Source organism: Carcharhinus amblyrhynchos, chromosome 2 (assembly GCF_965287045.1).
Source record: "Carcharhinus amblyrhynchos chromosome 2, sCarAmb.v2.hapA, whole genome shotgun sequence".
In the NCBI taxonomy this organism is placed as follows: domain Eukaryota; kingdom Metazoa; phylum Chordata; class Chondrichthyes; order Carcharhiniformes; family Carcharhinidae; genus Carcharhinus; species Carcharhinus amblyrhynchos.
In genome coordinates this window covers 24,026,686-24,170,864 of record NC_137325.1, presented here as the reverse complement: position 1 = coordinate 24,170,864, position 144,179 = coordinate 24,026,686, and positions in this window count along the sequence as shown.

The window sequence follows — 144,179 nt, the reverse complement described above, 5'->3', positions numbered from 1 at the left end:
GGCATACAAAATTAATGGCAATACTCAAAAAGAGATTCAGCTGAATTATGCAAGAAAATAAGCCTCAACACTGCCACAAGAAAACAGACAAACTCCTTCATTTGTGTGCGATTGCATGGATAGAAAATAATCGAGGAAAGAGGTTTGAGTACAGCGGTAGAGCAATGAAATATCTGCCACTGTTAAAACAGTGGTGAATAATTGTCAAGGACTGCATTCATTGTAATACTCATAACCACTTAATACAAAGTGATAGTGCACCACTTACATAGAATCATAGAATCCCTACAGTGCAGAAGGAGGCCATTCAGCCCACTGAGTCTGCACTGATCATAATCTCACGTAGGCTCTATTCCTGTAACCCCATTTATTTAACCTGCTAATCCCCTGGCATTAGGGTCAATTTATCATGGCTAATCAACCTAACTCACACAACATTGGACAGTAGAAGGAAACCAGAGCACCCCAAGGAAACCCACGCAGACATGGGAGAACATGCAAACTCCACACAGACAGTGACCTGATCCGAAATGGAACCTAGGTCCCTGGCACTGTGAGGCAACAGTGTTAACCACTGTGCCACCATGCCACCATACGCATAAAGATATCAGATAGAGGTTGATTTCTTCAATACTTCCACAGCACAGCTTCACAAGCTGAAAGTACATACCAACAATTAGGTCAAGAGTTACAAGCTCATGGAGGAATGAGTCCAAATTCTTTATAAGCATATTCTAGGACTGCATGGTGGGCACAGTGGTTAGCACTATTGCCTTACAGTGCCAGGATTCAGGTTCAATTCCCGTCTTGGGTCATCGGCTGTGCGGAATCTGCATGTTCTCCCCACGTCTGCGCGGGTTTCCTTCGGGTCCTCCGATTTCCTCCCACAGTTCAAAAGACGTGCTGGTTAGATGCATTGGCCATGCTAAATTCTCCCTCAGTGAACCCACACAGGTGTACACTATGTGATGTGGGGTGGCTAGGAGATATTCAGAGTAACTTCATTGCAGTGTTAGTGTAATGTACTTGTGACGCTAATAAATAAACTTTAAAACAATATGGAAAGCCCAGAGTTGGAAATTACCATATACGTAATTGACAGTCAGGATCAGATACTTTGTGCTACTTTCAGCAATGGCAACGATTCATAACTTTGGTTTTTAATTTATTCCATGGCACACTGACTGATACACTCATACAAAATTGTTATTTTTACAGAACTGTATGTTATTTTAATGCAGTTATTAGCTAATTGATTTTAAATAGAAATTTTTCACCTGCAATGAATTAGAGGGGTCAGCTAGACCTTTTAATGATAGAATGCAAGAAATAAAAAATACGCAGCACAGCAGAATTTCCTGTAACTTCCCTGGTTTGGATCCTGTCATTCTGAATTTAAGCTGACATTTCCAACCACTGTATTTATTAATATGTCACAGTGGGTACAGCAGTGAATCAAGAATCATGCAGCCAAAACTAATCATAGAGTATCAGAGAATCTACAGCACAGGCACAGTCCCCTCGGCCCAAACTGGTCCATGCCAACCAAAATGCTATCCATCTAAGCAAATCACATTTCCCTGCATTTGACCCATATCCCTCTAAACCTTTACTATCTATGTATCTGTCCAAATGCCTTTTAAGTGTTGTCAATGTCCCTGCCTCAACCACTTCTTCTGGCGATTCATTCCACATATGCACCACCCTCTGTGTAAAAACATTTCTCCTCAGGTTCACATTAATTCTTTCCCCTCTTAAACATGCGTTCTCTAATTCTCGATTCCCCAACCTTGGGAAAAAGACTGCGTTCATGCCTCTCATGATCTTATACACCTCTATAAGATCATCTCTTGGTCTCCTATGCTCCAGAGAAAAAAGTCCTAGCCTGTCCAATCTCTGCCTATAACTCAGTCCCTTGAGTCCAGGCAATATGCTTGTAAATCTCTCCTGCACGCTCTCCAGCGTATTAACATCTTTCCTTTAGCAAGGCAACCAAAACTGAACACAATACTCCAGGTGTAGCCTCACTTACATTGTGTAGAACTGCAACATAACTTCCCAACTTCAATACTCGGTGTCCTGACTGATAAAGGCCAGAATGCCAAAAGCCTTCTTCACTGTCTTATCTACATGTGACTACACCTTTAGAGAACCATGTACCTGAACGCCAAGGTCCCTTTGTTCCACGCTACTCCTTAAGATCCTATCATTTACCGTGAAAGCACTACTTTGATTTGCCTTTCCAAAATGCAACACCTCACACTTATATGTATTGAGCTCCATTTGCCATTTCTCAGCTCACTTCCCCAGATGCAACTTTTGATAACCTTCCTCGCTGTCTACAATACCAGCTATTTCAGTGCCATCTGTGGTAGCATAAAATGACATTGTAGTTGTTACGAAACCCCAAGTGGTTCACCAATGTTCCTTAGAGAAGTGCACCAACCATTCTCACCAGTTGTGTCTTGTGCTTAATTCCAGTCTCACACTAATCTGGCTCTCTGAAGCTGCCTAGCAAACCACTCAATCTGAGCAGGGCTTGAAGAGAAAGTCCACTGCCACATTCCCAGGACAACTAATGGTGGGCAATAAATACCAGTCTCGACAGATCCCGAGAATAATTCAAAGCATGTCCTAACATTTCTTTCAAAATCAAATCTGCTTTTTCCCTCCTGCACGTGCACAGGATTTATAGCAGGCAATTCTTTTCAAGAATGAATATTTTAATGTTATAGCAGTTCTCTGGCTTTAATGCTATAAAATAATGTCGCTGAAACAACTCAAGAAGAATCAGATGAGCTAGTATTAATAAAATCAACCATGTTGAGTGTAACTGCACAAAACCAATTTGATCAAAGGCTGTTTAACTTTTATTAAAACTCATTACGATTGAAACCTGTGCCAACAAGCTGGTGTGATTCAAGGAAATTTGTCAGTGTCATTATTTTGAATGGGGGAAGGTGGGGTCGCAGAACCATTATAATTAACTTCCAATTGTTTCAGCAAACTTTTAAGTGCAGAAGGAGGCCCTCCAGCCCATTGAATCTGCACCGACAACAATCCCACCCAGGTCTTATCCCCATAGCCCCAAATATTTACCCTGCTAATCCCCCTACACTCAGGGGAAAATCTGGCATGGCCAATCAACCTAACCTGCACATCTTTTAGATGTGAGAGGAAATCAGAACACCCAGAGGAAACCCACTCAGACATGGGGAGAACATGCAAACTCTGCACGGGCAGTGACCCAGACCAGGGAATGCACCCAGACATAGGGCGAACGTGCAAATTCCACACAGACAGTCACCCACGGCTGGAACTGAACCTGTGTCCCTGGAGCTGTGAGGCAACAGTGCTAACCACAGTGCCACTGTGCCACCCAGGCTTAACACCAAATGATGAACATGCAAGTCCGCAGTCAATTCTAGCCAGCAACATCCTCTTGTACAAGAATCTTTGGCGCCACCACTAATAATATCCGTGGGCATCTTTGAATTTTAGCCTAGTATTTCTGGGAACAAAAGTGCAAAGTGTGAGTTGAAATAGATACTACTGCATCCTACTTCAACAACCTACACACAGAACATCAACTAAATGCAAAAGACCGTCGGGCAGAAATTTACATTTTTTATTGTTGGCAAACAAAGGCTCAGCCGTTTAATCGAGCGTTCCTTAACACATCATTTTAACAGAGGCATTAACTTTTGAAAATTCTGGGATGAGGAGCATCTTGCAAATTCATTAAGCATGATCCTGTTAATATTACAACTGCAATTTCTAGCCTTGTCTTTGAGAAATTGGATCCAGAATAATCAAATTAATTTTTTTTAATTATTTGAGTCACTGGAGATTTATTACAGATCACAATACTATGCTTGATGTTATTAAGCTATTATTTACTGTCATGCTGTGCAATTTGCCTTTTGAAAAATAATGTTGCAATAATTACAATAGAAGTTGAGGGACAAAATTATCTTTACACAGAATTGAACCTTCATGTGCTGGGTTTTTTTTGTCAATTTCAATAGTCAATTTCTGATAAAATCCACAACTTGTTAGACTATTCGGGCAAAACACATAGCTCCAAATGCATTAAGGCTTACAAAATGCATGTTCTGTCATGATACTCTGGAAAGAAAGGATATCCTTAATATGGCACATTTTGGGAAAGAACTGGATCCCCCAGGGGGGAATTTTCCTGTGCTGCCTGCCATGGGAATCATAGTTGGGGGAGTGGGTGGGGGGGGGGGGGGGGGGTGGGGGGGTGGGTGGTGATGGGGGGGGGGGGGGTGGGGGTGGGGGCGTGTGAGAGGGCGGGGGGGGAGGGTGGGGAGACTATGCAAAGGTCCCTTGACGTCGGACAGGATTTTCCAGTTTTGGGGTGAGCAAAGCCAGAAGATCCTGCCCCCAGTGTCTGTGCCTTTACAGTGACAGCCTTGGGTTAGTTGGCATGACATTTGAAACAGAAGATTGTGATTCAAGCCTCAATACAGAGACTTGTGCACATAATCCAGATTGTGGGTTGCACAGCGGCACATGGTTAGCACTGCTGCCTCACAGTGCCAGGGACATGGGTTCATTCCAGCCTTGAGTGACTGCCGTTGTGGAATTTGCATGTTCTCCCCCCATCTGCATGGGTTTATTCTGGATGTTCCAGTTTCCTCCTGCAGTCCAAAGCTGTGCAAGTTAGGTGAATTGCTCATGTTCAATTGCTCCTTAATGTCCTGAGATGTGTAGATTAAGGGGATTTGTGGGACAAATGCATGGTGTTACAGGAATAGGATTTGGGCTCTGTTGAAGAGTCAGTGCAGATTTGATGGGCCAGACGGCCTCTTTCTGCATTGTAGGGCATCTATGAAACTCCAGGGTAGTACTGAGGGAGTGCTGCACCATGGCAGTGCCACCTTTGGGACGAAGTGTTAAACCAAGATCTGGCTGCAGGTCTCAGGTCTCCCCTGGTATCCTAGCCGTTATTTATCCCAGAACCAGCACTACTAAAAAAAAATCCAGTCATTTATCTCATTGTTTTCTGTGGGACTCTGCTGTGTGGCCATTGGCTGCCACCTTTCTGTAACTCACTTGATGAAGGAGCATCGCTCCGAAAGCTCGTGATTCCAAATAAACTTGTTGGACTTTAACCTGGCGTTGTGAGACTTCTTATTGTACCTTTCCCTACGTTACAACACACAAAAGTACCCAACTAGCCACAAGTGCTTTGGGACATGTATGCTTCTTTCTTTGAAGCGGGGAGGCCAACTTGTGAAGCCAAATTGCTAAAAGCAACCAAGTGACATAATGCTGAAGATCATATTTCCCTTTTAAAATAGCATCTCAAATCCAATTCTTTCAGCAATTTATTTCTCCCCAAACTATCTCAGGTACCACAGTGAAAATTAAAGTTTAACTTAGTGCCACGTTCCACTATATAATTAAAAACAATATTATGATCCTTTGGATTCATTACTCCTAATCCAGGGATCACTGAAAAGGAAATGTACAATATTCGTACACTCTGACTGAAACACATAGCAGACTGAATGTGACATTGACCTTCACCAGAAGCACCAAGGAATTCACCCAAGGACATAGTTTCCAATTGAACTTACAGCAGAAACTTCTACGGCCTGCCTCCATAAAATAACAGTAAGGATGTCTGCGTCAATATGCGCGACCTTCTTGGAGATCCTCCCCACTTGGAGCCCACAGTTTGCGATGTCGATGGTAGTCATGATGTGGACATTACCCCAGTCCAATGCCGGCATCTCCACTCCATAAAATAAAGCAGTGGCCAGCCCACCCACCCTCGGGCTTTAAATGGCCAAGTAATGACCAGTTAAGGCCCTCATTCTGCCTCCACTGCAGAAATATTGAAGCTGGTATGATGATATTGGCCATGATTTTACCAGCTCACCCCACCCATCAATGGGCAAGAAGCTGAATAATTTATTTAAATCTATTCAAATCATGATTTACGTATGTTTAATGAGCCTGGGACTGAATTGTCCCAGCTCACTTGCCTTTGTGACCTTACTGGGAGAGGAAAACACCAGGTCGCCAGCAACGGGGAACAGTCATGTTGGCCTCGCTGGGAGAACCGGAGGTCATTGAGGTAGCTCTGGGAGGTCCCGGACAAGGCTGAGCGCTCCTTGGGCACTGCCAGCCCGGCACCTTGGCACTGTTAGCTTGGCAACTTGGCAATGTCCACTTGGCATTGCCAGAGGGCAGGGCCTGAAGAGAGTGGGGCCTGGTCAGGGCAGCCTGTTGCCACACTGCAGGTGATTGGTCAGGAGGAGGGTGGCCTGCTGCCACACTACAGGCAGCTGGTGGGAGTAGGGGGGCCTGCTGCCATGTTGCAAGTGATTGAGGGGGGAGGAGGGCCTTCTGCCACTTTGTAGGTGATCGGTGTGGGAGGACACATTTGGTCTTGTCAGTGGGTGGGGGGGGATGATATTTCTGGTTGGAGCTCATGATCAACCGCGGGCACCCATGATAGCAATGGTGGGGGCTGGGTTGAGGCCAGCTACAACAAGCTTGATAGATCCCTCTCTCTGTCAGGCCCCTGCTGTTTCGATTGTGCATGTGCAGCCATTGCAGTCCGCACATGCGCAATAGCTCTCTCTGCTGCCGGAGAAAGCTGGCTAGTGAGTTAAACCCCGTCCATTGCCTCTAGTGGTTGGGAATGGCCAAGCCCATTTTTTCAATGTCTAAATGCATATAATTGGGAGTAAAAACTTGACCAAAAAATGGATCTGAAACTCTTCCATGTTTACACTAGCTGGACACTTAGAACCTTTCTTGTAAAATTGCTGCATCATGCTTCTAGTAAGAGGCAGTATTTTGTTGCGAGGAGTCGATTTGTCTGTGAAAACATGCAGCTTCTAGCTGTGCAGCCTGGCAGGTTTCACTACCTGGGAAAGGGATGGAAAATACTTCTTTTACACCTGTGCCCATCGGAGGCTCCCCACAAGTTCTTTCCAGCTCTGTGATTCCCCACATCTCCCTACTCTACAGAACCCAGCCCTCATCCCCCTCTTCCTCTTTTCAAAGGTCTGCTGGCCCGGCTAGGCAAGATACAGCACATCACTTAAAATCCGGGCACCATCAACAAACATCTGTGGAATTACTGCAATCCCAGTGGCCACCAACTAGAGTGATGCTTCTGGGACCAGAGAATTGCTGGCCATTGGCTAGCCAGAGGGCTGATGAGCATTAAGTAGTTGAGGGACAACCTGGGTAAATGGAGATAGGCATGTCCCTCCCATTTATGCTGGGGTGACACGACCCCAATCAACTCTTACCCTTTACCACTCCTGTATTCCTGAAATTAAGCCTTATGATTTCCAACTTTATTTCAAAGATTTTTCCAAAGGATACTCCTTATTTCTTGGTAGGTTTTGATTTATTGTTATTTGCTGGATATATTTTAGTCACAGATGCACACATATGTACACTTACATAGTGTGGAATTTTATCACCTGCATCCCTGGGTCAGAAATCAGTGAAGTCTTCAACAAGTTTTATAGAGGCTCTTTTAGTGAGTCACGGCAATAGCATCCCCTCTCTGAATTCCCTGGTTATGGGGAAGAAACCAGGTACATTGATTCTGGTAACAGGAGGAATTTCTAATTAAAGTGGCCTTGGCATTGGTCAGGAAGTCTCAACAGCACATGGGTCTTTGAAGCTGCAGTAATCAGGAAATGGAGAGGAGATGTGAGAAAGTTGCTCCTTGGGTATCTCACTCTTAGCTGGAGCTCTTCCATTATGATCTGAGGAGTTGCAGTGAGATGGTCTTTCCCAAGGACAGGATGAAGAGGACCATCTCTCAGACAAGTAAAGTGAGGATGCACATAGCTCAGAAAGTCAGAAGTATGCTCCCTCCAACCTGGAGACTGGAAATAATGAACCAAGGTCGGGGTAGGTTTGCATGTGTGCGGACAGCTAAATCTCCTACAAGTGGTGTCAGGATTCCACCATCATCCCTACCCATTTCCAGATTTCACCTGTTTATGTTTGAATACGTAGGAAGAAACATTGTGCAATTGTCAAGTTAGGTATTTAAATATTGCAAAATGCAATTAAGGAGTCATTCGGTAGTGCAGAACTTGAGTATTACTGAAAGACAGAGAAAGATGCTTCTTTTTCCAGAAATACATTATCAATTAAAGAGCATTCTCTCTATCAATAGGTGAGAAATGGGGATGAATTTCACCTATGATTGCACAATATTCACCATTATTCGCAACTCCTCAGATAACACAGTTGTCTATGTCCATTTGCAGCAAGACCAGGACAATATCCAGGCTTGACCTGATAAGTGGCAAATAACATTCACACCGTACAAGTGCCAGCCAGTGGCCACCTTCAACAAGAGGGAATCTCACTACCTACCTCCCCTTGACATTGAATGACATTACCATTGCAGAATTCTCCACTGAGAATGCTGCAGAGAATAACTCACCTCTCACTCATATTTCCTGCTCTGCCACTCAACCAGTGCAGCGGGGCAGAAATACCCCACCCTCAAACTTCTGGGGCAAGATCATGTGTTAAAACATGAGCAACCTGACTGTTTCATCCAACTCACCAGGCAATTTGAAATTCTGCACAAGTGTTCCTCATGTGGGGAATATTTCATTCTGATACATTATTAATTATTATCAAGATATGATAATCATTCATTCTGCATTAAATTTTTACTCCTACATTGGGGTAGCTACATTAGAGTACAATCCTCATTAGAAGCAACAGAACTAATCTTGTTTCGAGATAGTGTGATGTGAGGTAATCTTCAGGCTGGTATTATGTAGAGCCTCCTTTAATATATCAATGCAAAAGCAAAAGATTTTTTGGTGTTGCAGCACATTTGTACATTTGAATCAAAGGTGTACGGCTAACTCCTTGGTATACAATTACCAACTCCTAAGGCCAAAGTAACAGAACGTCAGAGATTGCAAACAGCAGTGTCATCTGTCCGTGCCCTCACCAGACAATCATGATGCTTTAGTGGAAAAAGGTGCATGGGAAAAAACGTTTTAAAGTTTAAAGTTTATTTATTAGTTACAAGTAGATTAATACTGCAATGAAGTTACTTTGAAAATCCTCTAGTGGCCACACTCCGGCACCTGTTCGGGTACACTGAGGGATACCAGCGCGTCTTTAGGACTGTGGGAGGAAACTGGAGAACCCGGAGAACCCACTCAGACATGGGAGATCATGCAGACAGAGATGCAAGCTGGGAATCGAACCCAGGTCACTGGCGCTGTGAGGTAGCTGTGTTAATCACTGTGTTTTAAAGTTTAAAGATTATTTATTAGTGTTACAAGTAGGCTTACATTAACACTGTAATGAAGTTACTGTGAAAATCGCCGAATCACCACACTCCAATGCTTGTTCGGGTACACTGAAGGAAAACTTAGCATGGCCAATGCATCCAACCAAAACATTTTTCAGACTGTGGGAGGAAACCAGAACACCCGGAGGAAACCCATGCAGATATAGGGAGAACATGCAGACTCTGCACAAACAGTCACACAATGCTGGAATCAAACCCAGGTGCCTAGCTCTATGAGGCAGCAGTGCTAATTACTGTGCCACCAAAAAGAGCAAGGGAGTGGGACTAATTGGATAACTCTTACAAACAATTGGCTTAAGCACCCTGAGTTTACGATATGACTCTAGATTCAACATTTAATGACTAAGATTTACAAGTGATAATATTTTGAGTCCATTTAAAAGAAAAGCTGGTTAAAAGAATTTGGTCATGTTAACATAACTTTCTAAATTGCCTTCTGCGTTTGTAAATAAATGGAGTTTTAAATGGGGTGAATTTTAATGTTACTGATAGGGGTCTCGCCTGCTGGCTGGAGAAACAGAGATTGCTTCCGGTAATGTCCCCATTAGAGACTTATGATTGACTAGCGACCCAGGGCACAAGTGAGTGAAGGCAGCATAGGGGTCATCAGTAGGGGGTCATGGAAAGATCATCGTGACGAGGAGGTTTGCTTGCCTAGTAAGTCAGAAGAAAGGCTGGGCGTGGCTCTCAGTGAGCGGATCCTTCAATCAGGTACTTACCTTGATTGGTTTCTTGCTTCCATGGAGAAAACAGCTGATCCTGTCACCAATCCCACTTGAGAACGTTCCCCTGCAGCAGACTATATCAGGACCTGTCCTGTCTAGACCCTGCTTATTTTCCCAGCCTCTAATTAGGTCTCCAGGGGGCCAGAAAAATTCAGCCCAATGTTGACAACAAGATAGGTTTTGAATGTACCACCTCCTCCCTCCAGTCCATCACACAACATTTCATCTGATCCTACTGCTCTGGGCAAGATGGAACAGAATGTTCTAGACAAGATTATCTAGTCCCTTTAGAACCCTAGAAACAGCAAAGGATAATTACGGTACCACAATACTGAAAGTTCAATTTTATTCCGTCAGTAAAGGCACCTAACATCCAGACTAATCCACTCTCATTGTTCATTAATGTTGTCAATCATCTGTTTTGCATCAAGTAACAATTTGGGCATGAGGTTGTATTGGGTTGATAGTTAGACCATTTTGTAAATTCCATGGTGGTAAAGTTTTTATGCCAGCAACCCAAATATTTATGTCGGAGGGGGCAATTATTCAATTAACTCTAGTCATAAAATCATAGACTTTTATCGCACATAATGAGGCCCTTTGGTCCATCATGCCTGCACAGGCCATCAAGCACCTATCTATTCTAATCCAGCACTTAATTTGTAGCCTTGAATGTTCATTAGGTTCATCTAAATGCTTCCTAAATGTTGTGAGGATTCCTGCCTCCAACAGCCTTCCAGGCAGTGAGTTCCAGATTCCCAGCACCCTCTGGGTGAAGTGATTTTTTCTCAAATTCCCTCTAAACCTCTGGCCTCTTACCTTAGATCGATGCTGTCTGGTTATTAACTCGTTAATAAGGGGAACATTTCCTTTCTATCTACCCAATCTACGTCCCTCATAATTTTATACACCTTGATCAGGTCCCCCCTCAGCCTTTTCTGTTTTAAGGAAAACAACTCCAGCTTAACCAGCCTCTCATCATAGCTGAAACTCTCCAGTCCAGGCAACATCCTGGAGAATCTCTTCAGCATTATCTGTAGTGCAATCACACCTTTCTTATAGTGTGGCAACTGGATCTATACATAGTACTCCAGCTATGGCCTAACGAGCATTTGATACAGCTCTATCATAACCTCCCTGTTATATTCTATGCCCCAGCTAATAAAGGCAAATATCCCATGTGCCTTAGCGCAGCACGGTGGCACAGTGGTTTACACTGCTACCTCGCAGTGCCAAGTTCAATTCCAGTCTTGGGTGACTGGGCGGAGTTTGCATGTTCTCCCTATGTTCGTGTGGGTTTTCTCCGGGTGCCCCTGTTTTCTCCCACAGTCCAAAGATGAGCAGGTTAGTTGGATTGGCCATGCTAAGTTGGCCCTTAATGTCCAAACACGTGTTGACTAGGGGGATTAGTGGGGCAAATGCATCAGGTTACAGGAATAGGGCCTGAGTAGGATACTCTGTTGGAAACCAGTGCAGACTCAGTGGGCTGACTGGCCTCCTTCCCTACTGTAGGGTTTCTATGAATTCTATAACCACCTTATTTACCTGTTCTGTTACCTTCAAAGATCTATGGAAAAGCAGTTAAAGTCCCTCTGGTCCTCTGTATCTCCTTGCCTCTTATTGTGTATTCCCTTGCCTTGTTAGGATTCCAAAAATGCAACACCTCACACTTTTCAGGGTAAAATTCCATTTGCCACTGTTCTGCCATCTGACAAGACATTTATATTGCTTGTGGTGTAAGACTTTCTTCCTCACTATTTATCACATCATCAATTTTTGTGTCATCTGTGAACTTACTGATCCGACCTCCTAGTTTCCCCTCTAGATCATTAACGTACACTACAAACAGCAAAGGACTCAGCACCAATCCCTGGACACTGGACACAGGTTTCAAGTCACGAAAACAACCTTTGACTATCAACCTTTCCTTCCTGCCACTAAGCCAATTTAGGATCTAGTTTGCCAAATTGCCCTGGGTCCCATGGATGTTTAGTTTTTGACCTAACTGCCAAAGAAGACCTTGTCAAAAGCCTTACTGCAGTCCATGTAGACTATATCAACTTCACGAACCTCATCTATACACTAGTCACTTCCTCAAAAAATCCAATCAAATTTGTTAGACAGGATCTCCCCCTGACTAAGACACGATGACTCTCCTTAATTAATCCTTGTGGACATTAATTCTGCCCTTCAGGACTTTTTCCAAGAATTTCTCTTATCATTCGCTGGTCTGTAACTGCTCTGTTTATCCCTACTTCCTCTCTTGAATATGGCACCACATTCGTTGTACTCTCATCCTCTATAGCCATAGGAGAGGAGCCATAGGACCTTCTCCTATAGCTATGCTATGTTTTCTGAATTATATTTAGTGTAATACACTACCAATATAAGTAACATTAAGATTAGACTTAACTGTATTATTGCAGATGTAAGTTAATACAGTTTTAATTTTTGTTTAATAAATTTCAAATATGAATGTGTGCACTATTGCTGGAATTTTACTGGCCCGCCTGCCACGGGAATCGGAGCAGGTGAGGGACAGAGCATGGGAAGGTCCGTTTACGTCATACAAGATTTTATGATTTGGAATGAGCAAGACTGCAAAATCCTGCCCTAGATGTGTGGCAGGTGCACTTTGAAGAATATGGAAATAATCATTTTTCATTGCTTAATATATGTGGATTATTCGGAATGCACACAGTAAACACTGATACTCTCAGCTGAGAATAAATAGAGGGCTGGCTGAGTCATCCATTACACTGATGAAACACCTGAGCCCCAGAGTAAATATTGCTTGACTAACAGATCTAGCTCTCTGATCTCAGCTGTCAATTGTACAATGCTTATTTACATAAATGTTTGCAGATTATGTTATTGATAGTTGAAAGGGTTTGGATGATTGACATTTTTATTGGGCTGCATTGAAAGAAGGACATTTTTAAATAGTGGAAAGTATTGAATTAATTCCTGTTTTTTAAAAGCTTTTTAAAACACATCCTATTGTCGCTATGGTTGTCACATTGGTTTTATATAGTGTAGAGTGAATGGACATGGAAGTACCATAGGCTGGCATAGCAGGCATGAGGGCTCATGGGGGAGGATGAAGGAACATAGCTTGTACCGGGAGCATGAGGGGCCATGGGGGTCAGTAAAGGGGTATAGTTTGGCATGAGGGACAATGGAGGTAGGTGCAAATATCTATCTTGGCAAAGAGGGCATGGGGATGGGTGGGGAGAACAGTTCTGCATCGGGGTCATTGCAGACCATGGGGATGAGTGGGGATCATAGTTTGGCAGAGCATGTGAAAAGCCTATGTGGGCAGATAAGGGGCATAGCCTGATATGGAAGGCATGTTATGGTCTAGATGGATTTTGGGGGAAGTGAGGGAGTGTGATGAGTGAGGGTTAGAGGGCCTTTCAGTTTTTAATTTATTTGGGACAAAGTTACCGTGTGGCACAGAGACACAATAGTTAGCATTGCTGCCTCATAGTGCCAGGTTCGATTCTGACCTTTGGTGACTTTGTGTGGAGTTTGCACATTCTCCCCATGTCTATATGGGTTTCCTCTGGGTGCTCCTATGGGCGGCACGGTGGTACAGTGGTTAGCACTGATGCTTTAGCGCCAGGGTCCCTGGTTCAATTCTGGATTTGGGTGATTGTCTTTGTGGAGTTTGCGCACTCTCCCCGTGTCTGTGTGGGTTACCTCCGGGTGCTCCAGTTTCCTACCACGGTCCACAGATGTGCAAATAAAATGGATTAGCCATGTGAAATTGCTCTTTGGTGTCTGAGGATGTGTAGGTTGGATGGATTGGCCATGGTAAATGTGCAAGGACACGGGGATAGGGCAGAGGGGAGGTCCTGGGTTGGATCCTCTTTCAACAGTCAGTCCAGACTTGATGGGCTGAATGGTCTCTTTCTGAAATGTAGGGTTTCCACTGTTCTAAGCTTCTAAAGTCCCACAGCACTGAAGCAGGCCTTCCAAACAGCTCACCTCTATCCCGAGATGTGGCTGTCTCTGAAGTATTTTCTAAGGCAGCTGGCTCGACTGCAGCATGCACTCCCCTCCCTCCCCCACAACCTCTCCCCACCCCTCAGCAATGATGGTCCATCTCTCTGCGTACATTCTCCTATGGAGGGCCGAGAATTTTCTGGACTCCCGCTCAGTGATGAAAACCAGGCCAGAATCTCCATGAATGTGTGGCAACTGGTAAGGTGCCTCTCCAATAAACGCAATTTGATGAACCTACAATGATGCCCATTTAACATCAGAGTTGGCCTCCACCTGGTGGGTGGTGAGCTGAGTACATTCAGCTTTTACGCTGCAATGGAATACATGCCTGCCTCAATCTAAAAAGATGGTCAAAAGGGAGCAGGGTATCAATGCATTTCTCTCATGGCAACATATCAGTAGCCTTTTCTTTACAGTGCAGCAGTTTCATTGGTGTCTACAACTGCTCCTCATGAGAACCTGGGGCCACAATTTATTTACAAGGTCATTCAGCCCCTTGAGCCATCAATTACATCACAGTAGATCTGATTTTAGCACTGCCTTGGTTCCGTAACCGTGAATACCCTGGTCTAACAAAAATCAATCGGTCTTAGCTTTGAAATGTTCAACTGACCTAACCCCTCAGTTTTTGGCGAGAGAAAGAGAGAGAGAGAACGAGAGAGGGAATGTCAGAATTCCATTATAATTTGTGCGATGAAGCAATTCCCTGAAAACCTTGGCTCGAATTTTAAGGTTATGCCCCTTTATCCTGTCTCCACCAAAGGAAATATCTCTCTTATCAATTCCTTTAATTGTCTTCAGCACCTGAATTAAATCAATCTTTGTGACTCAAAGAAATAAAAGACTATTCCATGACACCCGCCCTCACAATGTAACCTTTTGAGCCCTGGTATAAATTGGGGCACTTCTGCCCTGTCTCTTCCCTCACTCCAATGATGTTGATATCTCTGGATGGATACATGCAATAACTAGGCAACTCCTCCATGCAAACAAGTGCTTAACTTGTTCAGATTAAAAAAGAATGCCACCTCTGGTCAGTGCGAAGGTTTGGAGACAGCAGGATTCAATTTGGTTTGATTTATTATTGTCACATATATTGTTATACAGTGAAAAATAGTGTTTCTTGTACGTGATACAGATAAAGCATACTGATCATAGGGTAGATAGGGGAGAAGGAAAGAAGATGCAGAATGTAGTGTTACAGTCATATTAGGTCCATTCAAGAGTCTAATGGCAGCAGGGAAGAAGCTGTTCTTAGTTGATTGGTATGTGACCTCATATTTTTGTATCTTTTTCCCTATGGAAGAAGGTGGAAAGGAATATGTTTTGATTTGATTTGATTTATCATTGTCGCATGTATTAGAATACTGTGAAAAGTATTGTTTCTTGTGTGCGGGACAGACAAAGAATACCGTACATAAAGAAGGAAAGGAGAGGGTGCACAATGTAGTGTTACAGTTATACCTAGGGTGTTGAGAAAGCTCAACTTAATACGAGGTAGGTCCATTTAAATGTCTGATGGCAGCAGGGAAGAAGCTGTTTTTGAGTCAATTGGTACATGACCTCAGACTTATGTGTCTTTTTCCTGATGGAAGAAGGTGGAAGACAGTATGTCCTGGGTGTGTGGGGTCTTTTTCCAAGGCAGCAGGAAGTCTAGACAGAGTCAATGGATGGGTGGTTGGTTTACGTGATGGGCTGGGCTTTGTTCAGGACTCTTTGTAGTTTCTTGCAGTCTTGGGCAGAGCAGGAGCCATACTGAGCTATGATACAACCAGAAAGAATGCTTTCTATGGTGCATCTGTAAAGGTTGGTGAGAGTTATTGCTGACATGCCAAATTTCCTTAGTCTTTTGAGAAAGTAAAGGCATTGGTGGGTTTTTCTAACTATAGCATTGGCATCGAGGGACCAGGACAGGTTGCTGATAATCTGGACACCGAGAAAATTGAAGCTCTTGACCATTTCCACTTTGTCTCTGTTGATGTAAATGGGGTACATCCTCCACTACGCTTCCTGCAGTCGATGACTATCTTCTTCATTTTGTTGATATTGAGGGAGAGATTATTGTCATCTCATAAGTTCACCAGATTCTCTATCTCTTTCCTGTACTCCATCTCATCATTGTTTGAGATCTGACCCCCCCACAGTGGTTGCATCAGCAAATTTGAAAATCGAGTTGGAGGGGAATTTGGCCATACAGTCACAGGTGTATAAGGAGGGTAGTAAAAGGCTGAGGACACAGCCTTGAGGGGCATCAGTGGTGAAGATGATCGTGGAGGAAGTGTTGTTGCCTATCTTTTCTGATTGCAATCTCTGGGTTAGGAAGTCACAGAGGGAGGAGCTGAGCCCCAGGTTATGGAGTTTGGAGATGAGTTCTGTCGGAATAATGGTGTCGAAGGTTGAGTTGTAGTCGATAAAGAGGGGTCTGACATTGGTGTCTTTGTTATCCATGTGTTCCAGGTTTGAGTGTAGGGCCAAGGAGATGGCGTCTGCTCTGGACCTGATGCAGTGATAGGCAACTGTAGTGGATCCAGGTAATCTGGCAAGCTGGAATTGATTTGTGCCATGACAAACCTTTCGAAGTACTTCATAATGATGGATGTCAGAGCCACTGGATAATAGTCATTAAGATACGCTGCCTGACTTTTCTTTGGTACAGGAAATATGGTCATCTTCTTGAAGCAAATAGGGACCTCAGATTGGTGTAATGACAGGTTACAGATATAGAACATAGAACATAGAACATTACAGCGCAGAACAGGCCCTTCGGCCCACGATGTTGCGCCGACCAGTTACAAAACAATGACTCACTAACCTAAACCAATCCCTTCTCGTCCATAAACCTATCCACGGATCTCTTAAACGCCCCCAAACTAGGCGCATTTACAACCGCAGCAGGCAGGGCATTCCAATCCCTCACCACCCTCTGGGTAAAGAACCTACCCCTGACATCCGTCCTATAACTACCACCCCTTAATTTAAAGCCATGCCCCCTCGTGCTAGATTTCTCCATCAGAGGAAAAAGGCTATTACTATCCACCCTATCTAAACCTCTAATCATCTTATATGTTTCAATAAGATCCCCTCTTAGCCGCCTTCTTTCCAGCGAAAACAACCCCAAATCCCTCAGCCTCTCCTCATAGGACCTCCCCTCCATACCAGGCAACATCCTGGTAAACCTCCTCTGCACCCTCTCCAAAGCCTCCACATCCTTCCTGTAATGTGGAGACCAGAACTGCACACAGTACTCCAAGTGCGGCCGCACCAGAGTTGTGTACAGTTGCAACATGACGCTGCGACTCCTAAATTCAATCCCCCTACCAATAAACGCCAAGACACCGTATGCCTTCTTAACAACCTTATCTACTTGACTCCCAACTTTCAGGGATCTATGTACACATACACCTAGATCCCTCTGCTCCTCCACACTATTCAAAGTCCTCCCGTTAGCCCTATACTCGACACATCTGTTATTCCTACCAAAGTGAATTACCTCACACTTCTCCGCATTAAACTCCATCCGCCACCTCTCGGCCCAGCTCTGCAACCTGTCTAAGTCTTCCTGCAAACTATGACACCCTTCATCACTATCTACCACACCTCCGACTTTGGTGTCATCAGCAAACTTACTAATCCACCCAACTATACCCTCATCCAGATCATTAATAAAAATTACAAACAGCAGTGGCCCCAAAACAGATCCCTGAGGCACACCACTCGAAACCAAACTCCATGATGAATATTTACCATCAACCACCACCCTCTGTCTCCTATCCGCTAGCCAATTCCTGATCCAATTCCCTAGATCACCCCCAATCCCATACATCTGCATTTTCTGCAGAAGCCTACCATGGTGAACCTTATCAAACGCCTTACTAAAATCCATATACACCACGTCCACTGCCTTACCCCCATCCACCTCTTTGGTCACTTTCTCAAAAAACTCAATAAGGTTAGTAAGGCACATATCTGTCAACACTCCTATCAGCTGGTCCACGCAGGATCTGAGTGCTCATCCAGGCACCCCAGCCAGGCCAGTCGCTTTCTCTGTGTTGGCTTTTGAGAAGGTTGATCTAACATCTGCGATGGTGACCTCAGATACAGGTTCGTCTGAGACTTCTGGGGTGGAGGGCATACTCTCACTGACCTCTTGCTCAAAATAGGTATAGGGTGCATTGAGCTCATTGGGGAGAGGTGTTTGGTGCTGGTGATCCCACATGCCTTCATCTTGTAGCCTGCTTTGTCTTGCAAACCCTGCCATAGTCAGTGGGAGTTCATATGGCCAGCCTGGGACTCTAGCTTGGTCCGGTACTGTCTTTTGGCGTCCTTGATGAATCTCCTTAGATCATATCTGGCTTTTTTGTATAGGTCAAGGTTGCCTAGGTGACTTGGATGCCTCAGACCTGGACTTCAGCAAGCAGTGGATATCCCTGTTCATCCACGGTTTCCGGTTGGAGAACACATGGATTTGCTTCTTTGGCACACAGTCTTCTACGCACTTATAATGAAGTCAGTTACTGTAGTAGCGTATGCGTTCAGGTTGGTCACTGAGTTCTTAAATACTAACCAGTCCACTGACTCTAAGCAGTCCCAAAGGAGATCATCCGATTCCTCAGATCAACATTGCACGACTTTCTCTGATGGGTTCTCCCACTTCAGATTTTGCTTCTAAGCCGGAAGCAGGAGCACAGCCTTGTGGTCTGATTTGCCAAAGCGTGGGCAAGCAATAAAGCAGTAGGCATGTTTAGGCCTCTGGTGGAATAGGGGATGTATTGGTGGTATCTTGATAGGTGGCTCCTGAGCTTGGCCTGATTGAAGTCCCAGCCACAATGAACAAGGCCTTGGGATGTGTTTTCTCAAGGCTATTTGTGGTGGCGTATACTTCATCCAGTGCGGTCTTCACATCCGCATGGGGTGGGATGTAAACTGCTGTCAAGATAATAGAAATGAACTCCCATGGAAAGTAGTAGGGGCAGCATTTTAGCATCAGGTATTCTAGGTCCAGGAAGCAGAAACTCACCAGTGTTGCTATGTCTAGGCACCATGAGGTGTTGATTAGGAAGCAGACCCCACTTTCCCTAACATTGCCTGAGGCCACTGTACAGTCCATCTGGTGAATTGAGAAGCCCTTTGATTGTAGGATAATGTCAGTGAAGCAGGAGTGAGCCATGTCTCTGTGAAGCAGAGTACACAGCAACCTCACAGTTCCCTTAGAAAAGTGAGTCTGGCTTTAAGTTTCTCTGCCTTGTTTTCCAAAGATTGGACATTTGCCAGGAGTAAGCGAGGGAGGGGGACTGCATTGTTTCACTCTCACCTGCAGACCTGCACATTTTCCATGCTTCCTGGAGTGTCTGCTTCTTTCCGGGCCTGGGAGACAGTGAGAGTAGTATGCGATATTAATGGTATGGATGTGTCTAATGAGGTTCTTCTCACGGGTCAATGTTGAGATTGGAGGATTTGTTGCCTTGTTTGCAGCTCCTGCATCAGTGGATGTGTTTGCATGGTTGGATGTAACGGGTCGCTGTCAGACTGCGGTTTGGCTTCAGAGATCGGAGGATGTCCAGACCATGCTCCAGCTTGGATGGGTCGAGGGTCAGTAACTGGATGATGTCTCTGCGGTCGCAGTCATGGATGAGCCGATGTGTTGAGGTCCGTTGGGTTGCTGCCAGATCGGTCCTTCTTTCGGAGGTCGGAGGATCTCCAGACTTGCAAGTAAATTCAAAAGAGCAGTGTTCGCGATTTAGAGGCAGTGGGAGTTGATTTTAGGGGTGCAGAGTGATTGTAGAAGGGGAGTGTGGGGGGAGTGCTTGGGGCCTGCAGGAGGTTGCAGCTGTCCAGATCAGAGGGGTTAGGAGCTGGTGGAGTGGACGTCCTGGCTCCAGATTTGCTGGTCTGGCCATTGGGGTCAGTGGAGGCCAAGGGAGTGGGGGCCCCAGCCCCAGGGGTGGTGTGTTGGTTGGTGGGGGCCTGGGGCAGAAGGACCCAACCCTGGAGATGGAGATCTGGTTGGTGGAGGCTGAGGGAGTAGAGGGCCGGGCCCCATCATTTCTCTGAGTTGTGTGAACTGGCAGAGTGAAGGCCCCAGTTCCAGCAGCATTTTCCTGGTGGATTGGGGCCGGGAAAGTGAAGGCTCCAGTGGCAGTTTCCTGGATAGTGGGAGCTGGGGTAGGGAAAGCCCCAGCTGTGGGAGTGCAACACCAGCCTACGGTCCCACATGGCCGGCTGGTCTAGGTCAGCTTCAGGTCCAGGGTTGTAAGGATAGCCAGATCTGCAAGAAGTTGTAATAGAGCATTCTAAGAGAGTTTAAAAGAGTTAGAATAGAGTTTTCGAAGCATAGAACAAGAGCAAAAGATAGCTGGGTACAGATTGCAAGAAGTTACCACACTCCAGTGCCAACTTGAATGGGGCATGTGAGATCCTTGATTATGCTGGCTGCTTTTCTGCCACAGTGGGAAGTGTAGACGGAGTCAATGGATGGGAGGCTGGTTTGCGTAATGGATTGGGCTCCCTTCACAACCCTCTGTATTTTCTTGCAGTGTTGTTCAGAGCAGGAGCCACACCAAGCTCTGATACAACCAGAAAGGATGGTCTCCATGGTGCATCTGTAAAAGTTGATAAAATGAAGTGCACACACCTTAGAAGCCTGCAAACTGCTCCATAATAAATTATCCTGTGGAGTTCGATGCCATCCTGCACTTGCTGGGTCCCCTGACACTGTTCTGTACCAAGAAGTCCTTTAGACTGTGACCCCAGGGCATGGCCAATGACTTTGGAATGCAAATATCCCACCTTCTAACATTAATTGGATGGAATGACGGCCTTAAACCCACAATGAAATGAATAAGCTGAACACACAGCCAAATCCTGGCAAAAATTTAGCCCTTGTATATAATGTTAGAGCCTTGTATAAAATATTAAGCCGCTGTATATTTTGTTCATCAGTAACATTTAAGGTATGAGGCATTTATAATTTTGATAGATCTTGGATAATCTGCCTAGCATTGTGGGATATCGTAAATATAGTCGACTGATGAATTGTTTTCAATCGCAGTTCTGTGTATGTCATCTTCACCTGTCACTTGTGAGAATATTTTTTGATGCCATCGCTGAATTTGTTTTTAATTTTCAACCTTTGTGTTAATTTAAGCCAGGTGGAGGTATTTAATCTCTGTTCATTTTGCTGTGAGCTTGTTGATTAATTTGGCAGGGAGAGGATATTAATCATGGCAAGGAGTAGCTGGGAAGCATTTGGAACTCAATCATTCAAATCAGGCAGAATGTGTAAACCCATGGAATCAGGACATGGCAACTTGAACATGGTCAAAGCAAACCATAGAATCATTGAGTCGTAGAAACCTACAGTGCAGAAGGGGGCTATTCAGCCCATTGAGCCTGTACCAACACAATGACACCCAGGTCCGAGTGCCCCTGACACGAAGGGGCAATTTAGTATGTCCAATCCACCTAACCCGCATATCTTTTGGACTGTGGGAGGAAACCAGAGTACCTGGGGGAAACCCACGCAGACACAGGGAGAACAAGCAAACACCTGCAAAATCAATGTCAAGAGTTGAGAAGGGGCCTTGTGGCAGGTACTCCAGTGAAAAGACCTGCTGAGGGAAAGGCTCAATTATTAAGGGGGAATAATCCATGAGGCATCCGCCCCTTTAAGGGACCCACCATTAGAATCAATAACTGCCAGTCACAGCCTGTTCTGATTTCAGCGTAGAAAAGAGTTAGAAGCCCATTAAGTTCAACAACGTCGTGGGTTCAAGTCCCACTCAGGAGGCTTGAGCCTAACATCTAGACTGACACTCCTAATGCAGTACTGAGGAAGGGCTGAACTGTTGGAGGTGCTGTTATTTGGATGGACAAAGAGCTGCAATTTGGACCATTGTTCTAGCACCAGCCCTTTGAAAGATCTATTCAATTAGTCTCTTATTCCTGCTGATAAACTATTGCCTTGCAAATTTCCCCTGTTCAAATTTATTATTTTTGTTTATTTATTTTATTCGTGGGACATGGGCGTCACTGGCTGGCCAGCATTTATTGCCCATCCATTGTTGCCTGAGGGCAGTTGAGAGGCAATCACATTGAAATGGCTCTGAAGTCACATGTAGGCCAGACCAGGTAAGGACGGCAGATTTTCTTCCCATATAGGACATTAGCGAACTAGATGGGTTTTTCGAAAATTGACAATGGTTTCATGGTCATCAGTAGATTCTTAATTCCAGATATTTTTTATTGAATTCAAATTCCATCATCTGCCGTGGCGTGATTCAAAACCGGGTCCCCAGAACATTAGCTGAGTTCCTGGAATAATGGTCTAGTACAAATACAATTAGGCCTCCCCTTTCTGTTTTGAATGTTGCTGTTGGATTGCAGATTATATAAACTCATTCTATAAGGAAAACTCCCCCTCGTTCTTTCAAAAATAATCCAAATTTTTGTCCCATACCGACTCTCTCATCAGTGGAAGCAGTTTCTCTTTATTCACTCTCTCAGGATCTTTTATGATTTTGATCACTTCTATTAAAGTTCCCATATTCCTTCTTGCCTTAAGGAATGCAATCCCTTGGAGGGCATACAAATTGTATCACGGGTTTGAGGAACCATGAATGGGGACATTCAACAGGAATATCAGGAATATCAAGCAGCCCATTTGATTGGCACCACATCCACAAACATCCACTCTCTCCACCACCGATGCTCAGTAGCAGCAGTGTGTACCATCTCCAAGACGCTCTGCAGTTATTCACCAAAGATCTTTAGACAGCACCTTCCAAACACATGACCACTTCCATTTAGGGTAGCAGATACATGGGAATACCACTACCTGCAAGTTTCCCTCCAAGTCACTCACCATCCTGATTTGGAAATATATTGCTGTTCCTTCACAATCGCTGGGTCAAAATCCTGGAAATCCCTCCCTTACGGCAACCCACAGAACATGGACTGCGGGGATTGAAGAAGGAAGCTTACCACCACCTTCTCAAGAATAACTAGAGATGGGCAGTAAATGTTGGCCAGCCAGCGATGCCCATGTCCCACGAATGAATTTTAAAAAATATCTGGATAGGAATCAGCAGCTGAAATGTTTTGACTGTCACCATCCTGTCCCCACCGTAATACAATTCCCACCAAACATTTTTTTTCTCCAAATTCATTGTGGCTCGGAAAGTACAATAGCCATCTGTATGGGTTTGAGGGAAAACAAGACCCATTGTAAAATGCACCTAATCAGACAGAGGTGGGGCAACTGAATTCAACTTTACTTGCCACCTCTGGGGAAAGCAAATGACTCAACAAAGAGGCGAGCATCCTGGTTGCATTAACAATATGCAATTTACAGTCTGACTGAACCCCTGGGCAGGCAATGATAGTCTAATGTTGATCACGACATTTAATAGTCCAGCCCTGATAATTGCATGTGGTACAACTGTCAGACCTACTGGGGCTAGGAAACATAAAATCTGAATGCAAGCAGTACAAGTTTGTCAGGATTGTCTGCAAACTGACAATTTGCCAGAACATTTCCTGGTACGTTGCTATTTTGTTCGTACATTCAGTCACAGTTGGCCCTGTATCACTTGGTGCAATTAGGCAGCAAACATTGGGTGCCCTACAGTGAAAGGAATAGTCATCAAGCACAGGCCTCAAACAGATGACAAGGAACATTGTAGAATGCTTCGCTCCTGTTTGTTCCGCAATTTAAAAATATCTAGAAAATTAGGTGGGGAAATGACTTTATCCAAGATTGCTAAAGGACAGTTTGAAACATTTATACTGTTGTCTTCTGCATCTGAGATAATTTGTCAAAGCTCCTCTGTGAATGTTCTGCTCTTTGGTTTCGACAAGCTTCAGCAAACTGACATCATATTTACACAGGGGAGGATGCATCAATTCCTGTAACCACATTAAACCAGGTACCATTAAAAAAGAGTATTGGGAGTCAAAAATATCAATAAGGTGTGAGCAAATGTTATTGTGGCAGCCATGGGCCAGTGAGTTAGTCCGACTGCCATTTTAGATCTATATTCTTTGTTGATGACAAAGACTTAATGAGATAACCAAAAATATTTCCATGCCTTTAGGTGGCACAGTGGTCAGCACTGCTGCCTCACAACTCCAAGGAATGGATTCAATCCCTGCCTGTGTGGAGTTTGTATGTTCTCCCCGTGTCTGTGCAGGTTTCCTCTGGGTGCTCCAGTTTCCTCCCACAGTCCAAAATAAGTGTGGGTTAGATGGATTGGCCAAGATAAATTGCCTCTTAGAGTCCAAAGATGTGTAGATTAGATGGATTGGCCATGGGAAATATGTGGGGTTACGGAGATGGAGCGGGGGAGGAGGCCTGGGTAGGATGCTCTGTCAGCGAGTCAGTGCAGACTTGATCGGCCGAATGGCCTCTTCTGCACAGTACAGATTCCATGGTTCTACGATTGAGGAACTGACTCTTTCTGACAAAAGTTAAGTGGATTAGCAAATGGTCCACAGCTTCCAGATAGTTGTAAGTAATTTTATATCTTTACAGTTGGCCAGACTTCCAACTGAGGGCTTTTTGAGTTCAATGCCATTTTGATATATGCAGGGCTTCCTTGTGCTCTCTGAGTAATGTGGGAACTGGCTTGATTTACTGCTGTTATTACACTTAACCTGCACAACAGTGTTGTGGTGTCACCTGAAGGTCTTCCACAAGTGTTCACCTGGTTGCAGCAGGAAGGACTGACTTCAAAACTGTTGATGCAGAGAATCACATTTACAGGGCAGCAATGGGGAAAATTATCTCAGTCTCCATCTGGACACAGTGCACAGAAGACAACTGCACATGCATTTCTCCAATAAATTAAGCTGACAGCTGGAAAATCAGACAATTCTTTGCAGATGTTTCTTCCCTGTGTAATTGTTTAACGCATTCTTGAAATGCGGGCTGTGTTGGCAAGGTTGGCATTTATTGCTCATCCCTTGTTGCCCACAGTTTGGTACAACTGGGCAAACTGCTAGACTTCTTCTGAGGGCAGTTAAGCGTCAAACACTTTGCTGGCTGGAGTCACATATAGGCCAGATAGGATAAGAGTGGTGGGAGACCCCCTTGTCACTATTAATGACATGAATTTTTTTGGTGTGAATTCTACAGGTGAACATATTCTTCCTCCTTCATGGGGCAGGGGAGAGGTGGACTGTAGTCCACAGCTTTGGATTACCAGTCCAGTAACATAACCACTACGCTACCTCTATCTGCACTTACTGGATGACCCAAAGGGTCCAAGAATATCAAAATTAACTACGGCCCACTGTTCCCTTCAAGGCATTGATTCAGAAACTGGATGCCTAACAGTTGTAATCTCATTTTCAAAACCTAAGCCAAGCTTGAATGTCAGACAATTTCTCAAAATGGCATGACGTAACACAAAATTTATTACCCACTGTGCTATTATTGCAGGACCACTAATTGCATTGAATCATATGCTATTTTCATGGTCTACAGCGTTTCAAAAGGCCTTCTTGGCATTGAAGAGAAACCTGTGTTTAATGTCTATTCTCCGCCTTCCCAATGCCCTCTTACAGGTCGATGAATGCACTGATGTGTCATGTTTGGATCTAGCTGCAGTTCTGGGTCAATGGAAATGCAGAGGTGAAGAGCTAGTTGTGACATTTTCAAGCCAGACAGCAAGAAAAAGTAATCTTCTGCAACTGAATTATTATGCCTGATGGTGATTCAAGTGTGTGATTTTAAACGAAGAAAAAAATCCTTGCATTTATATAGTACTTTTCATGACCTCAGGTAAGTTCAAAACTGTAGAAACAATGAAGAACTTTTGAAATGTGGTCACTACTGTAATGTAGGAGCACCACTGCTAATTTCACTTTGCAAGATCCCATAAACATTGGTTGTTATTTTGCTGAGGGATAAGTATTGGTAGAATGAGGAACGATAGTAGAGATACCTCAGAGGAATCAAGTAACAGTGGTATGACTGTGCTTCATCCAAATTAGAGGAGCGTTGGTCAGCTGGTAAGGAAAACTCAATTCTGGTGTCTAAGGAGATCATTTTTACAGCGAGGAGCATAAGCCAGGTTTGAACTTAGTCTTGAAGTGGAGAAGGTATTTGAAGATTTTAATGCCACAGCTAAGTGAGGAATTAGAAAACCATGTGGAGACTCAATCAAAAAGGCTGTTCCTGAGAAATAGCATGATTATGTGTCCCAAGTTTAAAACCCAGCACAGTCAAAGCAACACGGTGGCACAATGGTTAGCACTGCTGCCTCACAGCACCAGAGACCCAGGTTCAATTCTGGCTTTGGGTGACTGTCTAGGTGGAGTTTCCACGTTGTCCCCAATTCTGTGTGGGTTTCCTCCGGGTGCTCTGGTTTCCTCCCACAGTCCAAAGATGTGCAGGTTAGGTGGATTAGCCTTGCTAAATTGCCGTTAGTGTCCCAAGGTGTGTAGGTTAAGTGGAGTAGACATGGGGAACATGTGTGGTTACAGAAATAAGGTGGGTCTGGGTAAGATACTCTGTTACAGAGTCAGTTTAGACTCGATGGGCCGATTGGCCTCCTCTGCACTGTAGGAATTTTTTTGATTCGATACTCCAACAAAGTATGGTGTTCCTATCAAGCCTACAGCTTCTCGAACACTGGGACTTTGGACTTTATTGGAGCTCTCTGATCCAAAAAGAAAAATGGTTACTTACTTCAGTGCATTGACTTCTTCTTCAAATGGGTAAAGATATTCCCCATCTGGCATGCAAAGACTATGGTAACTTTTTTAAATTCATTCATGGGACATGGGCATCACTGGCTGGCCAGCATTTATTGCCCTTGTTGAGAAGGCAGTTGCGAGTCCACCACATTGCTGTGGGTCTGGAGTCACATGTAGGCCAGACAAGGTAAGGATGGCAGAGTTTTTCCCGAAAGGTCATTAATGAACCTGATGGGTTTTTCCAACAATCAGCAATGATTTCATAGTCATCAGTAGATTCTTAATTCTAGATTTTTTTAATGGAATTCAAATTCCACCATCTAACATGGCAGGATTTTAACCCGTGTCCCCAGAGCTTTAGCTGAATTTCTGGATTAATAGTCTCACAACGATACCACTAAGCCATCGTCTCCTGCTAATCTGCCAGAATGGTGGTTCAGGAAATATTTCTACATTTCAAGGCTTCATTTTATTTGGTGTCTGACTGGCACTGTCCCTGGTGCTGTGTTTAAACAAACAATAAAGGTTTCATTGTGGAAGATTGGACAAAAAGCAGCTTTCCAAGGGCAATAGGGACATCTGTCAGGAGAGCAGTTATAGTGAAGAGAATGTGGAACCCTGTTGCTGCAGTATAAAGAGACATTCATGCAACTCTTACACAGAGAATGCCATCATTTGATGCCCCAAATCTGGTGATCAGCAATCTTGTGTCAATTCCAGTCTTAAATCTTCTACAAATACAAATCATCTGCAGCCCAACACTGTTAACAACACACAGATGTGGAATGACGGCACTGGACTGGGGTAAGCACAATAAGAAGTCTCACAATACCAGGTTACAGTCCAACACATTTATTTTGCAGCGCAAGCTTTTGGAGTCTCAGGCTCCTTCATCAGATGAGTAAAGAATTGTGTTCACAAACAGGGCATATACACGCACAAACTCAATTTACAAGGTAATGGTTGGAATACGAGTCTTCACAAGTAATCAACTCTTAAAGCAACAGACAATGCGAATGGAGAAAGGGTGAAGAACAGGTTAAAGAGGTGTTTACTGTCTTCAGCCAGGACAGTTAGTGAGGTTTTGCAAGCCCAGGCAAGTCGTAGGGATTACAGATAGTGTGACATGAACCCAAGATCCTGGTTGAGGCCACCCTCATATGCGTAAAACTTGGCTATCAGTCTCTGCTCAGTGGTTCCTACTAATATTTATCCCTCATCTCAATCAAAATAAATTAAACAGATTATTTAGTCATTAATGCACTGCTGTTTGTGGAAACTTGACGGATATAAATTAACTGCAGTAAACATACTTCCGAAGTGTGTCACATTTTCTTAACCTTTGGTATGTTCTGAGGTTGGGAAATAAAGGAAATAAAGTGACAGAAGTGTTAATGAGGGATCACTTTGGCATCACTGACCGTAATTCCATTAGTTTTAAGATAGCTTTGGAGAATGATAGGTCTGGTCCAAAAGTTAGAATTCTAAATTGGGGCAAGGCTAATTTTGATGGTATCAGACAAGAACTTTCAAAAGTTAATTTGGGGTGTCTGTTGGCAGGCAAATGGAAGTCTGGTAAGTAGGAGGTTTTCAAAAATGTATTAACCAGGGTTCAGGATCAACACATTCCTCTTAGAGTGAAGGGCAAGGCTGGTAGAAGTAGAGAACCCTGAATGACTCAGGATATTAAGGCCCTGGTCAAGAAGAAAAAGGAGGCACATGACATGCATAGGCAGCTGAGATCAAGAGGATCCCTTGAAGAGTATAGGGGATGTAGGAGTAGAGTTAAGAGAGAAATCAGGAGGGCAAAAAGTGGGCATGAGTTTGCTTTGCAGGTAAGGCAAAGAAGAATCCAAAGAGATTATACAAATACATACAGGGCAAAAGAGACAGTAGGGCCACTTAAAGATCATCACGGTCATCTATATGTGGATCCACAAGAAATGGGTGAGATCCTAAATGAAAATTTCTCACCAGTATTTACTGTTGAGAAAGGCATGGACGTTAGGAACTTGGGGAAATAAATAGTGCTGTCTTGAGGAGTGTACATATTACAGAGAAGGAAGTGCTGAAAGTCTTAAAGTGCATCAAGGTAGATAAATCCCCAGGATCTGATGAAGTGTATCCCAGGACACTGTGGGAGGCCAGGGAGGAAATTGTGGGCCCCCTAGCAGAGGTATTTGAATCATCAATAGTCATGGGTGAGGTGCCTGAAGATTGGAGAGTGGCAAATGTCATGCCTTTGTCTAAAAAGGGCTGCAGGGAAAAGCCTGGGACCTACAGGCTGGTGAGTCTCATATGTGTGGTGGGTAAGTTGTTGGAAGATATGTTGAGAGACAGGATCTCAATTTAGGATCTGGCATTTAGAGAGGCAAGGAGTGACTCGGGACAGTCAGCATGGCTTTGTGAGTGGAAAATCATGTCTCACAAATTTGATTGAGATTTTTGAAGGTGTAACCAAGAAGGCCAATGAAGGCAGTGCAGTTGATATTGTTTACCTGGACTTTAGCAAGGCCTTTGACAAGGTACTGCATGGTAGGTTGTTGCATAAGGTTAAATCTCACAGAATCCAGAGTGAGGTAGCCAAATGGATACAAAATTGACTTGATAACAGAAGCCAGAGGGTGGCTGTAGAGGATTCTTTTTCAAACTGGAGGCCTGTGACCAGTGGTGTGCCTCAGGAATCGGTGCTGGGTCCACTGTTATTTGTCATTTATATTAATGACTTGGATGAGAATTTAGGAGACATGATCAGTAAGTTTGCAGATGACACCAAGATTGGTGGCATAATGGACAGTGAAGAAGGTTATTGAGGATTGCAACGAGATCTTGATCAATTGGGCCAGTGGGCTGATGAACAGCAGATGGACCTTAATTTTGATAAATGGATTTTAGTAGAACCAGCCAGGGTAGGACTTACTCAGTTAATGGTAGGGCACTGGGGAGAGTTATAGGACATAAAGATCTAGGGGTACAGGTTCATAGCTCCTTGAAAGTGGAGTCACAGTTGGACGGGATGGTGAAGAAGGCATTCGGCATGCTTGGTTTCATTGGTCAGCACATTGAATACAGGAGTTGGGATGTCTTGTTGAAGTTGTTCAAGACATTTATAAGGCCACACTTGGATTACTGTGTACAGTTCTGGTCACCCTATTATAGATAGGATATTATTAAACTAAAAAGAGTGCAGATAGAGTTTACTAGGATGCTTTGAGTTATGAGAAGCTGGATAGATTGAGACTTTTTTCTCTGGAGCGTAGGAAGCTGAGGGATGATCTTATAGAGGTCTATAAAATAATGAGGGGTATTGATAAGCTAGATAGTCAATATCTTTTTTCAAAGGTAGGGGAGTCTAAAACTAGAGGGCATAGGTTTAAGGTAAGAGGGGGAGATACAAAAAGGCCCAGAGGTGAACTTTTTTTGCATAAATTGTGGTGAGTGTCTGGAACAAACTGCCAGAGGAAGAAGTGGAGGCGGGTATGATTTTGTCTTTTAAAAAGCGTTTAGACAGTTATTTGGGTAAGATGGCTATAGAGGGATATATAAGCCAAATGCGGGCAATTGGGACTAGCTTAGTGGTTAAAAAAAAGGAATTGCATGGACAAGTTGGGCTGAAGGGCCTGTTTCCATGCTGTAAACCTCTATGACTCCATGAGGTGATGAAAGGCACTATATAAATGCAGATAGTTCTTTCCTCCTTTATTAAGCATCCTGCATTTCCAGTGTATGGCGGAGGGTCTCCCTAGTCTAATCTAGTGGTTACCTGAGATGCTACCTGATCTGGCAGCTGTCTGATTGACTATTGTATTTTCAATTATCGTGCATCTCACAAGGCTACACGGATAGTAATTCAGTAATTCTGCTTTCTGTTTGCTACACGTTCCATTATCAAAGGAAACCAGTGAGAGGAAAGCACATATGAGCTGCTATCTTCAGAGACAATGACAATTTTTGTTCAAATTCCAGCCATGCCATTGGTATTGGGTGTCAATCCAACATGACTAAAGTACCTGTGGGAAAGCAGATCTAATGGTGCCAATCAGATCAGTAAGGCCTGTGTTTTTATGTCCATCATGGTCTCCAATCCTTAGGTGTAGACATGCAACCACCATAGAGGAAGTGGCAACTATCATTAGGGCTTCCTCTGTTTCAGAGGTGCCTGGAGCTGCCCTATGCTTCCAGATGGCTAACAGTACGATTAAACCATCCTCCAATGAACTGCAATGTACTGTGAACCCCAAATTCCCTTAGCTCTCCAGCAGAGATGTTCTGAGCTGTGGCCTACAGAATGGTGGCACAGTGGTTACCACTGTTGTCTCACAGTGCCAGGGACCCAGGTTTGATTCCCAGCTTGGTTCACTGTCTGTGCAGAGTCTGCACATTCTCCCTGTGTCTGCGTGGGCTTCCTCCCACTGAGTGATCTGGTATCCTCCCACTGTCCGAAAGATGTGATGGTTAGGTGCATTGGCCATGCTAAATTCTCCCTCAGTGTACACGAACGTATGCCGGAATGTGGCGACTAAGGGATTGTCACAATAACTTCATTGCAGACTACTTGTGACCATTAAAATAAACTTTGAACTTTGAACAGCATCTTCCTGCTCCAGCTTTTTCAGGCTCCACGTGGCCAATGCACAATGTCTCAGACAGACTTTCTAACTTCCCAAGGAGGACGTCTCTGATTCTGGAAATATCTAATGTGAGTGTTGGTGTGCACTGCAAAGCAGGTGGATGTGGTCCCTTTGCTGAGACACAACTAAATGAAGAATAGAGCATTAATGGTTTCCTGTGGAGTTAGCAGCAGGAAAGACATGGGGTTTTCATGTTATGGGAGCTGAGAAAGAACTTAGAGTACGATAGCAAAAGAAACATATAAACTAGTCAGTTCTTCAAGCCTTTTTCCACCATTCAATCGTATCATGGTTGATCGATATCTTAACTCCATTTACCTACCTTTTATTAACCCAGCCTAACAAAAACCTTTCAGTCTCAGTTCTAAATGTTTAATTGACCTAGCCAGAACAATTTTTTTTTGTGGGAGAGAGTTGGAACAGTGGTTAATACCGCTATTTCATAGTGCCAGGAACCCGGGTTTGATTCCTGGCTTGGGTCACTGTCTGTGCGGAGTCTGCACATTCTCCATGCATCTCTGTGGGTTTCCTCTGGATGCTGTGGTTTCCTCCCACGGTCTGAACGATGTGCTGGTTAGATGCATTGGTCATGCTAAATTCTCCCTCAGTACACCCAAACAGGTGCTGGAATGTATGACTTGTAGATTTTCACGTAACTTCACTGCAGTGGTAATGTAAGCCTACTTGTGACACTAATAAATAAACTTAAAACCTAGTTTTGGACTTCCATTAACCTTTGAGTGGAGAACTTCTTCCTGAGTGGCCTATTTCTAACTTTAAGGTTAAGATCCATTGTTCTAGACTCCCCACATCACAAACATAATGATTATATGCGCCCCCAATTCCCCATCTTTTGCTACCTTCTGAGATCCACCCTCTCCCGAGGTGGGATAATGCTTCTTCCCTAGGATGTTATAAAGCTGAGAGGAATTTTAGAATATGTTGTATTATAAGGAGAAAATTCACACATATTGCATTGGAGAATTGATCACTTTTGCTGCTATTGTGCATGAATACCATGTGGAAATAAATGATTGGGTAAGGGACAAATTAAATTGTACATTGAAAATAAACACAAATTGGAATTAAATTGAGTTAATTATTTGAAAATTGAGATTCAATGATGAATGAAAAAGCTTTTATAATTTTTTTAGGACTTAAGGGATAAAGGGACCTTCTCTCAAAAATCAATTGAGGGAAAATGGATTAAATTATACAATGAAAAGTATTCAACTTATAAACTGGTAATTTTTTGCAGTGTTGGTTCCGCTCCACCATCATAACTTTCATGTTTACAGAAATCTTACAATGCTTACAATGAAGTTAAAGAGGAAGAATGGTACTAGCCCCAAGAAATTGCCTCTGTGTATGCAACACCTTCCCTAACTAGAGCACCCCCCACCCCCCCGCCCACCAATTTTATGCACAATTTTCACACAGCACTTTGTTTATTAGAGGTTTTGTGGTGCAATGGGTAGCATCCCTGCCTCTGAGCCAGAAGCTCTGGGTTCAAGTCCCACCTCAGGACTTAGAATCATAGAAACCCTATAGTGCAGAAAGAGGCCATCTGGCCCATCGAACCTGCACCAACCACAATCCCACCCAGGCCCCACCCCCATATCCCTACATAGTTTACCCACTAATCCCTCTAACCTACGCATCTCAGGGCACGAAGGGACAATTTTTTAGCATGGCCAATCAACCTAATCAGCACATCTTTGGACTGTGGGAGGAAACCACAGCATCCGGAGGAAACCCATGTAGACATGAGGAGAATGTGCAAACTCCACACATACAGTGACCCAAGCCGGGAATCAAACTCAGGTCCCTGGAGCTGTGAAGCAGCAGTGCTAACCACTGTGCTACCGTGCCGCCTAATAAAGGGTGTCCTGGTGGCACAGCGGTTAGCATTGCTGCTTCACAGCACCAGGGACCCAGGTTCAATTCTGGCCTTGGGTGACAGTGTACAGTTTACATTCTTCCCGTGTCTGCATGGGTTCCCTCCAAGTGCTCCAGTTTCCTCCCACACTCCAAAGATGTGCAGGTTAGGTGGATTGATCACGCTAAATTGCCCCTGATTGTCAGGAGGATTAGCAGTTTAAATATGTGGGGCTATGGGGATAGGGCCTGGGTGGGATTATTGTCGGTCCAAGCTCGATGGACCAAATGGCCTCCTTCTGCACTTTGGGATTCTATGAAGTCAGATTAATTTTTTTTAGGGTAGCGAAGGTTAGAGGGAGAGTGTTATATATTTAAGTGTTGATCACATGATTTGATGGCGATGTTATTAGGGTGTTGCACAGGCTGCTCAGGTTCAGTTTGTACTCTGCACAGAGAGCAACAGTAAAACGTATTGTTATTAGGTTGAATCTACATGTGCAAATCACAGCTTTTTCTTTTTGTTTAAAACCCACAACACTGAACATAGTTAGGACATTACAAAAAGAAAATTGGTGACTAGTTGGGATTTCGTTTTGTTGTAAACACTGGGACAATATCCTAGGTAGGAAAAGAAACACTGTGGGTCCTCACACTTCAAATATTAAAAGGCTGGGGAGGGCCAACAACAGCATTGAAGACTGAAGTGCCAGAAGGAATGTCAAGTAAGAAAAAAAGCTCTCAGTATGGTTTCAAAACAGAGGATTCTCTGATCAGAGATGAGTAAGATTCCAAGCGGTGTATGGCATATTTAAAGAAGGGGTGCTTTGATGGGATCATTTGAAAAAATAAATCAAATCAATAGTCTCCAGGGTTTAAAACAAAATGGGAGTAATGGGAATACGATATTAAAAATATGCAGAGAAGTCTTGAGACATTGGTGCCTGCAAGAGAAATGGTGGATCCACGGGGCCTTTCAATGAAGAAAATGAACTATGGAGCTTCTTTGCCAAACAGTTTCAGTGCTTCGTACCAGTGAATAAAATTGCACATGAGTTGCTCGTACCAGCTTTTCTCAGTATAATAGAAAGTAAAACCTTCAATTTGATCGGGAATTTGGTTCACCTAGCAAAGCCACAAACCAAAACTTATGATGGCTTGACAAACATCCTTGAAGAGTATTACTCTCCAAAGCCACCGAGCATTGCAGGACAGTTCAGGTTCCACTAAAGGAATCAAATGGAAGGCAAAAGATTTGCTCAGTTTGTGGCAACCTTAAAAAGGCTCGCAGAACATTGTGTGTTTGGTGAGTTATTTGAAGACACTCTTCAAGACTGCCTAGTTTGTGGTCTTCAAGATGAGGTTATCCAAAGAACATGGCTTATTGAACACGCTTTGACTTTAAAGACAGCAATAGAAATCCCATTGTTGATGGAAACTGGCTTCTAAAGACACTTCATGGTTTGGTGCTGGAATGAAGATCCACAAGTTGGGACTCAAAACAGCAATGAGCATAGCACAGGTGTGCCAAAATGCTCCATTCAGCAAGTGAATTTTAGGGCAAGGATCATCAATGCAAGAATTGTGGCAAAATGAGTCATATCACAAACACTTGTTGGGCTAGACCAGCTTCCACTGAGAAGAATATTCAGAAGAAGAATCTGGATACCTTCAAGAAAAAGAACACATTTCATTCTATAAAAAGAATTCACAACATCGAAGGAAAGAATTATGACTGTGAAAAAGAGAGGCTGGGATTCTGCCAAAAAATTCCTAAGTTCCTAATGTGCAGGAAAATGAGAGCAACTCTTGCCAGTTTCTTTACTGTGATTTCCAGAATGAATCTCTGACACTCTGGGCATCACAGAGTGCCCTAGAATGATGCACTCTGAAAATCAGTGAGTGGGGCCATTCCTCCACAAGGGGTTAGCAGCTTAGTGGTCAGTGAGCCACTGTACATGCATTGATCCATCAGTGTGGAGATCGACACATGCGCAGTGGCCCACTCAGAACTAAGATGCTGGCACTACCAAGCTGGTACAGCCCAAAAGACACCCCCGACTCTGGGGCGGACATCAATGGTCTCCCTTCCCTCCGTCAGGGTCAGGCCTTCTATTGTCCAACAGGGGGGAAACAGTCGTAAAACCCCCTGGAGGGAACCACTCCCAGCAGGGATAGGGGACTGGGAGATGTTTGTGGGCCTTGAGAATTCTGACCTGGGTCCACTAATCATATTAAAATGTCAGTTTCCACGGCTACGATAATCACCACCATGCTGATTTCTGGTGTGTGGCGAGTGCTTAAAATGCCATAGCAATGATTGCATGCAGATTTTGCTGATCTGTTTGAGGGTTACATGGTCTTAGTTATAATTGATGCACACAAAAAGAATTCTCCCATCCTGACTAGCACGTTTTTTGCCTGTGGGGAGAGTTGTGTGTCAGCCATTTCAGGGACTCGTGCATGAGTTCCCAATGCTTGTGTGTCTCCCACAGCCAGAGAACAATCACATCGGGACTGTGCTGGAAACTGGCAGGAAGAGAGGTAAGCGATTTAAATGTATTTTAAATGTCATCAATGGGCCTGGCACGGAACTTGTCAGGCCCAATAGTATCTCCCACCCCGCCAGGAGTATTTCCCTCCAGTGGGGTTCACAGTAGCTCCGTATGTTTGGGGAACCACTCGGAAACCCCGCTGGAATGAGGAGGAAGGAGGGGCAATCGGGGTCCCCCAGAGGGTCAGGCAATGGAAGGGTGGTGCCCAAGAGGCACAGTGTCCATGCCCGGGGGCACCTTGGCACTGCCTACCGGGCATCAGGCAGGGCCTAGGAGGTGATCGGTGGGGGTGGGGGTCCCCACTGCCACTCCACATCGGTCGGGGGTGGAGGAGGGTCAGTGATTGGGGTGGGCTGAGGGGTGTGGTCTGCCAGGGGGAGCCTGTCCCCCTGGGGGTCTGCCTCCCGTTGGGGCGATCTGCCTCTGGGAGTGGGGGGCTGCCGGGGTGGATCAGCAGTGCTGGATAGGGGTGGTTGCACATCGGGGCACTCCTGGATTTGGGAGGTGGTCGGGACTGGCCTGGGAATGCTTGCGGGGCCACAATCAGGCTGTGGGGAGAGGAGCTGGAGGGGCAGCGCTGCGAGGGTCCTGGGCTGGCCAGCAAACGGGGAGACTGACAGATCGGGTCCACTGCGCATATGCAGACTTGCGGTGCTGTCAGACTTTGGTGTGAACAGGCCTCGCCGCCCAAGGTTTTTAATGCTATTCATGATTGTGATCTCTACGTTGCACAGAGTGCAGAGAATCAAGTCTGAAGTTGCACTGGTAAAATAACCGTGATCCAGACCAGTTTTCTCACCAATTCAGCACTTTTGGGAAAATCGTCCCCAAAGTGTCCAGAAGTTGTTCTCATGAGATCTACTACATCTGAACAAACCATTGAAAAACCTGATTTAGTTTTTGCAAGATTTGGTAAACTGGAACAGATCATTAGTGATAATGGTTCACAGTTTATCTCATAAGAGTTTGAGGATTGTCTCAAAGTAAATGGTACTCAGCAAATAAAATCTGCACCTTATCATCCATCAACCAATGGGTTAGCTGCAAGATTCATAAAATTCTTGAAACCTTCTTTAAAAGCTTCAAAAGAGCAACTTTCATTATCATGTCATGTGAATAGCTTTTTGCCACCTTACAGAAACACTGTGACAACCTGAAGTTCGCCTGCATCAGCAATAGGTTTAGCAAAATAAGGTCTAATATCTTCCGTGGTTCAAACTGAAATAGTATGGCAATGCCATGCTGAACAATTGTTGTCATCTCAAAATGATTTCTCAGAATCATCTCCAGAAGCACCAACTTCTTTGGTCCCAAGTGTTGTGTGTACTACTACGGAAGACTTACTTGAACCTGAGTTGTCTGATGATTGCGTCTTCACTGCTCTACTGAGTGAGAATGATGCAGAATTACTTCCATGAGAATCAATGTCTACTGAAGTCCTAAATCATATTTCTAGGGTCAAGGACAGCCAAATTCCAGAACACTATATACAACCAAAGAGGAAGAGATGTCCTCCTGATTGACATCCTTATTGACTGTGTATAATTATTAATGATGCGTAGTACTGTGTCTAGAGATTCGTTGTGTTACACAGTTGTAATTTGTTGTCATGTCCACAGAAGTAAAGGGAGAGGGATGTCATAGGTTTAAACGCTTACAGGTTGCTTAGGAGCTGATCACATGATTTGATGGTGATGTCATTAGGGTGTTGCACAGGCTGCTGTTTAGGTTTCAGACTATACTCTGTGAAGGGAACAGCAATGAATCTTGTTATTAGTTCTGAATCTACATGTGTAACCTACAGATTTTTATTTTTGTTTAAAACCCACAACCCTTAACATAGTTCGGCCATTACACAGAGCTGTTCATAATTGTGAAATGTTTTGATGGTGTAAATACAGAGAAATTATTCCACCGAAAGGACACGGATTGAAGGTAATTGGTAAAAGAATCAGAGTGGAGATGTGGAAATTATTTTTTACACAGCATATTGTTACAGTCTGGTAGCCACTGTCTGAAAAGGTGGTGAAAGCAGCTTCAATAGCAACTTTCAAAAACAAAATTGAATAGGGAAAATGTACAGTGCTGCGGACAAAAGGCCAAGGAGTGAGGCTAATTGGACAGCTCTTTCAAATACTGGGCAGGCACAATAGGCTTAATGGCTTCCTTCTGCGCTCTCCTTGTACACCAGTCACTGAAAGCAAGCATGCAGGTACAGTAAACTGTTTCGAAGGCAAATGGTACATTTGCCTTCATTGCATGAGGATTTGAGTACAGGAGAAAGGATGTCTTACTGCAGCTGTACAGGACCCTGGTGAGACAGCACTTGGATTATTGTTTTGATCTCCTTATCTGAGGAAGGATAAGGATATACTTGCATTGTGAGAATGCAGTGAAGATTCATCAGACTGATTCCTGGGATGGCAGGATTCACGTATGAGGAGAGATTAGGGTGGCTGGGTCTTTATTCACTGGAATTTGAGGGGTGGGTTAGTCTAGAATAAAGGGTCACAATCTCATTCATAAAATACCTACAGTGCAGAAAGAGGCCTTGTGGCCCATCGAATTTTCACCAAATCTCTATCACAGCATCTTATCCCGGCCCTATCCCCGTAACCCCACATATTTACCTTGCTAGTACCCTTATCCTACACACCTAGGACATTAAGGGGAAACTTAGCATGGCCAATCAACCTAACCTGCACATCTTTGGAGTGTAGGAGAAAACCAGCGCACCTGGAGGAAACGCATGGTGACATGTGCAAACTTCACACAGACAGTGGGTTAGGGTTGCAATTGAACCTGGTCCCCAGCACTGTGAGCAGCAGTGTGAGCCACTGTGCCATCATACTGTCCCAGGCCATTGGGTAGGCTATCTAGGGCTGAGTTGAGGAGAAATCACTTCCCTCAGAGGGTGGTGAACGTGTGAAATTCTCTACCTCTGAAAGTGGTGAAGGTTATAGGGTAAAGAGAGTCATAGAGTTTTACATCACAGAAAGAGACCATTTGGGCCATCATGTCTGCGCTGACCATCAAGCACCTATATAGCTGAATGCTTCTTAAATGCTATGAGGGTTCTGCTTCTACCATCCTTTCAGGCAGAGAGTTGCAGATACCCTCCACCCTCTGGGTGAAGAAGTTTTTCCTCAAATCCCCTCTAAATCTCCAGCTCCATACCTTAAATCGATGCCCATTGATTATTGATCCCTCAACCCAGGGGAAAATTTCTTCATATCTACCTATCTATATGCCTTCTAAACTACCTTAGCTACCTGTCCTGCTGCTGACAGAGACCTGTGGACATGCACTCCAAGGTCCCTCTGATCCTCTGTGTTTCCTGGCATTCTATCATTCATTGTGATTTCCCTTACCTTGTCAGTCCTCCCAAAATGCATCACCTCACACTTCTCAGGGTTAAGTTCCATTTGCCACTGTTCTGTTCATCTGCCCAGCCCATCGATACCATCCTGTGATCTAAGGCTTTCCTCTTCACTTTTTACCGCACTACTAATTTTTGTGTCATCTGCAAACTTACCCCCTTATTCCTGTCTAGATCATAATGCACACTACAAACAGCAAGGGACTCAACACTAACCCTGCGGTATGCCACTGGACATAACCTTCCAGTCACAAAAACAACCTTCGACCATCACCCTTCTGTCTTCTGCCACTAAGCTAATTTTGGATCCAATTTGCCAAGTTGCCCCTGGATCCCATGGGCTCTTACCTTCTTGATCAGACTCCCATGTGGGGCTTGTTAAAAGCCTGACTAAAGTCTGTGTAGACTACATCAACTTCACTGCCTTCATCTACACACCTCGTCACCTCCTCAAAAAATTCAATCAAATTTGTTAAACATGATCTCCCCTAGACAAAGCCATGCAGACTATCTTTACCTCTCCAAGTGAAGATTAAGTTTGGCCTTCATAACATACAGCACAGATACAGGCCCTGCAGCCCATGATGTTCTGCCAAAAATGATGCCAAATTAAACTATCTGTAACCCCCAAGTCTTGCCTGGGCTTGTGAAATCTCATTTACTGTCCTGTCTGGAGACAATACACATCTCTTTAACCTATGCTAATACTATCTCCACTCACATTGTCTGCATCTTTAAGACTTGAATAGCAGGTTAGCTGTAAAGACTTGCATTCTAATCAGTATTCTGTAAACTGTATGTGACTTTATATGCCCTTCTCTAATCAGAACCTTCCACACACCTGACGGAGGAACATCGTTTCCGAAAGCTTGTAAGATTGCTATCAAATAAGCTGGTTGGACTCTAACCTGGTGTTGTGAGACTTCTTACCATCCATTATTTGCAGCCCCCTGTGTCTGCCACAAGCCTTATTTTTCTTATCCAACCTTGTATTTCCCTTGATATGCAAGGCTCTGAGGATTGTTCTAGTCCCACCCTTTACCTACACAGGAACATAGTGGCTTTGTACACTTGCTATTTCCTTTTTGAATGACTCCCATTGCTATGATGTTGATTTTCCTACAAGTAGCTGCCTCCAGTTCACTTTGGTCAGATCTTGCCTCATCTGATAAAAATTGGTCTTGCCCCAATTCAGAACCTTTATTTCCAGTCCTTTTCCATAACTACCTTAAATCTCACTGAGGTCTCTATAACCAAACACTTCTACCACCTGCCCGGCTTCATTTCCGAAAATTAGCTCAAGTACAATACCCGCAACATCCCCCCCGCCGCCCCGCCATCCCCCGCCACACACACACACACACACACACACACACACACACACACACACACACACACACACACACACACACACACACACACACACACAAAACCCCCCCCCCCCCCCCACCTCCTGTACGACTTTCTACATCTTGGCTCAAAAGCTCTACTGGATGCCCTTGAAGAATTTTTCCCCCTCTAGGCCCTTCACATTCTGCCTATCACAATTAATATCAGAGAAGTTGAAATCCCCTTATTATCATTACTCTATTGTTTTTACACCTCTTTGAGATTTGCCAACATATCTGTTCTTCTGTCTAGTCCTGCACTATAGACCTATTTGAGGGCCTATAGTACACTCCCAACAATACGATTGCCCCCTTTTTGTTTTTAAGTTTTACCCACATGGCCTCAACTGAGAAGCCTGCTAAGATATCATCCCTCCTCAATGTGGCAATTGGCTCTTTAATCAATATTGTGACACCACCTCCTCTTTTACATATGCCCTCCTTCTTTACAACACCTCCCCCCCACCTCCTTCCTCCCCAGCACACAACCTCCAATCTTGTCTGAAGATTCTGTGCCCCAGAACATTGAGCCTCCAGCACTGTCCCTCCCTCAATCATATCTCTGTGATAGCAATAATATCATGTGTTAATCAGAACCCTCAGTTCATCTGTTTTATCCATAACTTACATTAACATAAATACTATCGAGCCTTGTCATATTTCCTTGTGCCTTAACCTACCTATCTTTGCTCTGCTTTTCAGATTGATTTGGTTTTTCTTCTATATTTAGCTTTGCCTGACCCCTACTGTACCTCCATTCTGCAACCCAGTCCCTGGCCAAGTTACTGAGCATACTTAAGAAGGAAATAGATTTCTAGACGCTAAAAGATGTCAATGGGTAAGTGTAGAGCATGGATGTATGGTGTTGAGTTAGGGGATCATAATGAATGTCCTACTCCTATTCTCTTTTTCTATTTTACCATGTTTATATGTGTGAAAGCATAATTGCTGGTATAAGCAATAACTGAGGCACAGAGGTGGCAGAGGGCAGATTGTGGTCAGTTAGGTGGGAATCAGGATTCTGGGCAGGAAATCCAGATACCAGTAAGGTGAGGGAGCAGTAGATGGTGCAATGATGAGAATTTCTGCTTTCAGGAGTAGGTGGCCTTGCAATGAGAGGTCACATACCACATCACATTTTTACAGCACGTGGCAATTGAATGGGAGAGCTGAGAAAAGACTTGGGGAAAGAGTGGCATGGTGGCACAATGGTTAACACTGCTGTCTCACAGCGCCAGGGACCCAGGTTGATCCCCAGCTTGGGTGACTGTCTATGTTGAGTCTGCACGTTCTCCCCATGTCTGCAGGGGTTTCTTCTGGGTGCTCCGGTTTCCTCCCAGATTCCAAAAATTTGTGGGTTAGGTTGATTGGCCATGCTAAATTCCCCCTTAGTGTCAAGAAGATTAGCAGGGTAAATACATGGGTAATGATGGATACGGGCTGGGTGGGACATTGGGTGCAGGCTCGATGGGCCAAATGGCCTCTTTCTGCATGGTAGGGATCCTACGATTCTATGAAAGAGAAAAAGGATGTCAATTGAGTCTGAATTTGCCAATCCTTGAATAACCTCTTTGAGGAAGTACTCAGCAGTCATTTAAAAGATAAGTCTTCTGAGTAAGATATGAAGAATGTAGCTAAAGCTGATCAAAGGAATTGGAGTATGCTATGTATTGGCTACAGCACACCAGTGATTGGAGTTCAAAAGTATTTAATTGGCTGTAAAATGTTTTGGAACATCCTAGGGTTATGAAAGGTGCTGAAGTCCTTTTATAACATTTCCTGCTGTAAATTTGCTTTTTCATCCCTTCTTGTTGATGAAAATTCAGCAATTTTCAGATGAGCCGATCACTAGATAGAAATTCGTTCAGGACAAAGTGAATATGACTTGTGTTAAGTTCAAGGTTTTTATGCAGGAATTAGTGGATCACTTGGGGCTGAGTCTTGTGTGCATGAAGTGTTATGAAATCCTGGTAAATTGACCATTCTTTTCTCAATCCATGGTTGGTATGTGACCACCATCCCCTGTAAAGCCCCATTTTAATTCTGGAGGTGGATTTATTTTTAAAGAGTTACAATCTTATCCTGTGGATTCTGAAGAAACACTGATTGCTATTGCTATTAAGCTAAGGAACTTGCTTTCTGCAAGGTTCTTCCTACAGTGGCAGGAATGAAAAATGAGTCAAAGTATGAAATAATACAACTGGATAAAAGGAAATTACTGTGGATGCTGGAATTTGAAACCCAAAAGAGAAAATGCTGGAAAATCTGAGCAGGTCTGGCAGCATCTGTAAGGAGAGAAGAGTGCTGATGTTTAAAGTCCAGATGACCCTTTGTCAAAGCTTTGAGATTTTCCAGTATTTTTTCCTTTGGTTTCAAAATATCAAATGTTTTCTCATAGATGGTAAAGGAGGCAATGGCCTGGTAGTATTATCGCTAGAAACTCAGCTAATGTTCTGGGGACCTGGGTTCAAATCCCATCATGGTGGAATTTGAACTCAGTAAAAAATACCTGGAATTAAGAATCCACTGATGACCATCGTCAATTGTCGGAAAAACCCATCTGCTTCACTAATGTTCCTTAGGGAAAGAAATCTGCCATCCTTACCTGGTCTGGCCTACATGTGACTCCGGAGTCACAGCAATGTGGTTGCGTCTCAATCAACTGCCCCCTGAAATGGCCTAGCAAGCCACTCAGTTCAAGGGCAACTAGGGATGGGCAATAAATTCTGGCCCAGCCAGTGATGCCCATGTCCGATAAATGAATAAACACAAAGAATGCGCTTACATAATTAGAACACCTTCAAACTGAGATATTGTCCCCTTTGTACTAGAAACTTGGATATGGAATCCATTTCTCAAATATTGTAACTAACATCCTTGTCTATACAATGGATAGACAATGCCATCCAACATGAGAATAACTCACCTATGAAAACCCTGTTTGAAAGCACAGTAAGGAGAAAGCTAACATCAATCACTTGTACCATGATTCTGAATGTTGAGTTTCAAGTTAAATGTCAAGCTTATCAGCAGAATATTCTCCCTAGCTCTGCATAATGCCAGGCTAGTATTTATGCCGCATCCTGACTTGAAACATTGGCTCTATTCTCTCTCCACAGATGCTATCTATCCTGCTGAGTTTCTCCAACATTTTCCGCTTTTGTTTCAGATTCCAGCATCCGTAGTGATCTGCCTTTACCTTAGTACTTAGTACATGTGTTATCAGGGACAAATATGCATGCAGCAAGAAAATAAGAAAACAGAGATAAACGAGCAAACATTTGCTTATTTACTTGCATCTGACCTTCATATCAGGGGAAAGTTCAACAAGTAAACCAAGGATATATCTGATTAGCCATAATAGGTGTAAAATTGGTCAGAATTAATACGTCTCCTTAATGAAGATGGATCCTTTACTTTCCAGTGGCTAATTTAGTCATAAACTCCATGGTGTCCTGAGTCCCAGAGTAAATGCGTTGACCTAAATTCAGGAGAAAGATCCTTTTTTTGGGGAAGAGAAACAAAGATACGAAGAGTTAACATTTGCTGACAGTAGGAGCAGTTCTTATGGTCCCAGTTTAATTAAAGAAACTAGAAAGGGTGAATTCACCCTTACATATGACGACTCTGCAACAAATGATCCATTGAACATACATAGCAAAACAAACACAGGAGGGTCTGGCTTTATCTGTCTCTGAAGCCATTATTTCCAATAGCAAGCTAAAATGCTTTTAACGATCTTTGCACTGACTGTATGAGGGTCCTTTGAAAGTAGAGACTTGAAAGATTTCCCTTTTTTCTAATAAAACTACATAACCTGGCAGATGCTTGCTTGTGAGTGCAAAAAAACGGGTTATTGTTCAGTACAGTATATTGTAGTTAATCTCCTTTAATCCTCTAAGGTGCTTCAATACCAGCTTTTTGTTACTTAGGATAAGCTGAAAATTGCTACCTTGACAAGCAATATTGTACCCATTTTTACCAATATAGCATCACTCTGTTTAATCCACAGCCACCATGGTGATTATTATTATCAGCTGTAAAGACAAAGGATAGGGTACCTAAAACAATTCCATTAAAGAAACAGTGGCCTTCATTCCTGAATTTTGTTCTTGTCTTAAATTATGAATTTAAGCAAAGTACAATGAATCCTGTTGTGTGACAGCAAAGGCAAGATCCTCTGGTCTCCCAGCCATGTGTTTTCTGCCTGCAGGAGGTGGCGCATTGTTTGCTAGCAACAGGATTCTCTGGCCCTGCCACCGTCAATGGAAATTCCCATTGATGTTACCCAATGCTGGTTGGAAACCCTCCATTTCTACCCACATCAACCACTTTGCTCTCCCACCAAACCACTACTTGTCTCACATTATAGGCTGTTGTCCTTTCACTGAAGGGAATAGAGGGACACAAGAGTGTCACAAAACTCAACTGGGCAGAGCACAAAAATTGCAAATGAAATAAAGTGAAAAGTAATAAAAAGGGAATATAAAGCAGTTTAGACATTTGTGACATTTTTCATTCTTTAATTGGGGGGGTGGTAAAGTGAAACTTTTTAAAGAAAACAGTTTTCATTGTTTTCACACACCTAGTTTCATTTTAAGTTCATTACTGTTCAATTTAAAACAAATCATGTTCTTTACATTTACCATTTCTCAATTTGCACTTTCACAAAGCAATAAGCCGTGCTGAAATTATAAAAAAGACTCTAAGTCTGACAAAAGGCAGGAAATGCGTTGGAGTACACAGCCTATTCAAAACAGAAAAATGTTCTAATCATCCTTCCAAAGTGCTGAGCTCTTCAAACGAAATAGTACAATATTGTATCTTTGAAAATGACAATTTGTTGTTGCCTGATTCTCATTAAAGAAGAAGCTACAATCTCAGCAAATGTCATTAAAATCCATCCATTCCATTAAAATGTTTTGGTAAGTTTTTTTCCCATTTCTTTACAGGAATACATTGTGAAGGTAAGATCATACCTGAAGCAGGCAGATTCTTCCAGGCCGCCAAGTGAAATCTTGGGTATTCTCTACCCCAGGCTTTCCTTCCATATGCCCCAGCCATGATTCCCATCAGAACCATTACTTATCCATCAAGCACTTGTCATAGTGCTGGAATCAACATGCATAGTTCATTCCAGCAACGGCTTCTTGCCAGCCAAAATTTCGCTTCCACCCCCACCCACCCCTCCCCAACAACCATCTGCTGCTTCCTGCCTATTTGGCAGGGGAGGTGTGGGAGTTGGGTGTCCATGAGTTAGAATCTCTTCAGCCTGTCGTGTGAGTTCACCCCAGCCAGAACATAAAGCTGGGCTTGTGTGACGGTTTCCGTCTCTAACTTCCTCAAACTTGCCCCAGGAATGGATTCCCAGTCCATTCCCCAATCTGCAACAAAGTCCATCTTCCCCTCCTTTCCATAGATCAGCAATGTATATTCCCATCAACTCTTGCAGCTTCTCTCATTCCACCTCTACCAGAGCTCACTTCACTTCGCTCCATCTCTCTCTTTCTCCTTTTCTTCCCAATCACGTCCCGTCTATTTTCTTTCTCCCTTTCGTTTCTTTTTAAATTACTTTCACTTTACTTCATTAATTTTGTCCTCCTTTTGCAGCAACATTTGCCCCTCTATTTTGTAGCAAGCACAACGTTGGGAAGGAGGAGGGGTTATTTTCGAACCTTTTTAAAAATGAAATACCCTTTGGGAAAAGCTGAGCAAAAGCAAGAGGAAACAGGCATTGGAACATATGTATAAAATATCTTATTGGGCATGGATTGGAGTCAACTGATGTCTGAATTATAAATTGGGATTTTACTGCTGTGGGTCCTGTGGGAAGGAGGAGGGGGAGGGGATCACAACATCGAGGGATAGGCCAGGCAGGGTGGGGGTCCCGGAGCTCTAACATCCTGAAGGGGAGTGCACCCCATTTCTGAGGGGCCCTTCAGAGTGAAGTGCACTCCCCTTCCCACCTGAGATGGGGAAAAGCTTAAGTATCACTTTCCCACCTTTCTTGCACTCACTCCCACCAGCCTAAATGTTTGTCTTTTTGAGGTGCAACCTAATGGTCTGTACAAATCACACAGCCAGCCCCCGCCCCCACCACCACCAACCACCCCCCACCCCCCCACCCCCAACCCCACCGAATTGGGCCCAAAGTCACCGAAATCTAAATTGCTCCTTACACCATCTCTCCGGCCACTCATTCACCAGATCCAATCTCCTATTTCTATACTCAATGGCACCAGGGGTAAATCAAGGATTACGATCTTTCAGGTCCTGCTTTCTTTGCCACTGGAATTGCTGGAATGTTCTAAACACCATCAGTATAACAGCACCATTGTGATAATGATTGCAAAGATTGAAGAAAAAATACCCATCGCCACCTTTGCTGGTAACTAGAGATAAACAATGCCAGTATTGGCCATCACCTAAGCATCAAAGTTTTAAAAAAACTGCGGCCAAGGCAACAGATTTGGAAAACATATTTTATGGGTTTGTTAATGTGTAAACAAATCAAACAGGCTTTCCAAGCCAGGCAGGTTCAACCATATTCAGGTAGGTGATTCTGCATGAGTGACAATGCTGTCTGTAATCATCACAGACCTAACAAATGATCTACACAGAGGATAATATCTATTTCACATTTCAGGCATTAACCTTTTTCTCAGCTTGTTAATGCGGCATTGTAAATTACAATGGAATTGTAAATTCAATGTACAGTTTCTTAGAAAAAAACTTTACTTAAAGTGATCTTAGCAAGAAAATATGTTAGTTATTATGTTTTTATTCCACCCTTGACTGAAACATGGCATTTGAGAACCTGGCTTCTCCTGTGGATAGGGACATGTCTTGCCACTGAACGCAAATTTAACATAATGTATCGTTCTTGTTGTTCATTTCAAGCCTTTAATGTTCACATCAGCACGTGGCTCCCCTAATTGTTGAAATCCACAATGGCAATAAGTTGTTATTATATTCATCACATTCAGTTTATTAACAGACTTTAAACCCCCATATAAGTCTCTGCCTCCCTAAGGTTATGCATTTACACACGATCAGTTTGTGCTGCTAATACTGAGCAGTTATGACCCAACAGCATGTTATCGCAGTAAATTTGCATTTATTACCGCTGAGGGGTCAGCACTGAAATGGTTCTGAAGTCTCACCAGTTTGACTAGCTTCTGAACAATAGAATGCAAGGGTCATGGGCTAAGGCATTAAACAGGAGAACGGAAAAGGATCATTTCAAAGTCTGAAATCATCAAAAGCAACACCAATAATTCTTAATACGATCCTTAGTTAAAGTCTAAAGTCAGAGATTTTCAGCTAACTGTATAATGTGTCTCCTTGCTCCCCTTAAATAAGCAGGCCAAAGTGAAATGAGTTTCACAGCCCACAATAGTGGTAATTTCACTTTCTGTAGAGCATTTGTGTATTTTTATTCATCAACGTATGTGAGTGTGTTTAGACTTTTTGGGGGTGGGGGAGAGGATTTTCCTGTCCTGCCCACCACGGAAATCGTAGTGAGAGGGGTGGTGGTGGGGGTCTGTTGACCTTGGATGAGATTTTCTGGTTATGGGGCGAGTGATGCTGGAAAATCCTGCCCTCTATGTTTTCATGTTTGTGTATTGATGCACTTTGGGGAGCTCGATTCTGTCCACACGTCCCCCTGCCTCAGAAAAGCAGCCAGCATAATTAAGGACCCCACACACCGTGGACATACTCTCTTCCACTTTCTTCCATCAGGAAAAAGATACAAAAGCCTGAGGTCAAGTAACAATTGACTCAAGAGCAGCTTCCTCCCTGCTGCCATCAGATTTTTGAATGGATCTACCTCTCTACATCCTAGCTATGACTGCAATGCTAAATTCTGCACTCTCTCCTTTCCTTATCTATGAACGGTATATTTTGTCTGTACAGTGCGCAAGAAACAATACTTCTCACTGTTTACTAATACATGTGACAATAATAATTCAAATCAAATCAAATTAACTACCCATTTCTCTGTGTCAAGGTTCCTTATTCAATATTACTTTCTCAGTTGAAGGTAATATTGCCACTTTACTCTGTGCTACTGCCTGCTCCCCAGAATGATCCCCCACGAATGCTTCATATCCATAACTACCAAACATGTACATACAAGAAAAACTTACATTTATATCGGGTTGTTTTTGACTTCAGACACTTTACAGTCAATGCAGTATGTTTGCAGTATTGTCACTGTGGTCATGTAGGAAAACGGTAGCAAATTTGCACATAGCGAAATTTCATAACAGTGCCATAATGACCAGATAACTGTTCCCCTCTCTTTGAAGAGTGCCATGTGATCTCTTGCATCCAACTGAGAAGGCAGACAAAGCCTGGGTTTAAGTTCTCAGTGATTAACTTTTATCTGTCTCAAGCTGCTGCTGGAAACAAAAGGGGGCAGCACAGTGGTTAGCACTGCTGCCTCACAGTGCCAGAAACCCAGGTTCGATTCCTGGCTTGGGTCACTGTCAGTGTGGAGTTTACACATTCTCCCTGTGTCTGTGTGGGTCTCCTATGGATGGTTCAGTTTCCTCTCACAGTCCGAAAGACGTGCTGGTTAGATGCATTGGCCATACTAAATTCTCCCTCTGTACCCGAACAGGTGGCGGCTGGGGGACTTTCACAGTAACTTTGTTGCAGTGTTAATGTAAGCATACATATACTTTATAAATATACTTTAAAAATATCTGCAATATTGGACAGTTTCCAGTGAATTGTTACATAAGGCAGATCGGAGGAGAGGGTCACGGAGGATATTAATATGCAAAGTGAGACAGCTGATATCTTTCCCTCTTGCCAAAGAGAAATAGGCAGTGTGAACATGAGAGTGTATAAGAATTAGAAACTTTGGTGCAGGGTGCCACGGATTGCTCGCATGCTGCTTTGTGGGTGGACACTATGCCTTCAGTCTGAGCGTAAGGGATTCCACTTCCACAACGTGCCACTGCTTTGTGACTGTAGGCAGTGAATCATGCAGGTCAGTGCTTGCCAACTCAGCAGCTGTCATGGTGCATTCATCTGGCTGCAGTTTTCCGTGCCAGATGTATTTCAAGCACCACAATAAAACAAAGGCTGGCTACTGGGCAACAAGAGCAGCCTGTTCATGACATGGTTCATAATCCTGGTCTGCATTTCCCTGCACACACACACACACACACGCGATCAGAGTTATGCTGCCACAAGAGATCTGCTTGTGCCAACCTTTGGTGTCCTGAAGCTGGGATTCTGCTATATGGGCCATTCTTGAAGAGCCCTGTGACACTTAATGAGCAAGTCTCAAACATTAACATAGCATTCTGCACAACATTACTACCACGACGTAAGACCCTTTGTCACCAGCAGCTGAGTGAGAGGCTCAGGAGCAGGAACCTGAGGATGAGGTGGTAGTGGAGGAGGAACCGAAGAAGGGGAGGTGGAAGAGGAGGAGACAGAAGAGAAGGAAGAATAAGGGAGGCTGCAACTTAGATAACCACTTTATGCCTGGGTAATAATTCAGGTGACCTCAGCCTTCATTCCACTCACTCATTTCCATACACTAATATGCCCACACCCCTTATCTCTCCTCTGGCTTTGACCATTGCCTCCTCTGGCAAAATATAAAAACAAATTCAAACTCCACATTCTCCAGTCTATTCCAATTAAATCATGTCACTTGCATACAAAAATAATCACGCTTGTGTCTCTTCTGCGTGAGTTTGATTGACCATGTGCATCCATGAGATACGGTTGCAGTGGAGGAGATGACAAATGGCCTGGGAGGAAGACTTTGAGGATTTCCAGGCTGATATGGCCTGCCTTCAGACTGCACCATGTCGGACTAGGTTGCAGCAGTCTGAACTGAGTGTTGGACAGGTAAAAGCAAGGGAAAGGGCACGGGTGGAATGTAAGGAGTGCAAGCACAAATGCTGTCTGACTAACAAAGGACAGAGTTTTGATCTCCATGTGGTCACTGCAACTTGCCTAGGGCAGCGCCTCAGCAATCCCAGCATTCTGTTGGAGTGAGAAACCTTGAATGGCCCTATGCTATTCAGAGCCATGATGAAAGTAGTTTGAGCTTTCATGGCCACAGTCTGAGTTCTGGTCTAGCATTCAGACATTCCATGTCTGTTGGTTGTGCTTTAACGGAAGTGTGCTCCAGCCATAGTGTTTGTGTCTGGTAAACAGGGGGCAGGGCTGAGCTATTAGATAAATCCATCTATACCAAGTTGGTAGATGCTACCCAAGACATGGTGACAGATAAGGAAACTTTGTGGCCAGAAGAGTTCAAAATTGATGAGGAAGTGTTGAATGGGTGGTCCATACTAAACGTTGATGAGGTACTAGGACCAGATGAAACGCATCTAAGGAACTGAGGGAAGTGAGATTGGAAATTGGCGGGGCACTGGGCATAATCCTCCATTCTTCTCCAAACTCAGAGAATTGGAGAACTGCAAAAGTTACATCCCTGTTCAAAAACATTTCAGAGTAAGGTATTAGAGTCCTGGACTAAAGTCCCAAATTACAATTAGGAAGCCAGACTAGATCCCAACACTTTTTCTACTTTGACATAAATATGAGGATAAGCTGCTTCACTCCAGGAGTAATTCCATTGACAGATTAGGGATTCTTTTATAGTAAAAACAAACTTTATTTAATAACACTGTTTAGGTATAACTCTAATAAAATGGAATGACCCAATTCTTAGCAGTTGAACAATAGTTAAAATAACAGAAGGAAACAACTTTAATTTCTAACTTATCGCTGTTTTCCTTCCAAATAAACAGCAGTCTCTTACAGGCTTAAATTCCACTTTAAATGCAGTTAGCAACCATAAACAGGCTTGCTATGAGGGGTGTAATCAATCATGAAGCTTTCAGACAGAGATTTTGGGGGCACAGAGTGGACAGGGAGGTGCTGTTTAGTGGGTTCCTATAATGCCGGGGACTCCACACATCTCTGGTCGTTGGATTTCTGGCATTGCCATCTCTGCACCAGAAATCGGCATGGATCTAAATAAAGTATGATAATGGAAATTAGATTAGTGTGCCCAGGGCTAAAATTTCCAGGTCCACTACTCTATGTCCCCACCCCACCCCTCCCCTCCACACCCACCCCCACCCCTCGGCCAGGAGTGTTTTACTCCAGCAATGTTTACAACAGCTCGCCACTAGTAAGGAGTTGGCCGCCTCATCCCACTGGAGTGAAAGGAGGCCATGGAGATCCGCCAGAGGGTCGGGAGTAAGGATGGTGCCTCCTCAGCATTGCCAGATTGGCAGTGCCAGCCTGGCCCCCTGACACTGCACAAGGGGCATTGGGCAGTTGCCAAGGGAGTGGGACCAGAGGGGTGAGGCCTATTAGGGGTCTTGGCTTTAGGAGGGGGGGCTCTGTGGGGGCAGATGTCCCGCTGCTACATTGCACTCAATGGTGGGAGGGAGGCCAGTGATTGATGCCAGCTATTGGGTGGGGAATACAGTCAGCCTGCCCAGGGGGGATGGAGATGTGGGGAGGGGGGCTGTCAGGACTGTGGTGAGAGGGTCGGGGCTGCTGGTGGGGTGGGGAGGGGATTGGGAGATCGGAAGTACTGGGGTGGGGAGGGGATCAGATTGAGGTGGGCCATGGGAGGCACTGTGTGTCAAGGCTGATCCAGGCACATCCAGTAGGCCAGCCATTGGGCTGTGGGGAGATCGGTGGGCACAGTTACAGGGTTGTTGTGCTGACTAGCGATCAAGCTGGCCAGTAATCGGGAGGTCGGCAAGGTGGGGGTCACTGCGCATGCGCCAATCTCGGCACTGACAGATCAGCGCATGCACAGTGTCCTACTCAGCATTATGCTGCCAGCCACTGGGAATAGGCCCTGCCCACAGATTTTTCATGATTGTGCACTCTGCAGTGCGTAGAGTGTGGGAGATTCATTTTGAAAGTCCTGCAGGAAAAAACAGTGGGATTTACTCCAGTTTTTAGGCAAATTCAACACTTAGAATTTTGGGGGGGAAATTTCACGTTTTGAGTTTCGGAGCAGCTTGCAGACCACATTTTTTAAACAAACCCCATTCAAAACTGAAAGCTGTTTTTCTCTGTTACATACCTAGCTCCTCCCATTAGCCACATTATCACAAGATCCTGTCAACTGACTTAATCAAACTCCCAAAGCCCTCAAAAGGGAAATCTTCATCTATAAACAAAAATCCATTAGCTCTCTCCTAAGTAAACACTACATGGCTAAAATGAATAATTATCCTTCTCTCCCTGCAACTCAGCTGTATTTCTATGAGATGTACCGACTACCTGTAGCATAAAGCCGAATTTAAAATGTTCTCCTTCCACACAAATATTTGCTATATTTATATCTATAGCAACAACTGTCATCACACAGGTCAGTCGGTTTAACACGGTGGAAAAGCTTCCAGAAGCAATTATTCAGGATAGAATTAGTAGGCACATGAAAAAATGTGGGTTGATTAGGAAGAGCTAGAATGAATTTCGAATAGGGAAATTGTGTTTAACTAAAGTAGCTGAAATGGTCAATGAGGTTGATGAGGGTAATGCTCATCAACCTCATTGATCATTTCAGTTACCTTCTGCTGCCTTAGTTAAACACAATCTGCCCATTAGAAACTTTTGCTGTTGATGTGTACATGGACTTTCCAAAGGTACTTGCTCCAGTGCCACACAATAGACTTGTAAGAAAAATTAAATCTCATGGAATAAATAGCACTGCGGATAAAAAATTTGCTTAATAATCGGAAGCAGAGATTAATAGTCAATGGAGATTTTTGGGCTGGAGGAAGATTTATAGTGGAGCACTACGGAGTTGGTACTAGGACGTTTGCTTTTCCTGACTGTATTAACAATCTAGATCTTGGTGTGTAAGGGATAGTTTCAATGTTTGCAGATAAAGCTTAGAAATATTGTAAACTGTAAAGAGAACAGTGTAGAGCTTCAAAAGAACATAAACAAGTTGGTGGAGTGGGCTGAGAGGTGGCAGATGAAGTTCAATATGGAAACGTGTGAGGCAATGGATTTTAGTAGGGGGAACATGGAGAGAAAATATAAAATAAGAGATAAAGTTTCTAAAGGGATGCAGGAGGAGAGGGACCTGGGTGTATACGTGTAGAGATCTTTGACTGTGGCAGGACAGGTGGAAACAGTAGTTAACAGAGCATATAACATTCTCCACTTCATTTAAAGGGGGACAGAGAAAGTTATTTTGAACTTGTACAGGACAGTAGTTATACCTCAGCTGGAATATTGTGTACAATTCTGGGTGTCACACTATAGGAAGGATGTGAATGCATTGGAGAGATTGCAGAAGAGGATTGCAGGAGTGGTTCCAGGGATGAGAAACTTCAGTTATGATGATAGACTAGAGAGGTTGGAACTGTTCTCTCTAGAGAGAAGAAGATTTGACAGAGATGTTCAAAGTCATGAGGGGGCTAGGCAGAGTAGATAGTAGACAGTTTACGATGTTCCCATTTATAAAAGGATCGCGAGGGCACAGATGTAAAGTGATTTGTATAACAAGCAAATGTGGGGTGAGAAAAATCTTTTTTACATGAGTGGTTCAGGTCTGGAATACATTATCTGGAAGTGTGGTGGAAGCAGGTTCAATCAAGGCACTTAAGAGGGCAACAGATGATTATTTGATGAGGAACTTTGTTCAGGGTTACAGGGAAATGGCAGGGAAATAGCACTAGGTCATGATTCTCATTTGGAGAGGCATGCAGACACGATGAGCTAAACAGTCTCCTCTGCGTCATAATAATTCTATGATTCCATGATTATAAAATAGACAAATGTTCCATGAAAGTATTAAGTTAACTCATTAATCAAGCATTTTAACATTTGTGGTATAAGGCATCAATAACTTTGATAAATTTTATATAAAGTGTTTAGTCTAATGGAATATGGTAAATATACCCCATGATTGGTTATTTTGAATCTCAGTTGGTCAGATTTAATTTCCAGCTGTCAACTATGGGAATTGTTTCAGTATCTTAGTTGAATTTTTCAAAACTTAGCCTTTGTGCTAATTTAAATGCAATGGATGTACTTAATCTATGTCCAGTTTGCTGCAAGTCTGTTGATTATTTTGGCAGGAGGAGGATATAAAAGGCATAGCTGGGAGGCATTTGGAACTCAATCTTTCAAACCAAGCAAAATATATAAACCAATGGGATCAGAATATGACAATTTGAGCATGGTCAAAGAAAATCAATGACATAAGTTGAGAAGGTGCCTCGCGGCAGGTACCTCAGTGAGAAGCCTTGCCGGTGGAAAGGCTTGATTTGTTTGTGGAACCACATCCAATGGGATGTCAGCACCAACAGAGCTCCAACATAAAAGAACCACTGCTAGGCATAGCTCTGTCTGAAGTAAGTGTAGGAAAAGGTAAAAAGCCCACTAAGCTCACCAACAATGTGGGTTCAAGTCCCACTCCCAAAGGACTAACCACATCATCTGAACTGATGCTCACAATGCAGTATTGAGGAAGCACTGAACTGTCAGATGGACAGAAAATGGCTATTTAACCTATCGTGCCTTATGATGGCTCTTTGGAAGTGATATCCAACATCTCTACTTCCACAGGAGGCTAATGAAATATGGTATGTCTGCTACGACTGTCGCTGATTTTTATAGATGCACCATAGAAAGCATACTTTCCAGATGCATCAGAATTTGATATGGCTCTTACTTTGATCAAGACTGCAAAAAAACTTCAAAGGGTTGTGAACGTACCGCAGTCCACCAATGCAAACCAGCCTCCCACCCTTGACTCCATCTACACTTCCTGCTGCCTCAGGAAAGCAGCCAGCAAAATCAAAGACCCCATGCATTCTCTCTTCCACCTTCTTCCATCAGGAAAAAGATACAGAAATCTGAGATCATGTACCAACTGACTCAAGAATATGCTGTTTTTCCCTGCTGCAATTTGAATGGACCTACCATATATTAAGTGGATCTTTCTCTGCACCCTAGATATGACTGTAATGTTATATTCTGCACCCCCTTCTTTCCCTCTCGCCTATGTACTCTATGAACAGTATGTTTTGTTCACATGGTGTGCAAGAAATAATACTTCTCACTATATCCTAATACATATGACAATAATAAATCAAATTAAATATCCCATTAGTTTTGCATTCTTGCGTTTTCCCTATAAACCCCTGGAAATTTATTGTGCTTATATGTGTATCCATTTCCCCTTTGAAAGTTAAAAATCCTACAAGGCAGCTCAGGGCAGTATGGTAGCACAGTGGTCAGCACTGCTGTTTCCCCGCACCAGGGACCTGGGTTCAATTCCTGGCTTAGGTCACTGCCAGTGTGCAGTTTGCACATTCTCCCTGTGTCTGCATGGGTTTCCTCCGGGTGCTCCAGTTTCCTCCCACATTCTGAAAGTTGTGCTGGTTAGGTGCATTGACCCAAACAGATTGTGGTGACTAGGGGAATTTCACAGTAACTTCATTGCAGTGTTAATGTAAGCCTTATTTGTGATTAATAAATAAACTACTTTTTTACTTTCATTCCAGATTATGACTTGCTGCATTAAAAGAAAGTTCTCTTCAGCTCCCCGCCAATAGTTATTTTTGCCAATTACTTTAAACCTGGACCTTCAGGTTCACAACTCTCTCACAGTGGTAACCACATCTCTAATTTCACTGTATCAAAACTGCTTATGATCTTAAGCCCTGCAATTAAATCTCCCCTGAACCTTGCTGATCTGAAGAGAATATCCTTAGGGCAGCATATAATTTTGTGCAGCAGATTTGAAGTACCAGACATGTGAACTGGCAACTGAACCTTTTTTTGAATGTCATGAACCTGACTTCACTCTAATATTACTCTTTAGAAACATCTTTTCCAAGTTAATTATAGTCAGGGAAGAGTAATAATATTCGGCAAGATTTACCAGCTCCGATATTAATATTATGCCCCTTGATTTTGAACTCTCCCTCCAGATTGATAAATACCTCTCGTGATCATGAAATCAACTGTATAGAAAAAAGAGACTGGTTTATTTTGCATGTATTGAACAAATAATGGTATTTTCCCTGTTTACAGATTTCAATCTATTTCATGTGACAAAGAAAATAACAAATTACGCCATTCTACCCTTATTAAAAGGTTAGATTTCTGTAGGATGCGAGAAATTCCTAAAGTTAGTTAGGGTTACACTTTCTCTTATGGTTTTTTTAGATTCATATCTAATCCTGAATGTTCTCTATCCTTCAATACAGTTTAAAAAGGTGGGCAGGCGATTGGTCTTTGTCACCTTAACACTTTTCCAATTCAGCTTTGTACAGACTGACCAAAGAACTAGGAAGAAGATGAAAATAAGTTCTGAGAGTACTTATTTTCTGAGTTTTCAGTATTATATAATACTGAGAGTTGTTATAAGCTGGAATATATTGTCTGACAGGAAGATGAAATGAGATTTCACAGTAATGTTCTAAAGGAGAATAAGGAATATATTTGTAAAGACAAATTTTGAAGGGTTGTTAAGGAAGAGCAGTGGAATGCGTCTAATTGGATACTTTTCTCAAACAAAAAAGTGGGCTGAATGGCCTCCTTCTGGCATGAATTTCTCTGTCCTGTGGTATCCAGAGCACGTTCAATTAGGCCCTTTTGCTGTATACATTGAGAAGTTATTCTCATATTGCACCCTATTCTCACACTAGTATGTGCCACAGATTCCATTGGGTGGGATTCTCCATCTGTTCCCACTGGTGAGATCTTCCAGTCTCATCACCGGTGACCACCCCTCCCGCCCCACAGCCCCCGCCGTAGGTTCCCCAGTGATGGAATGTGTGAACATATGGAAACTGGCTGACAGCAGCGGGAACGGAAGATCCTGCCACCGACCAGTGGTGAGCTACCTCTGCAAAACATATCATGCAGGGACAGGGTGGCGAGGTGGGTGGTGTTGGGTGGGAGGGGTGTGGGGTCAGAAAACCCTACCATAGGGTGGAATTTTCCACTGTGTGCACAGAGTGCTGACTGAGGTAAGAAAACCAGTCCAGCTGCATAGCCCAGATTTCTTTCCGGGTAGCCTGGAACTCTGCGCCTGAGAATTCTGGAGGTGTGGCCCAAGCTGTCACAGTGGTTGGCTGGGGTCTGAAAGGGTTGACAATGCCAACTCAACAGAGCTCAAGGCACCATTTTTAAAGGGCATCCCAATCCAACTAAACAATTCATCTCACTCCCTTATCCCCCTCCCCAAACAGCTATGGAGAAATCACTCTCCCCCCCACCAGCCCACCTCCCCTCTCCTCCCCCCCCAACCCCGCCCCCCGCCCCGCCAAACAAGCATGGGCACACCCACCATATCAGAAGCACCACTGAAATCCCCACCTCCATATAATGGGAACCTCCCACCAAAAACTCCAGGAAAGCACTCCCTCCCCAGGGATTAGGTTAGTTCCCTCCCTGATAATCTTCGGGGCAATCCCCTGATACACAATAGGAAACTCCGCAATGGAGCTCCCCAAAGGGGCTCCTCTTGGCACTTCCCCGTGTGCCAGGGTACTGTCTGAGCATGTCTATCACCCCCCTCCCCCATTTCCCTGCCTGGGGGCGCTGTACTTACCTTTGCAAAACCAGTGGGTTCCCTTCACCAGGTTACGTTTTTCAACAGCTGTTATAAACCTTGCCAGTGCGACATCACGCTGAACACTTAGGATGCCAGGAACAATTGCCCCACTTGGTCCAATAGTACATTTGGGAAAATGGAAAGTAACTACCTAATTTGTGTGCTGTCTCCCTCCACAGGATCAGGAATTGGCAAACCACAGCACCTGACCCCCAAAAGAACTGTGTGGAACAATTTTAGCCCATAGACTATGAAAAGACATATGACTCCAACAGTATTATCAATTTACTCCTCAAATCTTTGGTGTAGTCTCAATGATTGATCTAATTATCTATTAGCTTCTGATATTAAACATTGTGTGTCTGTTGTATAGGAACTAATCTTGAATTCAAAGATTTTCTGCATTAACAATGAATTGTGTGATGGGGAGATGTGAAAATAATGTACTAATGGTTATCATTGATATTTGAAAAATGCAGACCTTTCATTGTACAAATGAGACCAATGATAAACTGTCCGTCAATACAGAAAATTATATTAGACATGTCTAATAGTAACCCTGGACAAATAAAAATCCAAACAGCAGTGCTTAAAATTTAATACATCTGCATTGATTATCAGCTCCCCTTCTGTGTGCGTCACCTCAAAATTAGCAGAAGCCAAATATTTTCCCTTTTAAATACAACCTGTGTTCAGAGTTTTGAGAACAGCTGGAAGAATAGGGCTAGTGTGCAGACACTGCCTCGAGTGTGCCACAGAATCAATAAAATTCAATACTTCAGCTGCAATTCATCTTCATTCTCTCTGCATGCATGCATGTTCATTGCATACTCGTTTAAAATAGAAAGAGTGTGGCAGGATGGACTCATCGCAATGTCGCTCGTTGCATTATAACACCCTAACCTTATATTGATCTAACATTTACTGAGGGAATTTCAAATGACTGAAATGTTAATAAGTGAAATTTGCAATGGTCACCACAAGTTCTGATGAACTTCTTAAGATGGAAAGGTAACGTGGCATCTTGATGGCACAGTTTGCTCGGTAATAACATCCTCAACTCTGAGGTAGAAACTAGGGCAACACGGTGGCACAACGGTCAGCACTGCTGCTTCACAGCGCCAGGGACCCAAATTCGATTCCCGGCTTGGGCCACTGTCGGTGCAGAGCTTGGACATTCTCTCCTTGTCCGTGTGGGTTCCATCTGGATGCTCTGATTTCCTCCCACAGTCCAAAAGACTTGCTGGTTAGGTGCATTGGCCATGCTAAATTCTCTCTCAGTGTACCCGAACAGGTGCCGGAGTGTTGCAACTAGGGGATTTTCAGTGACTTCATTGCAGAGTTAATGTAAGCCTACTTGTGACACTAAAAAATAAACTTTAAGTGTTGAGTTCATACACTGCTCCAGAAACTCGAGCACAAAGTCCTCAGCAAACACTCAGGTCCAGTAGAGAGGGATGACTGAATTGTTGGAGGTGCTGTATTTTGGATGATAGGTTAAATTGATATCTGCGCCCTCTGGTGGATATGAAGGTTTCAGGGAAGGGGCAATATTTGAAGAAGAAGGGGACAAGCCTCCCTTGTGTCCTTGGCAATAACTTTTCCTCAATCGTCTTCATGGGGGAAAAAGAAATCTGGTCATTATAACGTGAATGTTTGTGGAAAAATGCTGTGCACAAAATGGTAGCTACATTTCCTACATCGCAACAGTGCGTGCAGTACACATATATTTTAATGGTTAGCAAGCATTCTAGGACATTGTAGAAATTGACTAATAAGTTTTCCTTTCTGGTTGATGTGGCAATTTGCCAGTGATGAACAACACAGGGTGTCTTTGGCCTTGTTTGTAATGTGATGACTCATTTGCTGGGAAAAGCCTGTATTTTCTTTGATACGATGTTTATTTAATGATCAAATGGACTGGGGAGTATTTTGAAAGGGTTAATTGGTTTCCTAATTATGATATCATTAGTTTCTAAGAAATACCCATGTGACCTGGAGTTGCCATGGAGATGGACAGCTGAGAAACAACGGATAAGTAGAAAGCTAAGTGCAAGAGGGCTGGGCTTCAGCCTGTGTTTTCTGTTTGACAGTTCAGACTGACAATTCATGCAGAGCAAAAAAAAACAATGTTCCCCCTGAATGGAACAACTTTCTGACTTAGTACTCTTTGAACAGATCCTAGTGTTGAAGCAGACCTCTGAGAATAGAGCAGAGACTGTGTTACCAGCTGTTATGCAGCTGGAATGGACCCAACTCTGAAGTCAGGAAGAGTGAGGGATTGTAGGTTGGACAATACCCCATTCCTCCTGCTGAAGTTGTGCACAGCCCTCCAGATCATTCAAAGGTTTTGGAGAAACAACTCTCTGGGAATTCTGCGCCTTCAGGGCTGTCATGAATCAAGTTAGAGAGAGTTTGTAGATGCACATGTTGCCAATAGTAAGTAAGTCTGGACTTTGGATCAAATCCGGCTGCTGGTGAATGCAACTCAAGAACCAAAATGGTTGGATGGAAGAGCCTACAAAATGAAAACCGGGTTAGAAAGACTGAGGTTTGATTTGATTTGATTTATTATTGTCACATGTATTAGTTTACAGTGAAAAGTTCTGTTTCTTGCATGCTATACAGATAAAGCATACTGTACATAGAGAAAGAAAGGCAACAGTGCAGAATGGAGTGTTACAGTCATACCTAGGGTGTAGAGAAAGATCAACTTAATGCAAGATAGGTCCATTCAAAAGTCTGATGGCAACAGGGAAGAAGCTGTTTTAGATTTGGTTGGCACGTGACCTCAGGCTTTTTATCTTATTCTTGACAGAAGAAGGTGGAAGAGAGTATGTCTGGCATGTGTGGGGTCCTTTATTAAGCTGGCTACTTTGCCAAGGTAGTGGGAAGTGTAGACAGAGTCAATGGATGGGAGGCTGGTTTGCGTGACGGATTGGGCTACATTCATGACATCTTGTAGTTTCTTGCGGTCATGGGCAGAGCAGGAGCCATACCAAGTTGTGATACAACCAGAAAGAATGCTTTCTAAGGTGCATCTGTAAAAATCAGTGAGAGTCGTAGCTGACATGCCAAATTTCCTTAGTTTTCTGAGAAAGTAGAGGTGTCTCACATTTATATGGGACATATTGTCAATGCTTGTAGCTACATGAGGCTTATCTTTGCTGTCTCAATTATTTCAAGTTAAGTTTACCTTTCAATTTGTAATATTCTTCATCTGTTAACTAAGTTTGAGTTTTGATGAATTTAGCAAGTTTATTGCAGTCATGATTTTATCCAATGATTTACTTTCCATTGACTTTGTGAGGATAACTTTCTTTTTAAGAAGTTGTAGGTCTCTACAGGGATTGCAACAGTACAATAAGGGGGAAGAGCAGGTGTTGGGTAGTGAACACTGCCATACAGGGAGAGAGGAAAACATTAGGTCCAGCCATAATACTTCTTTTCTTGGCTACACTTGAGTGAACAGTTTTATTTGCTAGATTCTGTTTCCTCCAAAAGGTAATAACAGCAATACCTACAGTACTCAGGTTAAAACAAGGCAACTGGAGGCAATGTGTTGCAAGGAGTCAGATATTGTAAGGATTGCTGAGATATGGATACAGAAAATTCAGGATTGGAAATTAAATAATACAGGATAAAGCACATTTAGAATAGATAGAGAGGGGAGAAGGGAAGTAGAGCAGTTGTACTTCTTTGAGATACATAATGAAGGCAATTTTCCGGCCTCTCACGCCAGTGGGATTTTCTCCTCCTGCTGCAGTGAATGAAGGTTCAGCTGAGCGCCAAATTCTCTGTCCTCACTTGCAGCAGTGGTGGGGCGTGAAACAGCCTACCCACAAGACAAAAATATAACCTATGTGGATAGAAATATAAGATAATAAAGGCCCAAGAATACTAACTTTGTTAAGTCTACAGACCACCTAATAGTGGAAGGGAAGTGGAGAAAGAAGGATGCCAACAAATTGGGGAAATGAATAGAAAAAATGCTGAATGATAAATGGGGAATTGCAGCAATCTTGAAATTAATAAATCAGAGTTCCTACGGTGTACAGTGGTTTGTCCCCTAACTCAATAGGAAACCCAACTAAAGAGGATACACGACTGGATCTGGCAATCAGTGATGAGTCTGAATGGATATAAGAAGTAAAAGTCGAGGAATGTCTACACAGTATTTTCTTTAAGATTAATTGAGAAGGGTATCAACATGAGAAATGTCAGGGCAATAGCTTGGCGAAAGGTCAATTTTACAGAGCTCAGAATAGAACTTGGAAGAATAAAATGGCAAATGATGTAGAACAGAAATGGGAAACATTTAAAAAGATGTTCAACAAAGTTCAGTAGAATTATCTTCCAGTGAAAAAAAAACAAGAACAAACTAAACATTAGTGAGAAACCAAGGATGAATAGAGACCTAAGAGAAAATAAAAATGAGGGTAACATGGATATTGAGACAATGACAAAACATAATACAATGGCTGGAATTTTCTGGCTATTCCTGCTGGCAGGATTTTCTGGTCATGCTGATGCGATGATGTGGAGATGCCAACGTTGGACTGGGGTAAACACAGTAAGAAGTCTCACAACACCAGGTTAAAGTCCAACAAGTTTATCCAAATAAACCTGTTGGACTTTAACCTGGTGTTGTGAGACTTCTTACCGTGCTGATGTGACCAGCCAGGTACCTTGACAGTGGAGGGTGAGAACATAGTGACAGCAGTGGGGCAGGAGTAATCCCATTCCCAATCCTTTTCCCATTACCCTGCAATTTTTTTCACTCACTCAATTCCCTTTTGAAAGCCACAATTGAATTTTTCTCCCCACACTCTCATGCGTTGCATTCCAGATCCCAATCACTCACCATGTAAAAAAGGTTTGTCCACTTACCACCATTGTATATTTGCCAATCATAGAAACTAGAAGCAGGAATTGGCCATTCAGCCCTTTGAGTCTGCTCCACCATTAATTTTGAATATGGCTGATCATCAAATTCAATATCCTGATCCACCCTTCTTCCCATATCCCTTGATCGCTTTAGCCCCAAGAGCTATATCTAATTTATTCTCGAAATCAGACAATATTTTAGTCTCAACTACTTTCTGTGGTAGTGAATTCCATACATTCGCCACCCTCTGGGTGAAGAAATTTCTCCTCACCTCAGTTCTAAAAGGTTCACCACTTATCCTTGAACTATGATCCCCTAGTTCTGGACTCTCCAACCATTGGGAACATTCTTTCTGAATCTACCCTGTCTAACACTGTTCAAGTTTTATAAGTTTCTAAGAGATCCCCTCTCACTCTTCTAAACTCCAGTGAATATAATCCTAACCGACTTTATCTCTCCTCATAGGACAGATCTGCCATCCCAGGAATCAGCCTGGTAAACCTTCGCTGTACTTCCTCTACAGCAAGGACATCCTTCCTCAGATAAGGAGACCAAAACTGCACTCAATATTGCAGGTGTGGCCTCATCAATACCCTGTACAATTCCAGCAAAACATCCCTATCACTATACTCAAATCCTTTCACTATGAAGGCCAACATACCATTTGCCTTCTTTACTGCCTGCTGTATCTGTGTGCTTACTTTCAGCAAATGATGCACAAAGGACACCTCTCTTAATTTACATCCATTCAAATAATAATCTGTCTTCCTATCATTGCTACCAAAGTGGATAACCTCACATTTATCCATATTATACTGCATCTGTCATGCAGGTAGCCACTCACCATGTTCAAACCATGCTGAAGCATCTTTGCATCCTCCTGGCAGCTCACCCTCCCACCCAACTTTGTATCATCTGTAAATTTTGTGGTAATACTTTCAGTTCTCTCTTCCAATCATTAATCAACATAAAGTAATGTTGGCTGGCTCTTGATCCTTCCACCAATGGGAACAGTTTCTCTATAACTATTCTGTCAGATTCCTCATGCTTTCAAACAATCCACAAAATTTCCACTCAAGTCCTCCTTCTCTAAGGAGAACAACGAGAGCTTCTCCAATGTATCCACAGAATGAAAGTTTTACATCCTTAACCCATTCAGCTCAATCCTTTCCAAAGTACAGTGCCCAGAACTGGATGCAGCGACTGGATTTAATGTTGTTGAAGTGGAGGGGGGAGGAGCAGGATGTCAATTAGCAAGGTTAGGCTACTGTCCCCATTAGAGAGGAAATCCCACCTTCTAGTGCTGCAAGTCAGTCAAATGACTGACAGCACTCTGGACCTAGCAGCGCCATGGGGAGCTGTGGTCACTGCTGGAACTGCAGCGAGTCCCAGAAGGAAGTATGTTGTCATAGAGCTGAACTTCAAGGTAGGTGGGGAGAGTTAACAGGGGCAGCCCGGCAGAAAGTGAGGAAAATTTGTAGTTGGGGAAGACCTGATTGTTACATAATCTGGAAAAGGGGCCCTCTGCTTGCCTGGTCACAAGTCCGTAAGCACTTGGCGCTTGCATGCCCCTTCTGTGGGTAAAATCCAAGTGGCTGTGGGTAGAATCCCAACAGCAGCAGGCGAGATCTTGAAATGACCATAAGTTAGATGGGTGAGCTTCCTGACATCCCCCCTGCCACCCATAAAATTGCAGTGGGGAAGGAATGGAGTAGCTGGCATGGCATCAAATCCTATGAGCTAGTACGCCCCCACCCCCCCCCACACCCCATCACCTCTTCTTCACCCCTCTCTCCCTTCCTGCCTTCCGTCCTGGCGTGGCTGTAATATTCTGCCCAACATTTACATTGTCAAACTAGTGTTGTTTAGAGATTAATCATAACTCCCTTCCTTTTACATTCCATGTCTCTAGGTAAGTAAGTTCGCTGATGACACGAAGGTCGGTGGTGTTGTGGATGGTCTGGAAGGGTGTCAAAAGTTGCAGCAGGACATAAATAGGATGCAGGACTGGGCGGAGAAGTGGCAGATGGACTTCAACGCGGATAAATGTGTAGTCGTCCATTTTGGCAGAACCAACGGGATGAACGAGTACACTATCAAGGGCAGGAGTCTTAGTAGTGTTGAAGAGCAGAAGGATCTTGGGGTCCGGGTCCACAGGACTCTTAAATCGGCCTCGCAGATGGAGGAGGTGGTCAAGAAGGCGTATGGTGTACTGGCCTTCATTAATCGAGGGATTGAGTTTAGGAGTCGGGAGGTAATGCTGCAACTTTATAAGACCCTTGTCAGGCCTCATTTGGAGTACTGTGCACAGTTCTGGTCGCCTCACTATAGGAAAGACGTAGAAGCTATTGAAAGGGTACAGAGGAGATTTACAAGGATGTTGCCTGGACTGGGAGGCATGCCTTATGAAGTTAGGTTGAGGGAGCTGGGACTCTTTTCCCTGGAGTGACGAAGGTTGAGAGGCGACCTGATAGAAGTTTATAAAATGTTGAGAGGAATAGATAGGGTGGATTCTCAGAGGCTATTTCCCCGGGTTGAAATGGTCGCTACGAGAGGACACAGATTTAAGGTGCGGGGAGGAAAGTAAAGTTTTTCACTCAGAGGGTGGTGAGTGAATGGAATCGGCTACCGTCAGTGGTGGTGGAGGCGAACTCGCTGGGGTCTTTTAAAAGATTTCTGGATGAGTATATGGGGTTTAATGGGATTGGGGGTTATAGATAGGTCTATAGATTGGTAGGTGTTGATGTGATCGGTGCAACTTGTGGGCCGAAGGGCCTGTTTGTGCTGTAGTGTTCTATGTTCTATAAAGCCCAAGATCCTATATGTGTTTATAAGCATTTTCTAAACTGCTCTGCAACTTTCAGTGACATTTGTGAGCACACACACACACGCGCATGCACTCACATACACATGCACTCGCATACACGTGTGCATGCATGCACGCGCGCGCACGCGTACACACACACACACACACACACACACACGCGGACTCACACACATATATATTTCGCTCTCTTCCTGCACCCCTTTTAGAATTCTGCTTTTTCTTTATATAATCTCTTCTCATTCTTCTTACTGAAGTGTTTCTTTTCGCATTTCTCTGCACTAAAAGCTGCCTCACAGCACCAGGGATCCGAACTCCATCATTTCTGTGTGGAGACTCCACATTCTCCCCGCGTCTGCGCAGGTTTCCTCTGGGTGCTCTGGTTTCTTCCCACAGTCCAAAGATGTGCAGGTTAGGCTGATTGGCCATAGTAAATTGCCCCTTAGTGTCAGGGGGACCTGGAGGGGGGTGTGGGAATAGGAGCTGGGTGGGATTGTTGTCAGTGCAGACTCAATGGGCCAAATGGCCTCCTTCTGCACTGTAGATTATGATTCTATGATTCTATCAATCCATCCCACACCCTGATCACTCACTCCCTGCCTGAGCTAAGATGTGCAGTCTTCCTAATGTACTGTCATACACACTGAACTGACAAACTATGTGTTGCAGTCTCACCACGAGGTATCCATCTGCTTACCAGCTCTTTGAGTACTGTGTCTTCAAAGCTTTGTTGCACAGTCATGTCACTGTGGTTTCAACACTTTCCGATGTTGCAACTCCGTTGTGGGCCTAACCAAAACATCAAGTGTCAACTCATGCACGATCTAAAATGATTCACAACGTTACCCCAGTACTGAATCTTGCTGCCAAGCTGAGCACTATGCTGCCACCATGTTGCATTTTTACAATGATATGAAGGCACCAATAGCTCATAAGGGAATGCAGCATAACATGAAGGGAGTGTGTCGTACAATCCAGTTCTAGTTTTGCATTTATTTTCAGCAGATGTATATTAAAACTTTAGGCTTCTGCAAAAATGTTCCCATGTGCTCAGCCTCAATAAATGATTCTGCAACATGTTCACACAATTCCTTCTAATGATTGATGACTTTATATAATTGTAATAATGTAATAGATGAGATCCTTAATTGGCCATTAATTGACCAATTATGGCTCTCAATTGCTCCCTGGAGCAAGTGGATCATTCAACATCTTCCCCACCATGGGTAAAATCTAGAGTTAACATAACAGAGGGAACTAGGAACCAGAACTATTCAGTAGAGTCACAGGGAGTTGAAAAGGCAGTGGGTTGTTAGAAACCTGAAAGTTATCTGCAGTAGTGGTCAAGTTTGTGAGAAATTACGACAATTTTGGAGACATTATTTGGAATACTTGCGGAAATCAGTGGCTGGACCTCGGAGTTTGTGTAAGAACTTTGAAGACGAAGAAAACCTGAAGGGAGAGATGTAAAACCTGAAAATGAAACCTTGATGGAAGCAGCACGGGAAAGCATAAAGACTTTTGAAAGCAGAATTTGGAATCACTTGTGCAGAAGCCGGAGTTCAGTGGGACAAGGCGGCTCATGGTATAAGAATAATCTTGACGAGATTCTGAGGAGAAAATCATAGACACTGACTTGGGATCAGAGCGGAGTGTGTGTATTTGACCACAGTCAACTTGTGTGCTTATTGAGACCGTTGTAGTTTAAGATATACTTTGTAACCCACGATAATCTTAAAATTGGTGAGTAATTGTTAACCTAACTAAGTTAAGGGGGGAAGTAAAGGAGTATTGTCTTATAATCAATCTTTTCATGTTTAGTAAATGTTTCTTTCCTTGTTGTTAAAACTGATTAGCATTCCTGTGACTCTGTCCCCCATGTTTTATTTAAAAAGTATAAGTTATGGTCTGTTGAGCTGAATTCCACTCTGGGGTCTCCCTGTCCAGTTAGAACATCAACTGGGATTGTAACAGATGGAAATATGGAATTTGTGAGCAGAGAGTGTTGTTGAGGTGAATATTTTATGGGAATCTAAAAGAACATATGAGGAAGAAGGAAATAGAGTTAGATTAAGGAGGCTCAAGTGGAGCACAGACCCACATGTGACTGGTAGAACTTTGAGCAGCACGGTGGCCCAGTGGTTAGCACTACTATCTCACAGCCTCAGGGACCGGGGTTTGATTTCTGGCTTGGATCACTGTCTATGCAGAGTCTGCATGTTTTCCTCGTGTCTGCGTGGGTTTCCTCCAGTTTTCTCCCAAAATCCGAAAGATTGTGTGGGTTAAGTGCATCTGCCATACTAAATTGGCCCTCAGTATCCCAGGATGGGTAGGTTAGAGGAATTAGCAGGGTAAATACGTAGGGGTAGGGCTTGGGTGGGATTGTTGTTGGTACAGGCTCAATGGGTCAAATGGTCTCCTGCACTGTGGGGATTCTTCTTCTATAAATGGCCCCTTTCTTTGCTGTAACTTTGATGTAATTTTATATAAGTTAATTTCAGTGAGCTAGAAAAACCTTGCTTGTTAAATGCTAGGTAAGATTTCTTTATTTACAGAGGCAGACCTAGGTGATTAACACAAGTGATGATTTATCAAAGAATTAATGCTCAGCACTCTCCAAATCTCTCTCTTCTTTTGAGACCATCCTTAAAAATCAGCAGATGACTGGTTAGCTCAGTTGGTTACACCTCTACTGTGTGGTTCAGAATGACACCAACAGGTCAGGGTTCACTCCTCATTCCAACTGTATTACTGTCAGCCCTGCCTAACCTTGCCCTCTCCCATACTAAAATCACAGCATAAGCTTTGGTTCAGCAACCCTTGAATGCTAACTACAAGAGGGCACAGGTTTCAAGTGAAAAGCAGTAAGCATAGGAGAGACCTGCAGGAGAAGTTTTTCACACAGAGAGCGGTGGGTGCCTGGAATGCACTGCCAGTGTAGGTGGTGGAAGCAGGCACATTAACAACATTCAAGGCATATTGGAAGGTGAGCAGAGAGATAGAAACTGCATATGGGCAATAAGTAGTGGTCTAAATAAGGATGAGGAATTGGCACAGCCTTGGTGGTCTAAAGGATCAATTATTGTGCTGTTTTTCTCTTTGTTCTCTTTAAATGGTCAAGGATGCTACCTAGGGAAGACGGAACAGTACTTTCTCCTTCGAATATCTCTATTGTTGGGTCAGAATCCATTTTTTCACCTGAATTATGCCTTAGTGAAGCACATTTTGGGACACGTTTCTTTGGTAAATATGCTAAAATGGAAATATTGCATGGGCTAAGGATCTGAAATGAAATACTCTGACTCTTACGCATGTCTGTAGTGACATACAAAAATCTATACACTGGAATAAATGGTGAGTCAGATTTCTGCTGTTTGCTATTTATGGTTATATCAGTAATGTGTACATATTGAACTTATTGTGAATGAGTTTACAATCTATCTAAAAATATCAAACCAAGGCAATCTTCCTCCAAGTTGATTCATTTCACAGGGACACTATTGGTAATTAAAACACGGAAGCAAGGCACTTTAATCTTTGAAATCAATGAAAGCAGAAAATCCATCAATGTACCCAAAGATGTTTTTAGGCAACATTAATGTACTTGTCCTTCTACACTGTTAATATTTCATTTTTGTCAAAACGAAAAGAGTAATTTTTGAGTTGCTGGACTTCAAGCCCAAGGGACATTTTCAACAGGAAATGAGTGATGGTGAATTGATTCCACTGCGAAACCGAACACTGAGGCACTGGCGTACCGGCACTCGCATCTCAAAGTGGCTCCCGCTTTGCGAAATGTGACACACCAGTGGCAACAAACTCAGAAGTCAGGTCTCAATCCACAAGTGGGAACAGTAGGAGTGATGGCAGTGATGCCATGCCTCACAAACACCTCTTTCAGGAAGATTTTCCCTGCCAAATCTTCCACTCCGCCAGTTCCCTTGCTAAACGTTGCCTATCGACCAGCTGAGCCAGGCTGTTTCTGCCAACGATACTGAGAATTTGCAGTCCCAAGTTCTGGGCTCAGAGCTGCTAGAATTTATCCGTCGGCCATGCTGCAGCCATGAGAATAGCACTCGATAGGAGTGACAGAACAGGCTAAGGCATATGGAAGACAGGCACTAAGGAAATGCACAATGTTGGTTACGATTTCTGTGCGCAAAATGATTGGACTTATACATTTGGTTTTGAAATGTTTATCTTCTAGCAGCTTTTATTTTTACTTTGTTGCCAAGTCATCCTTAGTGTCATGAGGATGAGTTGGGTGACACGGTAGCATAGTGGTTAGAACTGCTGCTTCACAGCTCCAGGGACCTGGATTCGATTCCCGGTTTGGGTCACTATCTGTGCGGAGTTTGCACATTCTCCTTCTGTCTGCGTGGGTTCCCTCCGGGTGCTCCAGTTTCCTCCCACAGTCCAAAGATGTGCAGGTTAGGTTGAGTGACCATGCTGAAATTGCCCTGTAGTGCCCTGAGATGTGTAGGTTAGAGGGGTTAGCCAGTAAATAGGTAGGGATATGGGGATAGAGCCTGGGTGGGATTGTGGACTATGCAGACTCAATGGGCCAGATGGCCTCCTTCTGCACTGTAAGGTTTCTATGCTTTCTATGTTAAGTAAGACACTGATGGTCTGTGACAGAGACAAGGTAAGGTGCGAGACTGTTGGTATTGGTGTAGGTGATGGTGTCAACCTCAGATGGTTTATTCATGGACAGTCCAGCCAGAAAGGGGCTTTCCAGGTTGTTTCCTCCCTCCCTCTTCCTCTTCCCCATGGTCTTGCTCCTCAGCCACTCCCCACATAGTTGGTATCATGGCCAGTCCCCTCATGACGCTAAGGATGTACAGCATTCAGCACACTCCCGCAGCCAAATGACACAGGCTTCTCTGGAGCTGTCAAGGCAGCAGACGTGCTGTTCCAGCATGCCAATAATCTGCTCTGTCACATTTTATGTGGCTGCATGATTTTAAATATTGACATATTGCCATGTGTGCTTGAGTTAGACAACAAAGTCATCAGGTTTGTTGCCCATCATCACCCTTCTGTTGTGCCATGGTACTTCAAATATGGTGGCACAGTGGTTAGCATTGCTGCCTTAGAACGCCAGGGACCCGGGTTCAATTCCAGCCTCAGGTGACTGGAGTTTGCAGGTTCTCCCTGTGTCTGCATGGATTTCCTCCGGGTGCCCTGGCTTCCTCCCACAGTCCGATGATATGTGCTTTAGGTTGATTAGCCATACTAAGTTGCCCCTTAGTGTCAGGGGGATTAACAGGGTAAATACACAGGGCTACGTGGATTGGGTGGAATTGTTATCCGTGCAAGCTCAATGGGTTGAATGGCCTCTTTCTTTACTGTAGGGATTCTATGATTCTAGGAAGTTCAGTTGCTACAGTGGGCTGCTTCAGAATGAAGGCAATATGACTGCTGCCAGGACAATGGGCATTGGCCTGTTCAACACCCAGTCCCATTGACGTTTGGAAGAGTTGACAAGTGATCTTATTGAAATACATAAGATCCAGGGGTGACTTGATAGGCTCGATACTGAGAGAACGTTCCCTCCCATCGGGACACTAGAACAAGGGGACACAGTTTAAAAATAAGACAGAGATGAGGAGAATATTTTTCTCAGACATTGATAGCCTGTGGAATTCTGTTCTCCAGGGAGTATTGCAGTTGGGTTGTTGAATTTATTCCAGGATGAGTTCGGTAGGTTTTTGATGGACAAGGGGGACAAAGGTTATGGAGGGATGAGGTGGAAGTCGAAAAGGGTGGTGAGGGACAACCCCCAGAGAAGGCGGATGAAAGACCTCGGGCATTGGTCAGGGGTGAATGGCGAAGCCATGAAGGTAAGTGGGCCGGGCGATGACATGCCGGGCTCACTTGTAATATTTAAATTCTGCTTACCTTTGACTTTAAATATTATACTCAGCCTTGCACCCTATTCGGACATGAGGCTGATCTTGCCAGATATCCGGTGCTGGTAAGATAGAACATACAACATAGAAAAACTACAGCACAAACAGGCCCTTCGGCCCACAAGTTGTGCTGACCTACTAGGCCTACCTATAACCCTCAATCCTATTAATTCCCATGTACTCATCCAGAAGTCTTAAAGACCCTAACGAATTCGCCTCCACCAGCACCGACGGCAGCCGATTCCACTCACCCACCACTCTCTGAGTGAAAAACTCACCCTTGACATCTCCTTTGTACCTACTCCCCAGCACCTTAAACCTTTGTCCTCTCATAGCGACCATTTCAGCCATGGAAAATAGTCTCTGAGAATCCACCCAATCTATACCTCTCAACATCTTACAAACCTCTATCAGATCGTGAAAGACAAAAAATCGGGTGCAATTTTTCGGCTCTCTTGCGATCTTGCCGGCTCACCCCGCCCATTGACCAGTTGGGCGAGAAAGTAAGATCGTCCCCATTGCTTCTATATTCTGCATTTGATTTCTTAGTGGTTTTCTGATTTTGATAGCTTCCAGATTACCACACTTGGATACACTTTCTCTGTATCTGTTGCATCAAACCTTTCTCATTTTAAAGACCCATAATAGGTCACCATGCCAAAGAAGAGGCCCAGACTATTCCTTCATTCCTGTATCTCACATTATTCACTCTCTTCAAAACCTCTACATCCTTATAATATGGCACCCAGAATTGGATATTATATTCCAAGTGTGTTCTAATCAATGTTTTATACAAGTTTAGCACAATATCATAATTTTCAGTTCCGTCCATTGAGAATAAACCCCAGATTTTGATATGTTTTTTAATGCCTTATTCATCTGCATTGCTACTTTAGTGAGCTGTCAGCTTGGACTCCAAGATCCCTTCCTTCCCAAGAATATCTTATTTTCTAAGTAAGTGACATTTTTTTAACCAAAATGTAAGTCCTCACCCTTAGCTGTTTGAAAGTAATTTGGCAATTAATTCTATGCCTATTCAGAAAGCTGTCAGTGTCTTTGTGTAATTTTTACAGCCCTGCTAGTGTTGACAATTTGTGTCGCCCGCCATTTGGTGTCATGTATAAATTTAGAAACAGCAAATAAAGCTTGAAAACAAGTGCAGAGATCACACTGCGTGATTAACATGAGCCTGTTCATTTTGATGCAGGTGGTGCGCAAACTTTGCTAATTTAAATGAGAATGGTGTGCAGCCCAGGACAAATGCGCTGTTATTTGATTGTATACCTCAGCAGGAGGCTCAAGGTTGTGCAAGACTAGCAGCACTGAAAAAGCTGTCAACCTGCTTCTCTTGGGGGGGTAGGTGCACTCTGGCTGCAGTGGCTGTTGGGGATGGCTGGTGAAAAGAGTTGTCCTGCAAGGGCAAGCAAGATGACACAACAGTGCAGCCCATATGCTCCAAGGTTCTTGGAAGCAACATTGGGTGTTGTACCGTTTTCAGGTGCGAAAACTTGGTAAAGTTGGGTGCAAGGTGAGTAGAGTGATCGTGCCTGCCCTGCGCAAATTCCCCCTTTACCAAGGTCTGAAAATGGCTACAGTTGGCACTGCGCCCAAAGTGGACGCAGTGTCCACTTTGATGAGCTGGACGCCCAATCTTACTTGCATTTCCCCCTTTTACCATCGCATCCAGATTTGGAGCGAAACAGACATGCTTGACAAAAGTCTATTTCAGGCACTCCAGCTTCTTGAAGAGGTAAGTTGAGAGCTTCCAGTGGCTCTCTAACACAGATCGGTAGCGGTGGAGGAGAGGCGGGGCTGATCATTCTCTGGTGGATGGAGGAGGAGGGCTAAATGTATCTCTGGTGGGGGGTGTGGGGAGAGGAGGAAGGCCAGATCATTCTCTGGTGGGGGGTGGGGAGGAGGAAGGAAGCTAGATCATTTTCTGGTGGGGGAGGGGGGCGGGGGGGAGGTAGGAGCCACACGGTTTCATTAAAGGGAAGTCGTGTCTGACAAATTTACTGGAGTTCTATGAGGATGTGTCTAGGGCAGTGGATAGAGGAGAGCCGGTGGATGTGGTCTTTCTGGATTTTCAGAAGGCGTTTGACAAGGTACCTCACAAGAGGTTATTGCAGAAGGTCAGGGGACATGGAGTTGGGGGTAGGGTGTTAGCGTGGATAGAGGATTGGTTGTCAAATAGGAGGCAGAGAGTGGGGGTCAATGGGTGCTATTCGGATTGGCGGATGGTGACTAGTGGGGTGCCCCAGGGGTCGGTGCTGGGGCCTCAGCTATTTACCATTTATATAGATGATCTGGAGGAGGGAACCGAGTGCAGGGTGTCGAAATTTGCTGATGACACCAAGATTGGGGGAACGGCAAATTGTGCGGAGGGTGTGGAGAGTCTGCAGAAGGATCTAGATAGGCTGGGCGAATGGGCCAGGAAATGGCAAATGGAATTTAATGTTGGCAAGTGTGAGGTGGTCCACTTTGGTAGGAAGAATGGTAGGAAGGACTATTACTTACGTGGCGAAAAACTGCAGCAGGCGACGGTGCAGAGGGACCTCGGGGTCCTTGTGCATGAATCGCAAAAACCCAGCTTGCAGGTGCAGCAGGTGGTCAGGAAGGCGAATGGGATGCTGGCCTTCATAGCGAGGGGGATTGAATATAAAAGTAGGGAGGTCTTGCTGCAGCTGTATAGGGCATTGGTGAGGCCGCAGCTGGAGTACTGTGTGCAGTTTTGGGCGCCGCACCTGCGCAAGGATATTTTGGCCCTGGAGGGAGTGCAGAGGAGGTTTACTAGGCTGATACCGGAGTTGAGGGGATTGAGCTATGAGGAGAGGCTGAATAAACTAGGCTTGTACTCGTTAGAGTTTAGAAGAATGAGGGGAGATCTCATTGAGACGTATAAGATGATGAATGGGATGGATAGGGTAGAGGTGGAGAGACTCTTCCCGCTCAAAAAAGACAGTAGGACTAGGGGGCACAGCCTCAAGATAAAGGGGAGGCGGTTTAGAACGGAGTTGAGGAGGAACTTCTTCACTCAAAGGGTGGTGAATCTCTGGAATTCTCTGCCCGTTGAAGTGGTGGAGGCTGCCTCGCTAAATATTTTTAAGAAGCGGGTTGATGGGTTCTTGATAAGAGAGGGGATTAAGGGTTATGGGGAGAGGGCGGGAAAGTGGAACTGAGCCATGACAGATCAGCCATGATCTTATTGAATGGCGGGGCAGGCTCGAAGGGCTAGATGGCCTACTCCTGCTCCTATTTCTTATGTTCTTATGTTCTTATGCCACTCTGTGGGTGATCGTTCTGGGTAGCGGGGGGGTTGTGGGTAGATAAGGGGGTCAGTTATGTTGTGGGGATGGGGCAATGTCTGTGGGCGCCATCGCCCCGGTCCATTTTATCCGTTTTCTGCAGCCCGAAAGCGATGTCACAGGGGAGCATTTTTCAAATAATTTTTCACTGTGCATGCATAGTTGAAGGCTCCAATCGGAGTAGCAGCATTTTGGGCATGTTAAGCGCCGCCCCCAGTGTGATTTGGACTCATGATTTTTTTCAGGCTAAGTGTGTATGGGGGGGCGGGAATAGATTTATAACTCGGATCCGAATTACGCCCAGAGTCAGCACTTAGAATCAAAATGGTAAAACTGCCCCATTGCACGTGTTGATGAAACAAGGGTGCAGAAGAAGAGAGCTCCTTCATCCATAGGGTGTCAGGAGGCCCTCCAGACAGATCTTGAGAAGGCAATGGGAATAGTGAACCATAAAGGTCAATGCCAGGTTTCAGCCTCCAAGGACCTGGATTCAGTGTGTTGGTGATTAGCCCAAATAATGCAAGGTGAGTCCTCAAATCTTTCAAATTTTTATTAACCTGCTAGCAAGGAGAATAGACACAGTGTACAGTGAATTTCACTCTGGTGTTCCGTTGTTTCAGAGAGCTACTTATCAGTTATAGTTAATTACAAATGAGAAACTAGCAACTTTCTAATCCTTCATTTGCATACATAGTCCACCAATCATAGCATAACTTTTTGCCCTTTCTTATCCAACAGAAAACCATTTCCTTCATTAGCATCATACCTTGTTATTTGGTAATTGTCATGATGACTTGCCTTGCTTTCATCCTGTGTCCTAGGCTGGAATGCAGTGTTTATGAAACTGCCACAAGGTTAGATTAGTCTCTTATTCTGAGTACGTAAGTGTTGGCCTCACAGAAGGCCTAGTAGGCTAATAGTCACTTTCCATTACTTAACAGTTTTTTTGTCAAAACATAATTTCCACAAGTGCTGAGAGGAATTCAATTGGCTCACATAATGGTTAAAGTCAGAGAATGCATGTTCAGATGCCGTATCTTTCCAAATGAACGACTAGCTTCATGCACTGTTCCATTCGCCTCAGCCTTTTCACTCACCAGTACAATTCTTTGTTAACCATGACTCATTCTTCACATTCATCACTTCACCTGACCAACTGCTAAAAGCCTTATACCCACATCTCATAGCTCTCCAGCTGACTATTGTTCAGCTATGTCAAACACATTGCACCATCTTCATTGTCTCCATTTCTCCTGCAGGACTAGGTGGTGTGTAACTGAAGGTAGCAGCAGGGGCCGCATGCTCACACCCTCCCAGAGGAGACAATAATTGCCAGCACTGGAGCAGACTTGACAAATCATAGCCAATGGCAGGACTGAAACCACTGAAAATGAGGTCTCTCCCTGCATTATCTACATTCTCAGATCCCACTTTCCCCTAATCCCACAGTCTTTTCCAATTTCCAACCCTCAGATGGTGCAAAAAGGCACCTCTTGCTTTCCCACAGCCCAACTGCACCCTCAAGCCTTTCTCCTTTTAGATACTCAGGAACTTGCCAAGTTGCTCCAGTACAGGTACAATACTGGCATCTTCCCAGCAATGTGGAAAACTGCCCAGGTATGTCCAAGACAAGTCCAGCCTAGCCAATTATCATCCCGTCATTCAACATTTAATCATCAGTAAATTGACGGAAACAGTCATCAACAGTGCCATCAAGCACTTTCTCAGCAATAACCTGCTCATGGACACTCACTTTTGGTCTGCCTGGGTCACTCAGCTCCTGACCTCATTACAGCCCTGATTCTAACATGGACAATAGAGATAAATGCTACAGGTGAGGTGAGAGTGACTGTCCCTTGACATCAAGTCAGCATTTGATTGTGTGTGGCATCATGAAGTCCTAGCAAAACTGGAGTCAATGGAAATGGGGGGAGAGCCCTCCACTGGTTGGAGGCATACCTGGCACAAAGGAAGATGCTTATGGTGGTTGGAGGTCAATCATCTCTGCTCCAGGACATCAACACAGTAAGAAGTCTGACAACACCATGTTTAAGTCCAACCGATTTATTTGATAGTGCGCACACCAGGACATCAATGCAGGAGTTCCTCGGGGTGGTGTCCTAGAACTGACCGTCTTGAGTTGCTTCATCAATGACCTTCTTTCCATCATAAGGTCAGAAGTGGGGATGTTTGCAGATGACTAAACAATGTTCAACACCATTCGTGACTCCTCAGATATTGAAGCAGTCCATGTCCAAATACAACAAGATCTGGACAATATCCAGACTTGGGCTGAGAATTGGAAAACAACATTCATGCCACACAGATGCCAGGCAATGACCATCTCCAACAATAGAGACTTTAACCGTTGTCCCATGACATTCAATGACATTACCATCATTGAATTTCCCACTATCAACATCTGAGGGGTTACTTTATACTAGAAACTGAAGTGGACTCGCCATATAAATAATGTAGCTACCAGAGCAGGTCAAAGGTTAGGAATCCTGTAGTGAGTAACTCATCTCCTGATCCCCCAGAGCCTGTCCACCATTTACAGTCACAAGTCAGGAGTGCAATGGGATACTCTCCACTTGCCTGGACAAGTGCAGCTTCAACAGCACTCAAGAAGCTCAACACCATCCAAGACAAAGCAGCCTGATTGATTGCTACCCCCACCACAAATTTTCAATCCTTCCCACACCGATTAACAGTGGCAGCCGTGTACACCATCTACAAGATGGACTGCAGGAACTCCAAAGTCCCTTAGGTAGCACTTTCCAAACCCATGACCACTACTATCTAGAAGAACATGAGCAGCCAATCTCTGGGAACATCACTACCTGAAGGATCCCCTCCAAGCCCCCCACCATTACAACTTGGAAATATATTGCTGTTCCTTCACTTCACCATTTTCAGGAGGGCAACTTGGGGTGGGCAGTAAGTCCTGCCCACATCCTGCAAATGAATTTTTAAAAAATGAAATCCTTAGTGTATTGAAAACTCTCATGTCGATCAGAAGGCCTGCTGTCACTGTCAAGGAGCGTGGAGGACTAAAGCATCAACTTGGTGACATGGTAGCACAATGGTTAGCACTGCTCCCTCACTCCATCAGGGACCCGGGTTGGATTCCAGCCTCGGGTCACTGTCTGTGTGGAATTTGCACCTTCTCCCCATGTCTGAGTGGGTTTCCTTCAGGTGCTCCTGTTTCTTCCTACACTCCAAAGATGTGCAGGTTAAGGTGATTAGCGGGGTAAATATGTAGGGTAATGGGGATAGAACATGAGAAAAGTGCTCTGTCGGAGAGTTGGTGCAGACTCGATGGGCCGAATGGCCTCCTTCTGTACTGTAGGGATTCTGTGATTCTTGGCAGTTATTCACCCATCCCTTCCAGAGTGTAAGTGATGGCCCACCCCAACAGAACACATTCAGACACAACCATGATGCAGTGTGATAGCCGATGTCTCAGCTCATAACAACATTTCACTGTATACCAATACATGTGACAATAGTACATCAAAACAATCAAATCAATCCATCAAAATGCCAGCATAGGTACCAATGGCTGAATGGCCTTCTTCTCTGCATTATCATTCTTATGATTCTAAAAGCTTGCCAATTTTAAAATCCGCGTTTATTTATTTTAAAAAATTCAAGTATGTTTCATTTAAATAATTCCACTTTTAATAGCATGAGATTGGGTCTCTGAGCATCCCCAAGGCTGGATGGAGAAGGAGGAGTTCAGCCGCTCTAGTTGTCATTTGTATTTGATTTGATTTATGCTTGGGCTGCACACAGCCAGTTAAGTGAGCTATCTGACGCCAAAATATTTGCCGCAGATAGTTACATTCTTAAACAAAAGAAAAAATGGCAAGTAAACAAACAAACTGAATGGAGAAAAGGACAATGTAAGCATGGAAGCACCAGAGAGAAAAAAAATCTGTTGCCAAAAATGTTAAGGTCTAAATATACTGGCAGTGTGGGCTGCAGGGAAATTTATATTCCAACACTATGCATTATGACGATTATACTGCAATCTGCTTTACCTGCTGGCATTCCTGGTCTGTGACAGACAACATTTGGTGAAGCTTAAGTTTGCAGCATTAACATAGACGCAGGCTTCCATTTACTCTGAGATTCTGGATGTGTCGGGTCAGGTACATCCAGAAACATTCCTAAAGCCATTTTATCTGATTTATAAGTACCTTTTTAAATTGTCGTTTTGTTTGATAACCCCCAGGGTTAAAGCTGCTCCTTGAATCAATACTGGATCTCTTTTGGAAGATGCCTGGTTGAATGTTCGCAGAGGCTTAGGAACAGGGCACAGCACTTTGCTTCAGCTTAAAGGCAAATGGAAATGGCTTGCTTAATGATGCATTTCCAAATATCCATCTGTCTGTCAGTCTGTCTATGTACTGACCTCTCTGTCTTATATATCATTCTGGCTATCCTTTAGAAAAGACAAAAGTACCCATTAGAACACTGAATTCAGCACTCTCAGTAAAGAATATCTCTGGAAAATCCTTTCCAATATGGGAATCTAGACAAATTAATCAAAATGCTCAAATGATGCCATGATGGTGTAATGGGTCAAGTAAAGAAAGAAGCTGACAATTAAATCACCCTCCCAATTATGAAGGGTGTCCGGCAAGGTTGCAACCTTGTACTATCACTCTTCAGCATAACGTTCGCTACAATAGTAAATACTCAGCAGGTCTGGCAGCATCTGTGGAGATAGAAGCAGAGGGCGACATTTTCCAGCCTCTCTATGGCATGTTATCCCTTAGCGGAGGCAGTTCCCCACTGGCAATGTAAAAGTTAAAGTTTTATTTAATAGTCACAAGTAAGGCTTACATTAACACTGCAATGAAGTTACTGTGAAATTCCCCTAGTCGCCACACTCCATCACCTGTTCAGGTCAATGCACCTAACCAGCACGTCTTTCAGTCTGTGGGAGGAAACCAGAGCACCCAGAGGAAACCCATGCAGACACGGGAAGAACATGCAGACTCCACACAGTGACCCAAGCCAGGAATTGAACCCAGGCTCCTGGCGCTGTGGGGCAGCAGTGTTAACCACTGTGCCACTGAGGCAGGTGTGAAATGATGCCCTTAAGTGGAGTGGCCAGTAATAGGCCTAATGCCTACTCAGGCCCTCTCCACGACACCTTCCCTAAAAATATCAGCCAGGTCAGGACCGAGCAGCTGGACGGCAGGATGTCCACCTGTTGGATTTTACATAACCTTCGACATTCAGACCTGGCAATGTGGGGGACAGTAAGATTCAGCTGCAATGAGTTCCCTTGTATTAGTAACACTGAATGTAAACAGCAGCTGAAGAAACGTCACCTGAGAAATCAAGGCTGCTATGTCTGGAAGCCATTGTTCAATTTGCAGGTATTCGTTAGGGGCTAACCTTGATTTCTTGAGATAACAGTTGGGTTGTCTTCCCTGATATTGAAGAGAAAAAAAATGAAGAAATGATCGAGAGCAGAAAGAATCCCCTCAAGGCGACTTCCCAAACTAGTGCGATTCAACCACCGTAATAATTTTGTTTCTGTGTAACAAAGAAATAAGGTAGTGAAGGTATGGAGGATTTAATCACAGTAAGAAGTATCACAACAAGTATCACAATCTTTTGGAGTGTCACTCCTTCTCACCTGAAGAAGGAGCGACATTCCAAAAGCTTGTGCTACCAAATAAACCTGTTGGACTTTGACCTGGTGTTGTGAGACTTCTTACTGTGCTGACCCCAGTCCAACACCAGCATCTCCACATCATGGATTTAACCACACCAAGGATTGTACAGTGGGAAGGAAAGCTGTTTGAAAAATAGGTAAAGGCTTGCTCATTCGCAGGTAAAGCAATGCCACCCTGATGGGAAAAACCTGCTAAGGGTCAGACACACTGATCTGATTAATTCCTAGTAATTAACTGTTGGCTGTTGTTCCTCTCTACCTGCAGTGATTATTGCTACAATCCTTTACCCTTCAATGTGAGCCTCAGCACACATCGATGGCAAAGAGTTCACCACCTGCATGAATACAGTCACCCTCATTATAAAATGTGGAACAAAATTTATTGTCGTTGGCATTGGCAGTCAGAAGTTTAGCACACTCATGTCAGATTTCTCTGCTTCGCATTCTAATGCAGGCATTAATATACTTTTAACGATTGGTTCATACCTCTGCTAAAAATAGGTGACGGAGGAGTGTAATTTTATTTAATGTTAATTAATTGTCTGGAATTATTGCCACAGTAAAGTCTAAGCATGGTTTAATTTACTGCATGTGATGTGACTCGGGTCGGCTTTCTCATCAGTTTATATCTTCATAGGATTCCTTTGGGGAATAGCATAGGTCAATTAACTTGTTGGCAACCCCGTGATATTAATGCCAGAACTATGTTTTAACACCAGCTGAAAGAATATTTCATCCTTTACTGGAGGTGAGTGATGCAATTTCTGGCCTCCCACAATCTACGATTAGTTTGGGGACATGAGAAATGGGGGAATAGGGGGAGGGGAGTGGCATGGTAGTGGTGGACAGCCATGTCATAGAATCCTTACAGTGCAGAAGGAGACGATTCAGTCTATCGAGTCTGCAAGGACTCTCCCACAGAGGATCTCAACCAGGCGGTATACCCTGTAACCTGATGTATTAGTCCCGCTCATCCCCTAACCCATACATCTTGGGACAATTTAGCATAGCCAATCCACCCAACCCGCTCACCTTTGGATTGTAGGAAGAAACCGGAGCGCCCAGAGGAAACCCACGTAGTCACGGGGAGAATGTGCAAACTCCACTGGACAGGTGTATCTGGCTGGATGTCAACTGGAATACACTGCCACATGGGACCAGAGGTTAAACACCCCAGCACTAGGGTCACCATCAGGCAATGAGATAGATTCAGGAAAACTAGGAGTGAGGGAAGCCCAAGGTTTCCCCATGATGCTGACTCCTCCTGAACCACAAAGAAGTCAACAAAATAAAAAAAAGAGACTTAATCTTCTGACCCTGGCTCAAGTTCCCAACAGCTTCAGTGCAGCTGGAACAGTGCCCCTTCTCCCCATCTTAACATTGTTTCAGCAGGGTTGGACTGCAATCAGAGGTAAATCTGCATATGTAAAGAAGGACTCACTGGTTTTGGGCAGGTAACTTTGCCAACTTTTTAAAAATTAGGAGCGGCATGGCGGCACAGTGGTTAGCACTGCTGCCTCTCAGCACCAAAGACCCAGGTTCAATTCCAGCCTCGGGTCGCTGTCTGTGTGGAGTTTACACATTCTCCCTGTGGATGGGTTTGCTCCAGGTGCTCTAGTTTCCTCCCACAGTCCAAAGATGTGCAAGTTAGGTTGATTGGCCATGCTAAATTGCCCCTAGTGTCAGGGGGATTCGCAGGGTAAATATGTGGGGTTATGGGAATAGGGCCTGGGTGGGATTGTGGTTGGTGTGGACTCGATGGACTGAATGCTTTCCTTCTGCACTGTAGGGATTCGACGATTTGACAGATTGAGATGGGAATCCAGTGGTAAGTTCTTCATTCTTTTTTAACAGACCCCAAGCATTTAGTAGCTGGGATTAAATCCCTCTTCCCCTCAGTAAAACTGCAGTGCAGATCAAGGTTTCCTCTCCAGCTCATTCTTTCCCTGGACTTAAACGCCACATCTTTCTTTCTTCCTGTCTCTTAAAACCCAATGCTAGCCTCAGCTGATCATCATTTCCTGACTTATTTTGTCTACCTTTTACAAAATTGAAAAAGGCAGCATGGTGGCATAGTGGTTAGCACTGCTGCCTCAGAGCGCCAGGGACTCAGGTTCGATTCCCGGCTTGTGTCACTGTATGTGGAGTTTGCATGTTCTCCCCTTGTCGGCATGGGTTTTCTCTGGGTACTCCGGTTTCCTCCCATAGTCCAAAGATGTGCAGGTTAGGTGGATTGGCCTTGGTGTCAGCGGGACCCTTTAGGTAGATGCATGGAGTCATGGGGAAAGGGCCTGGGTGGGAGTGTGGGTGGGGCAGACTCGATGGGCTGAATGGCCTCTTCTGCACTGTAGGGATTCTATGATGATATCCTACACTATGGACCTTAGTGGGGCTTCAGCTTGGTTTCTTGGGTAACAAGATAGGAATTGCTCAGGTTTCCCTATTGCATCATTTATGGATAAAATTCCTGCTCTGTAATCATTTTCAGTCACCCAAATTTAATATTTAAATCATCCTGCGTAACATTTCCTCTGCACAGGCCAAGCCAAATAAAATAAATTGAGAGATAAATACACATTTGTTTATTTATTTTCAAACATATTGCATTGGATGGGCCGAGAACACTCGTACGAATCATTGTGTAAATGTATTCAATCTCTCTAAAATGTCCAGCTGCTTCCGTAATCACTCGAACCTTCTATTTAAAAATCCCTACCAACTATTCCACCTACACACCATGTTTAAGAATAGTCTCCGCAATGTCATGCAATTCAAGAGCAGAAAATAACCTTCAAAAATCCTTACACATGAAGTTATTTTATTTTTCTCCTTCCTCTCTTGGCATTGCCTCTCTGTGCATCAGTCCTCAGCAGCTAAGTAAGAACAGATGAACCATTCTAAGGCTGCCAGCAGTGTTGCTCATGGGAGATGTATAACAATGATGATGAGTGAATAGGGCAGATTTTCAACTAAGTTTAAGTGGCGTCAGTCAATATGTAGAAATGGCATTGCAGGTAAGCTGGCTAGACTTGGACTATCTACATCAGAGACCATGGGCCCTGACAACTTTTTGGCTGTGATGTTGAAGATTGGCTGTAGATGTAGCTGCACCCTGAACTGAGCTTCCAGTATAGCTACGACATTGGCATCCACTCACCAACATGGAAAATTGCCTGGGCATATCCTGTCTGTACAAAGCAGGACAAGTCCAATTTGACCAATTACAACCCAATCAGCCTAATCTCCATCAGATGGAATCATCAACAGCGCTACCAAGTCGCACTTGCTCACCAATAAACTACTTGTCAATTCTCATTTTCAATCCTGCCAGAATCATTGAGCTCCAAGACGTCAGCACAGCCTTGGCCTAGACACAAGAATAAGACCTCAATTCCAGAAGTGAAGTGAGGTTGATTGCAGTTGACATTAAGGCAACATTTGATCGAGTGTGGGACCAAAGATCTCATGCAAAATTGAAGACTTTGACAATCAGTGGGGAACTTCTTCAATGGTTGGCATACAGGAAGTTGGTTGTGATTATTGGCAGTCAAGCATCTCAACCCCAGGATATCGCAGCATGAGAGGACCTTAGGAGACCTTTGTAAAGCTGACTGTCTTGAGCTGCTTCATCAATGTACCACTCTAAAATCAGCAATTGGGCAGTTTGCTGATGGTTGCCAACAGTTAGCTTCATTTTCAATCCATTAGATAATAAAACAATCCCTGCCATATGCTATAAGGTCTGGGGACAACGGAGGCTTGGCTTGGTATGTGGCATGCAACATTCATTAACATCATCAAGGCCACTAGTTCACTTACTGTTTGAACAAAACCTATCCATCCCCCCCCCAACAAGACACAAGTCAGGATTCTGATGGATAATCGCTACTTACCTGGATGGGTGGCATTGCAATGTAACTGAAGGTGCTTAACACCATTAAGGGCAAAAGAGCCTGTTTATCATCACTTCATCCACTAGTCTAAATAAACACTCCCTTCACCACCAGACAACCATGGCTGTAGTGTGTATTCTCTACAGAATGCACTGTAACCAATTAATCAAAGCCCTGTCACGAGCATTTGCCAGACCGACAACCATTGCTAGTCATGAAGGTGGGGGCAATAGGTACATGAGAGCACCATTACTTTCAAGCTCCATCAGCACCTCCACAGTATATGTCAACTTGACTCGGTCACTGGGATAAAATCCTGGAGTTCCCTACCCAGTAGCATTGTGGGTATGCCTTCACCACACGGACTTCAACAGGTCAACAAAAATACCCACCGGAACCTCCTTGGAGGCAACAAGGGATGGTCAATAAATTCCAGCTTTGCCAACAACGCTCTTGTCCCAGGAGTGAATTTTAAAAGTCTGATGGTAGGTTCTCTTAATTTGGCAAGAGAATTTTGGTAAGTCACTACTTAAAGAGCTCAGAAACAAAAACAGAAAATGGTGAAAGATCTCAGCAGGTCTGACAGCATCTGTGGAAAGAGAACAGAGCTAATGTTTTGACTCTGGATGAAGAGTGCTGTCAGACCTGCTGAGATTTTCCAGCATTTTCTGTTTTTGTTTCAGATTTCAGCATCTGCAGTAATTTGCTTTTAAGCTTAAAGGATTCAGCGCTGGCACCTAATGCAAAAGCATCTGTATGTTTGTTGCCATATATGGTCCTGCTATAAAACTGCATTGATGCAAGAAACACCAGCAAAATACAGCAATATGAAATGTGATAAACATGGCTGTCATCAGCTTAATCTTCCTAACAGTTCTTGTACCTGTGCCACATACTTACTAAATCACAATGGTCTTGTGACCATCGAGATGTCAATTTTCTTCTTCAGTGGTTAAATGATTAAGTGTCTCTTTCACTTTTCTTTCAAATAAGTTGCATTCAATAATTGTCGCTTTTTCAATTCACCAAGTGTATGAGGCAAAATTTTTCTCTCCAATTTCAACTTTTCTCCCAACCGCATTTCAGCAAAAAAATTCACCTCATCACATTCTGCAAAATAAAATTCTATTTAATTATATTTTACACAAAAAATCCACCCAGTCATATTTGCCCACAAAAGGCAATCTTTCCCCAAAATCTACTCAACTATAATCAATGTAAAAAAATCTGTCCAATGAAATTAAGAGAGGCAAAGCCCTAATGATATTATCACTAGACTACTAATTCAGAAACACAACTAATATTCTGGAGACCCAGGTTCAAATCCCACCACGACAGATGGTGGAATTTAAGTTCAATGAAAATATCTGGAATTAAGAATTAACATTGTCGATTGCCAGAAAAACTTGTCTGATTCACTAACAGAAGGAAATCTGTCATCCTTACCTGGTCTGACCTAGATGTGATTCCAGAGCCACAGTAATGTGGTTGAATCTCAGCTGCTCTCTGAAGTGGCCTAGCAAGTCACTCAGTTCAAGGGCAACTAGGGATGGGCAATAAATGCTGGCCAGACAGCGACACCAATATCCCACAAATGAATAATAAAAAAATTCCAATAAAAAGCAAATGTTACTGGATCCCAGCAAAAGGTTCCACACAATTATATTCCACAGTGATACTGCTTTATCTAATAAACTCTGACCATACAAATTTAGGTATTAAATTACATAAGGTTAATATACAAATTGTTCACAAACTCACCAAACTACCGTTTACACCATTTACATACAGAATTCGATGCATGCTAGGTTGTTAGTGGTGTATTAAGTTCATTTATTTGTATCCCCAGATAACAATTCTCAGGGGGCACTGTGTGACCAATACTTCCAAGCATACACAGGAACCTACCGGATGCAATTCACCCACTGAATTCAGCACCCAACACTCCAAGGCTCAGAAGCACCCCCATTTGAGACTAAACCAAAAGCAAGATATTTGCAGATGCTGGAAATCTGAAACATAAACAGGAAGTGTTGAAAATACTCAGCAGGTCAGGCAACACATGTAGAAAGAGAAACGGAGCTTATGGCTGGAATTCTCTAGCCGATCATGCCAACAGGATTCTCTGATCCCACTACGATGAACAGAGATGTGGCTGCGTGTTAAATTCTCTGTCTTTGCTTGCAGCAACGGCGAGGTGTGAATGGCCAGAGAATTCGAGCCAATGTTTTGAGTGGAACATGACCCTTCGCCAGAACTGAAGGAGGGTAGAAACATGATGGGTTTTATGATAAAAGTTATAGATAAAGTAGACGTGGAGCAGATGCTTCCACTGATAGGGCATTCTGGGATGAGAGGTCATTGTCTTAAGATAATGGGTAGCAAATTTAAATCAGAGTTATGAGGAAACTACTTCTCCCAAAGAGATGTGAAACTGTAGAATTCGCTCCCCCAAAGTGCGGTGGATGCAGGGACGTTGACTAAATTTAAGGAGGAGTTAGACAAATTTTTAATTGGGGATGGGGAGCATATCAGCCATGATCAAATGGCGGGGCAGATTCGATGGGCCTAATTATGCTCCTATATCTTATGTTCCTCCAGCTTGCTTTGGACTTCACTGCATAGCAGCAGGATGAGAACAGAAATATGAGTGTGAGAGCAAGGTGCTGAATTAAAATGGCACACAACCACAAGCTCAGGTTATGCTAAGCGATTACCCAATCTGCATTGAGTATCCTCAATTTAGAGGAGACCGCACTATGAACATTGCGGCCAGGCAATCTGTTCCCTCTGTTTCCTCCTCGTGCTGTCTTTTCTTTGGCCTGTCTCTATCCGCTCCTGCCTGTGCCCTCCATCCAAAAGTGTAACTCTGGAGCAGGGAAAATATTTCTGAAGAAGCAGCAATGAAATATTATCAGAGGAAAAGAAACAGGAATGAAAAGTGATAAAATCTACTTTTTTTTTGGAGATGGAGCTATTTTGCACAAACATTGAATAGTATTTCTCTGAATCCTTGTCGGAGCCCTGCTGGTTATTTTCAGTTTGATGTTACACCATTCACGAACCATTTTTGAAAAACAACAGTGAAAAGTGATCAAACTAACAGGAATTCTTTTAACATAGCAGAGGGACAGCGGTATCGAGGGGCGCAGTTACATAAATTCTCAAAAAAAGGGAGTACAGACAGTAAAGGCTGCTATGATATTATCTGCTTGCCAATGATACATCCCTTTAAGAAGCTGCATTGTGACATATCACTTTAACAACACCATGTGTAAGGGTGAATGATAAAAGGTCCATTTTTAAGTCAAGTTTGTTCATTACAAGTAGGCTTACATTAATACTTCAATAAAGTTATTGTGAAAAATCCCTAGTTGCCACATTCTGGCATCTGTTCAGGTACAGTGAGGGAGAATTTAGCATTGCCAGTACACCTAACCAGCACTGTGAGAGGAAACCAGAGCACCTGGAGAAAAGCTATACAGGCACTGGGAGAATGTGCAATCTCTGCACAGACAGTCATGCAAGCTGGAAGTTAAATCCAGGTCCCTGGCACTGTGAGGCAGCAGTGCTAACCACCGTGCCACCCGTATGTCCGATGTTCAGCATTGCCTGTGACCCCAACCATGCATGTTCACCACTGTCTGTGACATAATTCTTCACGTATAGTCAAGCAATCAACCAATCCAGACTCGAACAAAGCCTCTGCAGAGATGCTAATAATAAACTTCTTGTAATTGTGTTGTACCAGAACATTCATCAGTCTCAGTATCTTAGCATCAGTAGCATTGAGACAGATTCTTTGAGGTCTACATTGAGACCCTCAAGATATATGGTGGCAGCAGGCCATGAGCTACAATGGCAAAAGCCATAGAAAGGCAAATGAAATTCTAAGTATTGCACAAATGTGCATTGAACATAACAGCAAAGAAGTGATTTTGAATTGAAATAAGAAAGATTGGCTAAGTTGCTTTAGAAAGGTACAATCCAACAAGTTAATTTTCAAATATTTGCTCTTCCCAAGTAGCTCACTGAAACTGGTTGCAGACCATCACTCTGGTTGCAGAAAATCACTCAGAGTTAAGCATATTCTGTTTATCTATTAACTCTCAAATAGGTGATTATAACTTGATTATCCTTGTTGAAATGAAGAGAGGCAAATAATGGAATCAATTTTATTGAAGATTTTAAAGTGCATTTTCGTTAAAACTTCAGTCACTCTTTATGCAAAGGCACCAGGGCGACATGGTGGCACAGTGGTTAGCACTGCTGCCTCATGGCACCAGGGACCTGGTTCATTTCTGGCCTCAGGTCACTATCTGTGTGGAGTTTGCACATTCTCCCCATGTCTGCATGGGTTTCCTCCAGGTGCTCCGGCTTCCTCCCACAGTCCAAAAGATGTGTGGGTTAGGTGGGTTGGCTATGCTAAATTGTTCGTTAGTATCAACGGGACTAGTTAGGGTGGATGCATGGGGATGGGGCCTGGGTGGGATTGTAGTTGGTGTAGACTCAATGGGCTGAATGGCCTCCTTCTGTAATGTAGATTCTATGATTAAACCACAGTCTGCTAAACCAGGCATATGGAGTTATAGTTGGAGATTGTAGGCAAAACATTTTTAGTTGAATTTATATTGTCAAACATTTTTAAATTCTACAGATATTATAAAATAATGTATTTATTTTGTCATGCATTCTCTTGAAGTCACCAACTGTAACAAATGAACTTTGTTAAAAGTCACAGTATTTCTGTAAACCATCTAATAAGAGCAAAGTTAGCACCTGTCTGGTACCACCATTAGTCGTTCATACAGCAGCATTGGCATAACAGTCAAAGGAACTCCACATTAAAGGGCAGAACACTGTCATTTTTCAAGCACAAATTATGCATCATCTCAGCTGATACAAGCAACTCAACACTGCGCCTTTGGGATACAAAGCAAGTAATAAGAGTTGCAGAAAGGGAATATGAAAAAATACTTGCAAGAGATATCAAAGCTAACAGCAAGCATTTTCATGAATATTTTAACAGAGAGGAGAGTGGCAGAGGAGAACGTGGGTCCATTATAGACAGATAGACATATCGAAGTGAGATAATGGATAATGAGGGAATGGCAGACTCGTGAAATTCTTCAGAGTGGAGGAAGCAGACAAAATGAGTACAAAGGAGGAACCTAAAAATAAATCAAGAGGAACATGTTGTATTTATTACAAGTCAAGGGGAATGGCAATGGTGATTTAAGATAAACATGTCGCCATGACCAAGTGGCCCGCACCCTTTGGATATTTAAAGAAATAAGTGAGGAAATTGCTGATGCAATAATCATAAATTCCCAAAGATCTCTCCATTCAGGAATTGTATCTTTGTATTGCAAAATTGCACTTGATCATGTAAGAATGGAGGAGGAAAAGCCAGGTAACCCACAAATCCATTTGGAACTTACCGCCCTGTATATTCAGAGACAGAGGTACTGATTTTCACAGGGACAAGGGTGACCGCACTGGCACATTGAAAACCCATTTAAATTTAAATAAACTGGTTGGACTTTAACCTGGTGTTGTGAGACTTCTTACATTGAAAATGCAGCAGGGACTGAGACATGGAGAGCTTTAAATGGCAGGGTCCTCATTTAAATTAAATGCTCCAGTTGTCTGCCTGACCACCAGCTGAATTGACAACCTAGCCAGTGGACAGGACTGTTGTGTACATTCGGCCAAAGCCCCTTTAAGGGAATGGGTCGTGAGGTCAGGTGTGGGTGAGCTGTTGGGAACTACCCTGTGTGGAAGGTTAGTGTTTCGAGTGTAGAGCTGCGTTCCCTGATGCCTGACTGTGGATTAGTTATTGAGGAGGAGTCTCAGTACGACAGATTTAACAAGGACCACCATCAGATAGTTGCTGCCTTGCAGGTGTTTATGGGCATTTGTTGGAGGGAAACCAAGGTCAAAGGAGGGAGGCTGAGGATTTGGCCTGTAATTGGGTTGGAAAAGCAAGATCTTGCTGCTGTCAAGGTGCAGCTGGCCTTTCCAGGGTGTGAGAGCAAATTCATTTAATAATACCAAGAACAAAATGTTTAAATTATTGGGCCAGGTTGCACAAACATGATTTATATTATCTTGAATTTAAAGGTTTGAGAAATGACCACTGCATATGCACTGATCTCGGAGCTAACAGATCAACCCATGCACAATTGCCTGTTCAGTGCAATGCTGCTGGCCTCTCCAGTGGGAATAGGCCCCGCCCCTGAATTTTTGTGAGATACATGCAACTGCACTCTGCAGTGCACAGTGTGCTTGAGGTTCATTTTGAAAGTCTTGCTGGAAAAACCAGCGGGATTTACTCCAGTTTTTGCGCGAATTTGATGCTTAAAATTTTTTTGGGAGAATCGCCTCCAAAATACTGTGGAAGTTGGAATCCGAAACAAAAACAGAAAATGCTGGAAAATCTCAGCAGGTCCAACGGCATCTGTGGAGAGAGAATAGGGCCAATGCTTTGAGTCTGGATGACCTTTCGTCAGAGCTAGCTGTGACAAAGAAATCAATAATGTTGAAAATTGTCACAGGCCAGAAACAAGTAGTAAGCATATAATTCTGTCTGGCAGATGGAGTTGAAGTTTCCACAGATTAAGTTTGACATTGTCCCTCTGAAATAAAATAATTGGCCTAATTTTTGTGCAAGTGGAGAGGCTTTCTATCTTTGTAAAAATACCACCACAGCCTGAACCTGGAAGTGCTGCAACCGAACCTAGCTTCAACCATTTTCGTGGGGTGGGATGGGATGGGGGAGTATGGTTGAGGTTGGGACAGATCGAACTTTGGACATCCATGATTCACAGATACAGCTGCCTTCAGCATGATCTTAAAGAGTGAGTGGAAAATAGGCAGACGTCTCAATTCACCAGAGTTCTTTGAAGAGATAGGATACCCTTTTGGAGACCTAAGAATATTGTTCTAGGATAAGATGCCCTTTGTGGGAAATTAGGTGTCCATCAGGAGAGATCAAATAACCTTTGGTATTGTTAGAAATAGACATGAATATGCATAAAAAGTGAATCTGTAAAGTTTAATGGAACACTCAAAGAAAACTGTCAAAAGGAACTGCCAAGCTTTCAAGGCTTTTAAACCCCATGCCCTTTAAATATTTGGGAAAAAATAGCTATAGCGATAAAACAAATCAGCGCTTGCTATTTCACTTTGCCTTTGGACATAAATCTAGGTGTTACTATTATAAAGTTAGTGTTTCATGACTGATTTCATAACCAAACATGATCATAGTTTCTGTTGCAGATGGAGGAGGAGAAAGTGGGTTCCCGGACACGCGTCCTTTGTTTGAATAGAGGGGAGTATGGTAGGATGAGAGAAGAATTGGCGAATGTGGACTGGGGGAGCGCGTTGGAAGGTAGGTCTGCTGAGGAGCAGTGGAGGATCTTTAAGGAGATCTTTCTTGGTGCTCAGCAGAAATTTATTCCGATGGTCAAAAAGGACAGTAGGAGGAGAGGTAATAAGCCGTGGATAACGAAGGAGGTGAAGGAAAGTGTTAAATTAAAAGCGGAGGAATTTAGAGTAGCTAAGAGCAGTGGGCGAGAAGAGGATTGGGAAAGGTTTAAATGTCAACAAAGATTGACAAAGAAGTTGATAAAGGAGGGTAGGAGAAGCTATGAAGCTGGGCTAGCGCTTAATATAAAAAAGGATAGCAAGAGTTTTTATAAATATATAAAAAGGAAGAGGCTGGCTAGGGTGAACGTTGGTCCTTTAGAGGATGAGAAAGGGGAGCTAGTGGTAGGGGATGGGGATATGGCTAAGGTATTGAATAACTTTTTTGTTTCTGTCTTCACGGAGGAGGACGTGAATAATTTGCCGGGTGTTAGCGATGGAAAGGTGGTAGGACTGGAGGGTCTTGATGACATTACTGTTACTAGAGAGGTGGTGCTCGACAGACTGGAGGGGCTGATTGTGGACAAGTCCCCAGGACCGGATGGAATGCATCCGAGGGTTCTGAAAGAAATGGCGGAGGTTATAGTGGATGCCTTGGTGGTTATTTTCCAGACGTCGCTGGATTCCGGGGAAGTGCCGGAAGATTGGAAAACGGCTAATGTTACGCCGTTGTTTAAGAAGGGTGCCAGGCAAAAGGCGGGGAATTATAGGCCGGTTAGTTTAACGTCTGTGGTAGGTAAAATGTTGGAATCCGTCATTAAGGAGGAAATTGCGAGGCATCTTGAAGGGAATTGCTTGATAGGGCAGATGCAACACGGTTTCATTAAAGGGAAGTCGTGTCTGACAAATTTACTGGAGTTCTATGAGGATGTGTCTAGGGCAGTGGATAGAGGAGAGCCGGTGGATGTGGTCTTTCTGGATTTTCAGAAGGCGTTTGACAAGGTACCTCACAAGAGGTTATTGCAGAAGGTCAGGGGACATGGAGTTGGGGGTAGGGTGTTAGCGTGGATAGAGGATTGGCTGTCAAATAGGAGGCAGAGAGTGGGGGTCAATGGGTGCTATTCGGATTGGCGGTTGGTGACTAGTGGGGTGCCCCAGGGGTCGGTGCTGGGGCCTCAGCTATTTACCATTTATATAGATGATCTGGAGGAGGGAACCGAGTGCAGGGTGTCGAAATTTGCTGATGACACCAAGATTGGGGGAAAGGCAAATTGTGCGGAGGGTGTGGAGAGTCTGCAGAAGGATCTAGATAGGCTGGGCGAATGGGCCAGGAAATGGCAAATGGAATTTAATGTTGGCAAGTGTGAGGTGGTCCACTTTGGTAGGAAGAATGGTAGGAAGGACTATTACTTACGTGGCGAAAAACTGCAGCAGGCGACGGTGCAGAGGGACCTCGGGGTCCTTGTGCATGAGTTGCAAAAACCCAGCTTGCAGGTGCAGCAGGTGGTCAGGAAGGCGAATGGGATGCTGGCCTTCATAGCGAGGGGGATTGAATATAAAAGTAGGGAGGTCTTGCTGCAGCTGTATAGGGCATTGGTGAGGCCGCAGCTGGAGTACTGTGTGCAGTTTTGGGCGCCGCACCTGCGCAAGGATATTTTGGCCCTGGAGGGAGTGCAGAGGAGGTTTACTAGGCTGATACCGGAGTTGAGGGGGTTAAGCTATGAGGAGAGGCTGAATAAACTAGGCTTGTACTCGTTAGAGTTTAGAAGAATGAGGGGAGATCTCATTGAGACGTATAAGATGATGAATGGGATGGATAGGATAGAGGTGGAGAGACTCTTCCCGCTCAAAAAAGACAGTAGGACTAGGGGGCACAGCCTCAAGATAAAGGGGAGGCGGTTTAGAACGGAGTTGAGGAGGAACTTCTTCACTCAAAGGGTGGTGAATCTCTGGAATTCTCTGCCCGTTGAAGTGATGGAGGCTGCCTCGCTAAATATTTTTAAGAAGCAGGTTGATGGGTTCTTGATAAAAGAGGGGATTAAGGGTTATGGGGAGAGGGCGGGAAAGTGGAACTGAGCCACGACAGATCAGCCATGATCTTACTGAATGGCGGGGCAGGCTCGAAGGGCTAGATGGCCTACTCCTGCTCCTATTTCTTATGTTCTTATGTTCTTATAGTGGGGTCCCTATCAAGTCACAGTTTGATTGACAGCTACAAGTGGTTCCAAAGTCCTTGAAGTGAGGCTATGAAAATAAATGCTGGTTTTGATAAGGGTTTAAAGGAATTAAATATAGTGAAGTGTTTTTGTCAGTATGGGTCCTGAGATCTTCCTTTGGTGAGTTGGCATGGAGAGTTAACTGCAAAAAATGTCGAATGGGGGCATGGGTTGGCCTGGGTAGAGTGCACAGAGAAGAGGTGAGGAGGTGGGAGAGGTGAGTGCCTGAGGCCTGTTTCTTGTTGCATTCCATTTTCATGCTGGGAAAATGTGCCAGGGCCCTGAGGCAGGCCTTTTGCTCAGCCCGATCCTGGCAGCCCCTGTGATTGCCTACCAATTCTTTCTAAAAACAGCTGGCAGGCTTCCCACCCCCAGAACAAAAATCCTAATGTCTGAAGCACATTTTCAGGAGTTGAGTTCACAGCATCAGGATTTCTCCTTACTCTGCATAGGCACCCTAAGTTGTAACAGAATATGCATAGCCACACATTTCTAATATCATTCGGATAATATCATTCTAATATCATCCTCTGCACCCTCTCCAGTGCATATGCATATCCTTTGTTAACATAGCGACCCCACAGTACTCTTGCATGTAAACTAACCAAAGTTTGATGTAGATTTAGCATAACTTCCCTTCTTTTCCACTTGGAGATGAATGGTGTCAGAAATCCTCCAACAGTCATTGCTTATAGAGGAGAAAGTTTATGACAATCTGTTTCCCCCAATAAAATAAACAGCAGCAAAAAATTATTTTAGATGCACATTGCTTCAGGAACTTCAAGCATCCCTTGCAAAAGCTGTTATAGTGTATGTTGTTGATATCTATTGTCCAGTCATTATAACAGCAACTTTATGTTGCATCCAGGTACCTCCAGTTTCAATCTTGTTAACTTTGTCTCAAAGGTGCTTTGTTGCTCAGTGACTACGCAAGGTAACATCGGTTGGCATTAAAAAGGACTAAAGCAAGATTTCTATGTGCTGTGAGCTCTCTTGTAGCCACTTCCATGGCTTTTTCAGTCCTCCTAATATGATTTTTGAAGAAAGCCTCATTAGAACGGAAGCAACTTCGAGACACCCTTCATCAACTGATTAATCAGAGGATACTATTTCTAATGAATCACAAAGGGACAGGGCTTGTGTGAATAAATCAATACATCTGTAAAAGAACAAAACATGTAAGCGAAACCAAGAACGTGTCTTAAATGTAAAGCAAAAATATTGATAATTATTTTTCAAAAACTGAAATAATAAAATTGAGAATGTTGACCTGTATATTGGACTATCAATTGGACCACTGAGGTAACTTGCTGTATGTTAGCCCTGGGTGGGATGCTGTTTTGAAGGTTGGGTGCAGACACAGTAGGCTAGATGGCCTCTTTCTGCAGTGTAGGGATTTGACGATTCCACATACACTCGTGCTAGGCCAGTCTCACAAAGTGGCACTAATCCATCTCTTTGGTTTAACTCCTTGCTCTCAGCATCAACATTTACCAGAGCAAGATGAGAGTTAATAACAATTGGTCTCACTGGAATGACAGAGGTTAAGGGACGACCTGATAGAAATCTAGAGGATTATGAGGGGCATGAACAGAGTGCGGAGTCAGAAGCTTTTTCCCAGGGTGGAAGTGCCAATTATGAGGGGGCATAGATTTAAGGTGCGAGGGGCAAGAAGATGTACGAGACAAGTTTTTTTAACATAAGGAGTGGTGGGCGGGTGCCTGGAACTCATTGCTGGGGGAGGTAATGGAAGTAGATATGACAGTGACTTTAAGGGGCTTCTGGACAAATACATGAATAGGATGGGAATAGAGGGATATGGTCCCTGGAAGGATAGGAGGTTTAGTTCGGATGGGCAGGATGGTCAGTGCAGGTCTGGAGGGCTGAAGGGCCTGTTCCTGTGCTGTAATTTTCATTGTTCATTGGGCTACTGGATGTCTTTTATAGGTGCCAAGGTGATGGACAGCTCGCAGAACAAAAGTCTTAGGCTTCCCTCAAAATATCTTAAAGCCTAACTAAACAATAACGTGCATAGCATCCTCTTTATGCACTGGGTGGCCAACATCTTCTGGACAACGTTTGCACTGTCCTCCGTTGCTACATTTCCCAAGCCAGATGTGAGACGTTGCTGCCTATCCTGCAGCCAGAGTAGGGGTACAGACTATCACTGGCAGACTCCCGCAGCATCCATTGGGCCCTCAAATAGGGCATCACAAAACCCAGGGGCAGCATTCTTCTTCGGTTTTGGAGCCATCGCTCAGTTACAGCAGTCCTAGGCAGTGAACCAGGTGTGCATCTGCAGTTTAAACATGATGCCCGGAGTGAGGAAGTGGTGAGGTAAGAGTATGGCAGATGAATCAGAGATCGGCTGGCAGAGAGACGGTGTGTTTCCCATGCCTGCAGAATTAATAAGGGGGGAAGCTGACATTATGGCGTGAAAACCCGCCATTGTAGCCGGTGGGAAAAAGACTGATTTTTTTATGCCATGCCCGCTTCTGCATTTCGTATAATTCAGGAAGAATTCCACCCAGTGGAACTGAACATCGACCAATACGATATCACCTATTGTCTGCAAATGCCAGGCAAAATTTCTACCCTGCTGTCTCTCGGTCAATGATTTAAAATGTATTTTGCCCCACGGATCAAAAGTTGTTTCAAAATGTGAACACGGTACCCCCCCAAAAAAATCTATCACGTTGGATCAGATCTTGCTGAAAAATAACAGTGTGTTCAAGACATATTTGATGATGAATGCACTACTTGGCTGGCACATTCTGGAGATAAAGAGATACAGTGTGAGTTACTGATCACCAGAACGTGCTGGTTGCTGCTTTTGTGCTGCTCTACTGTTCTGCTTTGCAAAAATGACACCTCACCCTTAACTTTCATGTTACCTTTACGAATTTGCTGGTTTTATATATTATACTCACTGCAGAAAGTCTGGGCTCAAAATTAAAACTCTAAGTGCCCTTTTAATTATATAATACTCAGTGCAATAATAAAAAATCTTTGTCCCAGAAAAGGAATAATTTAAACATCTGTTTCTTATCCTGCATGTTATAGGTTGTTAGAATTTGTAAAAAATGATAATATTTTAAAAATTCTTTGCATTAAGTTTCATCTCTGTTTCTCTCTCTTGATCCAATCTTTCCTTTTCTCTTTTTATTTCTCTTTCAGTACTACATATAGATATTGATTCAATCTGCTTATCTGTTTTCCTGTTTCTCTCTCAATCATGGGCGGCACAGTAGCACAAAGGTTAGCACTGCTACTTCACAGTGCCAGGGACCTGGGTTCGATTCCTGGCTTGGGTCACTATCTCTAAACAGTTTGCACATTCTCCCCGTGTCTGTATGGGTTTTCTCTAGGTGCTCTGGTTTCCTCTCACAATCTAAAGATGTGCAGGGTAGGTTGATTGGCCATGATAAATTAACCCTAGTGTTAGGGGATTAGCAGGCTAAATATGTGGGGCAATGGGGATAGGGCCTGGGTGGAGATTGTGGTCAGTGCAGACTCGGTGGGCCAAATGGCCTCCTGCTGCACTGTAGGGACTCTATGATCCTTGAGCCCCTTTCATTTAGGAGCTACAATGTTGCTCCAATTATTCACTAAGATCTGCGATGTCCTGTTGCCCTCACATCATTATCATCTTGCATTCCTGCCAACTTAGAGAGCACAATTCCTGAGCAAAGGTTGCAGGAAAAAAAGACTAATTGACATTAAACCCTGCTTCAGCAAAATTTGGCCTAATAGACTTTTAACAAGATGTGGAAACAATGTTCATTATGCACAGCGTAATATTAACAGCAAGCATGCTGATGTGAATTAATCCCTTCATTAAAATAGTAAGAAGTCTCACAACACCAGGTTAAAGTCCAACATGTTTATTTGGAATCGCGAGCTTTTGGAGCGCTATTCCCTTAACCTGGTGTTGTGAGACTTCTTATTGTGCCCACCCCAGTCCAACTCCTCTTCATTAAAATAGTGCACATAGGAATTTCATCCGAATTTATCAACAGGTGCATAACTAATATAGCATTATTCTATCCAACTCATTTATTTTAACAAAACTAATTGTCCCTAATACATTAAATTATTTATTTTGATATATTTGTGTTATTAGACTATCCTGCAGCATTGTTATTTAATATTTGATCTACTGTAAGATTCTAGCTCACTTACAATGAGGATGAACTGGCTACCTTCCTCCCAGCTCCATATCACACCACTACAAGTAGAAACATAACAGCTGCCAGCGATAGGTCCTCGTATGCTTTCCCTGCACACTCACGTCATTTCCCTCCTCTAATCAGCTCCAGTCATTTGTAACTTTGGATGTGTGGTTTATGATCTATATAACAACAACTTGCATTATATACTGCCTTTAAGAACTAACAAAGGCCAGGATTTTCCATCCCAGTTGTGGCGGGAGATTCGGTGGATCTGCTAAAAGCCCACTGACTTTCAGCAAGATTGGATGATCTCAGCAGTGGTGGGTCTGGAAAATCCCAACCAAAGTCCCAAAGCAGATCCCAGGAGCATTGTCAGACAAACTTTGACACTGAGATACATGAAGGGATATTAGGATAAAAACATAATTTAAGATGTATGTTTTACAGAGCAACTTAAAGGAAGAGAGAGAAAGATACAGAAACGATGTTTTATCTTGACTGGGGACATAGTTTTAAAATTAGCAGTCACCCTTTTAGGGCAGAAAAGAGAAGAATGCTTTTCCTCTCAGGGGTTTTTGCAACTTCAGCATTCTCTGCTATGAAGGCAGCATCATTGGGTATATTTACAGTGGAGGTAAATAGATTCCTGTTAGGCAAGAGAATCAAAGGTTATGGGGGGAAATGGGAATGTGGAATTGGAAACTGTGCCTGGTTAGAGGTAGCTTCTTACAGGACTAATTGTCTGATAGGTGGAGCAGTGTGGACCTTCAACAGTGGATCCTATGCTGAAGGCATGGCCTCTGTTATCTTCTGGCCCCTCATTCCCCTCTGTTGAGCTCCTCCTGCCTGGACCTCTGCCTCTTCTGCTGGGGATTTTGATCCTCTTTGTCACTAATCTCAACATCTGAGAATTGTGTTCCCATTGCTATTGCTTTCCTTGTGTTTCGCTGGACCCGCAGTGTCTACTTTTCTTCTGTACTCACGAGACACCAGGAAAATGACGACTTCTGAGCATGTTTAGACCACCTTCCCACAATCCATGCACACTCAGTGGCACCTGTTTGCCAATGGCTGAGTGACCCTCTCAACTGAGTTCCCTTTTATGGGCCCACCTGTTATGATGACCATGAACGCCAATGATGAGTCATTAATAGATCTCCCCACGGAATTCATGAAGTATGAGTTGCCTTATTGAGCAAGCAGAGTTCACCCAAGGAGAAGCGGTCAGCCAGGGGGAGCTATTCTACCTGGATCGTTTTTGTAGGTCCTGAGGTGAAGACTGCTTGACTGTAATCTGCAGACCCTTTCCTTTGGTTCACAATAAAGGCTGTTGGTGATGGGAAACTGCAATTTGGCTGAATGATTACATTACCTAAATTTATGGTGCAGTCATGACTGGCCCTCTGTTGCATTGCTACTTGTGAACCTATGCATTTAACCATGCATCCCTTACCACAATCCCAACTTGTCCCTTAATGAGCTGACAATGAACTCATTAATTACTTCAATTGGGCTTATTGTAAAATCAGGCAGTGTCTGACGTCTGCCTTCCCTCCATAATAATGAAGCTCTCCAGTGGCAAAAATAACAAAGCCTGTCCATTCAAATCCCCTCAAGACCCAAAATTCCTGCCTAGATGGTTCCTCAGGAAGGAATGTAAGTCAAAGCACAGTGAAGGATAAAATCTGTGTAAGGTCATTTAGTGAAAGGGAGCCATTAGGGATGAACAAGGAACTTAGGATGGAACTCATCAATTTGTAGATGCTGTGATGTTTAATATTAAACAATAAAATACCCAAAGAACTGCCTGGTATGGCACGGTGGCACAATGGTTAGCATTGCTGCCTCTACAGTTCCAGGAACCCGTTTCAATTCCCAGTTTGGGTCAGTGTCCATACGGACTCTGCACGTTCTCCCTGTGTCTGTGTGCGTTTCCTCTGGGTGCTCCAGTTTCCTCCCACAGTTCGAAAGACCTGTTGGTTAGGTGCGTTGGCATGCTAAATTCTCCCTCAGTATAGCGACTAGGGGATTTTCACAATAACTTAGTTGCAGTGTTGATGTAAGCCTACTTTTGACGATAATAAATGAACTTAAATTTAAACAATGAAAACTAAAGGGAACGTAACTACGCTTGATTATAATCCACTTGTGTAATTTTTTATCACGCTGAGCTTAATAAAGGCAAGACAAGAAAATTCTGATGTCCAAGTCTCAGACGAAATCCAAAATCTTCTCAATCCTTTCCTGTGTGGCTGCTTTCAATAAAGCTGCATCCGCATCCCACTTGTTGATTACATTAATACCCTAATTACACTGAGGTTAAATCATATCAGTCTGGATGAAAGGATGTCAGTCTAACTTCCCTTCTCCTTGAGAAAGAAAAAATACTGATAAACAGCTCCTAAATAAAATTGTCATGGGATGGAACATTAAAATTGAAATGAGTCTGGTGCGGGTTGCATTTATTCAAGAGTTGTTTAAAAACATCGATGATCAAAAACCATTGTTACTGAGGCACCCTGACCTTTTATTGATTGTTACCGCTCCACTAAGTTTCGCACTTAAAAGAAAAGATCAATTTGACTCTGAGTAAATTCACAAATAGCCTTGAGAATTTTGTGTTCTTTTGTTTCATGTGCTGCATCGTCTGCATTGGCCAAACATGGGCTTGCAATGCATGGGCTGCGATTTTCTCCCCAAAAAAAAGGCTGGAATTTTCCAGGCATTCACGCCAGCGGGATTCTCTTGTCCACCCCACTGCAGTGAATGGGGATTTGGCTGAGCGCTAAGTTCTGCATCTTCGCTTGCAGGGGCGGAGGGGTGTGAACAGCCGGAGAATTCCAGCCTAAGTGCCATAACAGTGAGAAAACCAGAACCACAGACTGGAGTGGACTGGACCACAATCGTCCCAAACTCAGTCATTTTTGGGAGAGTGGTGAGTTGCGTGCTGGTTCTGGGAGAGGTGGGGCCTAAACATGCCAGTGAGCCCGGCTGCAAACTGATTGGGTACCATTGTGAAAGGGCACCCAATCTCACAGTGCATTGGGAAACCCCCTCCCTCCCCCCACAAACATCAGCGGCACATTTTCCCTCTTCCTTTCCAATACAAATTGCTGGCATCGGGGCATGAGAGCCCTTCAAGACCCCCAACAAGCCCCCACTTCATGATCGCTAACATGCTTCACTCCTGCATGACTCCCCCCTGCATAGCTTCCCTAAATAGCCCTGGCTCCTTCGCTCCCTGCATAACACTCCAATAATAACCTCCATTCGGACCCCACTCCCTTGGCACTGCCTCTAGTGCACTGGCCGTGCCCAACTGTCACTGCCTGTATGCCAGGTGGGCACTGCCAGGGTGTCAGGTGGTCACTGCTAGCATGCCAATTGGGTACTGCTCAGCCATGTCCCCAACCACTCGGGGCTCCAATAGCCTCCAAGTCCGTTGGCGTGCCCATCGCATTTGGTTTCCGCTAGTGGACACCAGTAGTGATTCTTGCTGGTTTTGCACTGTGCTCTAAGGTTGGAATGATCCAGGAGCTGGGAATATCCAGCAGTGAATGGGCTTTGCATATTTAAATGCTATTTTAAATGTGCTAATCAGCCTTACATCCTTTCTGGGCGTGGTCTAGTTTGCGCCAATAGAAAGGGACTGGAAGGATTGCAAACTGTTTGGTGCCGAGTGTGAAACAGATTTTTAGACCCGCACGCTACTTTCTGTTATCAGCCTGATTTGCACCAGGCACAGTGAGGCCGGAAGATCACCCCCATGTGTGGTGAACTGAATAGTGTCTCATGTCCACTGGTAGAGTTGGTAGGATACAACATTTGAAGATGTATTTACTGCCCTTGACCATAGTGCGGGAGCTTGAATTCCTTGCATCTAGGTCTTTGGGGTTGAATAATTTCTCCCCCCCCCCCCCCGGGGTAATCTGCTTAGCCTTCTGAGAATGGCTGGATGGTCTCTTGGTCCACTGAGATCACAGGACATCTCTCCTTCTTTCTGCCTCCTCCACCACGGCCCCTAGTGCAGTGCCTGAAAATTTTGGAGCCAGTCTCTCGCATGATCCATCATTCTATGTTTCCCAGTCTCGTGGTGCACAACTGCTTTCACCTGCTCCAGCCATAACAGGTTAGCTTGCAGCCGTGGGGGCAATCACTCAGGAAATGACTCCCTCCCAATGAAACCAGCTGATCAACAGCATCTTCACTGCTAGCTTAATACTGAGCTAACTGAAATGAGAAAGTAGTATGTTGTCTACGTTGAAATGAATGGGTATGGGTTAATCATGCATCATGACACCCACATCTCTTTTTGGGGATCATTGGGTTTAGGGTGGCACGGTGTCACTGTGATTTGTACTGCTGTCTCACAGCATCAGGGACCATGGTTCAACTCCAGCCTTGGGTCACTGTCTGTGCGGAATTTGTACATTCTCCATATGTCTGCATGGGCTTCCTCTGGATGCTCTGGATTTCTCCCACAGTCCAAGTGATGTGCTGGTCAGGTGTACTGGCCCTGCTAAATTCTCCCTCAGTGTACCCAAACAGGTGGCAGTGTGTGACAACTAGTGGATTTTCACAGTAACTTCATTGCAGTGTTAATGTAAACCTATTCTTGACACGAATAAATAAACAAAACAAAAAACCTTTAAACTTAGTTCATTAGATGTCAGCTACGGTTACACTCCCTCCACTGAGTTGTGGGTTCGCATCCCACTCCAGAGATCTGAACACAAATTTTGGTTCAACACTTCAACACAGTACTGAGGTAGTGCTACATTGTCTATAGGTTGTCTTTTGAACATGCTGTTAAATGCAGGACCTGATTTGCTCTCTCAAGTGAAACACCTGATGAAGGAGCAGGGCTCCGAAAGCTCGTGATTCCAAATAAACCTGCTGGACTTTAACCTGGTATTGTGAAACTTCTTCCTGTGCCCATCCCAGTCCAACGCAGCATCTGCACCTCATGGCTCTCAAGTGAAAGTGTCAGATCACATGGAACTATTCTAAGAAGAGCAGGGGGTGTTCACCTTGGAGTCCTGAACAATGTTTATTCTTCCATCAACATCACTTGAATGTTATTATCTGGCTAGTAATACATTGCTCTTTTTTGAGATCTTGCTTCGCACAATTTGGCTGCCACGTTTCTTGCATCACAAAAACAAATACAAGTCAAAAATTCTTCACCGGAGGTAAAGTGCTCTGAGACATCCTGTGATCATGACACCTGCTCTATAACACAAATCTGTTTTTTCTTTTAATTAGAAAACAGAAAGAACAAGGAGATTTGCACATAATGTAGAAGAAAATTGGTTACTTCAGTGATCATGACAGAAACAACAGATTTAACATCTGTAGTTGACATAGAAAATTTTATTGTAAAGAAGAAGATTACAGCGGATATATTGACCTTGAATAGTAATCATTACGATGGCAGTAAGGAAAAAAAATCAATAGTTCATTATCATGTGTATTCTATACAGGTCTTATGGTAGATAGAGAAATAAATATTAGCCACAGTGTATTCTTGAAGCAGTTCACAGAAACACAGAATCATAGAATGATGACAGCATAGTAGAAGGCCATTCAGCACACCATTTCTGTGCTGGCTTTCTGAAGGAGCAATTTTCCTCATGCCATTCACCTGCCTTCTCCCAACAGTACTGCACATTCTTCCTTTTCCGATAATAATCCAAGTCCTCTCAAGCGCCTCGATTGAAGCAACATCCACTAGACCTTCAGGCACTGCATTCCACATGCCAACCGCTCATTGTGTAAATAGTTTTTTTCTCATGCCATCTTTGCTTCTTTTGGCAATTACTTTAAATCTATGTCCTCTGGTTCTACAAATGTGAACAGTCTCTTCCTGTCTTCTCTATCTAGACACCTCATGATCTTGAATACCTCATAAAGTCATAGAGGTTTACAGCATGGAAACAGGCCCTTCGTCCCAACTTGCCGCCTTTTCACCTCATAAGAACATAAGAACTAGGAGCAGGAGTTTTGTGGACTCAACTCCACTTATCCGCCCAGTCACCATAATTCCTTTACTGCTCAAAAATTTATCTATTCTTGCCTTAAAAACATTCAATGAAGTAGCCTCAACTGCTTTACTGGGCAGGGAATTCCACAGATTCACAGTCCTTTGTGTGAAAAAGTTCCTCCTCAACTCAATCCTAAATCTGCTTCCCCTTATTTTGAGGCTTTGCCCCCTAGTTCTAGTTTCACCTGCCAGTAGAAACAACTTCCCTGTTTCTATCTTATCTATTCCCTTCATGATCTTGTATGTTTTTATAAGATCTCCCCTCATTCTTTTGAATTCCAACGATTATAGCCCCAGTCTACTAAGTCTCTCCCCCTAAGTCGACCCTCTCAACTCCGGAATCAACCTAGTGAATCTCCTCTGCACCCTCTCCAGTGCCAGTATATCCTTTCTCAAGTAAAGAGACCAAAACTGTACATAGTACTCCAAGTGTGGCCTCGCCAGCACCTTATATAGCTGCAACATAACCTCGCTGTTTCTAAGCTGTGCTTAATGTCATTTGCAAATTTTGACACACTACATTTGACCTTCAACTCCAAATCATCAAAGTAAATTGTAAACAATTGCAGTCCCAACACTGAGGAAAACCACTAGTCACTGATCACTAACCAGAAAAACACCCATTTACTGCTACTCTTTGCTTTCTGTTAATTAACCAATCCTCTATTCATGCTAATACATTACCTGTAACACCATGCACCTTTATCTTATGTAGCAGTCTTTGGTGCAGCACCTTGACAAATGCCTTCTGGAAATCCAGATACACCACATCCACAGGTTCCTCATTGTCCCACTGCATGTATAATGTTCTCAAAGAATTCCACCAAATTAGTCAGACATGACCTTCCTTTCATGAATCCATGTTGCATCTTACCAATGGGACAATTTATAACTAGATGTCTCGCTATTTCTTCCTTGATGATAAATTCAAGCATTTTCCCTACTATAGAAGTTAAGCTGTCCAGCCTATAGTTTTCTGCCTTTTGTCTACATCTTTTAAACATTGGCGTCACATTTGCTGTTTTGCAATCTGCGGAAACCACCTCAGAGTCCAGCGAATTTTAGTAAATTACCAAAAGTTCATTTATTATTTCTCCCAGATCTCTGTGATGCATTCCATCAGGACAAGGAGACTCGTCTACCTTTAGTCCCATTAACTTGCCCAACACTACCTCTTTCATGGTAACAATAGTTTCTAGATCGTCACCTGCCTTAGCCTTCCTATCATCAATTTTTGGCATGTTATTTGTATCTTCCACTATGAGGACCAATACAAAATACTGTTCAATGCCTCAGCCATTTTCTTATTTCCAGTTGTGCCATCCCCCTTCTCATCCTTTAAAGGATCAATGTTTACTTTCACCACTCGTTTTTATTTTATATATTTCTGGAAACTTTTGCTTATCTGTTTTTATATTCTGAGTTAGTTTATTCTCATAATCCATCTTACTTTTATTTATAGCTTTTTTGTGGCTTTCTGTTGACCTTTAAAGATTTCCTAATCCACTAGATTCCCACTAATCTTTGCCACTTTGTACGCATTTTCTTTCAATTTGATACCCTCCTTTATTTCCTTAGATATCCGTGGCTGATTATCTCTTTTTTTACAGTCTTTCCTTATCACTAGCATATAAGTTTGCTGAGCACTGTGAAAGATCGCTTTGAAAGTGCTCACTGTTCTTCAATTGTTTCACCATAAAGTTTCTGCTCCCAGTTGACCTTAGCCAATGCCTCCCTCATCCCTTTGTAGTCTCCTTTGTTTAAGCACAAGACCTTCTCACACTCCATCTGTATTTTAAATTCAACTCTGCTGTGATTGCTTCTTTCAAGAGGATCCCTAGCTGCAAGATCATTTATTATTCCTGTCTCATTAAACAGTACCAGATCTCGGATAGCTTGCTCCCTCGTAGGTTCCACTACATACTGTTCAAGGAAGCTATCACGGATAAATTCTATGAACTCCTCCTCAAGGCTGCCTTGACCAACCTGGTTTGACCAATTGATATGTAGATTAAAATCCCCCATAATAATTGCTGTACTATTTTTACATGCATCAGTAATTTCTTTGTTTATTTCTCTCCCTACCATGATGTCATTATTTGGTGGCCTGTAGGCTACGCCTATCAGTGACTTTTCCTCCTTACTATTACTAATTTCCATCCAAATGGATTCAACCTTTTTTTCCATAGAGCCCATATCATCTCTCACTACCGCCCTTATATCATCCTTAAATGTCAGAGTTACACCACCTCCCTTACTTTCCTGTTGGTCCCTCCAAACAGTCTGATACTCCTGGATATTTAACTCCCAGTCATGAGCATCCTGCAACCATGTCTCTGTAATGGCCACCAAATCATACTCGTTCGCAATGATTTGTGCCGTCAACTCATTTACCTTGTTTTGAATGCTATGAGCATTCAGATAAAGTGCCTTATGTTAATTTTTGCAGGTTCTTTTTGAATTCTAACACTTCCATTAATAACATCTCCTGAGTTCTCGTTCCTTTTAACATTTTTTCCTGATTTTTGATGTGATTGGAACATTCTCTCCACATTTTGTCCTTGGAGCAGGGAAGGCAAAGGTTTGGTCGAGATTTGAGGGGGAGGGTTTCAAATTCCTGGGGCATTGGGACCGATTCTAGGGGAGGTGGGACCAGTACAAATTGGACAAGCTACATCTGGATCTGGACATTTGTCCTTGCTCCCTCCTTCTCAGAGGTTCCCATCTCACTGGCATATTAGTTTAAACCCTCCCCAACTGCTCTAGCAAACAGTCCCCCTAGGACATCAGTCCCAGTCCTATCCAGATGTAGCTTGTCCAATTTGTACTGGTCCCACCTCCCCTAGAATCGGTCCCAATGCCCCAGGAATTTGAAACCCTCCCCCTCAAATCTCGACCAAACCTTTGCCTTCCCTGCTCCAAGGAAGTCCTAACTCCTCCTTCGTCATCCCTGGACTCATTCTTAAAATGCTTCGCATGATGAATTGCTTTTTGAACGTACTGATTGGTGATATGTAGCCTTGGTGTATACGATTTTGCCACCAGTGTTGACAGGTCTTGAGCATTGTTGCAAATAGTGTAAGGTTGCTTCATTCCATCATTAACCTCTAACCTACTGGCCTGCCTTTCAACACAGAAAAGGTTTTCTTGAAAGATTTTTTCTTTTAAACAGCATTCTTCTCTGCCAGAAACATACTTTTCCTGTTCTTAACGATATGCCAGTACTATGATTCAAATCTTACACAAATTATCTTAGTTTCAAATCACTGTCGTATCATAACAAGCCAGACTGAATCAAATAAGCCTTGTATGATATTCAAAACCCATCATAGATTCATTCAGGTGGAGAAACTGGAATAAAGCATTACATCCTACTCTGTGTACAAGTTACTTTTAACGATTTACATTTCACAAGAATGATATCCTCAGAATCTACAGCTTTTTAATGGGAATCATGGATATTATTACCCTGCAATGTTCTACTTGCACTAACCAACATCTCACATGGTGTACTAGCAATGTTGTTATACCTGCGCTATGTTTCAATTGAAAATAAGTCCTCATTGTGTAGTCAAATTATCTGAATGCACAAAAAAAATGATGACACACAGTATGCAATGGTAAGCAATTAATTTTGATTTGTGCAGTAGTACTGCCAATATAATTTGTACCGGTAGTGAGTGACATGTTTTGGAGTGAAGAGTAAGGCACCACAAGCCTCCAAAACTAAACTAAAACATTGTTTCAGTCCATGCTCAGCACAAGATGCCAACTTCATAAAAAAGTTGAAGCTTGAGCAAGGAATGGCCATCCAGAGGATTGTTAAGCAGCTAATTGTCACTTAAATTGACTGCAGGGCAATTGACTGCCTAATGCCTGAACTAACGTTCTTTCCCAGCACAAAGCAGCTGATTGGGAGCAAACGAGTCACTGCAGAGCATCTCCAGCATTACTAAAAGATATATCAAGTTTCGCTGTTCATTTGCTGCTGGAGATTTGAAGAGGACTTTGAAATACATCAGCACATTTTGGATTCCATCAACACGATGTTTAGTCCCAATATTTTCTCAGGACCACCTAAAATGAGTGCACAACTCCACATTACAGGATTATTTATGGAAATCATCAGGAGAAGGGAAGTGCCTGGCCATCCTGTTAAGATTTGATCTGTGTCAGGGCCCAAAAGAGGGGAGTGCAACTGTTACAAAGGAAAATGAGGCTTGAGGGCTGAGGGACCCAGGCTTAATAGTTCAGTTCATCCATTCTGAGCAGCCAGAGGCAGAGCTGCAGGCCTGAAAGACCGGCTTTAAAAAAAAAATCACAACTGCCAGCCTGTGAGTTCCAATGTTTTTTAAGCCAGTCTTTCAAGTCCGAGTGACTGAGTTGCTGCTCTACTGTTAGTTCAGCTTTCTGGCAGCTTTGAGTTCCCAGTTCTTTTAAAGCCAGTTGACTGTGAAACTGCCTGAAGATTGAACTGACAGCACAGCAGTGACTGTAGGATGTATGGCTGAGTCAGAGCCACTCCGACGATGACAGATCCTGCCCTCCAAAGTTCTTCTAATAATCTGCAGTGAATACAGAATATTTACTTTTTAAAATCAATTATTCTGATATTTATGAATTAATCTCAAGGGATATCAGGGAAACAGGGTGATCAGAAATGGAGGATGTGATTGAAAGGTGATAAGGCCAGGGGAGAATGGAGTGGGAAGGGTGGAGAGAGTGTGAGAACTCTGATGAAGGATCATCCTGACTGGAAACGGTGGCTCTATTCTCTTTCTACAGACACTGTCAGGCCTGTTGGGAATTTCCAGCATTTTGTGTTGGTTAAGCATGATCTGACATTAACAAATCCATTCCAGCTTTCCTTAATGAATCCACATTTGTCCAATAGGCTATTAATTTTGTCCCAGATAATCATTTCAGAAAGCTTTCTCATCACTAACTGCTTGCCCTGCAGTTGTTGGGTTTATCTTAACACTCTTCCTTAAACTAGGGCATATCATTTGCAATTCCCCAGTTCTCTGGCACCACCCCTCTTTCCAAAGAGAATTTGAAGATTTTTGCCAGTGCCTCCACAATTTCCACTTCATTTTCTCAGGATCCTTGGATGTATTCCATCTGGTTCTGGTGACTTATGCCTTGAAGTATGGTCAGTTTTTCTAATAATCTTTCTTTTTCAATTTTTAGCCTATCCAGTGACATTGGACATATTTCTTCCTTGATAAAAGCTGATGCAAGGTATACACTTAGTACCTTTGCCACGCTCTCTGTCACGCCATCTGTCACCATGCATTAAGACACTTTTGGGGTCTAATCACATGCCTTCTGGATTTTTATTTATGTTGGCTTCCCAAACACTCTCTTTGCTTCCTTTATTATTTTTTCACTTCCCCTTTTTGACTACCTTATTTTCAGCCTGGTTCCCATTTGTGTAATTAACCTGACATCTGTCGTACTCACCCTTTCCCTGCTTTGTCTTACATGCTGATTCTTTCATCATCCAAAAAGTTCTGGATTTGTTCGTCTTGCCTTTCCCGCACCTGGGAATGTACCTTGACTGGAACTCAACCATCTCCTCTTTTAAGGCTGCCATTGGTTCATTACATATTTGCATGAAAATCTTCCATTCCAGTTCACCTCTACTGAAATTGGCCCTCCCTCAGTTAATTATCTTTACTCTGGATTGCTCCTTGTCTTTTTTCATAGCTCACCTCAATATTATGCTACTATGATCACTGTCTGCTGAATGTTTCCCTCCTGTATCTGGATCCACTTGGACAATCTCAATCCCAAGAATCAGATCCAGCTTCCTTGTTGGGTTGGAAACATACTGCAGTGAAAATTTACCAGGCTGATTCTGGGGATGGCGGGACTGATATATGAGGAGAGATTGACTAAGCTAGGATTATTTTCACTGGAGTTCAGACGAACGAGGGCGGGGGGGGGGGGGGGGGGGGGAGTATGTCATAGAGACTTATAAAATTCTAACAGGGCTAAACAGGGTAGATGCAGGGAGGACGTTCCGATGGTGGGGGAGTCCAAAACCAGAGGTCACAGTCTGAAGATTCAGGGGACGTCACTTAGGACAGAAGTGAGGAGGCATTTCTTCACTCAAAGATGATGAGTCTGTGGAATTCATTACCTTAGGAACTGGTTGATGCCAAAACATTGAATGTATTCAAAAGGCAACTAGTTATAGCCCTTGGGGTGAATGGGATCAAAGGTCATGGGGAGAAAGCAAAATTAGCCAATTGAGTTGGACGATCGTAATGAATGGCAGAGTAGGCTTGAAGGGCCGAATGGCAGAGTAGGCTTGAAGGGCCAAACGGCCTCCTCCTGCTGCTATCTTCTGTGTTTCTTTGTTTCTTTGATCTAAAAGTGTCCTAAACACTCAGAAACTCTTACCTCACTCTGCCCTTTATACAATCATTCTCCTAGTCTACATTTTGTTTGACATTAGCCATTCCTTACAATTATGAAAAGAAAAACTTGGATCAAGTGCATAATAGCTGGTGGCTAAATCATTATGACTCAGGTATTGTTCTAATGCTAAGGTTGGATTTTACTCCCAGTGACTGGTACAGGAAGACATGTGTACTCATTACTGTTAGAACTGTCAGGCCTAGCTGCCACACATGTAAATTCCATGTTTGGAAGTTTACCAGCAAAACTATTTTCAATGCACCATAACTGCGGCAAACAATGCTGATACAGCGTTAGTTCCACAAGTTGCATTTTCCCAGATTATGTTAATTCTATTTGTTCATTTTATCTGCAGTTCAATTTCCAACAAACAATGTCACAGGAATTGCAGAACAGCTTTCCAAATGTCAGCACAAACAACTGAGCTAATGAGTTATATTTGCGAGCACTGTTTGTAAAATGCTGATCATATTTAAAAGACAAGCAAAGCCCTGCAGAGCAGATATTAGAAGGACAGTGATTTATGTCCAAGGATAGCTGCAGAAGAATTTGTCAAGGATAAGTTGCCATTATGGTGTTATCCTCACGTATGAAAAACTTAAAAGGAAAGGCCCTCATACCTGATTTGCAACTGTCCTCACCATTTGCTTTCATTAACCTCTGTGCTTCAGACTGGGGAGAAAGAGTGTGCTGGGGACATTAGCTCAAGCCTCCAACTTTCATGCTCTTGGGCCTGTCAATAAGTGACTGAGACCAGCCCAGTGATGACTATTTTGATTATTCTTCTCTTCATCGTTGTATGGAGATGCTGGTAAGGTCCAGCGTCTGACTCCTCTTCTGAGTGCCTGTTTGAAATAAGGAGCATCCCTGTTCCTCCTGGTCAGATATCGATCTAGGTTTCTATTGAATGGATATTCAGGAATGATATATAATGCATGGCATGTCCAATATTGTCCATTATACACTGACACCCAAAGCTAAAATAATCATCTATTATTTCATGAAAGCTGCTTTTTGACAATCATATTAGGGCCTTGTGATTATCTGTGCTCATAAATACATTGCGATGTATTAATGACAGTGTTATATTAGGGTGTGTTTTAATGACAGTGTTATATTAGGGTGTGTATTACTGACAGTATACTGTCAGTGTACTGTTATTGTGTGTATTAATTACAGTGTTTTATTAGTACGTGTATTAATGACAGTGTTATATTTGGATGTGTATTAATGATGGTATTACATTGGTTTGCATTAATGACAGTGTTATGTTGGTGTGTGTGTTATTGACAGTGTTATGTTAGGGTGTGTATTAATGACAGTGCCATATTAGTCTGTGTATTAATGACAGTGTTATATTAGGGTGTGCATCCATGACAATGCTCTATTAGTGTGGGTGTTAATAACAGTGCTATTTTGGATGTTTATTAATGACAGTGTTAGATTTATGTGTGTATTAATGACAGTGATATATTAAGGTGTGTATTAATGACCGTGTTATATTAGTGTGTATATTATTAACAGTGCTATAGTAGGGTGTGTATTAATGACAGTTCTATATTAATGTGTACTAATGACACATGCTTTTAGTGTGTGTACTAATGACAGTGTTATATTAGGGTGTGTATTACTGACAGTGTACTGTCAGTGCACTGTTAGTGTGTGTATTAATGACAGTGTTACATTAGGCTGTATATTAATGACAGCATTATATTAGTGTGTGTATTAATGACAGTGTTGTATTAGTATGTGTATTAATGATAGTATTGCATTAACATGTATTAATGACAGTGTTATATTAGGGTGTGTATTAATGACAGTGTTATATTTGTGTGTGTAGTAATGACAGTATTATATTAGTGTATGTTTTAATGATAGTGTTATATTAGGGTGTGTATTAATGACAGTGTTACATTGGTTTGCATTATGACAGTGTTATGTTGGTGTATGTATTTTTGACAGTGTTATATTGCTGTGTTTATTATTGACAGCACTGTTTTAGGATGTGTATTATTGACAGTACTATATTATGGTGTGTATTATTGACAGTACTATATTAGTGTGTGTATTAATGGCAGTATTATATTAGGGTCAGTATTAATGACAGTGATTTATTAGTGTGTATATAAATGGCAGTGCTATATTAGTGTGCATTAACACTATCATTAATACAAGCCCTAATAAAACACTGTCATTAATACACACACTAATATAATGGTGTGTATTAATGACAGTGCTATATTTGTGTGTGTATTAATAACAGCAGTATATTAGGGTGTGTATTATTGACAGTGTTAGATTATGGTGTGTATTAATGACAGTGTTATATTGGTTTGTGTGTTACTGACAGTGTTGTAGTATATATATTGACAGTGTTATATTAGGGTGTGTATTAGTGACAGTGCTTTTTCTCTATGTGTAATAATAAGTGATATATTAGTGTGTGTATTAATGATAGTGTTATATCAGAGCATATATTAATTGCAGTGCTGTATTAGGGTCTGTATTAATGACAGCGTTATATTAGTGTGTGTAGCAATGACAGTGTTGCATTAGTGTGTGTATTAATATCATGATATATTAAGGTATGTATTAACGACAGTACAATATTAGCGTATGTATTAATGACAGTGTTATATTAGGTGTGTATTAATGACAGTGTTATATTGGGATGTGCATTATTGACAGTGTTATATTATAGAACATAGAACATAGAACATTACAGCGCAGAACAGGCCCTTCGGCCCAATGACCCACTAGCCTATACCAATCCCTTTTCGTCCATAAACCTATCCAGAGATCTCTTAAACGCCCCCAAACTAGACGCATTTACAACTTTTATTAGGGTGTATATTGTTGACAGTGTTAGATTAGGGTGTGTATTAATTACAGTGTTACATTGGTTTGCATTAATGACAGTGTTATACTGGTGTGTGTACTATTGACAGAGCTATATTAGGGTGTGCATTCATGATAGCACTACATTAGAGTGTGCATTCATGATAGTGCTATATTAGTGTGTGTATTAAAGACAGTGCTATATTAGGTTATGTATTAAAGACAGTGTTATATTAGTGTGGGTATTAATAACAACAGCATATTAGGGTGTGTATTAATAACATTATATTAGTGTGTGTAGTAATGACAGCGTTATATTAGTGTGTGTCTTAATGACAGTGTTATATTTGGGTGTGTATTAATGACAGTGTTACATTGGTTTGCATTAATGACAGTGTTATGTTGGTGTGTGTATTATTTACAGTGTTATATTGGTGCGTTTATTATTGACAGTGCTTTATTAGGATGCATACTAATGATGGTGCTTTTTTGTGTGTGTACTAATGAGTGCTGTACTAGTGTGCATATAAATGATAGTGTCATATTAGAGTCTGTATTAATTTCAGTGCTATATTAGAGTTAGCAGCAGCCACAAGGACTGATGGCTGTGGAAGAGGGCCCACCTCAGTGTTATGGGACTTTGTCCCATTTAAAATCAAAATAGGAAAGCCACCAGCCCTTACCCCGAACACACTCCCCATGCCCTATCCAAGCCACCCATTGCCTTCTATATCAAGGTACATCCCCAAACAACTCCTTTGGCCCTTCGTGCCCCCCTATGCCACTGCTCAGATGTTTTAGTACTCTAACGATGTCTGGGCTCTCTGCCAAGAATACATAATGAGGCTTGGCCTGCAGCCCAGAAATCCATTAGCTTGTTGAACACCTGAGTCTCAGAGAAAATGCTACTTGATTGTCAGCTATGATTCCCTGACCACTCTGTCAACTTCACGATTTTTTTTTACATAAGATAAAAAGGTTTCAAGAGCTTGCAGCTTTTACTATTGAAACTTTAAAGGGTCTGGATGATTGACACTTTAATTAGGCTGTAGTTTTTGTGAATGAATTTTTTTTTACATATTCTGTTCTCACTGTAGGATGCGTGAATGGGTGAATATTGAAGTGCCGTAGCACAGCATGGAGGAAAAGGGGAAGTATGAAGGACCCTGGGTTGTTTTGGGTGGGGTGTACATAGGCAAAGGATGCATGAGGAGGATTTTTAACTTGCCTTTCCCTCATGTAGACAATAGTTTGCAATGAGTCTTAGCCTGACTCCATGAAAATTGCAGAGCAGTAGCACATGCCTATCCCCGCAATGGGGCCAATCCCCCAGGACCAATGCACAGATGTTGGTTTTTGACTCAAACCAATCCGTACCCTTAAAAAGCACTCCTGAAAATGAGAAATCCCAGGAATGTAGTAAGGGATCCAGGAATTGAGATCCACCTGTCATTTTTAATGGCCTCCCAAATCATCACAACTCAGTGTAAATTCAGGCGACCATACCTGTTACTTAGCAACAACTTAAGCCCTTTGCAACTTATTAGTTTCTCTAAATATCTCACACACTGCTTCACAAAGCTGAGGAATTGTGAAAATTAAAATTGTTGTTTATTGGATCAAGATTTGATTTGAATGCCAAGATATGCCTGAGGCTTTGTTCTGAACTCACCTATTGCCTTATCTCTTTGCTTGCATTTATCAGTCTAAGTTGTTGAATGTCAAGCTGTATTATGTGGTTAAGCTGAAGCTTGGCTTTGTGCCCAAACCTACACTTTTGTGGATTCATCTCTTCTTTGGGTTATCACTTGACAGAATCACATATGCTGTTAATTAGAGGTTTCACAAGGCATTGGCCTTTCAATCTATTCGCTTGCACGCAGTGTGAAGAGTGCCTTACCCTGCTGATGAAAAACTTTGCAGTTTGAGATAAAGAAAAGACTTTTGTGCAGTGATATTCATAACCTGAAAATACCTCCAAGCACTTTACAGCCAATAGACAAAGCATTCAAGGCTATGGGCTGAATGCTGAAAAATGGGATTAGAATAGTTGGGTGGTTTATCTTTGACTGGCGCAGACATGATGGGCCGAAGGGCCTTTATCTGTATACCTCCATGACTCTATCAAGTCTTGACACTTACATAACACAGGAAACACACCATCCCACTTGTGCACTGCAAGATCCTGCAACTGAGAGAATGAGAGAATAATCTGTCTTAGTTTTATTTGTGGAAAGAGAAATATTGGCCAGCACAACAGGGAGAACGCCTTGTTTTTCTTCAGAATAATCCTGTCTGCAGAATATTTTATGAGCACCTGAAAGAGCAGATGGAGCCACGTTTTAAAATTGCACTCACAAGATAACAGCCAGAATTCTCTGATCTTGCCCATGGCTGAGACTGTCCAGTCCCACAGCAGTGAATGGAGTTTTGGTTGAGCGCCAAATTCATCCTGGCAGCAACGGCAGAGTGCATGAGGTCAGAGAATCTTACCCAACACCTCCAACACTGCAGCAGTTCCTTTGTACTGCACTGGAATGTCAGCCTGGATTATGTGTTCACATGTCTAATGTGCGCCTTGACCTACTAAATCAGAGACTAGCAAACCGAGCCATGAGTAACCTTGGCTTGTCATTGACATTTCACATGTTGAGAGGATATAAGGCACATTGATGTCAGAGGTGAGTTGTTGTAATATCAAGTTAGGCATCATTTTCATTTCTTCTCTTTCTCCCTGCCCTTCTGTATCTGCAGTAAAAAGTCTGACAACACCAGGTTTTAGTCAGTTTACAGACAGTTTAGAGATTACTGTCTCTAAATTACTGTCTCTAGATTACTAATCTCTAAACTGTCTGTGCTTTATATGCTCTGTCTGAGGCCAGAACTCTCCATTCACCTGACGAAGGGACTAACCCCGAAAGCTTGTGAGTATATTATCAAATAAATAGGTTGGACTAAAACCTGGTGTTGTCAGACTTTTTACTGTGTTTACGCCAGTCCAACGCCGGCATACCCACATCATGACTTCTGTATCTGTCCATGCCATGCATCTTTCCTCAGGCCAAGAAGGCATGTTGGCAAATTCAGGCAGCATCAACAGCTCAGTTCTGTAACCCACAGCAAGAAGTTTACTACATTTTGCTGAACAAACAGAACATGGCTCAATTGTACTCTACAGGTGGCAATCAATACTGCTTGTGTGAAATATCAGAACATGTTGCGGTGTGCATTGTTTCCTGTATTGCTCTTGTTATAAATAGAAGTTTGGAAATAAATTTGTCTCATCCTCTTGACAAGACCTGCAAAAATGGCAGTAGAGATGGTAAAATATTAATTTCACAATCCGTTTACAAAATGTTCTTGTACAAGTAAATGAGAAATGCACTAAAATGATGTACTGTCAGAGTTCTATTACATTGTGATCACTGGTACAAGACCAAATAACATTTCAAGGATTTGTTTAAATATTGTTCATCTGTTGTTGAGTATTTGTCAAGGCATAACCAGCCCTAGATACCAAAATATGGTAAGGTCTAGGGGCGAGATTCATTGGCCTCCCAATCACGTTTCCCACTGGCGGGAGGTGGCATTGTCTCCTAGAATGGGATTCTCTGGTTCCACCGCCGTCAATGGGAATTGACATTATCCTACACTGACAGGAAACCCGCAAGTGGGAATGCGTTGCCGGCAGGACTGGAGAATCCCGCCGGCGTGAATAGCCAGAGAATTCCAGTTAAGATCTTTTAGTTAAAATTTTAACATTAAAAAAAATCTTTAACTAAATATCATGTTAGGCTTAGTGATGATCATTATAAATTACACTCTAACTACACATTTCTTCTACTGGTACTACTTTTAATCCTCTTTATCAGTGTCAGTGGCATTTTCAAATGTAACTAATGAGCTGAAATTAATGGACTCTTTAAAGGTTGACCATCTATGATTTTTGCTGGCTGCCTTCATTTGCCTCAACCCCAGGTTCTGAAATTCCCTCCTTTAACCTCTTCATCTCTCCCAAAACTGTCATGTGTAACATTTCATCAACCACGTTTCCTTCTTTCACTTGATGTCAATATTTCCGTCACATTACTCCTTGCAGTGCTTTTTACATTAAAGGTGCTAGATAAGTGCAAGTCAGTGCTTAAGTTTAACACGAATGGACAAGATACTGGTGCTTCAATGAGACACAGCAACAACACTTTGAAATGCACAAACCTCAGGGGAGGCGCCTGCAATTTTTGACACCAACAGCTTTGTTCGGTTAAACACACAAAAAAAGACTCTCTGTCGTGATGAGCAACTTTTAAAATTAATCCACAGCAGCAAACAAAGTACGATTGGTCACAGAATACTAGCATGAAGGTACAACAGATAATAAAGAAAGCAAATGTAATGTTGCATTTATAGCTAAAGGGATGGAATAAGGTATTGGTGGAGTATTGTACAGTTTTGGTCCCCTTATTTGAGGAAAGATGTAGTAACATTGGAGGCAGTTCAGAGGAGGTTCAATAAATTGATTCCAGAGATGAGGGGTTTGTCGTATGAAGTTTGGCCCCATACTCTCTGGAATTTAGAAGAATGAGAGGAGATCTAATTGAGATATATAAGATGATAAAAGGTACAGATAAAGTAGACATGGAGCAGAAACCTCTGTTTGTGGGGCACTCTAGGATGAGAGGGTAAGGGGTGGCAAAGTTAAAACAGAGTTGAGGAGAAACTACTTCTCCAAAGGGTTGCGAATCTGTGGAATTTGCTACCCCAAAGTGTGGTGGATGCTGGGACAGTGAGTAAATTTAAGGAGGAGATAGACAGATTTTTACTTGGTAATGGGTTGAACGATTATGGGAGAAGGCAGGAAATTGGGGATGAAGAGCATATTAGCCATGATCAAATGGTGGAGCAGACTTGATGGGCTGAATGACCTAATTCTGCTCCTATATCTTATGAACTTACAATAACTATGTGAAGAATATTAAAAATGGATTCAACTTTTGAAAGCTCCTTGTGGTTAATCAGAATGAGATATTTTCAGGGGTTTAGAAGAAACGACTGATTTACTGCTATGAGACTCTCTTTTCGCTACTTAATATTTTCCCAGCCTCCACTGCAGTCTTGTCATCTTGCCGGACATCTGTTGGGTGGAATTCTCCCATTCCGTTTGTGACAGGTTTGTGGTGGGCGGGAGCAGAGAATCTGACAAGAGTCAAAAAGTGGTGAACCTACTGGAGTAAAATCACATTGTAATTCTCCAAATGGGGTGCGTGTTCTCCCTGTATCTGTGTGGGTTTCCTCCAGCTGCTCCAGTTTCTTCCCACATTCCAATAATGTGCAGGTTAGATGCACGCCGGGTCACTCTTTCTGCTGATCGGTGGCGCAAACGCTATTTGCATTTATTTGCATCTTGTGAATACTCATTAAAACAGCTGCTGTTTGGAATCCCGTCACTTTCCAATCTTGTGGCACGTCAGTGAGAAATCACATCAGCATCAAAGCTGACAGACAAGACAGCCAGAGACTTTGAGGTAAGTGCAACATGCAAAACATACCTGCTATAGTGTTGTGCTGCTCTTGATGGACTGTACACCATTCAGCTGAGGAACACCAGTTCCTGTCCTACATCTCCATGCTGAACTGGTCTTCATGGACAGCACCATACTGTTGGACACATGGACCCTCCTGTGTCACCAGTTCATCCAATTGCTTTCATTTGACGATAACATTCATATGCCCATGGAATGGTTTTCAAAAAGTGCAATTTATTCACTGTGACACAATGCCAGTCACCCTGAAGTGATATCAAAATGTTTAACTTTCCTAACCCTACCAACCTCACCTTGGTGTGATCAGACATCCACAGCAGGCATGGAGGCAGCCTGATGCCTGTGATAATCTTGTCGGATGTCCTCTGGTGGCATGAGCCCTGGAAGAGCCTGGACCCATAAGGATCTCCTGTCCAGGGACAGAAGTACTCTTGGCGGCTTGAGTGATGTGGGCACAAACAGATGGAATTTGAGTGGCTGCTCACCCTTGACTGTCCTGCATGGAGCCCATCCTCCCATCACCCCAGTGTGTCCAGCTGATGCTCATCCTGCTGGACTCCTAGAAGTGATGGGGAACCTGGAGGGAGGACAAGGTATCTCATTCCCACCTGGCTTAACTCGTGATGGTGTCGTCCAGAGTGTATGGTCATGAAGTGCATGGCTGAGTGCAATTCCAGTAGAACCTGCTGGACCAAGATCTTCACGGTGATTGCCAACATTCCCACTCTCAAAACACATGCATGGTAAAGTCACAACATCAGACTGAACACAAAAGGACTCCTACTTGGTGCAATTTACTCTCACGAGTGACTGTGGAAGCTCTGCCTAATGTTCTGCTGCCTTCCTTTTCATCTCCACCATTGTGCAAGCAGTTGTATCTAGAGGCTCAACATGGAACTGAATGTGTGCCTGATCTCCAGCAGCCCTCCGAGTGTCAGAGACTTGGGCTGTCTCTGTTTCTCTCTCTCTTTCTCTGTCTCTCTCTCTGACTGCTATGGGGAAGTGTCAGTGAAGTGTCCCCCAGAAAGTGACCCAAGTGTAACCTTCAACTCATCCTCACTGAAGTGTGTGTCTGCGCTGTGAGTGCAGTGAGAACTGTGACGGTTCTTCTGAGCCCCCTGATGCTCACATGTTCTCCTGGGCTGGTTGGCTCCGCCCCTCCCCATGACCACTGATCAGTCTGCACCCCCCCCCAATCCCCAGTAGGTTTTGCCCCCTCTGGTCACACCACCTTGACACTGCCTAGTGCCAGTTTGGCTGTGCCAGTCTGACACTTCCCAAGAGTTAAACCCACCTCCCCCCCCGCCCCAGGGGGTCCTCAATGGCCCTGTCCCCATTGATGGGACGAGTTGTAATCCCTGTTAGTGGGAACATCTCCCAGCGAGGAAGGAGACACTACTGAACCCAGAGACTACCACCCTGGACTCGCTAATGATATTGAAATTGCAATTTCAATATTATAATCAGCCTCACGCCAGAATTACATTAGAAAACACTACATGGGAGCCTCATGATTAGTGGATGCCATGCTACATGTGATATCAGCGGCACCCTGCTGATGTCACATGGCTCACTCAGCTACTTGAGCAGTGCAATGGGCTGGGAAAATCACCGCCATTATACTCTTCATGGGAATCTCTGGTCTAAGCTGTTGGGTTTACAAAGATGGCTACAGCTAGGAATGAATGAATGAATGCACCCATCCACATGCACGAATGCACACATACACCCCTGCAATTTGAACAAAGAACAATGCAGCACAGGAACAGGCCCTTTAGCCCTCTAAGCTTGTGCTGATCATATTGTCCTATCCAGACCAACCACGTGCATCCCTCAACTGTCATCTTAACCAAGCACCTGGAAAAATCTTCCCATTGTCCAGCATTCGCCTGCTCTGATTCCCATGGCAGGCAGGGTGGTAAAATTCCAGCCCAAGTGTCGGGGGACTAGCAGGGTAAATATGTGGGGTTATGGGGATAGGGCCAGATTGGGATGGTTGTCGGTGCAGGCTCAATGAGCATGTTCTGCAGTGTTGGAATCCTATGATCCTATGATTCAGAGAAGAGTTTGCTACCACTGAGCCAAGGCTGACACCTTTGGACCATACCAGTGGCCACAAATGAAGCAGTTAACTCATATCTCCCAGGAGCCAAAATAAATTGTTTTGTATTCCTCCTGATAGATGAATATATCTTGAGGGAATTTAATGTGAGTGCTGTCTCTAATTTGAACAGAAACTTGCATAATATTTTGACAGTGGTTCATGGCATCTGAAGGTTAAGAAAGCTAATACTATCTATTCATAAAAATTGGGGAAATGTAAAGAGTTGCTGAATGTTGGCAATGAGTAAAATGAATAATTGTTTGCACTGTATGAATGCCACAGAATTAAGTAACATGTCAGTATTGAAATGTAGCAGTGATTTTAACCCTTCAACCATGTCTGTCTAGTAGAAGTGGAGGTGTGGCCCTTCAACCATGTCTATCTAGTAGAAGCTGATTTGGTGGGTACAGATGTTGCAGTTTGAATCATGCTGGTGATGAACCCGGCAATCTCTTGTACCCTTCCCACAATCTTTAATTTTAACCTGCCCTTCCAAACAGATGAGAGGGGTACCCATGGGGGAACTAGCGTTCTCCTTCTATAAACATAGAGCTCGGCTTATGATGGTACCATTGGTGCTCAACTGTCATCTTAACCAAGCACCTGGCAAAATCTGGCGGTTGGCAGGATAAAGAGTTGGACTCTGTAGCGCAACAGGTACCTGTGCTATGATGACTCAAAGGCATGAAATAGTGAGACCACGATGCTGGCCATTTTAGACAGGATCCACATGGCCCTCGTGTTGAGCAAAGTGGGAGTGCAGGTGTGAAATTCATGCTGAGCAGTGTGATAGTGACGCCAATCTGTCTCCACTAGTGCTATTTAAATGAGCAGACTTTGCCTTGCAAGCCAGATGCTTTTGATTATTTTTGCTCAAAGATGTTTTTGGAAATACTGTGGCTTGCTGTGGGGGAAGTTTGTTGGTGAGCTGGTGCATCCAATCAGGAAGAGCAAAGGATTTGGTCACCCATGGTTGCAAGCGATATGGGTTTTGGACATAGAAATGTAAGAAATAGAAGCAGAAGAAGACCATACAAGCTTGCTCCACCATTCAATATGTTAACAGCTAGTCTTAGGCTTAGTTCCACTTTTTTACCCAGTCTCATGATTCCCTGAGAGCTCATAAACCTGTCAATCTCAGCCTTAAATATGTTGAATTATGGAGCAGCCAAAACCCTTGAGGTAGAGAATACCAAAGATTCGAGTGAATACATTTCTCCTCATTTTAGTCCTAAATGATCAGCTCCTTATGCTAAAACTGTGCCCCCTTGTTCCAGGTTCCCCAGCCAAGAGAAACAATCTCTTTATCTCTCCCGTCAAGCCCTTTTACTTAGAATTAATTCACTTAGCCTCACCTCAGGAACCAATCTCATGACTCTTCACCCCCTACAATGCAAGTATATCCTTCTTTAAAAATGGAGACCAAAACTGTACACAGTATTCCAGATGTGGGGTGCGATTCTCCCAAAACAATTCAAAGAGCCAAATTCACATAAAAACAGAAATAAATACCACCGTTATTTTTCAGCAGGATTTTCAAATGAATCTCCTACACTCTTTGCACTGCAGAGTGCACTAGCTTGAATTTCATTAAAAATCTGTGGATGGGGCCTATTCCCACCGGAAAGGCTGGCAGGATAGCGCTGAGTGGGTCTCATTGTTAGTTTGCCCCTTGGGCAGTGCCGGGGGCCAGGCTGACACTGCCAGGCTAGCAATGCTCACTGCAATGCTGTCGGCGTCTCCAGTGGGAATAGGCTCCGCCCACAGATTTTTAATAAGATTCAAGCTAGTACACTCTGCAATGCCCTGGGAGCACCCCCTCCCCTTACTACTGACCCTGGTGGGGAGCACCTCCACAGCCCCCCTTCAGTCCAGTGGCGGGGCCTTCCTCCAGCTTCCCGCTAGCGGGGAGCTGTTGTAAATCCTTCTGAAGTGAAAAGCTCCTGTCGGAGAGGGGTGGGGGGTGGTCAGGGGGACTCCGCTTGAGTCTCCCAGCCTGCTGTGCTACTTTAGCCAACTGTAGCAAAACCTCTGTATTCTGTGCTCCAATCTCCTTCCAATAAGGCCAATGCACCATTTGCTTTCCTAATTGCTTGCTGCACCTGCATGCTAACAGCTTGTGTTCCTTATACAAATACATTCAAATCTCTCTGAACATCGACTATCTCAAGTTTCACCTCTGTTAAGCATTATTCTTACAACGAAAGTGAATAACTGCACATTATATTCCATCTGCCACCCTGTTGCCTACTCACTTAACCTGTATATATCTCTTTGCAACCTCTTTACATCTTCCTCATAGTTTACATTCCCACCTAGTCTTGTTTAATCAATGAACTTATTATTCTCTGCCCCTTCATCTAAGTTACTAATATAGATTGTAAATAGTTTACAATCCATTCGTTGCAGCCTGCCAACTTGAAAATTGACCATTCATCCCTACTCTCTCCTACCTCAAACAACCCCAGTGTATCAATCTCTAATTCCATAAGCCCTTACCCTGTGTGTCAACCTTTTACATGGCACTGTATTGAATGACTTTTGGAAATTAAAGTATATTACACCAATAAGTTCCTCTTTATCCACTCTACCGGTTACATCCCCAGAAAACTTTGGTAAATTTATCAAACAGGATTTGCCTTTCATAAAATTATGCTGATTTGTTCCAATCATACTATGGTTTTCTAAGTGCATTATTAAGACTTCCTTAATAACAGATTCCAGCTAATTCCCAATAATTGATGTCAGGCTGACCAGTAGTCTTTGTTTTCCAACCCCTTCCTTTCTTGAATAAGAGTTTTACATTTGCTAACTTCTAATCTGCTGGAATTATTCTAAAATCTAGGCAATTTTGCAAAATTCTAATCAGTATATCCATTATCTCTGCAGTTGTCTCTTAGAACCCAATGATGTCATCATCAGGTCTTGGAGATTTATTGAATTTTAGCCTTTGAGTTTCTTCAGTACTTTCTCTCTTCTGATTTTAATTACCTAATGTCCTCACTCTTACGAGCCCACAGCTTACCCTCTATTTTTAGCATATAAATTGTGTCTTCAATTGTTAAGACAGACCAAAAATCTATTAAATGTCATTATCACCTATAACAGTTTCTCTTGTCTCTGCACCTCGGGGACCAATGTTTCCTTTAGCTCCTTTCCTCCATTTTATCCAGTTGTAAAGCTCTTACAATTATTTTTATGTTCCTAGCTATTTCATTCTCATATTCCATTTTCTTCCCTTTACATCAACTTTTTGCTAGCCCTTTGCTGGTTTCTAAGAGACCCCAAGCCTCAGATTTGCTACTATGCTTTGTCAACACCATAAGCCCCTTTTTTGATTCTAATACTACCCTTAACCTCCTTAGGATGGGTACTTTGGGTAGGCAAGAGGCTAGGGAGAGGCAAACAAGGCCTGGAGATTAAAACTGCCCAGAGTCTATGGTGTCTATGGTGGCAGATTTCCGATTCACCTCACGTTTTCTGGTCAGTCCAGTCTGAAATCAAAATCATGGCCTGAAATTTACATCCTCACGGCAGCATATTTCCCATCCCCCCCCCCAATCCCCACCCCAAACTCATTGGCAAATGCAGTGAGCTATTTTAATCTCCATTCAGTTCAACCACTTGTAATATCCCACTAGTTTGGAGGAATTGTAAAATTCTGGTTCAAGACTCTGGTGTTGGCAGGCAAGTAATCAATCACCTCTAGAATGTGACAATAAAATGCAGATTGCCTGAGCAACCTGATGGCTTTTGATCAGACTAAGTAGTAATGAAAACGTGCAAATCCCCAGCTCGAAGCCATAACATTCCAGACTGAGATTGGAAATTCAGAAATTAGGGTCTGAAGATGATGCACGGTACGCACTTGACTTCTGAAATGTTCTTCCAGCGGACAAGGCTTCTCCAGTGGATGGAGTGGAAAGCTATTGCTAGCTTAGGGGTAAACTCTCACTTGTACTTAGAGTGCCAAATGGATATTGTTCCTTGGCTGAAATTCTCATTGCAGTAGCTGATTGAACTAGGATAGAAACAGAATGATCTTCATGAACTACAACTTCACTACACACTGAGTTTGACATCAATGATATATCTGCAAAACTGACTTTGCTGATATTACATTCTGAGGGATTATCTCCTCACACAACACAGAATTAAGCAATTCAACCCATTGGTCCCATTCTGGTTGTTTGAAAGAACTGCCCAATTAGTCTCACTTCGGAGAATAAAATCCCTACAGTGCAGGAGGAGACAATTTAGCCCATCAAGCCTGCACCAACAACAATCCCACTCAAGCCCTATCCCTGTATCCCCACATATTTACCCTGCTAATCCCCCTGACACTAAAGAGCAATTTAGTATGGCCAATTCACCTAAGCCTTGGGCTATAGGAATAAACTGGAGCACCTGGTGGAAACCCACGCAGACATGCAAATTCCACACAATCACCTGTGGCCAGAATTGCACCTTGGGTCCCTGGCACTGCGAGGCAGTAGTGCTAACCACTGCACCACCCTTCCTATTCCTTTTTCATAGCACTGGGTTTTTTTTCTTTTCAACTATATATCCAATTCCCTTTTAATAAGTGCTCCTGAAACTGCTTGCACCATCATTTCAGAAAGTATATTCCTGCTTGTTACAAGCCAGTCTGTAAAATTATTTCTCTGCATCTTGCCTCTTAAATCCATGCCCTCTGGTTACTGACCAGCCTGCCAATTAGATATTTTCCCCTTATTTGCTCTATCAATTATGCCTCATAACTTTGAAGGCTGCTATTTAATCTTCACTAATCCTTTTTGGTTGAAGGAGAATAAAATCCCAATTTCTCTACTTCCACTTAATTAAAGTCCCTCAACCCTGGTCACATTTCCATAGGTTTCCTTTGCACCTTGTGGCTGTGAATCTACTCTGCTGAACTCCTGCTCCTGCATTCTCTCGCAGAAAGGTCTGATGTTACAGTCATGACGCTGCTTTTGCCAACATAATCCTCTCGATTGGTTCCATAAATAATCAACTACTTTGCACCCCTCTTAGATGCTCTGCTGGCCTGATTTAATGCTTTAATACCAGATGCAATTATGTGCAATTAACATCATTTGCCAATCAACTAAATCCTGAATACTTTTGTTCAGTTTCCCTTAATTGCTGCAAAATAGCAAAAATAATGTGAATGTCAGAGCAGTGTATTCATGCGATTTAGGCATATTTACTCATATGAGGCAAATGAGGAACACGAAAAGAGCTCGCACCCACATCAATTATATAATTCACGGAATTACCATAACTTAATGCATGATTTACACATCCACTAGCTCCCAAAGCTCAAATTAACCCTGCTTTTGTTCAAAACAAGCCAATAAAACCTCCACAAATTTGGTGCTCTTTTAATAACAGTTCTTAATCTACGGTTTGGAGGGGGGGGGGTAAAAAAAAGACAGCTTTTTGATAGTTCACACAGCTGCAAACCTCAAGTGCATTTTGAATCTAATTAATGCGAGAGATTACAAAAGGAAGTAAAAAAGTCTAAATGTTTGCTTACTCCTTTTACAAAGAGAAGACATTTGCACTGCCAAGGGGAACAGCAGAGACAATGGCCACACAAATAGGCCAATGGCCTCCTCCTGTGCTATTTTATTCAATGATTGCTGTGATGTATTGTAAACCAATGTGTCTCTGTGTAGTGTGTCACATGATTACGTGTTGAAATCATCAGAGGCATTTGGGAGATTTTCCCTCTCTTCCATCCTGGAACTGTAAGCAAGCAACAGCTATCTAATAAAGCTCAACTAAATGGTAAAATAACCCACTGTGTAGGCAACCTATTCATTCTTTTATTTTTGCTGTTTAAGTGAGTTGACCACTTCAATATACCCCAATTTACAACAGTGACAACATTTTAGAACCTGTTTCATTGGCTGTAAAATGCTCTTGGGTGTCCTGAGGTGAAAGGACATATATGAGGTATTTATTTTTTTCCTTTCTCTTTCCTTTACCAATATTGGTTAATCCTGCTTGAACTGAAGCAAACTTGGCAGGTTCAACCAGAGAGATAAAAAGAAATTTCTACAGATCATCATTTCTTCCAAACTACCCAACTGGTTTGTGGACTTATACAGAAATGGAGATCCAATAGTCAAGAACTTCCATTTGTTATTCATTCAGCTTACTCCAGAAATCCTTTCCATTGGGGGGAATGGTGGTGGGGGTGGTGGGGGGGAGGTGCAGGAGGAGTGGGGAATCCCTTGGGAGTTCCAAAATGTGGCGTATGCCAGCAGGATTTCCACTGCAATTATCGCTGCCCTTCCTGCCAATGAAGTTATGAGAATTCTGACATTGAACATCAGGATCCCCATTTTATTACATTTAACTGTCATTATCAGGCCTGCTTCCCCCTCCCCCTCCCCCTCCTCCCCCTCCCCTGCCTCCCACCATTAAACTATCATTCACATTTTCCAAGAATCATATCTGGAGAGCACAACCCATGAGAGGAGTTTAGGTGAAGCCATCACTCGGGGGAAGAGGGTCATGCCTGGGCACATCCTGGGCACTACCGGGGACAGTGCTGAGGTTGTTCTGGGGGTTTGGAGGGAGGGGGGCGGCTTTCAGTTTTCAATTTCTTATATGGGGCGCCATCTGCCTATTTTGGGGAAAATTCTGCCCAGTGTCACATAGAAAATGACAGCATGGGAACAGGAATCAGAGATTTAACCTACTGAGCCCATTCAACCATTCAATTTGTTCATGGTTGATTTGCATCTTAACTCCATCTACACATGTTTGTTTAATAATGAATAATTATTCAAATCAGCTAATATGGAATACTGGGAGCAGTCAATTGGATCAAATAGAATCATAAATATAAGATAGTAGTCAATAAATCCAATAAGGAATTCACCACATGGAGTAGTTAAGTCGAATTACATTGAACTATAATGAGCACAGAAGCTGGACATTTAGACCAATTTGCCTGCGCTGGTGCTGATACACCACACAACTCTTCTCCCATTCCAAACACCTCATCTCATCTTTTTGGCTTATCTTTGATCATCCTTTCTTTCAAATGGTCACCATATTTAGTATTGAAAGTATCAAGCTAGTTCCTTCAGCCACTTCCTGAATGAACAAGTTCCGCATTCTAATCACCCTGAATAAAATAATCTCTCCTTATTTTTGAATTGGATTTGTGCTCCTTAAGTTTACGTCACCCACCATGACAAACATTCTGCATCTACCCTGCCCAACCCATTTATAATTTTAAAAGACCTCTGTCATGCCATCTTCAAATCTTAATTCTTCTAAATAAAATTCCATCCTCTTCAATCTTTCCCAATAATTGTAATCAGTCAATTCTGATGCCATCAATTTTGTACTTTCTCCTATGCTTCTACATCCTTTTAACAGTGTGGAGACTAGAGTTGTGCACAGTACGTTAAGTGCAGTCTGACCAGTCTATACAAATTTGACCTCGGGCAGGATTCTCTGGCATGTTTCTCATGTCAGGAGGCAATATGCCAATTACCAATGACAGGATCTTCTGGTCCCACCGCTGTCAATGAGATTTCCCATTGATTCCACTCCACGCCACCAGGAAACTTGCGTGGGGGTGCGCTACTATCAGGACCAGAGGTTCCCGCGGTTTTGAATTGTATCCATTAGAAATGAATTCCAGCCTTTTATTGGCATTTTTCATTGATTATTGACCTGCTTTTTAAGATCTTGTTTATTACTAAATCCCTTTGCTCTTCCAATATTGATGATATTTCTGTTTCCCCTACTTCAAAGTGCATCATCTTAGAATTATCAATGTCACTTAACTGCAAGTTTGAGTATTTTCTTGTCATGTGTTGATATTTATGCTGCATTAGTCATATCCTCCAGTTAAATATCATTTGCAAATTTTTTGAATTACTTTTTTTCCATCCCCAAATCATGAATATAAATTATGAGTAACTGTGGTTCCAACATTGATTCTTGGGGGACATTCTTTTGAAGCTTCCTCTAAATAACTATTCTTCACCCTAACACACTGCTTTTTATTTTTTAGTCAATTTGCTTTCCATTGAGCTATTTGTCCCCTGCCTCTATATCCCCTGACATCTGGAATTGTAGAATCATAGAATCCTACAGTGCAGAAGGAGGCCATTCGGCCCATCGAGTCTGCACCAACCGCAATCCCAGTAGGCCCGATCCCCATAACCCCATGCATTTATCCTAGCTAGTCCCCTTAACACTAAGGGGCAATTTAGCATGGCCAATCTACCTAACCCACATATCTTTGGACTGTGGGAGGAAACCAGAGAACCTGGAGGAAACCCATGCAGACACGGGGAGAATGTGCAAACTCCACGCACAGTGACCCAAGCCAGGAATCAAACCTGGGTCACTGGCACTGTGAAGCAGCCGTGCTAACCACCGTGCCACCCAATCTATGTCACCCGCTGTGCCACCCTCATCTGTCGTGAGCCTATCATAATATTGACACTTAAATGTTTTCCAAAATGTTCTAGTATGTCAACCAGTTCAAAGACAACTGGAGGTGGACAACAAATGCTGGTCTTCAAAGCAATACACACATCCCATGAAAAAATAAATTTTAAAAAGTCACAAAGACAAATATAAATAGAAGGATATGATGTCAGAAGTGTTAGCGAGGGATCACTTTGGGACCAGTATCCATAATTCTATTACTTTTAAAATAGCTATGGAGAATGATAGATCTGTCCCAAAAGTTAAAATTCTAAATTGGGGCAGGCCAATTTTGATGGTATCAGGCAGAAACTTTCAAAAGTTAATTGGGGGAGTCTGTGGGAAGGCAAAGGGACGTCTGGTAAGTGGCATGCTTTCAAAATGTGTTAGCCAGGGTTCAGGATAAACACATTCCTCTTAGAGTGAAGGGCAAGGCTGGCAGAAGTCAGGAACCCTGGATGACTTGAGATATTGAGGCTCTGGTCAAGAAGAAGAAAAAGACACATGACATGTATCGGCAGCTGGGATCAAGTGAATCTCTTGAAGAGAAAGGGGGGTGTAGGAGTAGAGTTAAGACAGAAAGCAGAAGGGAAAAAAGGGGACACAAAATTGTTTTGGCAGATAAGGCAAAGGAAAATGCAAAGAGCTTCTACAAATACATAAAGGGCAAAAGAGTAATAAGGGGGAGAATAGGGCCTGTTAAGGATCAACAAGGTAATCTATGTGCAGATCCACAAGAGGAGGGTGCAATCCTAAATGAAAATCTGTCATCAATGTTTACTGTTGAGAAAAGCATGGATGTTAGGGAACTTGGGGAAATAAATATTGATGTCATGAGGAGTGTACATATTACAGAGAAGGAGGTGCTGGAAGTCTTAAAGCACATCGAGGTAGAAAAATCCCTGGGACTGATCAAGTATATCTCAGGACATTATGGGAGGCTAGGGAGGAAATTGTGGGTCCACTACCCGGGATATTTGAATCATCGATAGTCATGGGTGAGGTGCCTGAAAATTGGAGAGTGGTAAATGTTGTGCCTTTGTTTAAAAAGGGCTGCAGGGAAAAGCATGGGAACTACAGGCCAGTGAGCCTCACATCTGTGGTGGGTAAATTGTTGGAAAGTAATTTGAGAGACAGGATCTATAGGCATTTAGAGATGCAAGAACTGATTAGGAACAGTCAGCAAGGCTTTGTGAGTGGAAAATTATGTCTCACAAATTTAATTGAGTCTTTTGAAGGGGTAACCAAGAAGTAGATGAATGCAGTGCAGTTGATGTTGTCTACATGGACTTTAGCAAGGCCTTTGACAAGGTACCACTTGGTAGGTTGTTGCATAAAGTTAAATCTCCTGGGATCCAGGGTGAGGTATCTAAATGGATACAAAATTGGCTTCTTGACAGAAGCCAGAGGGTGGTTGTAGAGAGTTGGTTTTCAAACTGGAGGCCTGTGACCAGCGGTGTGCCTCAGGGATCAGTGCTAGGCCCACTGTTATTTGTCATTTATATTAATGATTTGGATGAGAATATAGTGGGCATGGTTAGTAAATTTGCAGATGACACCAAGATTGGTGGCATAGTGGACAGCGAAGAAAGTTATCTCCAATTGCAACAGGATCTTGATCAATTGGGCCAGTGGGCTGACGAGTGGCAGATGGAGTTTAATTTAGACAAATGCGAGGTGATGCATTTTGGTAGACTGAACCAGGGCAGGACTTACTCAGTTAGTGGTAGGGCATTGGGAAGAGTTACAGAACAAAGAGATCTAGGGGGGTACATGATCATAGCTCCTTGAAAGTGGAGTCACAGGTGGACAGTGTGGTGAAGAAAGCATTCGGCATGCTTGGTTTCATTAGTCAGAACATTGAATACAGGAGTTGGGACGTCTTGTTGAAGTTGTACAAGGCTTGGTAAGGCCACACTTGGAATACTGTGTGCAATTCTGGTCACCCTATTATAGAAAGGATATTATTAAACTAGAAAGAGTGCAGAAAAGATTTATTAGGATGCTACCGGGACTTGACAGATTGAGTTATAAGGAGAGGCTGAATAGACTAGGAGTTTTTTCCCTGGAGCATAAGGAGGCTGAGGGGTGACTTTATAGAGGTCTATAAAATAATGAGTGGCACAGAGAAGGTAGATAGTCAATATTTTTCCCAAAGGTAGAGGAGTCTAAAACAAGAGGGCATAGGTTTAAGGTGAGAGGGGAGAGATACAAAAGTGTCCAGAGGGGCAATTTTTTTCACACACAGGGTGGTGAGTGTCTGGAACAAGCTGCCAGAGATAATAGTACAGGCTGGTAAAATTTTATCTTTTAAAAAGCATTTAGATAGTTACATGGGTATGATTGGTATAGAGTGATATGGGCCAAATGCGGGCAACTGGGATTAGCTTAGAGGTTTTAAAAAAAAGGCGGTATAGACAAATTGGGCCGAAGGGCCTGCTTCCATGATGTAAACCTTGATGACTCTATGACAATAAGCTGAGGCGAAGTAGATCTGAAGGAGGTTCATGCACAGCACAAACTCCAGCATTGACCATTTAGCCTTAATAGCCTGTATCTGTGCTGTAAGTTCTACACAGTTTCCTGTACAGTCTTTGAACTTTGCTCAGCAATGCACACAAAAGTCTCAACTGTGTCAATAAAGGAAAATTGATATTCATTTAAATCTCATTGGTTTAAATAATTTTGGCAGAAAACATTTCCATGCACTATCTAATCTGCCAATTTATTTAATTCGTAGGCAAATAATCCATTCCTCTTTAGTTGACCTGATGATGACTTCAGCTGCAGAAACAAGCTCTTAAATGCATAAAAGGGAGATTTTCTACTGCGGCACTCCTGGCACATGACAGGTGCATGACACCAGGAAAACCCATGCTCCAAACTTGGATTGTAAAGAGGCAAGAATGAGTGAGAAAGTCATGGGCAGGATTCTCCAGCTGTGCATGTCAGTGGGATTGTCCTGTCCCTCTGTAGTGAATGGAGATTTGGCTAAGCACTGGCCAAATTCATCCTCTCTGGCAGCAGCGGCAGGGCATGAATGGCCGAAGAATTCTGGCAATTTGGTGAAAGCAGGAACTAAATGGATGCTGTACTGTCAGTCACACTGAAAGTCCAATTTTGGCCTAATTGTAAATTACTATAGCTTGAGCTTTCCTGGAGGTGCTAAATTAGACACCTGCAGTTTTAATACTCAGGTGCTGATGAAATGCAATTTTAATGGAGCATTATTATGCGGCTTTCACACACCCACGTCAGCTGAATGTGTGGAGTGAGCCGGTTGTCGCATTCTGACTCAGGGACCAAACGAGAAAGTGCACAGATTCTTGGACATAGCACAGGAGGTCCTGGTGCAAGAGGTTCAGAGGTGGTCTATAACCGAAAGGGGATAGGAGAATTCCCGCCCAAAGTGTCCTGGAAAATCTTATGATGAGTTTCAGAAGTCCTCCTCAAATCTTCAGCAGCAGCAGTGGATGATACTTTAAGCAATACATAAAATCATCTGCAATGGTTAGTTTACATTCAATCATCTGATCACTGTTAGGAGATCAGGTCAGGCCTAGCCATCAAAGTGCCACTGAACTACTTCATCCTGACCCTCATGGCAGTGATTCCTAGTGCAAACATCAATTCCTTTATCCAGGTGGCACCTAATGGCAGCTACAGTAACATCAACTCTCGCAAAACAAAACTTCCTGTTCATATGGTGCTGTGAGCCATTGGCAGGTGGGGAGGTCATTGTCCTGAAGCTTAAGACTTGGGATTCTGCCACGTGTAACTCACACTCCAATTCCCAAACCCTTCCTTTCCACCATTTACACCGCTTAAATCAGGAGTCCAATGGAATACTCCCCATTTGCTTGGATGAATGCAGCTCTAACAGCACTCAAGAAGTTCAACTCCATCTATGACAAAGCAACCTGCTTAACTCCACTCACCACCTTAAACACTTAATCCCTCCACAACCAGCACAGTGGCTTCCAAACTCGTGACCTCTATTACTAGGTGAACAAGGGCAAAAGCCACATGGAGCCTTCAGTTGCCCTTCAAATCGCACAACATCCTGATTTGGAAACATATCGCTACCTCTTCATTGTAGCTGGATCAAAATCCTGGAACTTTCTCCCTAACAACAGCACTGTGTGCATACCTACATAACAAAGGCTGCAGCTGGTCACAAAGGTAACTCAATGCCACCTTCTCAAGGACAATTAGGGATGGGCAATAAATACTTGCTGGTCATCAACACTCACGACCCAAGAATGAAAATATAAAAAAAATTTCCGCTTAAAAGTCCACCTTGGCCACCTGAATGGAAGCTCCTTACAACCTAAATTATCTGGAGAAAACAGCACCCATTGAGTGGGATTTTCTGGTCTTGCTTGCCCTGAAACCGGAAAATCATGCCTGAGGTTAATGGACCTTTCCGTGGTTCACCCCTCACCAGCTTTGATTCCTGTGGCGGACGAGATGGTAAAATCCCAAGGTCTGTCTTACATTCTGGTATTTAGTAAGATGTAACATTCACAGTGCAAGACTTACATTATTAAAAACATGAGAAATGTCCTAACAGTTTGAAATAATTATTTCTGATATGATACTTTGAGGTTACATGATGTTCTATTCACTCCAACACTTAAAGTGAATAAAATACTAACAACAGTCTTTTTGTACAGCCGCACAATGCAATCTGGAATAGCACATAAATGCATCATTTTAAATCAAGAACAGTAACCAGACATGTCAAATACCAAATTTGAGACATATAGATTCTCTAAATATAACTTACTTTCACTGAAGTACTGCATATGCAAGAACTTTGGAATATTGTTACAAATAATTAAGAAGAATCCATAAGTGACTAACCTCAGGAAAGTTTAATACAAGGTTAATTCCTCAGCATTATCCAAGACTAATGTTTGTAATGATACCTTGGCTTTTGTTAAAAGTTTGGATTCAAACTCACTACATAACAGATATGAATAGTGACATCCTGAAATGGAATGGAGGAGGGCTATCATTGCAAAACATCATTCAATGTAGTTTTTGGGTGGCACGGTGATGCAGTGGTTAACACAGCTGCCTCACAGTGCCAGAGGACTGGGTTCAATTTTGGCCTCAGGTCACTGTCTGTGTGGAGTTTGCACATTCACCCTGTGTCTGCATGGGTTCCTTCCAGGTGTTGTTTTCCACCCACATTTCAAAGATGTGCAGATTGGGTTGATTGGCCATGCTCAATTGCCACTTGGGAGTATGGGGATAGGGTCTGGGTGAGATTGTTGTCCGTGTAGGCTTGATGGGCCAATTGGCCTCTTTCTGCACTGTAGGGATTCTCTGATTCTGTAGTTATGTTTGGGCATTGGATTCAAGGCTCCATTGCACAATGAATGCATAATTTTTTGATGTTCAATGTACAGAGCTATTGGCCTAGATTTTTGTGGCTGTACAAGAAAACCTGACCTGCACACATTTGCCTCTTCCAAAATGCAAAAGTGTCCCTTTGTGACTTTGTCTGGGGCTTTTATTTTTTAACCCAGGGGCAGGATTCACAGTACCTATCACGAGTCACAATGGAGTGTATGAAGAGAGGTGCAGAGGTGGGCTGGCTGGAAGATCCATATTGTTTCCTCAACACAGCAGTCCAGCTCCCAACATTGTTTATTGGGTTTCAGAAATTTACCCCTCACCTATGCACCTCAAATCCTCTCAGATTCCCCCATAGCACCTCCCTGCCTCATGTGTATCATAAGAACTAAGAGCAGCATGTAGGCCATTCAGCCTCTCCAGCCTGCTCTCCCATTCAATAAGATTATGGCTGATTGGATTGTGACCTCATTCAGCATCCACTCCATCCCCCTCAGGACCTTACATATTTTCGTCAGATCACCTGCCATTCTTCCAAACTCAAATTGGTGTAGGCCCAAACTTCCTCCAGCCCTAGGGTCAGTCAAGTGGAACTTCTCTTGACTGCATATTGTCTCTTTTGTCAAGGAGATTGAAATTGTGCATGGTACTCCAGATTTGTTCTCACTTAGACCCTGAACAGCTATAGCAACATTTCCTATTTTTATGTTCCATCCCCCATGTAATAAACAGCAATTCCGTTTTCCTCCCTAATCTGTTGTACCTGCATACTAACTTTTTGTGATTTATGTAGTAGGACACCTCAATCTCTCTCTCCATAATATTCTATGACTATAGTTTCTCAATTTAAATAATATTCAGCTTCTCTATTCTTCCTGCCAAAGCTATCCTTCACATCTATCCAATGTATTGCCCTCAGGAGCTGTTCAGCAATGCAAATGATTTTAAAATCATTGGGAAACAAACTGCAAACAATCTAATAGTACTGTGAATTCAAGCATACGAACAATGGGACAAGGAAAACTACAACAATGCAAAAATAAAGATGCCTGTTAGGTTTTTAAACAAGCAACCAAAGGCATATTCTGTTATTAAAGTTAAACATTAAGTCATTCTTGAGTCAATGGGTTACCTGTTAAGCTGAAGCCATGACAGCTTTGGAACCCAGCCAAGCATCCATAATGGCTACAACAGTCATAACCAAAGCTTCCAGCTGCATAATCTGAAATTGACTAAACATAATATTGTCCCAATTCTATTTAAATTGGAGTGGCTGCCAATCAAAGAAGGGGAGCAGATGCAGAGTTTTTCTTTTCAACTTTCAAAAGCAGAGGTTATTTTTAAACAACCAGAGCTGTCAGTCACTTAAGTCATAGCACAAAGGCATGACATAAGAGGCGACAGGTCATTTGTTTATATTTTCTAATACATTATGGCATTTTTGACAATTGGAAAAGTACTCTATTACAAAATGATACAATTCTGGCCAACTATAGGGGTCAACTTCCTTTTGTGACGCATCTAAGGAGGGGAGCAGTGGTGGCACAGAGGACCCACAGGCAACCCCTGCAGATAGTTCGCAGATACCAGATCAGGTTACTGGGATTTGGTTGAGAATGTGGGACCAGAGCAACCGATGGTTGTGGAGGCTGAGGAATCTGAAGCTGCCAAAGAGCCATGAGATCCTGGATTAAACAGTTGGCCTTTGTTGTCTGTCCCCTCAAATTTAGAAGAGCCTACCACCAAACACAGGTGCTCGGCCAGAGTCTGGAAGTCTCCGGTCCAATTAAACTTTTGATCAGATCTTCCAGTGGTTATTTCTGTTGCCCTTTTTATTCAAAGCCTATTGTGTGCCTTGGTAATCTTGTTCTTTGTTCCCCCATAGATGTATTTTGGATTTTAGAAGGAAAGAGTGTAGTAGCATGGCCGCTTAAGGGGGAGGGAGTGAGGAGGGCAGTTCCCTAAAGCCACATAATCGGTCCAGACTCTATGATGGTCATAGCAGGAAGCTGAACCAATTGCTCGGAGGACATGCACCACGAGATGAGGAGGGACTCGTAGTTGGAGCCTGGGAGTCGAGTAGAGCAGTTGCATTGTAATTTTGCCTGATCTTGTTCTATATGTTATTGACTGGCAATCAAGCCTTTGTTGTTTCAAGCCACATTGCATCGATGGCCTCCTCCGGTTCCTATGGAAGCAGATCATGTGGCAGGGCAGGTGGTAAGCAAGCCTAGAGTGTGGTTGGTGAGTGGGAGCTGGGAAGTGATGAGATGAGCCACAAGGAAGATGAGGAAGTGCTCTGGAGGGCTTGTGGTGGTGTCCTTTGAGGTGGCAGTGAGTGAGCTCTCCCTGTATGCATGATGGGTGTGTGAGTCGGTGACTGGTGACAGATGAGATGGGTGACTTACCCTGGCTGCATGGAGGAGGCCATTTATCCTCTTGCAACACTGGAGGCCCATCCTCCTCTGAAGTGAGCTGGTGCTTCCCGGTGTAGCCAGAGTCTCCAATGCAGAGTTGGTGACCTTGCTTAAGGGTCTCCTCCCTGTCTGCGGGTACAAGATGTGCCACCTCCCCTCCATGGAGTCCAGCATTCTGGTGAGGGAACCCTCTGCAAAGCTGGGAGTAGATTTCTTAGCAGCCATTCTGTATGTTGGATTTGCACAAAGTGCTGGGACAGTCTTTAAATGGAGCCGGTTGAGATGCTAAGCTGATGGTGGAGCAGGTGAATCAGAATCCACCCAACATGGAGGTGGCTTGAAAAATAATTTTTTGAAGTGCCTAAAAATACGGTTGGAACACTCCACTTTTCCCTCCTGAGGTTACACTCTGGGGCAAATTTTCACAATCTGCCCACCATGGGAATCATAGCGAGTGAGGGGCGGCTAGTCATGGAAAGGTCCAGTAACCTGGGGTGGAATTTTCTGATTTTGGGGTGAGCATGACTGGAAAATCCCATCCTCTGTCAAAAAATGGGAAAATTCCATCCTAAGATTATCTTTTCCAGATGGAGCATTAATATTGGAGTTTCAATTTTAGAAAAAAAACATAAAAATCCTATAGTGCAGAAGGAAGCCATTTGACCCATTGAGTCTGCGCCAATCATAATCCCACCCAGGCCATATCCCTGAATTCCCATCTATTTACCCTGCTAATCCCTCCAACCCATGCATCCCAGGATACAAAGAGGCAATTTAGCGTGGTTAATGCACCTATCCTGCACATCTTTGACACATCCGAGCAGCAATTGTCAGGTTCTGAATTCCCAGTGATGCTCTTGGAATCTGAACGTTATGACCAAAGCAAGAAAAGAAGTAGATACACACAAACTGGTTACGCGTTTATCAAAAAGAAAACAAGGTATCGCCTTGGCACAATCACTTCTGAACAAAAGCAGGTTCAAGTGCAAAGTTGGACACAGAAGATTTAGATAATCTATTAAAAATTATGGACAACATTTATAAGACGATCTACTAAATGTATACGAGGCATGGCCAGACTTTGATTAATTTAGAAAGATGGATGGTTATTCCCATAAAATAATATATCATTGAATTTAACATGCTATATATGAGATTGCAGAGATTTGAGTTGTAAATTCTTAGTTCAATGCTTGTTCTCAAATTGCTGGATTGTGCTAAAGTGTTGTATCTGGATAGGCTCCTGATCTTAATTCGAATTGGATTCTCAGAAGGAGACACAGGGCAGAATTTTCCAAGCTCCCCACAGCATTTTCACGACAGCGAAGGGGACCTACTGTCAATGGGGTTTCCCGTTCTATGCACTCTCCACCATGCAAAACACTCAGGGGGGTTTCTCCGTCGGCAGGACAGGAAGATTCCACTGGCAAAAATAGCCAGAAAACTCTGGCAACACTTTTGGATCAGGGCTGGAATCCTCCAGCTGTCACACCCTGCCATCCCTACTAGTGAGGATGGAGAATTTGGCACTCAGGCAAATCTCCGTTTACTGCAGCGGGACCAGAAAACCCTGCTGGTGTGAATGACTGAAAAATATCTGAAGCTTTTAAAAATTAGTCGAGGGTAAGCTGTAGAATCACTGCACTGCAGAAGGAGGCTGTTCGGCCCATCGAATCTGCATCGACCACAATCCCACTCAGGCCCTAACCCTGTAGTCCCACATATTTTTCCTGCTAACCCACGCACCCTAGGACACTAAGGGGCAATTGAGCATGGTCAATGTACCTAGCCAGTATGTCTATGGACTGTGGGCAGAAACCGGAGCACCCAGAGGAAACCCATGCAGACATGGGGAGAATATACTAACTCCACACAGACAGTGACACAAGCCAGGAATCGAACCCAGGTCCCTTAAGCTGTGAGGCAGCAGTGCTAACCACTCTGCAACCATGCCGCCCCAAAGTATTTTAGGGCAGTTTTGATTATAAACTTGCAGTAATGCTGAGACAAGAAAGATTAATATGGCTATATTCCCCTCCATGTCAAAGCTCCATTGATGAGAACCTCCAGGCCTCTAACGGGACTGGAGATCTGCCTACACTCGAGGGAGCTCCAGGTCGACAACATCGAAACCACATAAACTTCATCTTTCTTTTTAAGTCTACTCTTCAACTGCCCTTACCTGTTTGTCCTTTGTTTGTTTGTGTTGTGTTAAGGAATTTAAAAGGATAGATAGTTATACTTCCAGATTACAATTATTAACTAGTTCAGCGCATGTCACTTCATCAAAGAACCCCAATAAATAGGTTAAACATGATTTCCCTTTCACGAACAATATTGACTCTGCCTGATTATTCTGAGCTTATCCAAGTGCCCTGCTATAACTTTTTAAAAATAGCTTCTGACATTTTCCCTACCACAAATGTTAATAAGCTAACAGGCTTGTCGTTTCCTGCTTTCTGCCTCCCTCCCTTTTTGAATAATGGAGTTATATTTGCTCTCTTCCAATCTGATCGGTCCTTCCCTGGATCTAGGGAGTTGTGGAAAATTAAAGCCATTTTATCAACTATCTCACTAGACACTTCTTTTAAGACACAAGGGTGAAGTCCATCAGGAGCTGGGTTCTTGCCAGCCCGCAGTCTAACAGTTTACTCAGTACCACTCTCCTGGTGACTGTAATTTTCTTAAGATTCTTTTTCCTAAGTTCCTCCCTCCCTTTCATTTCTGGGTTTCGTGCAGCTTCTTGGATGTTATTTTTATCCTCAATAGTGAAAATAGATGCAAAATGCCTGTTCAATTCATCACACACACTCACTTATCCATCCTCATTCATTCACGCACACACTGACTACATTGGCTGCAGGTGGGTGCGATGAAAATGAGGAGATACCTGGAGTGAGGGTGCCTGGACATGGGGGTGCTGCTGTAGGGGGTGCCAAAAGCCAGGAGGGACAGGGGTGACGGCAGGGGTGGTGAGGGTGGTGAGATGCAGGAGAGATGCGGTGAAAGCCAGGAGCAATTGGCCAGAGCTAGGTCAGAGCACTGGGAGCAAAGGGAAATCAGCTGCAGCCAAGGGAAACCGTGGTGACCGGAGACCATGTACTCCAGAGTCTCCCTATCTCCACACACTCGCAGTTCCCCGTGTTTGCCGCTCCTCTAATCACAGACTGTTTCTCTCCCATGTTTGCTGCTAATAGGTTCAATAGTGATCCTACCAGCAGCAAATGTGGGAGAGAAACAGGCCACGATTTGAGCCACCACTGTTGTCCCTGCAGAAACCTTCCAATGCACTGTCCATTCCATTGGCATTTTCACCATTCTATCCAGGAGAGGGGCTTCACAGGCTGGGTCACTGGTTGTACAAGCCTGGGCTAAACCAAAATAAAACCGTAACCACTCTGGCTGCTGGAAGCCTGAAATAAAAACAGAAAATGCTGAAAAAGCTCAGATCGCTGGCGGCATCTGTGCAGAGAGAAACAGAGTTAACATTTCAAGCCTGTATGACTCTTGCACAGTTCTAAAGAGAGGGAGAAATGGATGTGGGCAGAACGGTGGCACAGTAGTTAGCACTACTGCCTCACGGGGCCTGGGGCCCGGGTTCAATTCTGGCCTCAGGTCACAATGGAGTTTGTACATTCTCCCCATGTCTGCGTGGGTTTCCTCCGGGTGTTCTAGTTTCCTCCCACATGCTAAAGATGTGTAAGTTAGGTGGATTGGCCATGATAAATTGCCCCTTAATGTCAGGGGGGTAACAGGGTATATACATGGGTTTACAGGGATAGGGTCTGTATGGATTGTTGTTGGTGCAGGCTCAATGGGCCAACTGGCCTCATTCTGCACCTTAGGGATCTTATGATTTTTTTTCAGCATTTTCTGTTTTTATTCAAGGGTTAAACCACCTGTTTCAGCTTTTAATTGACAAGAGACTCAATGCAGGCCATTCTTCGCCAGACTGATCCCTACCCATTTATCATCATCTCCTGTTTCCTATTGCAGTGACAATTTTCAATTCAGCCAACTAATATACCATTAATTCTAGATGCCTCTACGTTCTTTAAAATCCTCTGATGCAGAACTTTATCAGATGTATTCTGAAAATCAAACTATATTATATCCACTGATAAAGCTCATCTGTAGGTTCTCCTATCTGCTTAAAATATTACAGTCGATTCACCAGACACACCTCTAATCTTCCTTTATAGCCTGCGCTCTTTTACAAAGCATTTATAGCAACCCAGCAAATGTTTCCAAGCAATTTTACTACAACCAATGTCACATTACCTGATCCTTGATTCTTATCTTGATTCATTTTTGTAAAATGGTTGCATGAGCTATTCTTTGGTTTGTATAAGTATTTACAGACCTTTTGAAAATATTGAGCAGAGCTGCAATGACATCCTTGCTGGCTGGTTTCCTTCAGAATTTGGGAAGAATTCTGGATTTTGGTACCCTGACAAATAAAGATCATGGAACCAAATGAATCCTTAATACCCTCATTTTAATTCCACACGCGGAACCGTCAGGAAGTTTACCCCACAGCTTAGTTCTAAAAGAGAATGATGTCTATCTGTGGAAGTGCATAGCTTTGAGTGAAGGTGGTGGGGCAGGGTGGGGTGGGGAGGAAATGGGAAGCAGATAGAATTGGCAAAAGACGTCAGTTTGCGGTGTCGGCTGTTCCGATTCATTGGCTGTATCATCGTGTTCCATGTTGACCTCTTGAGGTTTGTGGAAGAAATCCCGCAGCCTCATTTGCCTGATGAATTCCTCTGTGTCTGCTGTGGGACTGATGGGGTTCATTTTGGAGGTGGGGCAGAAATTGAGCCTTCGGCTGAGAACTTTGATTTCATCTGGTTGAAGCGTGTAGTCCAACAAGTTGACAACGGACTTCCCGTAGTGGTACTGTTTTCTAATGTGGGACTGGGGGAGGCTTGGTTGCTGCTGGTGGTGATGCCGAGTTTCTCAAGTTTCCTGTTCTTGGTGTGCATGTAAATGGCGTAGTTCCTTTGTCTTGTCTGCTTGGTAGTGCTTCCCAGCTGGTCTGCGTCCTGAATGCAAGTTAAGAATATGGACTCTATTTTCATTTCCAGGATGCGACGTTTGCTGTAGAGCTGGTGTATGAGGTGATTGAGGAGTGTGACAGAGGTGCAACGGCAAAGTCTCTCAGCATAGTCTGTGTTAAAGGTTGACCTGAGTGGGTTTGTGATCTGTAGTCTCTTTGGTATCTTGTTTGCTTTCTTGCATCTTTGTAGAAACTTGACATCTGTGTCGATATGCGTGATCTTCTTGGAGATCCTCTCCATTTGAAGCTGACAGTTTACGACAGCGCATAGCCAAGCCCTGCACACATGAAGACAACCTCAACCGGGATCTTGGGTTCATGTCATACTATCTGTAACCCCCACAACTTGCCTGGGCTTGCAAAATCTCATTAATTGCCCTAGCTGGAGACAATACACATCTCTTTAACCCATGCTTAACCCTCTCTCCACTCACATTGTCTGTACCTTTCAGACTTGATTACCTGCAAAGGCTCGTATTCCAACCATTATCTTGTAAATTGAGTTTGTGTCTATTTAGGCCTCTGTTTATGTTTTGGTCCCCTTACCTTAGCAATGGTTCATTTGCATAGAGGGGGTTGCCACTGAGCTTCACTAGATTCGTTTCTGGGAACAAAGGCTTGTGCTATAAGGACAGTTTGAGCAGAATGGGCTTAAGTTCTAAGGAGTTCAGCAGAGCGAAAGGTGACCTCATTGAAACTTATAAAATTCTTAGAGGGCTTGAAAGGGTACATGCTAAGATGATGTTTTTTCTGACTGGTGAATATCAATCAAACAAGGGGTCATAATCTCAGAATAATGGATGGGCCAATTAGGACTGAAATGATGAGAAATTTCTTTATTGAAAGAGTTGTGAATCTTTGAAATTTTCTCCTTGGCTGTTTAGTCAACAAGTATATTCAGGATAGAGGTCAATAGATTTTGTGGACAATGGAAAATCAGGGTTGTGACGGTAGGCAGAGTTTATATTGCAGTCCAGTCATGATCTTATTGAATGGCAGGACAATTCTACAAGGCCATATGGCCTACTTCTGTTCCTATTTATAATGATTTTAGAATCTCCTTTCTACGTAATTGTCATTCATAACTGAAGCAGTTATTATATTCAGTGTCAATTGTTTTTAACATTAATGCAAGTCCCTGGAAGCTGCAAATGTTAATGAGACATGACTAACTAGTTACACCAAGCTTCACTTTCAGCCCCCAACTTCCCATCCTTCTTTTCAATAATAAGTGTTGGGCCATAAAAGGTATGGCATATTTATATCCCACTGAGGAGCTATTCCTGAGCTCTATCCTTAATACAAGCACACAGTCCTGGAATAAAATGTTATGTCCCAATAAATATTGTCATGGTTTGCATTGCTTTTGATTATCCACCTATTTTCCAGGACTATAGCCATATTGAATCATCACTTTTAAGTTAAATCTAATTCCCGGCAAATG